At 42.4% G+C, this 144,179-nt stretch overlaps 2 protein-coding genes across 3 annotated transcripts in view; one reads left to right on the top strand and one right to left on the bottom strand.

Annotated features, from left to right (window-relative positions):
• LRP3 (LDL receptor related protein 3) overlaps positions 1-44,393 on the top strand; it is a 56,658-nt gene extending 12,265 nt beyond the window's left edge. The window contains exons 2-7 of one of the 2 annotated variants that reach the window (XM_075282031.1): positions 18,717-18,764; positions 20,412-20,550; positions 35,813-36,021; positions 40,137-41,223; positions 42,509-42,641; positions 43,234-44,393. In XM_075282031.1, the coding sequence (XP_075138132.1) occupies positions 18,717-18,764; positions 20,412-20,550; positions 35,813-36,021; positions 40,137-41,223; positions 42,509-42,641; positions 43,234-44,037 (2,420 nt within the window). In that variant the 3' untranslated portion in view covers positions 44,038-44,393. Of the gene's footprint in view, positions 1-18,716; positions 18,765-20,408; positions 20,551-35,812; positions 36,022-40,136; positions 41,224-42,508; positions 42,642-43,233 lie in introns of both variants that reach the window. The other variant, XM_075282030.1, reaches the window with a different exon arrangement.
• An 18,180-nt stretch (positions 44,394-62,573) lies between these two features.
• On the bottom strand, positions 62,574-133,978 carry SLC7A10 (solute carrier family 7 member 10). Its single transcript, XM_075282036.1, has 11 exons — positions 133,608-133,978; positions 117,809-118,013; positions 96,758-96,909; positions 91,490-91,615; positions 86,900-87,053; positions 81,891-82,014; positions 81,693-81,796; positions 74,681-74,777; positions 69,993-70,142; positions 64,932-65,109; positions 62,574-63,080 (listed from the first exon to the last, which is right to left on the bottom strand). The coding sequence occupies exons 1-11, from the start codon at positions 133,780-133,782 to the stop codon at positions 62,947-62,949; spliced, it is 1,599 nt and encodes a 532-aa protein (XP_075138137.1). The 5' UTR covers positions 133,783-133,978; the 3' UTR covers positions 62,574-62,946.
• Between the last annotated feature and the right edge of the window lie 10,201 nt (positions 133,979-144,179).

The raw sequence follows: 144,179 nt of genomic DNA, 5'->3' as shown, positions 1-144,179 counted from the left end.
AAAATAAGGAATAACTAAACAACACAAAGTAATAGCAGTCTATGAGATGCAGTATTCTCTGCATGTAGAAGATATTGGCAGGTCCCACCACCACTCCATGAAAATCAGCAACACAGAGGACTTACACAGGGATCCCCTAGAGGTTCCCTTTCTAGGTACAAAGTTGTCTGTCTTACGTTCTTTCATATCTTGGATTGTCTTTTGTCTGGGACGTGAATTCAAATCTTACTACAGCTCCTGAGATACTACTGGACTTCTACTTGGTCTTTACGTATCTGCTCCCGGACTACTACCTCAGCCCCCTGTCGGCTATCGGAGTGCTGTCTCCAGCCTTACTCGACTACTGGACTCCTGCTCCCGTATCACTAGTATTGTGACAGTATTCAACTCATCTGCATCCTCTGGACACAGAGTCCGGCCCCTCTACTTTTTCCTTTCATTTTCATTGCTGCTGGGTGCTGTAGAAAAGTAGATATGGCAGCACTGTCATGGTGCTGGACTTCTGAGTGAGCCAGATAGAAAAACTCTGCAAGGAGTGTTTTTTTTTTTTTTTTTTTTATCTGGATCAAACAAATCAATTGCTAAAGCTGATGTGCCTGCACTAGAACTGATAACATAGAAAATTGTGGGGTTCATTCTAGTATCAGTTTCCTTCCAGCTTCTGAGGACCATGCTGGCAAGAAACTGATCCCTGCAAAGTATATATGTGAACACGCCTTTAAAGTTGCAGCTTCCTTAGTGTCATGTAGCACCCCCAAAGCTCAGTTCATACACTCTGAACTCAAAACAACTTCCACCCAGATACCCTTAAATACCCGGATTTCTAATTCCTAGAATTACTATAATCTTAAAGGAACACATATTTGAGATTAAATTCCAAAACCTAAAATATTCTACATAAATCATATATTCTACATTAGACAAATCATACTACATGTCCCCTTGCTTACTCACATCTGGCTCACATAGCTGATTGGTTCTAGTCCAAGGCAAGAGCCAGGCAGCAGGCTACTGTTAGGACCCAGAACAGTAACATTCAGAGAGAGAGAAAAGGGAAAGGCAGCAAGTTACTATTGAGAGAACAACCCCTCCCCCGAAAAAAAAACAAAAAAACCAAAACTGACATTTTATTAATTTGTGAATGAAGAAATCTGTATGATGGGCTGGAATTTTTATTTTTCTTACTGGTGTACAATACTGGATTTCTGGATACTGTGAATAAAGTTGACTTTGTCTGAGGTTCTGATAATTTATGCACATTTCCATGTTCTAAAGACTATAAGTCCTATGGATCTAAGTGTCTGCCATATACCACTGTGCTTCTTTGTGGTTGTCAGGAGAGGACAGTTGTATTGGTACTTAGAAAATCCCAGTGCATTTACAGAATGGTTATGCTCTTTAGCTTTGTCCATGGAGAACATGGGTCTTTTGCTGTAGCAGTCCCACCTTTCCTCAACTGCTCTGTTTGTAGCAGAGGCCAGAATCCGATTCAGCCATTTCTGTAATCCGTTTTTATCATTTTTATTACATTTGATTAGTTTTCACTGTCAAAATGCTTGTCTAAATGTGTTATAAATAGTGAATTCTCCCAGGCAAATTAGGTCACAGAATGTCCCATTTTTATTTTATATACAGTGCAAGTTTTTTTTATATAACAAGCAAAAGAGGCAAACATTGAGCTAGTTGGCTGGCTGTCTCAGTTTTGATGATCCTTAAGGCTAAATATTATCTTTGGACACTAAATGACACGTGGCCTCCAAAGTTGCTTGACTGTCATGCCCTCAGGGTAGATTTGTACATACCGGTGCTGCAGAAATCCACACTATGCCTACACTGCAAAAAACAATGTATTTTCTCTTCATGAAAAGAATTGTATTGCTCTGGGTTAATGGTGAAATGAAAGGCTTTAGTCTTATTAATGCAAAGAGTCACAAAGTGGGATGGAAGGGGGTGATTTATTAAGACTGCCATTTTGTATGCAAGAGGTATTGGCCTCTTAATAATTCTGGCACACTGCAGATGGCCCACTGTGTCAGGAATGAAAACTTCTCTGGCGTGTGTTATAGTAAATTTGATGGGCTGAGGCATCCCCACCCCAGCAGCTTTCATAAAAAGTGATGAATAGTGTAGAGAAAGAGAGGTTCTGTACCTTTGACCCCCCAAAAAATGGCAGAGTGCCAAAAGGCTGAGCGCAAATCAGTAAATTTCTCCCTCATTGCAGTAGCATTAACAACTGTAGCATTTGTGCAATAGGATCAGTGGCGTACATGGGAGCCCATAACAAAGATAAAAAATAAGCCTTTTTAGGTTGCAGCTTGGCACCATTACACCCCTAAACATCTTGATATAGTACTGACCTTTTTTAAGGATTCTAGCACAATAGCTACCTAAAGGAGAGAGAAACTGGATTGTCTCCAATGAGAAATGGTAATCTGCGAGAGATCCATAACCCTATCTAATGTCACTGTACGTTAAGAATGCATACCTGTGCATGTTGTCACCAAGACAAAACCAGCTGAGAATGGATTATAGACTTGTAGGCAATACATGTGCTGTCATATGTGCTGTCACCCCTTTTCCCCTGTCACCAAAAATGCCTCTTTTTTATACAGCATGTGTAGATGCACACTTCATTTTTTTTTTCTTTGAGTCTGTGGATTCTGCTTTAAAGGGGTTGTCCCACGTCGCATACTTACCAGTCTTCGTTTCTGTGAATTCTTCTGTCTTCCGGCTTTTTTCTCGTCATTGGTGGGCGCGGTCACATATGCAAAGCCAAGCGGCGAGATGCCGCCGGCCCTGCGTGCGCCCTCATAGACCAGTCTAGTCTTCACAGTGCAAATACAGACCCGACAGGAGGGAGGGAGGGGGGGGGGGGGTAGTTTACCCTTTGGAAGAAGGGGCCGCCAATACAGGGTTAGGCGCCGGCACAAGTGAAGCCAGCAACATCTCTAGGCTTCTGCCCTGCATGAAGCAAGTAGCGGCAGAAGCGATGCTGCTATTCCGGGGCGGAGGAGCGGAATAACAGCATCGCTTCTGCCGCTGCTGGCTTCATGCAGGGCAGAAGCATAGCGATGTTGCTGGCTTCACCTGTGCCGGCGTCCAACTGTCCCCGGCATCCGCCTCTCTATTACAGTGGATGCTGGGGAGTGTTAGACGCCGACACAAGTGAAGCCAGCAACATCTCTAGGCTTCTGCCCTGCATGAAGCCAGCAGCGGCAGAAGCGATGCTGTTATTCCGCTCCTCCGCCCCGGAATAGCAGCATCGCTTCTGCCGCTACTTGCTTCATGCAGGGCAGAAGCCTAGAGATGTTGCTGGCTTCACTTGTGCCGGCGCCTAACCCTGTATTGGCGGCCCCTTCTCCCAAAGGGTAAACTACCCCCCCCCCCCCTCCCTCCAGGCTCGCTCCCGTGCACTTAGCCCCTCCTCCCTCCCCCTGAGAGCAGCAGATACATCACTTGACTCAGGAGCAGCTAGGTCAGGGCTGTGGCCACAAAAAAATGAATAAAGTGATATAGTGGCCAAACAAAGCAGTTTTGCTGAAGCAATGTATTTAGGAAAAGTCTTACATTCACATTAACAAGCATTATAGATAGGATCCTTGTGACGGGACAACCCCTTTAAGGATCCAAACCACACAATCCATACAACATAATCCATAATAAGTTTATATACATAAAAACTTATTTGCAGATGACAGTATGATTAACATTCGCCTACCAATTTCTGACCACACCCTTCTTACCTTTGGTATCAAAGACTCTTGTCCTTTGTGAAATATACGAACCTACCGCACATACAGGAATCTACAGACTATAAGCACACAGCACCTTTCAGACCCCCTACAGTCATCACTGTCTCACATCTCTTTTCTCTCCTTTCCTGAACTGGCCACCAAACACTACTTTGAGATTCCCAAAACCGCCCTAGATAATGTAGTACCCTTGACTATCCGAAAATGCCAACACAGACTCCTGCAACCTTAGCACACTTCTCAAACATGGTTTCTTTAGTAGTGCTCAAGATCTGCTGAATGTTACAACTCCTCTTGCTAAAATTTTTAACCTCTTTCTCTCATCTGGAATGTTTCCTTCCTCCTTCAAACATGCTGTCATAACCCACTACTGGAAAAACCCTCCCTCGAGCCATCCTGTTCTGATTCTGTCTCCAACTTCCCCTTCATTTCTAAATTCCTGATACGCTTGGTCTATTCCCGCCCAACCTGCTATCTCTCTGCTAACTTTCTTTTGGATCCCTTACAATCGGGTTTTCTAGCTCTAAACTATTCACTACTTATTCTACTGAATCTCTCAGCAGTATTTGACACTGTAGACAGGGTCGGACTGGCCCGCCGGAGCACCGGGGAATCCCCCGATGGGACCCAAATTAAAGTTTTCATTTTAACAATGCAGATGCATTGGTCGGGGCCCGATCGGGATGGCCAGGGGCCCCCAACCGGGTACCTGGACAATGCATCTGTCTCCACACACAGGGGCCCCTATTAGCTGATGCTGAAGCTGTATAGCATGTGCAGCTTCAGCCTCAGCTAACGGCCTCTCCCTTCACTTACCTGCAGCTGCTATGCTGCTCTCCTGTGAGGTCTCGTCCCTGCTATCCGCACGCACTTCCTCTCTCCCCCCTCCCCCTCCTCCTCACACTGAATGCTCTTACATCGCAGCGTGTGGGGAAGACAGGAGTCGTCTGCTGAGTTTGCTACTGCTGGAATAGGTGAGTAAATTCTTTTTGTAAAATCTGTATGTTTAATATGTATATATGTGGGTACTATTCCGTTATCGGGCCAGCAGCAGCGCATTTCAGCACCAGCTTTCGGGACAGCAGTTCAGTTCAGCAGCGGGAATTACAATGACATCCGAGGACTGCTGGCCCGATGCTTGTGCCCAGTAGCCAGTACATCAATGACCCCCCCTCCATCTCCTCCTCCTTCCAGTGCTGCCCCCCAGCTCTCCTTACATCTACCCCGTACCCTCTCCCCGCCACATGACTAAGCCGATGCTGGCCCGATGATAGAGGCCGTGCTTGTGTGTAGTAGGCAGTACATCGATCGATGCCCTCATCCTCCTCTTCCTTCCAGTGCTGCCCCCCAGCTCTTCTTACATCTGCCCCGTACCCTCTCCCTGTAATAGGCCTCACCGTAAATCTTGAGCAATGAATGCTACTAGATAGCCGCCGGACGCTGCAGAAAGTTTGTCCCTCCGGCTCGCTGTAGCTCACCGTTCCTATAGTCGGCGTGTTTCTTGTCAGGGCCTGGATTGAGCCCCGGTGTCTTTCCTTTCGGTCTCGGTACTAGCGCTGAGGTGAGGCCTAGTCGTGTGGCGGGGAGAGGGTACGGGGAAGATGTAAGGAGAGCTGGGGGGCAGCACTGGCAGGAGGAGAAGGATGGGGGAGGGGGGTCATCGATGTACTGGTTACTGGGCACAAGCATCGGGCCAGCAGTCCTCGGATGTCATTGTAATTCCCGCTGCTGAACTGCTGTCCCGAAAGCTGCTGCTGAACTGCGCTGCTGCTGGCCCGATAACGGAATAGTACCTATATGTGTACATTTGTGTAAAGTATGTGTCCTGTATACTGTGTGAGTACTATATGTTTGTATACAGGTATGCGTGAGTATATACAGTATGCTATAATAATGTGTATGTATATATGTGTGTGTATATATAGTATTCATACAAATATATATATGACTTATATATGGTATATGAATGTATATAAATGTATATGTGCTATAGTATTGTATATGTGTGAGTATATATGGTATATGTATAAGGCCTGGGTCACATCTGCGTTCGGTGAGTTTGGGGAGTCTGCATGGGAACCCCCCCCCCCCCCCCCCCCCCGAACGGATTATCAAACGCATTAGCAAGCGGTGTGCAGTGAAAGTATGCGGACCCCATAGACTATAATAGGGTCCGTGTGCTTTCCACGCGGTGTCCGCACGAGTCATGTGGACAGGAAAGTAGATTGTAAAGTACTTTTCTGTCCGCATGTTCTTTGCGGACACTGCACAGAAAGCACATGGACCCCATTATAGTCTATGTGTGCTTTCACTGCATACCACTTGCTAATGCGTTCGGTAGTCTGTTTGGGAGGGTCCCCATGCGGACTCCCCGAATGCATTACTGAACGCAGTGAGTGCAATCCCATCCACACATTGCAGAAAAACACACACGGCAGACACACTGCAATTTCCAAAACTGTTGCGGTTTTGAAATTTGCAGCATGTCACTTATATCTGCAGAAACACCTGCAGTTTCCCTATAGGTATAAGTCTAAGTTCACACAGGGTTTTATGCTCCGGAACCTGAGGCGGAGGCCGCCTCAGGTTCCGGACCAAAAAACAGGTAGCCTTGACTGAATGCGGGTGCACTGCACCAGTATCCAGTCACGCACTCTGCTCCAGATTAGGCCCAATGAATGGGCCTAGTTGGGAGGAGGGAGTGTCTTCAGGCCGAATCGTGAGGCGAAATGACCTGAAGAATGAGCACCTCACTTCTTTTTCCAGGAGCTGGAACAAAACGGCTCCCGGAAAAAAAAGAACTGACCGGCTCCCATTGATTTCAATGGGAGCCGTCTTTTTGGTCAGGATTTTGAGGGTGATACGGCCTCAAAATCCTGACCACAAAACCCCGCGTGATCTTGCCCTAAAGGAAACAAAGTCCTCAGAGGAAACCTTTGCGGAGTTTCTGCAATAAGCGCTGCAGGAAAAACTGATGTGTTGCCGCCAGGGTTTTTCCGGCAGCGCTTTTTGCTTTGTCTTGCTACATGGGGCTTTAGCCTAAGGCTGAGTTCACACGGAGTTATTTGGTCAGGAATCCACCTCAAAATCAGCCTCCAAAAAAGCCTCCGGATAGAACCAAATTCCTGACCAGAAAACTCTGTGTGAACTCAGCCTTATAGTATAATGCTCAGTATATTGAGATAATAAGGATGAGGCCCAACAGCGAGACGCAGCTAAAAAAAAATAGCTGTGGAATAAATAGCGGCGAATCTCAATGTATTTTTTCCACAGTGTTTTTTTCATTGCGCTTTTGATTCATTTTCCCCGCACTTTCTCCCAATTGCGCAGCTGAATGTAACCGGTCATGTTTTTAGAAGCGCGCACATTTTAGAGTTTGTGGCTGTTTCACATCTTTTTTTCCTGCAGTGTGCAGATGAGGTAAATTTGATTAAATTTCATTCACTTTGCTGGTTCCTTACACATTTTTTTTTTTCTGTAGTAGCCAAAGACCTTATGTTTCTGCAATGTGAGGTTTGGGGTATTTATGGCTTATCCTGAGCATAGGCCATAAAAAAAACTTTAACCCTGCACAACCTCTTTAATATGCCCCACACAGTGTAACATCCCCCTTCCGCACAGGATGTTACCCCATCACTGCTCCCACACAGTATAATGGCCCCATCACTGTACCCCTTACATTATGGGGGACCAGTGAAGTGGCCATAAAATATTTGTCCCAGACAACCCCTTAAAACAGGCAGGGGCGGATCCAGGGCCGGGCGAGCCGGGCAACCGCCCGGGGCCCCGCGGCGCGGCCGGGACCTAACAAAATGGTCCCGGTCGGCATGTCCCGATTCCAACTGAGCTCAGCGTTAAAGCAGGAGCTGACAGCTCCTGCTTTAAACGCCTATGTATTCAGCTCATCGGCGGTAGGACGCCGATGAGCCGAATGCATAGGCGTTTTAAACAGGAGCTGTCACAGCTCAGCTCCTGCTTTAACGCTGAGCTTCGGCATTTGTAGCCGCGATGTGATGACGTCATCACATCGCGGCACCAATATGTGTATGAGGGAGAGAGCTGCGAGGGAACGAGGAATGGTGAGTGTGTGTGTGTGTGTGTGTGAGTGAGTGAGAACGGCATGACAGTGGGACAGATGGAGGGGGGAGAACGGCATGGCACTGGGGCAGATGGAGGGGGAGAGAACAGCATGACACTGGGGCAGATGGAGGAGGGAGAACGGCATGGCACTGGGGCAGATGGAGGGGGAGAGAACAGCATGGCACTGGGGCAGATGGAGGGGGAGAGAACAGCATGGCACTGGGGCAGATGGAGGGGGAGAGAACAGCATGGCACTGGGGCAGATGAAGGGGGGAAGAACAGCATGACACTGGGGCAGATGGAGGGGGGAGAATGGCATGACACTGGGGCAGATGGAGGGGGGAGAACGGCATGGCACTGGGGCAGATGGAGGGGGGAGAACGGCATGGCACTGGGGCAGATGAAGGGGGGAGAACGGCATGACACTGGGGCAAATGAAGGGGGGGGAGAATGGCATGACACTGAAGCAGATGAAGGGGGGGATGGCATGACACTGGGGCAGATGAAGGGGGGAGAACGGCATGACACTGGGGCAGAGACGGGGGGGGGGGAAATGAAACTGTGGGCAGATAAAGGGGGAGAATGGCATGAAACTGGGGACGGAGATAGGGGGGGACATGAAACTAGGGGTAGATGAAGGGTGTATATGAAAATGGGGGGAGATATAATTTACGGGTGACTGTAGTAGGATTATACTGTGTGGAATCACATGAAAATTGAATGAGAATGGGTGGAGTCAACATAAAAGTGGGTGGGGCCTAATTTGCTGCGGCGCGCTGCACACGCCGCACATTTTGTTCCCTCTCTCTGGTCTTCAACAGTTGGGAAGTACAGATTAGAAGTTTGAGACCCCCCAGTAAGTAGGGCCCCGCCAAAGTCAATTGCCCAGGGCCCCGCAAACCCTAGATCCGCCACTGAAAACAGGTTGTCTATAAACTGGAGTGATCGCTGTGGTGGCCGCCAGGGAGGTGTAAAATAATTTTTTTTTTTTTTTTTTTTAAAGCCTTCTCACCTGTCCCCAGCCCCCGTTGTCCCCACCTGTGTCTGTTTGGTCTCATGGCTTAATTTCTGGAAATCCTGTACCTAATTGGTCTCAGCGATCACATGAGGTGCAGGACTCCCAGCATGGAGGCTCCGGCATGAAACCGAATAGACACTACCGGCGGACAACGGAGCATCGGGGACAGGTGAGTATTCTTTTTTTTTTTTTTTTTTTTATTTTACACCTCCCTCCCAGCACATGGGTCGCTCCAATTCCTGAACAACCCCTTTAAAGGATTTAGCCATGTTTCTAATATTGATGGTCTGTCCTTAGGATAGGCCATCAATATTACATATGCGATGATACAACAGCCTGGACCTCTGCAGATCAGCTTTTTCCAGGACACTTCAGCTATGGGTAATGGTAACATTTCTAGGAGCCATGCTGTTCACTTGCCATACAGGCTGTAGCAGTAGGTATATGTACTGCACATGGTATAGTGCGTGAGTAGCATGGCTCCCAACATGTTATAACCTTTAACCACCTTGTCTCGGTACCGCTGATCTGCAGGGTCCTGGCGGTGGGCCCCTAGAAACAATTTCACTGGTGGGCCCTAGACACCCCAGTCCGACCCTGACTGTAGACCACCAACTCCCCTCACTATGCTCCACTCCATTAGCATCAAGGATACCGTTCTTTCTTGGTTTTCTTACTATCTTTCTCACTGCTCATTTAGTATATCATTCGCTTATGTGATCTATTCTTCTCTTTCCCTTGCTGTTGGGGTTCCTCAGGGCTCGGTCCTAGGCCCCCTCCTCTTCTCTCTGTACACAGCACCTATTGGACAAACCATCAGCAGATTTGGTTTTCATTGCCATCTATATGCTGATGACACCCAAATATATAACTTAACCCCTGACATCACTCCAGCACTAACTATGGTAAACGCCAGTGATTGTCCCTCTGCTATCTCTAACCTCATGTCTTCTCTGTATGTGAAACTGAATATTTCAAAAACTGAACTTCTTGTGTTCCCTCCAGTCACTAAACGACCTACCTTTATCTCCATTTCTGTCTGCAGTCATACTATTAAACCAAGGCAGCATGCCCGCTGTGTGGGGATTGTGTTTGACACAGATCTCACCAACGCCCCACATATTCAGACAATTGCTCACTCTTGCCACCTGCACCTCAAAACATCTCTAGAATTCGCCCTTTTCTCACTGTGGAAACATCAAAAACCCTCATTCTCTCTGATTCTCGTCTTCATTATTGCAATTCTCTTATAATTGGTCTTCCTCTTGCTTATCTCTCCCTGCTACAATCTGCCCTGAATGTGGCTGCTAAACTCATCTTTCTGTCAAACTAGTGAGCAGATGCATTTACCTTGTCAGTCGCTGCACTACTTGACCATCCACCACAGAATACCATATAATTATCCCACTCACCCACAAATCCATCCATAACGTTGCGCCTGCCTCATCACGTGCCTGCCTCCCTAACTGTCCTCTCTGTTCTGCCAGTGACCTTAGGATTGTATCTTCTGTTATCCGAACATCCCACTCTGGTCTCCAAGACTTTTCTGGAGCTGCACTTGTGCTCTGGAATGCTCTATCCCGGACAATCAGATTAATACCCAACTACAGAAGCTTCAAAACTGCCGTAATATCACATCTGATTAGGCAGGCTTATCACATTGTTGTATACCTCTACACACTACACTAACATTTCTTACCCTAAGCTCTTCTTCCTCCTCTAGTCCTCAGATCCAGACCTCTCTATCTAGAACAGGGGTCTCAAACTCAACTCAACATGTGGGCCGCAGAGCAAGATCCCAGCCAGTCGGCGGGCCGGACCGCGGCAAATTTAGCTCCACCCTGGATTTCAAATTTAGCTCACCCGTAAACTATATGTCCCCCCTCCATCTTTCCCCCAGTTACATATACACCCTTCATCTGCCCCCAGATTCATGTCCCCTCCATCTCTGCCCCCAGATTCATGTCCTCCCCATCTCTGCCCCCAGATTCATGTCCCCTCCATCTCTGCCCCCAGATTCATGTCCCCTCCATCTCTGCCCCCAGATTCATGTCCCCTCCATCTCTGTCCCCAGATTCATGTCCCCTCCATCTCTGTCCCCAGATTCATGTCCCCTCCATCTCTGTCCCCAGATTCATGTCCCCTCCATCTCTGTTCCCAGATTCATGTCCCCTCCATCTCTGTCCCCAGATTCATGTCCCCCCATCTCTGTCCCCAGATTCATGTCCCCCATCTTGCTGACACACAGCCTGAACCTCCTATCATGCTCACACACTGCTTGCATCCACGTCCCACCCCTTGCTTACACTTGATGTCTCCTCCCTCCATCTTACCTTCCAGTCTCCACTCACTGCAGCCTTCCCTTCCTGTGTAACTCGGCACTGTACTGAATAGCTCTGCCCACACCAGAGTCCGATCACATGGTCCCGACGTCATCACAGGTCCTTTACCCCACTAGGATCTACCCTGCTGCAAAGGCAGTGTGGCTTCTCAGCGGCTAAAGCCATCGGAAATATGTATTTTCCGATGGCTTTAGGCGACCCCTGTGTTTTGGTCATTCGACCCCCGCCAGGGTCGCGACCCACATGTTGAGAACCGCTGATGTTGGACCTAAACTGTATCATGCGTCGTAGGATGCTTCTGCGGGCCGCACAAAACTGTTTGCCGGGCCAAATGCGGCCCGTGGGCCGCGAGTTTGAGACCCCTGATCTAGAAGATAGGTATCTTTATATTCACAGATACGGGCTCATTCAGCTTCAGTTACATAACCTTTATATATTTGTTTCTTTTTTTAAATGTAGATCGTGAGCCTCATATAGGGATCACAATTTACTTTTTTTTTTTTTTTTTTTTCTCCTATCAGTATGTCTTTGTAGAATGGGAGGAAATCCATGCAAACATAGGGAGAATATACAAACTCCTTGCAAATGTTGTTCCTGGTGGGATTCAAACCCAGGAGTCCAGCGCTGCTGGACTGTAGTGTTAACTACTGAGCTACTGTGTTGCCCCCTTAACCTTTATATATTTAAAAATGGCTGGACTATTGTACCAAACAAGCCCAAGATCTCTCAAACAGGGCCTTCACTCCTTTTGTTTGATTACATAAATTTCCTTGTCACATTGTAATGTCTCATATTGTCTGATCATATGTCCACTGATTTGTAAAGTGCTGTGGAATATGTTGGCGCTATATAAATAAAGTGATTATTATTATTATTGTGATTGACTCTGCCAGAACTCTTCTGTGTTGGTATGTGTGTGCCAGTTTAGAACTAGATTAGTACGGTATTAAAAAGTCTGTTATTTTGATTATCACATTGGCACCTGGAGGGAGGGGAGAGGTGTTTTTTATTTTTATTTTTTTAATTTTTTTTATGCCTTGTGGTATGTCTTTTATCATTATGCAAATCTACATTTAGTCTCCTGACATCCCCTGCCTCACACCCCAGCTGCTTCCACTTTTGCAGGTGGGCCCAGGCATCTTTCATGAAGCAGTAGAACAAGCAGTTGCTTAGTCGCTTAAAATCCTGCAGCAATTTGGCAAGTGTCTTCTTGCTGGCAACACTCTAAAGTCAATATTGAGACAGCTTCTCGCTTCCATTTTTTTTTCGTATTCCTCGGCTGTTGAGAAATGAATTCAGACTGATCATTATCCCATTGATGGAAAAAATTATTTCACTTTGTGAGCAGATCGCAGAATATTTACTAACTCGATAAAGATGGATTCTGCAGTCTAGAGTTTGGCAATTAAACTCCACTACAGATGAAAGAGTAGGATTGGAAGATAAGAACTGGCAAGCCCACCACTTACAGTGCTCTGCCTACATTCTTATGGTGTGTGTGTGTGTGTGGTTAGAGTAGGGGGACCCACTATACAGAGGTTGCCGTGAAGTGGGTAGTAGTCTTATATATCTTGATCAATATGTATACTAAGAACTTCTGTTCATTGTAGAGTTTGCTGAGAAGTATAAGATCAATGTATGATATAGGATTGTTCATGTGTTTCTCCTTTTTTTTTCTTTTTTTTTTTTCTCCCTGAAATGTTGTGGATAGAACTGGGCACATAACTTACTATAGGTACAATCTGTCCATAACAATTTCAAGTAGATATCTGTTGGATGACATGAAATCTTAGGAATCTATGGTTATTGATTATTACTGTTTAATTATGATTGAAACTGGATAAAACCATTTAAGAGTAATATTGATAAGGATCTGACAGTTGAGATCCCTGCAGATCTATGAAATGCCAGCAATTTCCCTATGGGTAGAATTGAAGTAGAAAGTCTGCAGAGGAAACCTGAAAGTGCTGTGGGAAAAACCACAATGCATTTCCACCGTCCACCCCCCCAGCACTTTTTTGCTATGGCCTGCTACGTGGGAACTTACCCTTAGTGTGATGTTGTTATAAGTATGTTCTGTATATTCTGTTCTGCTTACTTATTCTGCCTTGTCTGCCTAGCAACAGTGAGGTAGTAATGGAGGAGGAGCTGAGCTTAGGGGGAGGAGTTATTAGACAGGGAGCCATGATGGAAGCATGGAATAAAGTGTTCTGATCTATAAAAGTCACCATCTCATAGTGGAGTTATTCCAGAAGACCTGCATTCTCACTACAACACTACACTTAGTTTACGTCTGTGTTTGCTAATCCGTTCGGGGAGTCCGCATGGGAACCCCCTGAATGGAATACCAAACGCAGTGTGCAGTGAAAGCACCCGGACCCCATAGACTATAATGGGGTCCGTGTGCTCTCCGCGCTCTGTCTGCACGAAACATGTATATATGAAAGTAGATCACTATTTTCTTTTCTGTCCGCATTATAGTCTATGCGGACTCCCCCGAACAAGGCCTTAGCTTTAAGGGGTTTTGCTTTTTCTTATTGCTGATGACAAACATCCGGGACCCACCGCTGATCAGCTGTTTTAAAAGGGTCATGGCACTCATACGACCACTGTGACCTCTTCACTGTATATTGCACGCTGTCAGGTTCATAGCCATGCAATCCTGGTATTATTTATCCCTGGTTTGTGCTATCTACATTCATTATATTCTTGATTTAACAGTAAGCATCCAAAAATAAATGAATGCAGTAGGTGTGACAGCTTCTCTGACTGCTTAATTTGTAGGTACCTGAAGAGCAATTACTCTTTTAGGCCGGGGCCTCACGGGACGTAAACGCTGCGATTTGCCCGCAGCGGAGAAGCTGCTGGAAAAATTGTGGCATTTTACAGTGCAAGCGGCTTTGCAAATTGCAGCATGTCAATTATATCTACGGAAACGCCGGCAGCTTTCCTGTAGATATAATGGGAAGAGAAAGTCCGCAGAGGAAAACTCTGTGAACTTTCTCTTCAAAGCGCTGCGGAAAGAACCACAATGCGATCACGCAGCTGCTCTTTCCACAGCGCTTTATCACTGCATTTACGGCCTGTGGGACCTTAGCCTTACAGTGTGTGTTTTTTTTTTTTTTTTTCTTCCTCCTACCTTTGGTTGTGTATATTATTGTCTGTTTAGTTTGGTGCTATAATAGTTATCTGTAGGGGGCAGTAGTACACCAGCTGTGTTCTCTTCAGTAGGGGCAGTATTCAACTCATTATTCAACTCATTATATCCTCTTCCGAGCAGATTTATAGTACTGCAGTTATATACGTCTATGCCAGGGGTCTCAAACTCAACTCAACATGTGGGCCGCAGAGCAAGATCCCAGCCAGTCGGCGGGCCGGACCGCGGCAAATTTAGCTCCACCCACTTTTATGCTGACTCTGCCCATTCATTTTCCATGTGGCCCCCACACTGTATAATCCTCCTACAGTCACCCGTAAACTATATGTCCCCCCTCCATCTTTCCCCCAGTTACATATACACCCTTCATCTGCCCCCAGATTCATGTCCCCTCCATCTCTGTCCCCAGATTCATGTCCTCCCCATCTCTGCCCCCAGATTCATGTCCCCTCCATCTCTGCCCCCGGATTCATGTCCTCCCCATCTCTGCCCCCGGATTCATGTCCTCCCCATCTCTGCCCCCGGATTCATGTCCTCCCCATCTCTGCCCCCAGATTCATGTCCCCACATCTCTGCCCCCAGATTCATGTCCCCTCCATCTCTGCCCCCAGATTCATGTCCCCTCCATCTCTGCCCCCAGATTCATGTCCCCCCCATCTCTGCCCCCAGATTCATGTCCCCTCCATCTCTGCCCCCAGATTCATGTCCCCCCCATCTCTGCCCCCAGATTCATGTCCCCTCCATCTCTGCTTCCAGATTCATGTCCCCCCCATCTCTGCCCCCAGATTCATGTCCCCTCCATCTCTGCCCCCAGATTCATGTCCCCCCCCATCTCTGCCCCCAGATTCATGTCCCCCCATCTCTGCCCCCAGATTCATGTCCCCCCCATCTCTGCCCCCAGATTCATGTCCCCCCATCTCTGCCCTCAGATTCATGTCCCCCCCATCTCTTCCCCCAGATTCATGTCCCCCATCTTGCTGACACACAGCCTGAACCTCCTATCATGCTCACACACTGCTTGCATCCACGTCCCACCCCTTGCTTACACTTGATGTCTCCTCCCTCCATCTTACCTTCCAGTCTCCACTCACTGCAGCCTTCCCTTCCTGTGTAACTCGGCACTGTACTGAATAGCTCCGCCCACACCAGAGTCCGATCACATGGTCCCGACGTCATCACAGGTCCTTTACCCCACTAGGATCTACCCTGCTGCAAAGGCAGTGTGGCTTCTCAGCGGCTAAAGCCATCGGAAATATGTATTTTCCGATGGCTTTAGGCGACCCCTGTGTTTTGGTCATTCGACCCCCGCCGGGGTCGCGACCCACATGTTGAGAACCGCTGATGTTGGACCTAAACTGTATCATGCGTCGTAGGATGCTTCTGCGGGCCGCACAAAACTGTTTGCCGGGCCAAATGCGGCCCGTGGGCCGCGAGTTTGAGACCCCTGGTCTATGCAGAGGGCAATGCACACTGAGGGAAAAAAAGGCGCCTTTTTTGGGGGGGTTGCAAATCAGCCCTGAATCCCTGGTTATTAGCATGGTCATACAGTAGTTATAAATAGTTTGGCAAATGTTTGTGTTGACCTTGTATGCATTGTGAATGGTAATTCATTCACTTCTAAGATGCTATTTTCCTAAAGTAAAGAAGTTGTATTTATGACCTAACTTTGTACGCAGTGAATTATACATTTCTTGTATCATCATTGTTATAATTTTTTTTATTAGAGGTTATACTTGTTTTGAACAAATCCTTATATGCATGCTTCTGGAAAAATACATGACCTCCTGTTTATTTGTCCACCCTATTAATAACATTGGCTCAAATTCCCAATTTTACCAACCATGTGACAACCATAATCATAATCCTGTCATGCCCTACACAGAGATTTCTATCTGTGACATATGGGTTTTTCTGGCAAACTTGCATCAATGTGACATTAGTGATTGTGTAATATCGCCTTTTAGTGATCAGTACAATTCAGATATAAATCTTCTATATGTGGAGGTTCGCAATCTTGTCCATAGGGGGCATTATTGTAGTAGTTATATACTTTATCATAGAGAGCTGTATTATAGTACTGATATTCTGTTACAGAAGGAGCAGTATTATTGCTGTTATAATCTTGTACGCAGGGACTGTATGGTAGTTGTTTTCTTGTGCTTGTTTTGAAATTCTGAATTTCAGGCTCCATATCTCACCACCCACTACAGCTTCGAATGTGAGACTACCATTATCTTATAGACAATCATCTTGGCCACCTCGTACATAAATTTGACTTCCAACTATTTAGTATATGATTGGTTGGTTAGATAGATTGTCATGTAACTGCATTGTTACTCTTTTGCTCCTGGTGGAGAAAACGTATTTTTATTCTTGTTTACTACAAATTACAACCTGTTCTGACATTCCTAATAGCTTAGAATGTTATAAGGTTGATTCCCAAGAAAGAGGTAACTGGTTCAAATAGAAGATCAGCCATGAAGTTTTCCCAAGAAAAGAGAAACCACATCATCTAGCTCATCGATGGTGGTCTCTTGGCCAAGAAAATTGCCAAAGTGCATCATTTGAGTGGCATGACAGTTGAATGAATATGAAATGAAGTCGGTCCAAGGATTCAAAAATATCGGAGTCAACAAGTCGACTCATCACCAGATCTATCAATTCTGGCTGCACAAAGGCGGCCGTGCAGATGGCTCATATATTTTGTAATATTGAGATCACAGACGTCCATGCTGATGCTCCAAGTGGTGCTCCAAAAAAAGGTGAAGAAGGCCCTGACTTCAATATAGTCATAAGAAATGTTGGCTCGAGTTTGCAGAAAAGTGGATAGTAGAAGATTGGAGACGGGTGATTTGGAGTATTGAGATGAAAGTCCATACACTGGGCTCTGAAGGGTGCAAATGGGAAAACAAGGGAAAAGGAGGCTAATGGAGAAATTGAAGGAACTGTTAAGTTTGGTGGAGGAAGCCTAATGATTTGGGGTTGTTTCACAGCCAAAGGTACTGGATACTGTATACTGGACTGTGTATATGTGAGTATCCTACAAGATACTTCGTATCCTTTTTTTTTCCCCCTAATGTAGATTGCAAGCCCCATATGGGGATCACAATGTTTTGTTTTGTTTTTCCTATCAGTATGTCTTTGTAGAATGGGAGGAAATCCAAGCAAACAGAGGGAGAACATACAAACTCCTTGCAGATGTTGTTCTTGGTGGGATTCAAACCCAGGACCCAGTGCTGCAAGGCTGTAGTGCTAACCACTGAGCCACTGTGTTTACTTCATATGCTTGAGTACTATGGTTATGCAAAGGACTACATAGTGTTCCAGCAGGAGAACGACTTGAAGCATATGTCGAGATTAACGAAGAATTGGTTCAATGACCATGAAGTAGAGGTGGTGGATTAGTCCCCAGACCTCAATCGAACACTTGTGGGTAGAGTTGAAGAAAAAGCTATGTTCTTACCAAAGTGAGTATGCACCAACAATTGAAGGTGCAGAAGAGGCTTGGGATAAGATTTCGGTGGAGACATGCTTGAATCTGATGTACAAATTGTTATCTTGATCGGTTGCCATTGGATACGACCATGAATGCAGGAACTTTCTAAAGTCAGAACATCTGTCATGATTTCCTTATTGTGGCCGGGATATCTTCTCATACATGTAGTGTCCCTACCTGATAACCCAGCTACAATAAGAAAACATGGCTGGGTTTTTGACAAGTCCCAGACCACAGAAAGCGTCTGCATTTGTGGTCGTATCCATTGGCAACCGATCAAGACAACAGACTCTCACCACCAAGATATTTAGAGAAAATCTTTAAAACTTTTCTGAATTTTTAACTAATTATATTTGCAAAAATGCTTAAGTTTTAATTATCTACACATATAGATATGATTATGTTCATGGGAATACCCCTTTAAGATGAGAGGCAAGGCAAGGCATGCCCCCAAAATACTATTCCCCCTCATTTGCTTATCAATAAACAGCAATTTTCACAAAAATAGTGCTCCAGAACTGAATAGCAGAGGTATACTTAAAACTGTAGAATCAACTCTGCGAATTACTGTGATTAGGCTCATAACCATTTTACTGCTGACAGACTCCCAGTACTTGTTTGTAGGGGCATTCTTCAATTACATTTTCCTCTTTAGTGGCAGTAGTAGTAATATTCTTTTACATAGGGGTAATATTGTGCGTTATATTTTTGTACATAGGTGGCAGTATTATAGTAGTTCTATTCATGTACCTATGATACAGTGTATTAGTAGTTTTATTATTGGGCAAGTTAATAGTATTTTTATTTAACATTAAGCAGTATAATATATGATATTGGATTACCTGTTTGATGTTTTTTTTTCTTATTTTAGTCAATGTGCTCTCACCTGGATGGGTAGATACCACTTTCCCTTTTACAGGTAAGGCAATTTCATTCCACATCCAGTCAATATATTGTGTATGGCCTAATTTATTCCTTGCTATAAATTGTAACGTAATTAGTTCACTGTTGATATACAATCCTAGAGTTAAAGTACTAAGTATTTTTAAGATTCCTTCCCATTACAGAGAATGTAAATTCTATGCTTTGTCATGGGGTAAATTCACAATAAGAAATACATTCTAATAAACCTATCTTTTTAAAATTATCATCTGGAACTCTGTAGTTGTGATTGGAATTGTTCTCTAATTCTGACATACACATATGTGCAAGCTGTGATGCTGCACAATTGCCTAGTAACTTAGGCGAGAATTGTCAACCAAAAAGCTGTGTCCTACCATCTGCCCTACATACTATATAAGAGAAACTGCCCAAATATTATTCTTGCACAAAGGCCTTATGTAGTCGCCATCTCTGCAATGTACAGTTGGTGATTCTTCACTTCATGGAGATTTATAGCAGTGTCCTAGGATTCCCACAACGTGTTCCCGCAGCAGTAATAGTTGCATAAGGTCTACACACCTTTGGAAATACCAGAGCTAGGCTGAAATCCTGCACATTTTTTTTCTTCTATTTGATGAGTTTTGTACTCCTGAAGAACAGTAGAAATGTCAACTGTGAAACCAGTTTTATATTTAGTTTTAAACTCTTATTCATAGTCTTCATAAAATGACATACTACATACAAGGCCATATTACCAAGATTTCCTGCTGATGCAAGCACTAGGGAGTTTAGGTAAGCAGTCTCTCGCTTCAAGTGGAAGGAATTTGCTAAGACCTGTGATTCCACAAAACTAGAGTTCTTGGGTTGTATACAATTTATGCTTCAGGTGGTGACCATAATGGCTGCAAACGAACTTTCTAATGAAGTCACCATTTCTGTTTTGCCCAGAATGCCGTACATAGGCCATATAAACTAAGGAGTTGCACACTGGTGTCTGCAGGTTTGAGCACAAGGCTGATTCCAGTCTGTGCACTGGTCAAGATTCCATCTCCTCCCTAACAGTAGTCACTTAAATAAGTAGGGAAAGCAGACAGCAAGCTATGGGCTTTTCCTTGTTTCATGTAAACTGAGAATACGGTCAGGGAAAGATGGGTTAGTGGCCAGACGCAGCCTACAGGGCCTAGTCCTAACCCTTCTTCCCAGCGTTTATACTGCAATTAATGCTAGGTTCACACCTCTGTTCAGGTTTCTGTTCTTTGGGTCTATTTGGTGATCTTAAAACTGGAAACCCAACCGGCTTAAGAAGTGGTTAGCCACTGAAACCAAGGGAACGCATAGACTATAATGGGGTCCACAGGGTTGTTTTTTTTGTGTGGTTTCTGCCTGAAAAATGCAGAGAGAACAGAACGGCGTGCGAGCGCTGGTGTGAGACATGTGTATATTTATGAAATAGGTCAGAATCAGAAGACATGAAAGAAAGGAAAATGGGAGTAGTTGCCCATAGAAGGTGATCACTTTGTTATTTTAGGAATATAGCAGCAGTGCCACTGAATGCTAGGAAACATGTCACTGTCTTCATATTTGCATTAGGTTATATAACTGTAATATTATGAAGTTGTCCTGGTACTCTTCATTTTATCACTTCATATAAAAAAAACTGAGATTGTGTTTTGTATCTTAGCAGCTGCTTGCAGTGGTGAACTGGAGCAACACACAGAACGGAGAGGTGTCATTTACAGTCCCGCGTGGCCCTTGAACTACCCTCCTACCATGAACTGCAGCTGGTTTATCCAAGGAGACCATGGAGACGTCATAACAATTAGGTGACTCGCTAATCAGCAAGAATAGTCACTTCATTACAAACATGTCTCAGCGTTTTCATTATTTTAGTTTTTTAAGGGAACCAGGTTTTGGGCACCTAAAACACCAGCATGTCTTTATGCTGCTGAGGTTTAGTAAAGTAAACCTTTAATTCAGTGGTTCAATTCACATTGTCTAGGAGTCACCAAAAGCACCGTGGAAAAAACTGCAGCAGACTGCATCGGGGCCAAATTGCAGCATTTTCGCAACATGGGGCTCTGGCCTCAATACAAGGATGTAGTGATGACTGGGACTAAGATTGCCAGGTTTGGGGCTCTAAATTCCAGCAGCATAAGGACATAATGGTAGTTTAGGGGCCGCATACCAGGTGAAAGGTTCCCTTTAAATCTCTAGATTGTTGCTTCAGTAGTTAGTATGGCTGAAAAAAGATTTATGTTCATTAAGTTCGACCAAGGGATGGGGTAAGGGAAACAAGAATTTTACACTTTTGGGGCATCTGCACACAACCATGTGCAGTCTCTGGGTCAGTAAAAACTGCATGGATGACACACAGAATGGTATCCGTGTGTCATCTGTGGTTTTCATTGTCCCATACAATACAAATGAATTACAGAGCCACTATAACAGACAATTCTAGAACCTGCTCCATAATTTGTAGCTGTTCAATTTGGCCTGGACACACAACCATAAAAACTACGGCCTTGTGTCTGGGCCCATTGAAAAGCATGTGTCTGTAGTTTGATCTGCAATTGCGGATCAAATGTACAATATGTTCGTGTGCATGAGGCCTTACATAGAAATTAAATGGAATGTATCAGCACTTTTATACATTTATTAAAACAAGACAGTGAAACATCACTTTTTGTCACTATATTTTCTTATTGTAGATTTTATAAAATGTTATTTTCCATATGTGATTTTGGGATCTGCCATTTTACCAGGGCTTCGCCTTAACTTGGTTAGTGATACACTTAGTGATACGCTTTAAGACCCTGTTAGGCCGGGTTCACACGATGTATTATGGCACGTAATGTGGTACGTAGACGGCGCGGGAGTTTTTGCGGGCCGTATACGCTCCCATTGTTTTCAATGGGAGCCAGTACCGTATATGCGGCGCTATTTTGCGGCAGTGATTTTGCGGCGGCCGCAAAATAGCGCTGCGTATATGGTACCGGCTCCCATTGAAAACAATGGGAGCGTATACGGCCCGGAAAAGCTCCCGTGGCGTCTACATGGCACATTACGTGCCAAAATACATCGTGTGAACCCGGCCTTAGATGAGTTCAAAATGTGCCAATCAGTGCTTTTTCTGTCCCGGCCGATATAGAGGACATGCAGGAAGGCCAATCGCTAATATGATCGTTCCCGACATATACTTTTATTGTTTGTAGGGAAAACTGCCCTTATAATGCAGTGCAATGTGCTGCTGGCAAACAAGGATTTTCCGTCCTGTCAAAAGCAGCCGATCACCTGATAAAAGAGCAAACGCTCATTCACTGGGTGACTGGCTGTGCTACTAGACAGACTGATTATCAGGAACAAGCTTTTCCAATAATTACCTGCATAATATTTTCGTCTAATGGCGTCATTACACCACATTCTTGACTATAGGCAGAAATACAGTGAATATCATCTATTGTTAACAGTGCATGCATTGATAGCCGTGATGTGCTGTTATCTGTAGAGGTTTTATCTTCTATTGTAACACACCTGATAAAAGAGCAAACACTCATTCACTGACTGTCTGTGCTATTACACTGATTTTTTTAAGAACAAGCGTTTCCAGTAATTGCCTGCATAATGTTTTCATCTAATAGCTCCATTACACCACGTTCAGAAATACAGTGGATACAGTCTATTGTAACAGTGCATGCAATTATGGCTCTGATGTGCTGTTATCTGTAGAGGTGTTATCTTCTATTGTAACTCTCTCTGTAAATGAAGTGACTACTGCATAGAAAACCCCTACATATTGGGCAAGTGTCATTCTATTATTCAGCTTAGTGGCTGTAGTAAAAATAGTAGGATTGGTGCCTTTTTAAAGTATAGATAGTGACACTGAAGTTAAAAAAAAAAAAAAAAGCCCTGATAACCCCTAGATAAGAAAAAGTTATCTTTGTACCATATTAGCCAGTGGATATGAAATGTAAAGATTGAGAGTCCTTAGTAATTCGTAATATGTCATCATTTTTTTTGTTAGCCATTAAAACGGTATCAACTACTAAGGACTCTCAATTAAACCTCTAGCTACTACTTTTCTTTTATCTCCTGATGGAGGGAGTGCCCCCTTGTGTTATAAGGGGATTTTACATGGAATAGATTTTCACCATATTTTTGATATGTCCCATTTATATATTTATACAGAGTAATCATGTCACTCACTTAGACTAAATAAATTGAACTTTTTTAATCTTTCCACAACTGAGGTCCTCTGTAACCATTTTTGTGGCTCTCCTTTTGTACATTTTCTAACTCCATGGCATTGTTTCTATAAACTGATACACATAACAGAATTGCCCATTGTAGATGAGGCCATGCAAATGCTTTGTAAAATTGTAATAGTACACCTTTGCCCTTGATTCCACACATTTCCACTACATTACTGTATCCTGCTGACCTTAGAAGTAGCTGACTGACATTGCATGCTGTTTTTGAGTCTGTGATCTACAAATACACCCAGGTACTTTTTGCAATTTTACTCCCTCGGGACATATGTTAGCTAAAGACTTAAAGGGGCTCTATCAGCAAAATTATGCTAATATAGCCCCACATATGCGTGTATAGCCTTTAAAAAGGCTATCCAGGCACCGTAAATGTTATATTAAACCCCGGTCCTGTTTTTAAGTAAAAGCATTAAAACATATATGCTAATCGTACCTGTACGTGCACCATGGGCACGGCACGGTGCGACGTCAGCTTCGGGCACTCCGGCCTCTTCTGTCTTCTTGTAGTGATGCCCTCTGGTTCCGTGTCTTCTTCTGTCTTCTTGTCTTCAAATCCTGTGCCTGCGTAGTAGCGCTTCCCTCCGGAGCACTACTGCGCAGGCTCACTTGCCAGTCTCCGTAGAACTACACGAGCGTACTGCACGCTCGTGAACTGCCATTAAGTAAAATGGCGAGTGAGCCTGCGCAGTAGCGCTCCGGAGGGAAGCGCTACTACGCAGGCACGGGATTTGAAGACAAGAAGACGGAAGAGACAGGACCAGAGGGCGTTGCTCCAAGAAAAAAGAAGAGGTAGGTGTGCCCGAAGATGACATGGCATCGTGCATCACCGCCCCCGGTGCACGTTCGGGAAAATTTGCATATATGTTTTTATGCTTTTATTTTAAAACGGGAACGGGGGTTTAAAATTACATTTACGGTGCCTGAATAGCCTTTTTAAAGGCTATTCACGCATATGTGGGGCTCTATTAGCATAATTTTGCTGATAGAGCCCCTTTAAAGGGGCTCTATCAGCAAAATCATGCTGCTAGAGCCCCACATATGCATGCATAGCCTTTAAAAAGGCTATTCAGGCACTGTAAAAGTTAAATTAAACTACCCCCCCGTTTTAAAATAACTTAAAAAAGAATGTTCTCTACTTACGGAACGTGCACCCTGGGCGGGCATTCAGGGTGTGTCTTCATCTTCTTCCCCGCCTCTTCTTCCTCCGATGTCTTCGGGTCCCGTCCTCCTCCGGCGCTTGCTCACGGACACTGATAAAAAAAAAAAAAAAAAGCCCGGGCGCATGCGCAGTAGCCGTAGTAGAATCCGCGTGCTACTGCGCATGCGCCCGGGCTAATTTTTTTTTATCAGTGTCCGCGAGCAAGCGCCGGAGGAGGACGGCACCCGAAGACGTCAGAGGAAGAAGAGGCGGGGAAGAAGAAGACGGCGCACCCTGAATGCCCGCCCAGGGTGCACGTTCCGTAAGTAGAGAACATTCTTTTTTAAGTTATTATTTTAAAACGGGGGGGTAGTTTAATTTAACTTTTACAGTGCCTGAATAGCCTTTTTAAAGGCTATGCACGCATATGTGGGGCTCTAGCAGCATGATTTTGCTGATAGAGCCCCTTTAAGGGAGTTAACTCCTCTAGATAACACATTTGCTATTACAGTATGTGGACTTTATAATGGGGGTTACCCGGTTAAGGATTGACACTCCATAAGCCAGAATAGAGCATAACCAGGTAAGAGTAGCTTGTGCATAACCGCTAATTTAAATAGGTGGTGTATAATACTATATTGATCATTGAGGCTTTCTGGGAACAATGGTAAAATTGGTTGTCTTCATGAGATTTTAATGGCCGTGTAATGGAGGTCTAATATACCATATGTTAATAGAAGCAACACAATAAATAAAATGACAATTTTTATTAAGTGATAATAAATATGAAAACATAAATTACACATAAACAACAGGGTGTAAATGCTTCACAAAAAGGCGGGTGGTGTGTGGTAATAAATAGTATATAGGTCTAGGGTAAAAAAAAAGTATATATATCACAGTCAAATAATAAGGGTTCACATGTTGTTGCAAGTGTGGCAGTTCCAAAGTAGATAGAAATATCCCATAGGTAAGAATGCACAACAGAGAGACATATGTGAAAATTATATATATAGAAGGTAAAGCACCAACCCTAAGACCATAGTTATAATATAAAGCACCTACCACCCGTACCGCGCCCCAACGCGCGTTTTGCCCAACGGCTTCGTCCCCCTGACGGTACGGGTGGTAGGTGCTTTATATTATAACTATGGTCTTAGGGTTGGTGCTTTACCTTCTATGTATATAATTTTCACATATGTCTCTCTGTTGTGCATTCTTACCTATGGGATATTTCTATCTGCTTTGGAACTGCCACACTTGCAACAACATGTGAACTCTTATTATTTGACTGTGATATATATACTTTTTTTTTTACCCTAGACCTATATACTATTTATTACCACACACCACCCGCCTTTTTGTGAAGCATTTACGCCCTGTAGTTTATGTGTAATTTATGTTTTCATATTTATTATCACTTAATAAGAATTGTCATTTTATTTATTGTGTTGCTTCTGTCCCTTCTTGGACATAGTCATACTTAGTTTATTTTTGAAGCAGTTGTTTTTTTTGTGTGCCTTGTGTTGCAAAATTTTTGTGTGCATATGTTAATAGGACAATCTGGATTATAAGAACTTTCATCACCAGCAGTCTGATTTTAAAGCATAAGTCCAATTATAAAACAACTGATCATAAAAGAATAGTATGGGTGAATATAAGAAACTTTGTAATATATAATATACAGTCCTATGAAAAAGTTTGGGCACCCCTATTAATCTTAATCATTTTTAGTTCTAAATATTTTGGTGTTTATAACAGCCATTTCAGTTTGATATATCTAATAACTGATGGACACAGTAATATTTCAGGATTAAAATGAGGTTTATTGTACTAACAGAAAATGTGCAATATGCATTAAACCAAAATTTGACCGGTGCAAAAGTATGGGCACCTCAACAGAAAAGTGACATTAATATTTAGTAGATCCTCGTTTTGCAAAGATAACAGCCTCTAGTCGCTTCCTGTAGCTTTTAATCAGTTCCTGGATCCTGGATAAAGGTATTTTGGACAAACAATTCAAGTTCAGTTAAGTTAGATGGTCGCCGAGCATGGACAGCCCGCTTCAAATCATCCCACAGATGTTCAGTGATATTCAGGTCTGGGGACTGGGATGGCCATTCCAGAACATTGTAATTGTTCCTCTGTAGAGATGAGCGAACACTAAAATGTTCGAGGTTCGAAAATCGATTCGAACAGCCGCTCAATGTTCGTGTGTTCGAACGGGTTTCGAACCCCATTATAGTCTATGGGGAACAGATACTCGTTAAGAGGGAAACCCAAATCCGTGTCTGGAGGGTCACCAAGTCCACTATGACACCCCAGGAAATGATGCCAACACCTCTGGAATGACACTGGGACAGCAGGGGAAGCATGTCTGGGGGCATCTAACACACCAAAGACCCTCTATTACCCCAACATCACAGCCTAACAACTACACACTTTACACACTCAATACCACCTCTCTGACAGTAGGAAAACACCTTGAAACATGTGTATTTGGCACTTGCAGTGAGGAGAGCTTGTCACCAGCAGTGAATTTGGCCCTTGTAGTAAGTTGAGGTTGGAACCAACATTTGTTTTGAAAATCAGGGTGGATTGAGCCTCTAACCAGCAGAGTTTGGGCAAATTCATGGTGGAGGGAGCCTCTAAAAACCCCAGTTTGGACCAATTCATGGTGGAGGGAGCCTCTAAAAACCCCAGTTTGGACCAATTCATGGTGGAGGGAGCCTCTAAACAGCCCAGTTTGGGCAAATTCATGGTGGAGGGAGCCTCTAAAAACCCCCAGTTTGGACCAATTCATGGTGGAGGGAGCCTCTAAAAACCCCAGTTTGGACCAATTCATGGTGGAGGGAGCCTCTAAACAGCCCAGTTTGGGCAAATTCATGGTGGAGGGAGCCTCTAAAAACCCCCAGTTTGGACCAATTCATGGTGGAGGGAGCCTCTAAAAACCCCAGTTTGGACCAATTTATGGTGGAGGGAGCCTCTAAACAGCCCAGTTTGGGCAAATTCATGGTGGAGGGAGCCTCTAAAAACCCCCAGTTTGGACCAATTCATGGTGGAGGGAGCCTCTAAACAGCTCAGTTTGGGCAAATTCATGGTGGAGGGAGCCTCTAAACAGCTCAGTTTGGGCAAATTCATGGTGGAGGGAGCCTCTAAAAACCCCAGTTTGGACCAATTCATGGTGGAAGGAGCCTCTAAAAACCCCAGTTTGGACCAATTCATGGTGGAGGGAGCCTCTAAAAACCCCAGTTTGGACCAATTCATGGTGGAGGGAGCCTCTAAAAACCCCAGTTTGGACCAATTCATGGTGGAGGGAGCCTCTAAAAACCCCAGTTTGGACCAATTCATGATGGAGGGAGCCTCTAAACAGCCCAGTTTGGGCAAATTCATGGTGGAGGGAGCCTCTAAAAACCCCCAGTTTGGACCAATTCATGGTGGAGGGAGCCTCTAAACAGCCCAGTTTGGGCAAATTCATGGTGGAGGGAGCCTCTAAAAACCCCAGTTTGGACCAATTCATGGTGGAGGGAGCCTCTAAAAACCCCAGTTTGGACCAATTCATGGTGGAGGGAGCCTCTAAACAGCTCAGTTTGGGCAAATTCATGGTGGAGGGAGCCTCTAACCAGCCCAGTTTGGGCAAATTCATGGTGGAGGGAGCCTCTAACCAGCCCAGTTTGGGCAAATTCATGGTGGAGGGAGCCTCTAAACAGCTCAGTTTGGGCAAATTCATGGTGGAGGGAGCCTCTAAACAGCCCAGTTTGGGCAAATTCATGGTGGAGGGAGCCTCTAAAAACCCCAGTTTGGACCAATTCATGGTGGAGTGAGCCTCTAAAAACCCCAGTTTGGACCAATTCATGGTGGAGGGAGCCTCTAAACAGCTCAGTTTGGGCAAATTCATGGTGGAGGGAGCCTCTAAAAACCCCAGTTTGGACCAATTCATGGTGGAGGGAGCCTCTAAAAACCCCAGTTTGGACCAATTCATGGTGGAGGGAGCCTCTAAAAACCCCAGTTTGGACCAATTCATGATGGAGGGAGCCTCTAAAAACCCCAGTTTGGACCAATTCATGGTGGAGGGAGCCTCTAAAAACCCCAGTTTGGACCAATTCATGGTGGAGGGAGCCTCTAAACAGCCCAGTTTGGGCAAATTCATGGTGGAGGGAGCCTCTAACCAGCCCAGTTTGGGCAAATTCATGGTGGAGGGAGCCTCTAACCAGCCCAGTTTGGACCAATTCATGGTGGAAGGAGCCTCTAAAAACCCCAGTTTGGACCAATTCATGGTGGAGGGAGCCTCTAAAAACCCCAGTTTGGACCAATTCATGATGGAGGGAGCCTCTAAACAGCCCAGTTTGGGCAAATTCATGGTGGAGGGAGCCTCTGAAAACCCCCAGTTTGGGCAAATTCATGGTGGAGGGAGCCTCTAAAACCCCCCAGTTTGGACCAATTCATGGTGGAGGGAGCCTCTAAAAACCCCAGTTTGGACCAATTCATGGTGGAGGGAGCCTCTAACCAGCAGAGTTGGTGGAAATCGGGGTGGAGGGAGCCTCTAACCAGCAGAGTTGGGGGAAATCAGGGTGGAGGGAGCCTAGTATTAGCAGAATTGTGCAACGCTTATGGTGGATGAGTATGAGGATGCGGAGGAATTGGAGAGGTTGAGTACAGACATGGAGTTTCATGTTGGGGTGCTTTACACAGGTGGGCACAAAAATGAAGGCTCTATCCAGTGGTGGTTCATTTTTATCAAAGTGAGCCGGTCGGCACTCTCAGCTGACAGACGGCTGCGCTTGTCAGTGACGATGCCACTGGCTGCACTGAACACCCTCTCAGATAGGACGCTGGCGGCAGGACAGGACAGCACCCCCCAAGGCATATAGGGCAAGTTCAAGCCACAGGTCCAACTTCGACACCCAATACGTGTAGGGCGCAGAGGGGTCGGAGAGGACAGGGCTGTGGTCGGAAAGGTATTCCCGCAACATGCGCCTATACTTCTCACGCCTGGTGACACTAGGACCCTCCGTGGCGGCACTTTGGCGAGGGGGTGCCATCAAGGTGTCCCAGACCTTAGACAGTGTGCCCCTCGTTTGTGTGGACCGGTGAGAACTTGGTTGCCTACTGGAGGAACTGCCCTCCCTGCCGCCAACGTCACATGCTGGAAACATCTCCATCATATTCTGCACCAATTGCCTGTGGCAAGCATTGATGCGATTGGCCCTCCCCTCTACCGGAATAAAAGACGAGATGTTGTTTTTATACCGGGGGTCAAGGATAGCAAAGATCCAGTACTGGTTGTCCTCCATGATTTTGACAATACGCTTGTCGGTTGTAAAGCACCCCAACATGAACTCAGCCATGTCTGCCACAGTGTTAGTTGGCATGACTCCTCTGGCCCCACCGGAAAGTTCAATCTCCATTTCCTCCTCATCCTCCACGTCTACCCATCCGCGCTGCAACAATGGGACGATTCGAAGTTGCCCGGAAGCCTCCTGTATCACCATCACATCATCGGACAGCTCTTCTTCCTCCTCCTCCTCCTCCATTAAACGCAGTGAAGCGGACAGATGTGTGGACCTACTCTCCAGCTGTGACGGATCGGATGCTATCCCTAACTCCTCTGTGTGATCTGAGTTATCCCTGATGTCAATCAGGGATTCTCTCAGAACACACAAGAGCGGGATTGTAAGGCTCACCATCGCATCCTCAGAGCTCACCCTCCTTGTGGACTCCTCAAAGACCCGTAGGATGTCACAAAGGTCTCTCATCCATGGCCACTCATGGATGTGAAACTGAGGCAGCTGACTTTGTGGCACCCTAGGGTTTTGTAGCTGGTATTCCATCAAAGGTCTCTGCTGCTCAACCACTCTATTCAACATCTGAAAGGTTGAGTTCCAGCGTGTGGGGACGTCGCACAAAAGCCGGTGTTGTGGCACATGCAGGCGTTGCTGGAGAGATTTTAAGCTAGCAGCGGCTACTGTCGACTTGCGAAAGTGGGCGCACATGCGCCGCACTTTCACCAATAGCTCTGGAACATTGGGGTAGCTCTTTAGGAAGCATTGCACCACTAGGTTGAAGACGTGGGCCAGGCATGGAACATGTTGGAGTCCGGCAAGCTCCAGAGCTGCTACCAGGTTCCGGCCGTTATCACAAACGACCATGCCTGGGCCCAGGTGCAGCGGCTCAAACCATATTGCCGTCTCATCGAAGAGGGCATCCCTCACCTCGGAGGCAGTGTGCTGTCTGTCCCCCAAGCTGATCAGCTTCAGCACAGCCTGCTGACGTCTACCAACGCCAGTGCTGCAACGTTTCCAACTCGTAGCTGGGGTCAATCTAACAGCGGAGGAGGAGGCGGTGGCGGAGGAGGAGGCGGTGGCGGAGGAGGAGGAGGGGGGTGTTCTTCTCGTGTCCCTGCCAGGAATGTTAGGCGGGGAGACGAGGTACACCGGGCCAGTTTGGGAAGCAGTCCCAGCCTCAACTACATTCACCCAGTGTGCCGTCAGTGAAATGTAGCGTCCCTGTCCGCATGCACTTGTCCACGCGTCGGTGGTCAAGTGGACCTTTGTGCAAAGCGCGGAACTAAGGGCCCGCCTGATGTTGAGTGACACGTGCTGGTGCAAGGCGGGGACGGCACACCGGGAGAAGTAGTGACGGCTAGGGACGGCATAGCGAGGTGCCGCAGTTGCCATCAGGTCCAGGAAGGCGGGAGTTTCAACAAGCCGGAACGCCAACATCTCCTGGGCCAGCAGTTTAGCGATGTTGGCGTTCAAGGCTTGCGCGTGTGGGTGGTTAGCAGTGTATTTCTGCCGCCGCTCCAATGTCTGAGAGATGGTGGGTTGTTGTAAAAAAGCGCCTGATGGTGCCTTTGATGGTGCAGGAGAAGGAGATAAGACAGGAACAGGGGAGGATGAGGGAGAAGTCAACAAAGTGGCGGAGGCAGATGAAGTGGTGTCCTGGCTCGTCCTCTGGAGTGCATCGCCAGCACAGTCAGCAGTGACAGAGGCAGAGGCAGTGGCAGTGGCGTGAACAGCAGGCGGCCTTTGTCCTGCCGTTGCTGTCTGCCACTGATTCCAGTGCTTGGATTCCAAATGACGGCGCATTGAAGTGGTGGACAGGTTGCTCTTCTCAGAGCCCCTAATCAATTTCGAGAGGAAAATTGTGCAGACAACACTATATCTGTCCTCGGCGCATTCCTTGAAAAAACTCCACACCTTCGAGAAACGTGCCCTCGAGGTGGGAGTTTTTCGGGGCTGGGTACGAACTGGAACATCTTGGGAGATTCCGGGTGTGGCCTGGCTTCGCCTAAGCTGCTGACCTCTGCCTCTGCCTCTAGCTACCCTTTTTGGTGCTGCACCTGCCTCAACATCCACACTACTTTCCCCGCTTGACATCCCCCCTGTCCAGGTCGGGTCAGTGTCCTCATCATCCACCACTTCCTCTTCCAACTCCTGTCTCATCTCCTCCTCCCGCACAATGCGCCGGTCAACTGGATGCCCTGACGGCAACTGCGTCACATCATCGTCGATGAGGGTGGATTGCTGGTCATCCACCACCAAATCGAACGGAGATGGAGGAGACTCTAGTGTTTGAGCATCTGGACACAGATGCTCCTCTGTTAGGTTCGTGGAATCGTGACGTGGAGAGGCAGGTTGAGGGACAATGAAAGGAGCGGAGAACAGCTCTGGGGAGCAGGGACAGTTGGGGTTATTGTTCTGTGAAGCTTGGGAATTTTGGGAGGAAGGAGGACAAGACTGTTGGGTAATAGGAGGAGAGGAGGCAGAGTCTGACTGGCTGCTGGACAATGTGCTGTAAGCGTTCTCTGACAGCCATTGCAAGACCTGTTCCTGGTTCTCGGGCCTACTAAGGTTTGTACCCTGCAGTTTAGTTAATGTGGCAAGCAACCCTGGCACTGTGGAGTGGCGCAATGCTTGCTGCCCCACAGGAGTAGGCACGGGACGCCCTGTGGCTTCACTGCTACCTTGCTCCCCAGAACCATTCCCCCGACCTCGCCCACGGCCTCGTCCACGTCCCTTTCCGGGAGCCTTGCGCATTTTGAATTCCCAGTTAGAAATTGGCACTATATACCAGTACCAACAAAAATTGTGGGTGCACGTAACCCCAATATATTCTTTGAATTACCAGTCAGAAACTGGCACTATATGGCAGTAGCAAGAAATGAGGGTATTTGTAACCCCAATATATTCTTTGAATTCCCAGTCAGACAATGGCACTATATACCAGTAGCAAAAATTGTGGGTGCACGTAACCCCAATATATTCTTTGAATTCCCAGTGAGACAATGGCACTATATACCAGTAGCAAAAATTGTGGGTGCACGTAACCCCAATATATTCTTTGAATTCCCAGTGAGACAATGGCACTATATACCAGTAGCAAAAATTGTGGGTGCACGTAACCCCAATATGTTCTTTGAATTCCCAGTCAGAAACTGGCACTATATGGCAGTAGCAAGAAATGAGGGTATTTGTAACCCCAATATATTCTTTGAATTCCCAGTCAGACAATGGCACTATATACCAGTAGCAAAAATTGTGGGTGCACGTAACCCCAATATATTCTTTGAATTCCCAGTGAGACAATGGCACTATATACCAGTAGCAAAAATTGTGGGTGCACGTAACCCCAATATATTCTTTGAATTCCCAGTGAGACAATGGCACTATATACCAGTAGCAAAAATTGTGGGTGCACGTAACCCCAATATATTCTTTGAATTACCAGTCAGAAACTGGCACTATATGGCAGTAGCAAGAAATGAGGGTATTTGTAACCCCAATATATTCTTTGAATTCCCAGTCAGACAATGGCACTATATACCAGTAGCAAGAAATGAGGGTATTTATAACCCCAATATATTCTTTGAATTCCCAGTCAGACAATGGCACTATATACCAGTAGCAAGAGATGAGGGTATTTATAACCCCAATATATTCTTTGAATTACCAGTCAGAAACTGGCACTATATGGCAGTAGCAAGAAATGAGGGTATTTGTAACCCCAATATATTCTTTGAATTCCCAGTCAGACAATGGCACTATATACCAGTAGCAAAAATTGTGGGTCCACGTAACCCCAATATATTCTTTGAATTCCCAGTGAGACAATGGCACTATATACCAGTAGCAAAAATTGTGGGTGCACGTAACCCCAATATATTCTTTGAATTCCCAGTCAGACAATGGCACTATATAACAGTAGCAAAAATAGTGGGTGTATATAGCCCCAATTCTATTGCTAGGGGACTTGCAGGGTATTTCTGAGGTGAAGGTGGGGGGGGCACACCGTTGGAACGGGGATTTGGGGGGTGTATATATGGGGTATACGGGAATACACTGTCAGTGTGTTCCATTCAGGATCCTGGGAAAGCTGGGTTGCGGCGATTGAGCCCGTCAGTGCCACGTTACACTGACAAGCTTCTCCCTGGAATTTAGCTCTTATAAGAGCTGTTGGTTGTCTTCTCCTTCCTATCCTAGCCTGTCCCTACCTACCCAGAATCTAACCCCTAGCTAACTGGACGGAAACCTCCGTCCCCGGTGAATTGCAAGCTCAGAATGACGCGAAGCTGGGCGTCGCTGTTCTTTTAAATTAGAGGTCACATGTTTTCGGCAGCCAGTGGGTTTTGCCTACTTTTTTCAACGTCACCGGTGTCGTAGTTCCTGTCCCACCTACCCTGCGCTGTTATTGGAGCAAAAAAGGCGCCAGGGAAGGTGGGAGGGGAATCGAGTAATGGCGCACTTTACCACGCGGTGTTCGATTCGATTCGAACATGCCGAACAGCCTAATATCTGATCGAACATGAGTTCGATAGAACACTGTTCGCTCATCTCTATTACTCTGCATGAATGCCTGAGGATTTGGAGCGGTGTTTTGGATCATTGTCTTGCTGAAATATCCATCCCTGGCGTAACTTCAACTTCGTCACTGATTCTTGAACATTATTCTCAAGAATTTGCTGATACTGAGTGGAATCCATGCGACTCTCAACTTTAACAAGATTCCCGATGCCGGCATTGGCCACACAGCCCCAAAGCATGATGGAACCTCCACCAAATTTTACAGTGGGTAGCATGTGTTTTTCTTGAAATGCTGTTTCTTTTTGGACGCCATGCATAACGCCTTTTTTTTATAACCAAACAACTCAATTTTTGTTTCCAAAATGAAGCTGCCTTGTCCAAATGTGCTTTCTCATACCTCAGGCAACTCTATTTGTGGCGTACGTGCAGAAACGGCTTCTTTCTCATCACTCTCCCATACAGCTTCTATTTGTGCAAAGTGCGCTGTATAGTTGACCGATGCACAGTGACACCATCTGCAGCAAGATGATGCTGCAGCTCTTTGGAGGTGGTTTGTGGATTGTCCTTGACTGTTCTCACCATTCTTCTTCTCTGCCTTTCTGATATTTTTCTTGGCCTGCCACTTCTGGGCTTAACAAGAACTGTCCCTGTGGTCTTCCATTTCCTTACTATGTTCCTCACAGTGGAAATTGACAGGTTAAATCTCTGAGACAACTTTTTGTATCCGAACAATGAGGAACAAATGATAATACCGAGCAACCACAGGAATAGATTGTTAATACAATACAAGGAAGATTGGCAGCAGCAGTAATTCAATCCAGAACCCCTTAGGGAACAGAAGATGCAGGAGAATGACCGATGGATATGAAGAAAATTTTTTATTTTTATTAGGGTATATTGTGTGTTTTGTGACACTTGAAAAAGGGGAATCCCCGAAACGCTGTGTTGTAGCGTCGTGTTTTTAAGAAAGTGGAATAAAGTGCGTGTATTGGTTTATCCCAAGAGAGTAGCGCGGTTTTCTTCATATCCATCGGTCATTCTCCTGCAACTTTTTGTATCCTTCCCCTGAACAACTATGTTGAACAATCTTTGTTTTCAGATCATTTGAGAGTTGTTTTGAGTAGCCCATGATGCCACTCTTCAGAGTAGATTCAAATAGGAGATCAACTTGCAATTGGCCACCTTAAATACCTTTTCTTATGATTGGATACATCTGGCTATGAAGTTCAAAGCTCACTGAGGTTACAAAACCAATTTTGTGCTTCAGTAAGTCAGTAAAAAGTAGTTAGGGGAATTCAAATCAATAAAATGATAAGGGTGCCCATACTTTTGCACCGGTCAAATTTTGGTTTAATGCATATTGCACATTTTCTGTTAGTACAATAAACCTCATTTCAATCCTGAAATATTACTGTGTCCATCAGTTATTAGATATATCAAACTGAAATGGCTGTTGCAAACACCAAAATATTTAGATCAAAAAATGATTAAGATTAATAGGGGTGCCCAAACTTTTTCATAGGACTGTATCTCATTTAACAAATAGGTTTCTTTATCCGCTTAACTTTTTGCATATTTGTCTATGAAGAGGGGAACGGGGAGGAGGAGACTGACAGAAACTGGCCTTTTGCTGCCTTTAAGGTACAATCCGTAAATGGTACCTTTTGTCACTTGACAGCAACATGGTCAATGAGAGGTGAGTTTAGTCAAACTCTCCCCCCCCCCTCCACTTATTAATCATATTACTGCATTGCTATTGGTTAGGCTGATATATTTTAGGGAGATGTTTGTAGTGTATTTACGATACAGTTTATAAGAGTAAGAAATCATATTTTAACATTTTATTCTTCTGTTGTTTATTTTTTTGCTTTCATTTCAGTTTTAAGAATTTTGATATTCAAGATTCTCACAAGTGCACTATTGACTGGTTACTTATTGGTCCCTCTTCAAAAAGAGAAGGCTACAAAGTCTGTGGTTCTACCATCCCCCCAGCCTTCATTTCATTGCGGGATCATGTTTGGATGTTCTTTCATTCAGATCCTTTGAGTTCAGGGCAGTCTCAGGGCTTTCGGCTGTCATATATTAGAGGTATGAATTCTCACACTCAAATTAATATACTTGAACCACAGTCTCTGGAATTTTCAATGCTTTAGAAATATCTGTTTGTCTGTGGCAGAATTTATTCACGTAAGACTAAAAGCCCACTTTAGGCCACGGTGCGTTTTACATTACCTGCAAAGTGGATGAGATTCTGGCTAATCCCATCCAGACATTGCAGAAAAAAATCCACTGTAGAAATGCTGCAATTTCAAAAATGCTTGTGTTTTTGTAAATCACAGCATGTGAATTATACCTAAGGAAATGCTGGCTTTGTCATATACTGTAGGTCTAATAGAGGCAGAAAATCCGCAGAGTTTTCCTTTGCAGACTTTCTGAGAAAAATGCTTTACGTGGGCGCCCTTAAAGGGGTATTCCAGCACATAAGATGTAAAGAAAAATGGCTGCACATGGAAGGGGCATTAAAATAACAGAAGTTTATTTTCCTCTTACTAATCCTCACTGTTTCAATGCAGATGCAGCCCAGGTCCTTGCTATGTTCCTTTTCCTGGTGTCATCCATGGGAAATGCTTGATGGGCAGGTCACTGATCCAACCAATCTAATGGTTGGCTGAGAGGAAATCTTAGTGTTTTCAGAATGGTGGCTCAGTGGTTAGCATTGTTACTGTATAACGTTGGTGTCCTGAGTTGAAATCTGACCAAGTGTGACACTTTCATGAAGTGTATGTATTTTCCCATGTTTGTGTGGGATTCCTCCATTTACTCCAGTTTCCTTCCACACTCCAAAGACATGCTGGACACCATATTTGTCTAAGGCTTTGAGTACTTTGTCAGTGTACTAGTCATGTATTTAACTGCTAACACTCTCACCCATTACTTTCTACAACCCCATACACACACTCTTGTATTATCCACCCCTATCCCCCATCTATGGGGCTGTGAGCAAATCAGTGGGTCCGTTAAGACTTGGGCGGCACATTGATATCATACAGGTGCCGTCTGTGCCAATGGACCAATGGACCCAGAACATGTGCACAAATGGTCAAAGTAAGAGATTACACCCCAAAATCTGCTGTTTTTGTTTTGTTTTTTAAATCCAGCACCTCCTATCTTATAAAATATTAACTTACGTTTTTCTCTGCATTCAGAAGTTGAAAGTGCAGCCTGTGTAATTGCATTCTTTTTAGTTCACTGCAAAAAGCTTCCATTTTCTTTTCCATGAGAGGTGTTCTCTTGTGTATACCCACAATCACTTCTGTCCATTTTATATTCCATTACCATCTTCATTGGGGCTCTCTTCTATGCGTCTCCTCTCCTTCCGTATCTCTCACATTTCCCGTTAATATCCATCTGGCAGAGGAGCGGAGGTGTTGTAAATCACAGGACGTGACTGCATGAAATCTCTTAAGTGAAGTGGAATTTGATAGAAATTATCTCTCAAGCCGTGAAGAATAAGCAAAGTACTCAGCAATTGTCATTACAGTTGTAACTACAGTACAGCAAGTTCAGCTAATGGGATCATCGCGCATGAATACATTTTTTATTCCCTACTGGAAGTTGTTACCTGTGTTCATCTGAGCTGATGCATGTTACCTATGGGTTATTGGTAGTATCCGTGGGATGTGACTGCTGGAACCACTACTGATAAAATATAAAATAAAGGGTCAGCAGTGCTATCCAAGTGTTTGCCTGCTTAGTCATGTGAATGAGGTGGTATAGCCATTTTGTGCAGATTAGATGACCCAGAGCACTGCTGTGCAAAAGAAAAGGGACATCAGACCCTTCATTCTCATGGTTGACAGGGGTCCTGCACCTAGTACCCGCATGGATCAGAATAATATGGTATATGCCAGGGGTACTCAAACTTTTCGAACAGGGGGCCAGTTCACTGTCCCTTAAGCCACTGGAGGGCCGAAAAATATAGTTTAAAAAAAAACCCGTAAGATTATATGCTCCACAGAAGCACTCCCCCCCCCCCCCACAGTATTATATGCTCCACAGTACGCCCCCCCACACACACATAGTATTATCTGCTCCTCAGTACACCTCCACACCCCACTGTGTTGTACGCTCCTCAGCACATATATATATATATATATATATATATATATATATACTCCTCAGTACCCCCCACTGTATTATATACTCCTCAGTACCCCCTTCACTGCATTATATATTATATACTCCTCAGTACCCCCTCACTGTATTATAGACTCCTTAGTACCCCCTCACTGTGTTATATACTCCTCAGTACCCCCTCACTGTATTATAGACTCCTCAGTACCCCCTCACTGTGTTATATACTCCTCAGTACCCCCTTCACTGCATTATATACTCCTCAGTACCCCCTCACTGTATTATATACTACTCAGTACCCCTTTCACTGCATTATATACTCCTCAGTGCCCCCTTCACTGCATTATATACTCCTCAGTACCACCTCACTGTATTATATACTCCTCAGTATCTCCTCACTGTATTATATACTACTCAGTACCCCTTTCACTGCATTATATACTCCTCAGTGCCTCCTTCACTGCATTATATACTCCTCAGTGCCCCCTTCACTGCATTATATACTCCTCAGTACAACAAACACTTCATATAGCTTACCCATAAAGAGGCACTGCCGCGCGTCCTCCTCCTTCAGACTGCAGGAGCGATGACGTCATCGCGCCTGCGTCGGCCTACGCTGACAGCTTTCAGTTCTATGTGCATTTGCACATAGAACTGAAAGCAGCGGTCCGCTCACTAACAGGGAATCGTATTCCCTGTTAGTGAACGATCCCGGCAGCGGCGCGGGCCACATGCGGCGGGCCGGATAAATGTCCTCGGCGGGCCGTATGTGGCCCGCGGGCCGTAGTTTGAGGACCCCTGGTATATGCTAACAATGTGCTATATCATGTGCTGCTTGTGGCATCATTTCTCAAGATAGATTTCTATACGTCATCAGACTGGATTAGATCTAGTTACTGCTAGAAACTGAAGCAAAGAAGCTGAGTGGATTCTTCTGTGCGGTTGGGCCAGGTAGTAGAGGTCAGCATCAATCTGGAAACTGTAAATGGCCCCAATTCATTAGTTAAATATACTTTTAATGAGTCTTAAAATTTTTATATTTTTGGTTGATCTAGTGCCTTTGGAGACTTCTGAGCAAACATTGAATCTTACCATTTTATCCACCAGTAAAGCGGCATTTACTTACCTTGAATTCTCTTCCTACACTTCTAATCTCCCTTTCCCTCCTGTATGACATACTTAGGGTGCTTTCACACCTGCGCTCGTTGTCCAGTTTGTGAATTACACTGAGTTTCCATCTTCTGCCCCGGCGAAGTTGGACAGTGGACGGAAACCCGGTGGTCAGTTTTCAAGCCCATTCACTTGGGTTTAAATGGGTTTGCAAAGGTGACCGCCCATGAGCGTCTTCTGCCTGTATGCAGGGAAACTGTTTTTTTTTTTTTAGCCGGACACAAAGTTGGGCATGCAGAACTTTGTGTCTGGCTAAAAAAAAAATGGTTTCCCTGCAGAGACCAGAAGACTCACATGGGGGGGGGGGGTCACTTTTGCAAACCCATTCAAGTGAATGGGCTTGAAAACCGACCGCCGGGTTTCCGTCCACTGTCCAGCTTCGCCTGGGCAGAAGACACCCTCAAAGGGTTATTCCAGTAATACCAAGTTATTCCCTATCAATTAAGTAGTGGATGGTGATGAGATTGTGCAGGTCCCAGCGGTCAGACCCCCACAATCATGAGAACAGGTATTGCAAGTCTCCCTCTTAAATAAAGAAGAATATCTCTTATCCACAGCGCCACTATATTAATCACTATGGGAATGCTATAAAGAAGTGGAGTACAGTGCTCGGCTATTTCTGGTAATCTTCATTTTTTTCTGATTATTGGGAGGGAGGAGCGAACTGACTTAGCAGGTATTGCCTATTCAGTAGAGCTTCAAGTCAATGCTAACCATTGTGCCACCATTTTAGATGCCCTTATCTAATCATGCTTAACTTATTTGACATTATATGTGTACACATACATAATCTATACATACGTAATGTGGATATATATATATGAATAATGTATATAAAATGTGTATGTGTGTGTGTATATAAATATATATATTTAATTTATTTATTTTTTCCCGCAAAGGAAAAATGGGGCTAACATCCTGTCCAACTGATGAATTCCTTTGTGGGAATGGTAAATGTATTCCGAACACCTGGAGATGCAATTCTGTAGATGAATGTGGAGATAACTCGGATGAGCTAAATTGTACAAATGCTTCTAATGAGATAAGGACCAGCCTTTGTCCTGTTGGCACGTTCCCCTGCAGCTTGGCTCGCTCCACGCAGTGCATGTCTAATGAATTAAGGTGCAACTCTGTAAAAGACTGCATGACTGGGACAGATGAAGAGAATTGCCCTGAACTTACATGTGGTGGCAAGCTCAGCAATTTCTATGGCTCCTTTGCATCACCAGACTTTTTCCGACCAGAACACAGCCGGTCAGATCTGCGATGTATTTGGTACATAGACACCCAAGACAATCGCCATGTCATTCTTCAGATTGATTTACTTTTGGGCTATAGTGATTATGTAAAAGTGTATGAAGGAATTGGTGAGAGAAGTGATAAACTCTTGCAAACCCTCTCGTTTCGCAACAACCGCCACACAGTCAGTGCTGAGTCTGCCAATGGCCAGCTGACCTTGTCATACCATGCACGCCCAAAAAGCATGGGACATGGGTTTAATGCCACTTACCAGGTCAAAGGGTACTGCTTGCCATGGGAGCAGCCCTGTGGGATTGATGATATTTGTTACTCTGAGCGCCAGACTTGTGATGGCTGGTGGCATTGCCCCAACGGAAAAGATGAAGAGAACTGTAAACCTTGTCAAAGTAATGAGTATCCCTGCGAAGGAGGAAGTGGCTTGTGCTACACATACCTGGACCGCTGCAATAACCAGAAAAATTGCCCAGATGGCTCTGATGAAAAGAATTGCTTCACATGCCAACCAGGAAATTTTCACTGTGGAACCAACTTGTGTATTTTTGAAACATGGCGCTGTGATGGTCAAGAGGATTGTCAGGACGGAAGTGATGAGCAGAACTGTCTAGTGATTGTACCTAGGAAGGTCATCACGGCGGCTCTGATCGGCAGCTTGGTGTGCGGTCTTCTCTTGGTCATTGCCTTGGGCTGTGCTTTTAAACTATATTCCCTTAGAAGTCGGGAGTACAGGTGAGACTATTCATCCTTAACCCTCAGGGTCCATTCATACGGAGGAAAATAGCGCTTTATTTGGCGCTGAATTTTTATTTGGCGCTGAAAACGTCTCCCATTGACTTCAATGGGTGCCGCTAGGTTTTTTTTTTTTTTCTGCTAGCAGTGCACTGCACCGGCATTCAGTCGTGGCTACCTGTTTTTTGGTCCAGAACCTAAGGCGGCCTCCGCCTCAGGTTCCGGACCAAAAAGCCCCGTGTGAACTCACCCTTAGGGTTTTCAGTCATTGTGAAGAGGTAACCACTCAGCTGGACATTTGCTCAGGACCTAAATTTCCTTGAGCACCATAATTACAAGAACTGTTTTCTTATTATTGTTCTAGTCTATGTAACCTTTTACTGGAATTTTCCAAAATAAAATGTGTATTCCAACGTCATTTGACAAAAAATCCACTAGTGTAAAAATTTAAATTAACTTTTATTATCATCAATAAAAAAGTAACAAAAGTTACAAAAAGCAGGTGTACTGATCCATGAGAAAACCTACGCATTTCTGGGTGTGAAGCCCCTTACTCATGGCATGAAAACAGACAACTGACAAATTGTATTTAAAACCACCTGAGGATCCAGACTTAATGGCTGCGCCTGATGGATTATTTTAAGAGGTAGCTTACAGTGGATTTATTTCTTCGTTTTCTTCTTATATCTTCGTTCATCAGGATAGTGATTTGTTTTTTGTTATTTTTTGATTGTTGCTTATTTTAGTTTATATGTATATTGTATATTCTTTGTCCTAAAGGATGTAATATTTTGGGTTTGTTTTTATTTTGTATTTGCTGTTGTATATTTATCTATTTTTGATGTGGTATCTGGATATATTCTTTTTTTCTTTGTGGTTGTTTGATTAGATGATATATAGGGTTAATTTGGTGTATAGATGAAGACTTAGATCCTCAGGTGGTTTTAAATACAATTTGTCAATTGTCTGTTTTCATGCCATGAGTAAGGGGGCTTCACGCCCTGAAACGCATAAGTTTTTTTCGTGGATCATTACACCTGCTTTTTATAACTTTTTGTTACTTTTTTTTATTGATGATCAATAAAAGTTAAATTTTATACTAGTGGATTTTTTTGTCGATGGATGCTGGAATACACATTTTATTTTGGATCATTACGTCATTCGCCTGTTAAAGGTCCATACAGCATTTCTCTGCTTTCCGACAGTGGGTTAATCCAATGGATATGGTGAGCTGAATGACATTACTTTTTTGGATATGGAACCTTTTAATGGATTCTTTTTTCAGAGCATTTGAAACTCAGATGACCCGCTTAGAAGCAGAGTTTGTGAGACGTGAGGCTCCACCTTCTTATGGGCAGCTTATTGCACAGGGACTCATTCCTCCTGTTGAAGACTTTCCAGCCGTCAGTGACTCTCAAGTAAGTACATTTCCATGTGTTAATAAATAGCAGATTTAATGAGAGGCAGGTAAAAATTCATCATTCTATTCTGTTCCCATATTTTTAATTTAAGGGGTGGTCTCATCTCTGGCATTTATGGTAAGTCCTGTTGGACCTTAATCTATTGGACATTTTTCAGCATATCCTGTCTAAATGTCAAAAATGGGAATATAAGTGGTTTGAACTGATAATTTCCAGTTCTGGTAATTTTTCTTTATTTACGGTACCATGTATGTACTTGTTTGATAGTATCGGGGCATTGATGAAATTTGAGGAGGATACTGAAGAGTGGAAGTTAAAGACTGATGGCAAAGGAACAGCTTTTTTCAGCAGCACAGCGCATTTCAGCTGAGAAGTGTGATAATCTTGTGGAAGACTCTTATAGTATTGAATGATTTATACATGAATGAGGAAATGTATTGAGTGGAATAGGAGGAGAACGGTGACAAATTGGAGATCGCAGACTGATAGGTAGAGGAGCAGTGTCTTTCAGCAGCAGAATGTATTAGAGGAGATAGTTTTATAAATGCATCATATGTTTCACTGTTTATCCTATATTTCTGTTTTTCAGGTGTCCATGCTACAAAATATTCGTACTGCAATGCGTAGACAAATGAGGCGCCATTCTTCACGAAGAGCTTCTTCTAGAAGACGTTTGGGGAGACTATGGAACAGATTATTCCATCGTCCACGTGCAAGGGGGCAAATTCCTCTTCTTACCTCTTCCCTTTTATCACAGGCTCGGTTTGGGGAGACAGACAGAAGTGAAGAGACATGGCCAAGCCCTCTGACCTCACCAGAGACATTAAATCCACAAACACAGACTTCCAATCAAGAGGGAGAAAGTTCTGATTTTGTTGACAACCATTTGCATCCTGAACCTGGGGCTGCAGAGCAGCTTCCTCTAAATGTTCTGCCACAGAATTGCTCTGACACACACATACAGTTGGATACTGAATTGCCTTCTTCATTGTCAGACTCTGAAAATCCATGCCACAGTTATTTTAATCCAGCCATAAGGGAAGACCCAGGAGTATCTCTCGAAGAGGCGTCTTCGGATGAACTCTTGGACGCTTTTTACTTGGTGCCTGCATTGGAAAGGACTACTGCTGGTCCCAGCAGCACAACCCATAGCCATAAACATAACAAGGACCCATTACAATTGCCTTTGAAAAACTTGGGCCACTTAGACAGCTCAATGAATGTCCAAATTCAGGTGAACGAGCAGCCGCATAGCTGTGTATCTTCTTGCCATGAAGAGCCTTTGGGAGTACATGGCAGTTATCAACACTCAATGGTAGTGCCAACACCACAGACCTCTCATCCCCTCTCAGAGAACAGCACTAGTGATGACGAATCCTTATTAATTTTCTAATTACATTACTTCCGATCAGTGGCTTAGGTTTTTGTACTTTTTTGAAAAGACCATATTTCAGCACGAACCATATATTTTTATATCATATGAATCCAAACCCATGTCAGGATCTTCTTTTTAAGCTAGGGAGGTGGTTTCCAGCCTGTTACATTCTAACTGTTGTAAAACTACAACTCCCAGCTGGTTTACTGACATGTACTGGTTTTCTGACTGACGTCTTTTAACAGCTAGAAAGCCACATGTTGGGAAACTTGGCTAGGGGTTCCTTCAGAGAGTCATTGTGTAGAGTAGTACCTCATGTTTTCCCATTGATGTGGATGATATGTAAGTCTTTAATACCTCATTAGATGAATGAATTGATAATGATTCTATCATTTTGTCCTGAAGTTTCCTTACAATTTATGTCGTATGATGTTTGGGAGAAAAAAAATTCTGAAAAAAAATTAAACATTTTGCTAAATTGTCTAATGAAAAACAGTTGAAGTGGGAGAAGTGTTGGTTGAGGGGGTATTCACAACATGAAGCATGGACCTCAGTAGTTGTATTCATATGTCTATTTTTTCCACAGACTATTTTGTCTGTGGGGGGAAAAAGATTGTGAAATGCACAATTCTGATCTGTTTTGTGGATGTGCCAGCTAGGTGTGCGATTGTGAAAATGGCATTTTAATGTTACCATTGACTTCTGTGATAAAAAATTATGTAAAACTGAAGTTCTGTCGTATCACAGGTTACACTGAAGAAATTCTGTGACTGTCAATAACAATCCACACACAAGACTAAAAAAATGTACATATGGATAGCTTAGATCTAAATAGAATCAATAATTACAAAAAAAAATCACAGTGGGTGCTGGAAGGGAGCTTTCACACGGGGAAAAATGGCTCGGGATTGCCGCCAGAATCCGCGCAGTTAAAAAGCCTCCCCATAGGACTTTATAGAGAGGCTTTTTAACCACGCGGATTCTGGCCAGATTCCGAGCCATTTTGTCTCACATGAAAGCTCCCGAACGGTGTACAATAGAGTAGCTGCGTAGGGCCCTCTCGATTGGTTACACTATATATGTGTCTGTATGGACAACTAGTCAAAAGAGACTGATATCGCCACCGACATATACCATCACATACATATGTGCCATACAGTATGTCCAATTGTTAATTTCACACAAAGTGCCGCCAAAAACATTTACTTTTATTGCAGTGTCTTGAGTTGTTTTATTGTAAAGCCTTAGGGGGCATTCACACGGAGTAACGTGGCACTGATTCTGGCACAATAACTCACGTAAGAATCAGCGCTGCAAAACAGAATTCCATTGACTTCAATGGGCTAAAAAGCCTCCCATTGATTTCAATGTGTTACGCGTGTTAAACGGAACCCATTGAAGTCAATGGGATTCTGTATTGCAGCGCTGATTCTTACGCGAGTTATCGTGCCAGAATCAGTGCCGCATTACTCCGTGTGAATGCCTCCTTACTGTGTAATATACGTACCAATAATATAGTGAAACACTGCAATACAACTTCATCTGTTTTTGGTGGCACTTTGTATGAAATTAACATTCGGACCTCATGTGTTGGTAACAATACCAGACTGTTTAGGCTACCTGTCTATATGGACACAAATATAGGGTAGCTTATCACAAGGTCCCCACATGGCTACACTTTTAAACTCCAATAACCGGATCCACTGTTTTTTTTTGTTGTTTTTTTTTAATATATATTTTATGTATATCTGGGCTTGGGGATTTCATCAATATGTACATTTATTTAAAGGGAGTCTGATACCAGTGCCCAGCATAACAAACCAGCCCCACATTGTAGAGACTTAGCTTTTTTTGTGTGTGTTGCTGCAGATTTTATTGTGGTTTTTTGAACTAAAGCCAGGAGTGGATTGAGCAGAGGGTAGAAGTATAAGGGCTTCCTATATATTTTCAATTTCTTTTGTAGCCATTCTTGGTTTTGGCTTTAAAAAAAAAAAAAAAATGAGCAAAATAAAATCTGCAACAAAAGCAATGTTTCCACAACGTGGGGCCTCAGCCTAAGGCCTGGGCCCCATGTTGCGTAACCACTTTGAATTCCATCCACACCTTGCGAAAAAAACCACGCTGTGGACATGCTGCAATTTACAAAAACGTTTGCAGTTTTGGAAATCACAGGATGTTAACTATACCTATGGAAATGCCTACGGTTTCCCTATATGTAAAATTGAAACAGAACTTTCTTTGAAAAGTGCTTCAGGAAAAACCACAATGCATTGCTGAGGCGGTTTTTCCCACATCTCTTTTTTGCTGCAGGACGCTTCGTGAGGCCTTAGTCTAAATCAGTGTTTTGTTTTGTTTTTTTTGTTTTTTTTCTCTAGTGAGCTCTTTATAACAATGAGGTTGTTGCCACTTACCACTTTGGAACAATGGCAATACCCTTGCTGTTCAATAGAGTTAAGTTGCATATTGCCCAAAAAAGCAATATCGTGGTAGCCGAAGCACTGATTTGGGTTGATGTGCTGAATTCTGGTGATCATCTCCCTTTAGCATGATCCTCTTGTATGGATTTTTATTGATAAGTATGTATTTATGATTTTATTGTGAAATAAATTTATTTTAATAGGAATTTTGAGAGTGGACAAATAATTATATATGCATTTTTGTTGTTGTTGTTACTAGTCCCTGTGGACATTGGGGATTTGCTGTCCAGATCTTGATTCCATAGGTGGTGCACCAGAGTGGCCTCATTTGTAATGGTATTTTTTTTCTGTATCTTGTATTATAGGTGTGACCACTCTTAGGCTAAAGCCCCATGTTGCGGAAATGCGGCTTTTTTTTTTTTGCAGTTTTTTGAGCCAAAGCTAGGAGTGGATTGACCAGAGGATAGAAGTATAAAAACTTCCAATATATTTCCCATTCTATTCCAAAATATTTGTAGCCATTCTTGGTCCTGGCTCAAAGAAACTGCAGCAAATTCTGCAACAAAAAAGGTGTGTCTTCTGCAACGTGGGGCCTTAGCCTTAAAGTTCCCAACGTGGTAGTTTTGAATACTGTCCTTGTTATAACATTGATGCTACTAGTGGATTTGCAAGTGTCAGAGGTTAAAGAGAATCAACTACTAAACCTAAGCATATTTAACTGCCAGCATCATATCACAGAGCACACTACAGTGATAAACATCTTACCTACTTTAAATTCTTTTGCAAATCAGGCAGTTGGTGCACTGGGGGTGGGTCTGTAGCTCCGTAGAGCACTGCTTATGCTGTTCAAGTAGGATAGAGCAGTCACAGGATACACTGCACAGCAAGAACAGGAGATGGTAGGGATCTGAGAGGCATGTGAAGGTCCGCCCCCATTTCATGTACTGCCTCATTTGCATAAGACTTAGTTCATTTGTCTCCACATCTACAAAACTGACTTACATTACAGTTATATATAACATACCTTTGCTATGTGCTTTGTTGTGCCCATTACTTATGCTTGGGGCAGGTGGTAGACCTCCATATTTTAACTTATTTAGCAATGAACCACAAGTGACGTTTATGTGCTGGCAGCAGTTATTGGACAGTCTACCCAAATTTGGAAGGCCAAGGCTTAGAGTAACCTGCTTGGTTACAGGATAAATACACACCAAGGAAGGGTCTGTTAAAGATTGCTTGTGACATGGTTAGAAGTAGATCCCCCTCCTGCTTTTTGTCTTTCTATTGTTTCAGTTTATGGAGTCTAAATTTTATTATGAGTTGTTTTGTTTTGTTTTGTTTTCTAAAGGCAATATTGGGGATGCCATTTTATGGGGCCCAGTAGATAAGCGGATACACTCCCACTTGATGGACTAAATGACATAATGGAATAGATGGAGTCATTATAAAAAGCCCCTGAAGACTAAGGTCCATATATGCCCTAATACATGGTGGGGAATGAAGCTCCTACAATGTGGACGCAGGGCCACACTTTTGATACACACCTTAAAGGGGTTGTGCTGCTTTCTTCTTCTCAGGACAGCATGTCGGTTGGTCATATGGCAATGCCACATCTCCATCCCATTAAAAATAAGGGGACTGAGCTTCAGCATGGCCATGTGACAAATGGAACAAACCAACAAAGAAGAAAGCAGCCTTACTTTTGAAGTCCTGCAGAACTCCTTTAAAGACCTCTTCACAAAACATGGAAAAATTATCATGTGACATCTCTTTTTGAAAGGTCATCAGCTGTTATAAAGCAAGTGAAAGTCTATAAGTGTATTCACGTATCGGGTTTTTTTTTTTTTTATTTGTTTTTTTAAGCAGATCGCAAAAAACTGACACCCCTTATATTTGTTTGTTTGTTTTCACAGTTAAAAGAATGGACACTTGAATACACTCATATACTTCCACTAGCTTTATATTCAACATTCATGAGTTTTTGAAATGGCCATGCACTGGCTGTTTGAAAAATGGATGACACATGGCAGTTTTTCACAGTAACTTGAGTAAGATTAAAATGTGCTAAATATGTTCTTTTTTTTTTTTTTCTTTTTACAGACAGTTGGCACATGAAAAATGGAGTGGTCATGTGAATAAGGCCTAGGGCTCCTAGCTACAAGACAACAAAGCTAACTGAACTCATGTTACACATGGGAAGATTGTATAGATACCTAGTATATAGTATGCTGCTCTGCATATAGTAGGAAATGTAAAGGATATGAAAGTTCATGGCTTGCCACCGATCACATCCCCATACAAACATTCACTGTGTTAATGATTTACATGCTGCATGTTTATTGTTAAACCAAAAAATATAGCATCATGGTATATGTACAAACTATATGTGGGTGAGTCAAAAAATATCTGAGCTACCTGGTTATATTAAAGCTTTGGTTAGCTGCACTGTCCTGTTAGTGCTTTCTGTAAGAGATCACAGTGTTCGCAGTCACTGCTATGCAGATTTTAATTACTTACGTCTCATGCGCGAGAAAAAATAGCTACCTTATTTGGGATTTCCAGAAAAGAATCATGTAAACCCATTTTTTTTTCTTGTTTTCTGATGGTGTGTCTGAACAAAGATTTTGATAAATATTGTACCAAAGTATGGAGAAAGTGTTTTGTCACAAAGAAGTGTGTATGAATGGATAAAGAAATTCAAGAAAAGCTGCACAAGTGTCATCCATGAAGGAGCTGGATCCCCGTCCACATTGAGCGTGTATGTGAACTGATTCTGTTGGATACTTGAGTGACAGTGGATTATTCTATGTCTGATGAAGAGGTAAAGACAACGGTGCACTTGTGGCTCGCAGCTCAGCCTAAAACATTATTTGATGAGGAAATATGAAAGTATATGGACAAGAAAGCAGGGAGACTGTGTTGAAAAAATGATCTATTTGTCATTTTCTGAAAGTCGATTCTAAATAAATTCTACAGCCAGAGTACAGATAATTTTTTGACTCTCCCTTATAAAATCTATACATTTTTCTGTAATGACTAAAATGTGATTTTTATTTATTTTAATTAGTATTTATGCTGCTGTAATTCACATACAAAGCACTTTAAGATAAATGTAATGACTTTTCTACTGTAAAGACATGCTCCATACTTTAGTGACAATGTATGTCTCTCAATGTGTCAGTCATTAATAGACCCCAGTTCTGTTCGTCCCATATGTCGCTTTTGAAACCTTTGATTTTATTCACTTTTGTAACCAAATTACATTTAGTATATCTAGATGGGGATTGCAGAGTATCAGGACCTTTCTAACTATGTACATTGGCTAAGAGCTTTAGATTTGTTTGAAGGGATACTTCCACTTAAATCTATTATATCTTCATTTACTGTGCAGGTCCAGGAGATTTATTGCTCACTTTTATCAGACGCAGCATGCCTTTTTTTACGTCGCAAGTCACGTATTGGTCACACCCTATTTTTTGAGGACGTGATCAGCACATAAAGTGCCCACATCATGTATAAATTGAATGCTAGCTTAACATATATGGAAGCATTCCTTGCATTTGGTAGTCTTTCCTCCTCTTCTAGGGGTCTGGGAGGTACCCATTTTCAGGAACATCTAAGACCTTTTGGTGGAGTTGCCAAGTATTGAGGAAGAAGGCAAAAGTGTAACCCAGGGGGCCAGTCACTTTCTCGGTGAGATGACCTGGGAGAATTAATTCTCCCCCAACAACCCCTTAAGTAATAACTTTTGGTTAGCCGCACTGTCTTATTAGTGCTTTCTGTAAGAGATCGCAGTGTTCGCAGTCACTGCTGTGCAGATTTCAATTACTTACGTATCATGCGTTGGGTCCACATGAGGATGTAAAAGATGGTGAACCTGTCCGCTAAAAAAAAAAATAAAATAAAAATGTTACCCTCAAACCCTATAGACTATAATAGGGTCCTCAGTGCAGGACTTTTCTCTCTGGCGATTTTAGGCTGAATCTGCGGCAGAGACTCCAATGCAGATGTGAACCTAGCCTTAGTGAGATATTTCTATGGTATACTGAAGTACAGTAATAAGCTTTCCATAAGTTTGTAAACTTTCGACATATACTGTACATCAAGTCGATATTTACAGTGTTGAACTGTATTTTTCAAGATTTCTGCAGTTCTCCTGGCATGTTGAATATCTGCTTCTGGGCCAAATCCTGACTATGAAAACCCATTCCTAAGTACTCTGATAATCACAATATCTGTGTTTTTGTTTGTCCAACTGCTTTTGAGGGATTGACCATAGGGTCTCAATAAAGTTGAGATCTAGGGCGTTTCCTGTCAATGTACCCAATGTACTTAGCTCTCACTTTTGCCTTGTGACATGGTGCTCCATCATGCTGGAAAAGGCATTGTTCAAACTGCTCCTGGATTGTTGGGAGAAGATTCTCTTGGAGGATGTGTAGATACCATTTTTTGTTCATGGGCAATAAGGAAAAATTGTGAGTGAACGACTCCCTTGGATGACAAGCAACCCCATACATGAATGTATTTGTCAAAGATCAAACAATTTATAAAATGCGTATAATTGTAGTTCAGTATAACATAGAAAAATCTGAGGTTGATGCCTCAGATTTTTCTATGTTATACTGAACTACAATTATACTTTGTGAAAACCAAAATTTGTGTTGGTCTCAAAACATTTGACCACAAATGTAGATGTGCTTCTTCCATTACAAATACATAAAGGATTATATAGAATTGTAGAAAACCTGATAAGAGAAGGCGTTCTCATTCTTCAAACACAGACAATGAAGATCTTTCACTGTAAAAAGCAGGCAAAAACTGCAAAAGCTTTGAAAAATTTAAACATTGGACAATAATTTAGAGAAGGGACAACCCAACCTCTTAAGATTGGATTTCCACATATTGTTCAACCTGAGACTGAGTTGCCCTTGACCTATTGCTGAAAATTGCACGGTGCTAGATCAATTTGATTGTCTGATTAGTACAACTGAAAGCACTTTCCCTTATGTCCCACCAGCAGCACAATGCAGGGTATTTCTTCCCCTGAAGGCTGGTAGGACAGGCAGAACTTTTAATCAACATAAATTGAATATGTATGACTACAACCCTATAAGAGGCCACAGAGACACACCCCCCCATGGTTTTTTTTTTTTTTTTGCCTTGTGTGGTTGGACAGGTGGAAGAGGCTCTGGCCTCCTATATGGTTTGGAAGAAGGTGTTTTTTACTTTTAAAGTCTGGTTTTCCAGCCTCTGCCTTTTTCTTTTTCTTTTCTTCCTGAAGAGAAAAAAATCTGTCTCATCTATCCGCAGTTCATATCAGGGTCTCTCTGAACATATTAGTGGATCAGTTGAGTCGGTGCTCTACCGTATCAGGCGAATACTCCCTAAATCCAGAGGTGTACCAACAAAATCCTGAAGTGGGGTCTCCCAGAAGTTGACCTCAGGGTGACCTGACTCAATGCCAAGGTGGAGACGTTCTGCTCACTATACCAGGAGGACAATCCCTTGGCTGTGGATGTCCTGTCCATCCCTTGGCTGTCCAGGCTGGCTTATATATTCCCTCCACTTTCCATGATACCATGGGTATTGATGAAAATCAGACAGGACAATGTCTCTGTGATGGCTATTATCCCATTCTGGCCAAAGAGGACTTGGTTTGCCCAGCTCATGCTCATGAATTGAGGGACATATTGGAGGCTTCCCCCCACCAAGAACCTGGTTTCCTAGGAGCTCAGAAGTGCTAGGATCTGAGGAGGTTCAACCTGACAGCTTGGAGGTTAACCAGTCCCTATGGAGATCCAGTGGACTGTCAGAAGCCGTCCTGAAGACCCTTTCCTGCGCCAGGACAGAGACCACCAACAAGGACTTTCTCAGAACTGTGAATATCTTAAATTCCTGGTGTTCTTCTCATGGGATTAATTCTGTAGATCCCCCTATTGGGGTGATCCTAGATTTTCTTCATGACAGCTTGGACAAGGGTCTGTCTCCTGAAACTCTGAAGGTGCATGTTGCCACTTTTTTTGTTTATCTGGGGAGGCATTTGTCTCAACTTTCCCTGGTGAGCAGTTCTCTCAAGGGAGCTATGAGGCTTAAATCATCATGCTCTGCTCCAGTGTCTCAGAGGGATCTGGCCTCTGTCTTGTCACCCCATAGAGATTCTGCATTTGAACCTTTGGAAGATGTGAATTTGAAATTCCTGGCCTTCAAAACCACCTTTCTTTTGGCTGTTACTTCCGCCAAAAGGGTAGTCGAACTTCAGGCTTTCTTTTCTGAAGAGCCTTACATCTCCTTTTTTGAGGATAGGGCTCAACTGAGGTTTCTTATGGAGTTCAGGCCCAAAGTGCCTTCTCTGTCTAACATCAATAATGCTAGGTTCACACCTGCATTCATCTGTCCGTTCTGAGCTTTCCGTCTTCTGCATGCCAGAAGACGGAAAGCTCAGACTGGGTCCGGCCATGAGCAGCGGTGAGCGTTTTAGGCTCTCTGCCGCGAAACCGGATTTTTTAATCCGGACACAGAGTACTGCATGTCCGACTCTGTGTCCGGATTATAAAACCCGGTTTCGCGGCGGTGAGCATTTTAGGCTCACGGCCGGACAGCTTTCTCACCCATTCAAATGAATGGGTGAGAGACTCCTGCAGGTTTCCGTCTCCTGCTCTGTTTTAGGCAGGAAACGGAAACCTGAACTACGGAGTGGACAACGCTGATGTGAACGAGCCCTAAGTTGATTTCCATTCCTGTATTTTGTTCTTCTCCTTCCTCTGATGAGGAGGTGAGATTTCATATCTTGGACCTTGTAAGGTGCCTTCATATTTATATCAATCGCACCTGAAAACCTCCTTGTGGATATGTTCGATAGACTCAGGAGCCTTGGGCTTCTAAGTCCACCATTTCTAGGTGGGTTAGAGAGGCTATTAAGATTTCATTTTTCTGCACAGGGGTTAACTCCCCCTGAATTTCTTAAGTCCCATTCCACTAGTTTCTGGTCGGAGAATAGGGCTGTGCCCTTGGACCAGATCTGCTCTACTGCCTCCTGGTCTTCACAACTCACCTTTGTCAAGTGCTACAGGTTGGGTTCCCGTGCTTCTGTTCTGTGTTGAACTCTGTAAGGTGAGGAAACCCTCCCTAGGGGGAGTACTTGTTACATCCCCACGTTGTGCTGCTGGTGCGAAGTAATGGAATTGTTGATTATGTAGATATCTGGTTTCCCTTAGTCCCAACAGCAGCACAAGCTTCCTCCTTAAGGTCTCGACTTTATTGTACTTTTGTATTAACACATGGGGGAGGACTCTGTGCCTTCTTATAGGGTTATAGTCATACATATTCAATTTATGTTGACTAAAAGTTCTGCCTGTCCTACCAGCACACAGGGGCAGAAATACCCCGCATTGTGCTGCTGTTGGGACTAAGGGAAAACAGATTATCTACATAATCAATAGAGATGAGCGAACGCTAAAATGTTCGAGGTTCGAAATTCGATTCGAACAACCGCTCACTGTTCGTGTGTTCGAACGGGTTTCGAACCCCATTATAGTCTATGGGGAACATATACTCGTTAAGGGGGAAACCCAAATCCGTGTCTGGAGGGTCACCAAGTCCACTATCACACCACAGGAAATGATACCAACACCTCTGGAATGACACTGGGACAGCAGGGGAAGCATGTCTGGGGGCATCTAACACACCAAAGACCCTCTATTACCCCAATATCACAGCCTAACAACTACACACTTTACACACTCAATACCACCTCTCAGACAGTAGGAAAACACCTTGAAACGTGTATTTGGCACTTGGAGTGAGGAGAGCTTGTCACCAGCAGTGAATTTGGCCCTTGTAGTAAGTTGAGGTTGGCACCAACATTTGTTTTGTGGATTGAGCCTCTAACCAGCAGAGTTTGGGCAAATTCATGGTGGAGGGAGCCTCTAAAAACCCCAGTTTGGACCAATTCATGGTGGAGGGAGCCTCTAAACAGCCAAGTTTGGGCAAATTCATGGAGGAGGGAGCCTCTAACCAGCCCAGTTTGGACCAATTCATGGTGGAGGGAGCCTCTAAAAACCCCAGTTTGGACCAATTCATGGTGGAGGGAGCCTCTAAAAACCCCAGATGGACCAATTCATGGTGGAGGGAGCCTCTAAAAACCCCAGTTTGGCCAAATTCATGGAGGAGGGAGCCTCTAACCAGCCCAGTTTGGACCAATTCATGGTGGAGGGAGCCTCTAAACAGCCAAGTTTTGGGAAATTCATGGTGGAGGGAGCCTCTAACAACCCCAGTTTGGACCAATTCATGGTGGAGGGAGCCTCTAAAAACCCCAGTTTGGACCAATTCATGGTGGAGGGAGCCTCTAAAAACCACAGTTTGGCCAAATTCATGGTGGAGGGAGCCTCTAACCAGCCCAGTTTGGACCAATTCATGGTGGAGGGAGCCTCTAAACAGCCAAGTTTTAGGAAATTCATGGTGGAGGGAGCCTCTAAAAACCCCAGTTTGGACCAATTCATGGTGGAGGGAGCCTCTAAAAACCCCAGTTTGGACCAATTCATGGTGGGGGGAGCCTCTAACCAGCCCAGTTTGGACCAATTCATGGTGGAGGGAGCCTCTAAAAACCCCAGTTTGGACCAATTCATGGTGGAGGGAGCCTCTAAAAACCCCAGTTTGGACCAATTCATGGTGGAGGGAGCCTCTAAAAACCCCAGTTTGGACCAATTCATGGTGGAGGGAGCCTCTAAAAACCCCAGTTTGACCAAATTCATGGTGGAGGGAGCCTCTAACCAGCCCAGTTTGGACCAATTCATGGTGGAGGGAGCCTCTAAACAGCCAAGTTTTGGGAAATTCATGGTGGAGGGAGCCTCTAAAAACCCCAGTTTGGACCAATTCATGGTGGAGGGAGCCTCTAACCAGCCCAGTTTGGACCAATTCATGGTGGAGGGAGCCTCTAAAAACCCCAGTTTGGACCAATTCATGGTGGAGGGAGCCTCTAAAAACCCCAGTTTGGACCGATTCATGGTGGAGGGAGCCTCTAAAAACCCCAGTTTGGACCGATTCATGGTGGAGGGAGCCTCTAAAAACCCCAGTTTGGACCGATTCATGGTGGAGGGAGCCTCTAAAAACCCAGTTTGGACCGATTCATGGTGGAGGGAGCCTCTAACCAGCCCAGTTTGGACCAATTCATGGTGGAGGGAGCCTCTAACCAGCCCAGTTTGGGCAAATTCATAGTGGAGGGAGCCTCTAACCAGCCCAGTTTGGACCAATTCATGGTGGAGGGAGCCTCTAAAAAGCCCAGTTTGGGCAAATTCATGGTGGAGGGAGCCTCTAAAAAAAACCCAGTTTGGACCAATTCATGGTGGAGGGAGCCTCTAAAAACCCCAGTTTGGACCAATTCATGGTGGAGGAAGCCTCTAAACAGCTCAGTTTGGGCAAATTCATGGTGGAGGGAGCCTCTAAAAACCCCAGTTTGGACCAATTCATGGTGGAGGGAGCCTCTAAACAGCCCAGTTTGGACCAATTCATGGTGGAGGGAGCCTCTAAAAACCCCAGTTTGGACCAATTCATGGTGGAGGGAGCCTCTAAACAGCCCAGTTTGGACCAATTCATGGTGGAGGGAGCCTCTAAAAACCCCAGTTTGGACCAATTCATGGTGGAGGGAGCCTCTAAACAGCCCAGTTCGGGCAAATTCATGGTGGAGGGAGCCTCTAAACAGCCCAGTTTGGGCAAATTCATGGTGGAGGGAGCCTCTAACCAGCCCAGTTTGGACCAATTCATGGTGGAGGGAGCCTCTAAAAACCCCAGTTTGGACCAATTCATGGTGGAGGGAGCCTCTAAAAACCCCAGTTTGGACCAATTCATGGTGGAGGGAGCCTCTAAACAGCCCAGTTTGGACCAATTCATGGTGGAGGGAGCCTCTAAAAACCCCAGTTTGGACCAATTCATGGTGGAGGGAGCCTCTAAACAGCCCAGTTTGGGCAAATTCATGGTGGAGGGAGCCTCTAAACAGCCCAGTTTGGGCCAAATCATGGTGGAGGGAGCCTCTAAACAGCCCAGTTTGGACCAATTCATGGTGGAGGGAGCCTCTAACCAGCAGAGTTGGTGGAAATCAGGGTGGAGGGAGCCTCTAACCAGCAGAGTTGGGGGAAATCAGGGTGGAGGGAGCCTAGTATTAGCAGAATTGTGCAACGCTTATGGTGGATGAGTATGAGGATGCGGAGGAATTGGAGAGGTTGAGTACAGACATGGAGTTTCATGTTGGGGTGCTTTACACAGGTGGGCACAAAAATGAAGGCTCTATCCAGTGGTGGTTCATTTTTATCAAAGTGAGCCGGTCGGCACTCTCAGCTGACAGACGGGTGCGCTTGTCAGTGATGATGCCACCGGCTGCACTGAACACCCTCTCAGATAGGACGCTGGCGGCAGGACAGGACAGCACCTCCAAGGCATATAGGGCAAGTTCAAGCCACAGGTCCAACTTCGACACCCAATACGTGTAGGGCGCAGAGAGGTCGGAGAGGACAGGGCTGTGGTCGGAAAGGTATTCCCGCAACATGCGCCTATACTTCTCACGCCTGGTGACACTAGGACCCTCCGTGGCGGCACTTTGGCGAGGGGGTGCCATCAAGGTGTCCCAGACCTTAGACAGTGTGCCCCTCGTTTGTGTGGACCGGTGAGAACTTGGTTGCCTACTGGAGGAACTGCCCTCCCTGCCGCCAACGTCACATGCTGGAAACATCTCCATCATATTCTGCACCAATTGCCTGTGGCAAGCATTGATGCGATTGGCCCTCCCCTCTACCGGAATAAAAGACGAGATGTTGTTTTTATACCGGGGGTCAAGGATAGCAAAGATCCAGTACTGGTTGTCCTCCATGATTTTGACAATACGCTTGTCGGTTGTAAAGCACCCCAACATGAACTCAGCCATGTCTGCCACAGTGTTAGTTGGCATGACTCCTCTGGCCCCACCGGAAAGTTCAATCTCCATTTCCTCCTCATCCTCCATGTCTACCCATCCGCGCTGCAACAATGGGACGATTCGAAGTTGCCCGGAAGCCTCCTGTATCACCATCACATCATCGGACAACTCTTCTTCCTCCTCCTCCTCCTCCTCCTCCATTAAACGCAGTGAAGCGGACAGATGTGTGGACCTACTCTCCAGCTGTGACGGATCGGATGCTATCCCTGACTCCTCTGTGTGATCTGAGTTATCCCTGATGTCAATCAGGGATTCTCTCAGAACACACAAGAGCGGGATTGTAAGGCTCACCATCGCATCCTCAGAGCTCACCCTCCTTGTGGACTCCTCAAAGACCTGTAGGATGTCACAAAGGTCTCTCATCCATGGCCACTCATGGATGTGAAACTGAGGCAGCTGACTTTGTGGCACCCTAGGGTTTTGTAGCTGGTATTCCATCAAAGGTCTCTGCTGCTCAACCACTCTATTCAACATCTGAAAGGTTGAGTTCCAGCGTGTGGGGACGTCGCACAAAAGCCGGTGTTGTGGCACATGCAGGCGTTGCTGGAGAGATTTTAAGCTAGCAGCGGCTACTGTCGACTTGCGAAAGTGGGCGCACATGCGCCGCACTTTCACCAGTAGCTCTGGAACATTGGGGTAGCTCTTTAGGAAACGTTGCACCACTAGGTTGAAGACGTGGGCCAGGCATGGAACATGTTGGAGTCCGGCAAGCTCCAGAGCTGCTACCAGGTTCCGGCCGTTATCACAAACGACCATGCCTGGGCCCAGTGGTTAGCAGTGTATTTCTGCCGCCGCTCCAATGTCTGAGAGATGGTGAGTTGTTGTAAAGAAGCGCCTGATGGTGCCTTTGATGGTGCAGGAGAAGGAGATAAGACAGGAACAGAGGAGGATGAGGGAGAAGTCAACAAAGTGGCGGAGGCAGATGAAGTGGTGTCCTGGCTCGTCCTCTGGAGTGCATCGCCAGCACAGTCAGCAGTGGCAGTGGCAGAGGCAGAGGCAGTGGAAGAGGCAGTGGCGTGAACGGCAGGCGGCCTTTGTCCTGCCGTTGCTGCCTGCCACTGATTCCAGTGCTTGGATTCCAAATGACGGCGCATTGAAGTGGTGGACAGGTTGCTCTTCTCAGAGCCCCTAATCAATTTCGAGAGGCAAATTGTGCAGACAACACTATATCTGTCCTCGGCGCATTCCTTTAAAAAACTCCACACCTTCGAGAAACGTGCCCTCGAGGTGGGAGTTTTTCGGGGCTGGGTACGAACTGGAACATCTTGGGAGATTCCGGGTGTGGCCTGGCTTCGCCTAAGCTGCTGACCTCTGCCTCTGCCTCTAGCTACCCTTTTTGGTGCTGCACCTGCCTCAACATCCACACTACTTTCCCCGCTTGACATCCCCCCTGACCAGGTCGGGTCAGTGTCCTCATCATCCACCACTTCCTCTTCCAACTCCTGTCTCATCTCCTCCTCCCGCACAATGCGCCGGTCAACTGGATGCCCTGACGGCAACTGCGTCACATCATCGTCGATGAGGGTGGGTTGCTGGTCATCCACCACCAAATCGAACGGAGATGGAGGAGACTCTAGTGTTTGAGCATCTGGACACAGATGCTCCTCTGTTAGGTTCGTGGAATCGTGACGTGGAGAGGCAGGTTGAGGGACAATGAAAGGAGCGGAGAACAGCTCTGGGGAGCAGGGACAGTTGGGGTTATTGTTCTGTGAAGCTTGGGAATTTTGGGAGGAAGGAGGACAAGACTGTTGGGTAATAGGAGGAGAGGAGGCAGAGTCTGACTGGCTGCTGGACAATGTGCTGTAAGCGTTCTCTGACAGCCATTGCAAGACCTGTTCCTGGTTCTCGGGCCTACTAAGGTTTGTACCCTGCAGTTTAGTTAATGTGGCAAGCAACCCTGGCACTGTGGAGTGGCGCAATGCTTGCTGCCCCACAGGAGTAGGCACGGGACGCCCTGTGGCTTCACTGCTACCTTGCTCCCCAGAACCATTCCCCCGACCTCGCCCACGGCCTCGTCCACGTCCCTTTCCGGGAGCCTTGCGCATTTTGAATTCCCAGTTAGAAATTGGCACTATATACCAGTAGCAAAAATAGTGGGTGCCCCAATATATTCTTTGAATTACCAGTCAGAAACTGGCACTATATGGCAGTAGCAAGAAATGAGGGTATTTGTAACCCCAATATATTCTTTGAATTCCCAGTCAGACAATGGCACTATATACCAGTAGCAAGAAATGAGGGTATTTATAACCCCAATATATTCTTTGAATTCCCAGTCAGACAATGGCACTATATACCAGTAGCAAGAAATGAGGGTATTTATAACCCCAATATATTCTTTGAATTACCAGTCAGAAACTGGCACTATATGGCAGTAGCAAGAAATGAGGGTATTTGTAACCCCAATATATTCTTAGAATTCCCAGTCAGACAATGGCACTATATACCAGTAGCAAAAATTGTGGGTGCATGTAACCCCAATATATTCTTTGAATTACCAGTCAGAAACTGGCACTATATGGCAGTAGCAAGAAATGAGGGTATTTGTAACCCCAATATATTCTTTGAATTCCCAGTCAGACAATGGCACTATATACCAGTAGCAAGAAATGAGGGTATTTGTAACCCCAATATATTCTTTGAATTCCCAGTCAGACAATGGCACTATATACTAGTAGCAAAAATTGTGGGTGCACGTAACCCCAATATATTCTTTGAATTACCAGTCAGAAACTGGCACTATATGGCAGTAGCAAGAAATGAGGGTATTTGTAACCCCAATATATTCTTTGAATTCCCAGTCAGACAATGGCACTATATACCAGTAGCAAGAAATGAGGGTATTTATAACCCCAATATATTCTTTGAATTCCCAGTCAGACAATGGCACTATATACCAGTAGCAAGAAATGAGGGTATTTATAACCCCAATATATTCTTTGAATTACCAGTCAGAAACTGGCACTATATGGCAGTAGCAAGAAATGAGGGTATTTGTAACCCCAATATATTCTTTGAATTCCCAGTCAGACAATGGCACTATATACCAGTAGCAAAAATTGTGGGTGCACGTAACCCCAATATATTCTTTGAATTCCCAGTGAGACAATGGCACTATATACCAGTAGCAAAAATTGTGGGTGCACGTAACCCCAATATATTCTTTGAATTCCCAGTCAGACAATGGCACTATATACCAGTAGCAAAAATAGTGGGTGTATATAGCCCCAATTCTATTGCTAGGGGACTTGCAGGGTATTTCTGAGGTGAAGGTGGGGGGGCACACCGTTGGAACGGGGATTTGGGGTGTATATATGGGGTATACGGGAATACACTGTCAGTGTGTTCCATTCAGGATCCTGGGAAAGCTGGGTTGCGGCGATTGAGCCCGTCAGTGCCACGTTACACTGACAAGCTTCTCCCTGGAATTGAAGTTATATGTAAGCCCAATATATTCTTTGAATTCCCAGTGAGACAATGGCACTATATGGCAGTAGCAAAAATAGTGGGTGTATATAGCCCCAATTCTATTGCTAGGGGACTTGCAGGGTATTTCTGGGGTGAAGGTGGGGGGGCACACCGTTGGAACGGGTATCGGGGGTATATATCGGGTATACGGGAATACACTGTCAGTGTATTCCATTCAGGATCCGCGGAAAGCTGGGTTGCGGCGATTGAGCCCGTCAGTGCCACGTTACACTGACAAGCTTCTCCCTGGAATTTAGCTCTTATAAGAGCTGTTGGTTGTCTTCTCCTTCCTATCCTAGCCTGTCCCTGCCTACCCAGAATCTAACCCCTAGCTAACTGGACGGAAACCTCCGTCCCCGGTGAATTGCAAGCTCAGAATGACGCGAAGCTGGGCGTCGCTGTTCTTTTAAATTAGAGGTCACATGTTTTCGGCAGCCAATGGGTTTTGCCTACTTTTTTCAACGTCACCGGTGTCGTAGTTCCTGTCCCACCTACCCTGCGCTGTTATTGGAGCACAAAAGGCGCCAGGGAAGGTGGGAGGGGAATCGAGTAATGGCGCACTTTACCACGCGGTGTTCGATTCGATTCGAACATGCCGAACAGCCTAATATCCGATCGAACATGAGTTCGATAGAACACTGTTCGCTCATCTCTAATAATTATCAGTTTATCCTGGACAACCCCTTAAAGCTCTCCTGCAGCTTTCAGTCTCTGCATTACAGGTTATAGTCACAACATGTGGATGAGATTTGCATGGCTATGGAGATTTTAAGTGCCATACAGCAGATGTCAACTATCTGGAGTAAATGGGTTGCTTTTGATAGCAAATCTGCTCCATTATGTTAATTGCTTCGCCCAGTGGAGTATTTTATTAAGTATGGCACACTGTGTAACAGTCTTAATATTGTGAGCATTGGCAGCAGACGTGCCAGAATTGAAATCTACATAAGTGAGATATAAAGTATAATCTGTTAATCTGAGGCATCTTGCCTCTATACACTTTGATCCCCACCATGCTCTGTCCCCTTTTCTCAAAAGTGAGAAGTAGCTCAGAAAATGGACAGTGCCAGATGGTTGGTGCATTTTTTTGGAGCAAAAGGGCATGCACCAAAAATAGCAAAAAACAATGTATATTCAGCTCACCCTGTAATCATGAACACCTGTTCCTGGGCCACTCGGATGTGGATGGACCTTGTTCCACTTTGTAAAACCGGCAAGAAGTAAAGGATATCCAGCGTCTCCAGTAGGTAAAAATTAACTTTTATTTCCGCATTAAAAGAATATAAGCATCACAGGTAAGTACACTTGGCGTACAGAGATTGTTAAGCTACGCGTTTCAGAACCTTGCTGGTTCCTTCATCATGGCATGATGAAGGAACCAGCAAGGTTCTGAAACGCGTAGCTTAACAATCTCTGTACGCCAAGTGTACTTACCTGTGATGCTTATATTCTTTTAATGCGGAAATAAAAGTTAATTTTTACCTACTGGAGATGCTGGATATCCTTTACTTCTATGCACCAAAAATGCACCATTTTGCTTCAGAAAGCTGGTGTGTCAATTTTAAAAAGTTTATATACATTTTAATCCTCAAACCTCAGCAACATAAACCTTTTTATTATCTTCACATCTGATAAACTATTCTTGTATCAGAAACAAATTGCTAAAATACAAAAACCTGTAGTCTGTACTCTGCAGGTGGTTGAAAATTATGCTTTAATTGAGGGAACAAAGACCAGTTCAATTTATACATGCTGGAAGGCTGATAAAAGTTCTCTCAGTTAGAATATACAGTGGCTCATTTGACTGGAGGAGAACACAGCCAGTGGGGGTCTTCAAGTGTTCTTGCCCCAGGCTAAAAGGGGGTTAATTAACATATTATATCAAAAAGACATCAAGTTCTTTGCATTAGCCACCTGCCAAAACTGTAAGTCACTGTGATGTTGTGTTTCCTGGGATGAATTGCTCTTCCTTATGCCTTCCATTCCATATTTCTCTATATTGCTAGATTTTTCAAGTACATTTTATCCACATATTTGCCTGTAAACAAAATGCAGGAAAGCTTGGACTTGGAAAGTAGCTCATTGCATCTTCAGGGACTTTTCAGTGTCAGACACCAGGGCATCATTGCAGTGAACCATATCTTCTTCCTCTGGAAGGTCTGGTTGAGGGTATACCACGTAGCAAACTTTCTGTCCACAGTATGTCATCTTTTCTGGAAGGAACATGTAAGTCGTGTTATTATGGAACACAAAAGATAATGTATATGTAGTAACAATGTAGTGTTTCTTCCTAAGTATGATTCTAAAGCTCAATCACAGTGGAACCCTTCCTTTAAGAGGGGTCTTATAACTGGTCAAAGCAACATAGAAACAATTCTAGAGTTAAACGTCAAAGACGTTCAATGTATAGATTAGGCCTCATAGCTAAGAATGACCCTCGATTTCTGCTTACATTACTTTAGATTCCCTCTATCCAATTCATGATGTCTCTGACTGTCCACTTGGCACCAGTTGTTTCCCTTGTTTGCTTGCTTTGAAGGGGAAGAGTTGCTTTGGTTCTCACATTCTATGAGTAGGTCTAAACTGATATGGGTTTTCTTTCTATCATGGGCCCCCCAAGCCAGTGGCATGATCATCAAGGATATTTATGGCATATTCTTATGATACTGGGGGCCACATCCTGGATCCCTCACTGATAACAAAAGGAGGGTTCTATGCCTCAATTTGTGGACTTTGGAACTGGATGAAAAAGACCAAAGAATTGTCTGTGTGCAGTTTTTACATTATCGCCTATGGAATGTACGGGCTATAGAGTATGTTTACAGTATGACATATATTTACATCTGGAAAAGTGCCTTGGAGTGGCATTTATTATACAGCATATGCCTAATAATTGCATCATTTCACCTTTTGTGTACCTGAAGAAATTAAAATGTATTCTATCTAGGAGCTGGCATGCACTTATTTCTAGTGTAAATAATAGTAAATTTGTCAGACAGCTGGCTGGGCGCTGCTAGACCCCACCCATATTTTGAAAGTGGCAATGGGGCACAGACAATAAAAATTTGCTAATTATACAGGAAAAAAAAGGATTTACAACAGAAAACTGGTTCAAAAGGGGTGCTATGTCTTATTAGGGAAAGACAGTACAGGGACTTATTAGACCATGGATGCCTTGCTAAAGAATTTGGGGTGATGAATCTTTCAAAAAGTCCTCACAGTAAAGGAGGTACATGCACTAGCACCACCCTAAGGAAGGTAGCACTCTATAGATCAATGTACGGTTTTAAAAATAACCCTATTAGCATAATCTGGAAATGACATCCAAGTCAGAATAGCTCATCCTAAAAGTAGAAGGAATCATCCACAGACAGCTGTTTCATGGTTATTGCCTTTCATGAGTGCAGAGCAAGGTGCTGGCTGTGTGAGCACTCTACATATGGGTCGGAAGGGTTATTATGTCTCTTTAGTGAGAGATGCTACAGGGACTTGTTAGACCATGCATACCCTGCTACAGAATTCAAATTCTGGGAAAGAAATATGCCAATAATACTTTGTTGGTGGAAAATAGGACCATACTCTAGTGCCTCGTTTTGGAAGGAAGCTCACTATAGATCAATGCATATTTATTTATTTATTTATTTAAAACCTAATAGCATAATCTGTGACATTCCTCTTTTTCACTATGGTATTATTTTCATATTACTTACCTAGAATTGTAAGCATGCATGGTTTAACAAATCTCTCCCTAATGAGGCATAGTACCCCTTCTGACCCACATCTAGACCTCTGACACAGGCAGCACCCTTGTCTGCACTGACGAGAGGCATTAACCTAAAAACAGCTGTTTGGAGGAGTTATTCTGGTTTGGGTTATTAGATTTTCTTTTTTTTTTTTTTTTGTAAACTATGAATTAATCTATACTGGGCTACCTTTTAAAGGGTGGTGCTAGAGCATGTTCCTAATTTCCACCAAGGAGAAATTATTAGCATATTACTTAACCAGAAAACTGACATAGGCAATCTAATAGCCCTCCCCCCACCCCCTTCCAAAGAATGACTTACCAATAAATCTGTCTATACACTTTGGTTTATTCTTCCAGTAAACTGCCAGGAAAAAAACTGGCACACCCGTTAAAATGATTATGAGTCCAACACCACACACCACTGGTTCTGAATAGAAGCTGAATATCAGTAGGAACGCCCAGAAACACAGATAGGTGATTGGAATCAGAAGGTTCACCTGAAATAAACAGAAATTATTCCTTTTTTTAAAATCTGAATTCTCCTTAGAAAAATTTCTATGTAGAAATACTGGGTATGTAATTTCATTTTACACACGGATAACAGAGACTATGTGAGAGATAAAATAGATACAATTATTATATTATTAGAATACATATTATCATTTGTCAGTAGCAACCTGGTCCGTATCACTCTTTTACTTGTGCTAGCAACATACCATGTATATTAGAAGGAGAAGAACTAAACAGACTTTGCAAATTTACGGCTTTATACAGTATATATCTATTTCTTTATCAAGGATTATCATTTAATATTTATTGTACTAAACATTTAGAGGACGCTCACATGGCCAAAAATGAAGAGGGATTAGAGGCATTCTGATACTGGTTAGGCCCAGATGACTGAGCCTAAACAGCGGGAGTCTTGAGCTGTGGACTATGAGGCTGAATCAGCTGCAGACTCCACAGCAAGATCAAACAGTATACCAGAGTACAGGAGTAATAAATTAACAATGCACAGACTGCCAGTATTCACAGCATATCAGAATGGAGATCAAAAGATTAACCTTCCTTGGTGTGTTGAAGATGACCTGTGGGCCCCCAGAGGTTCTGGGCCTGATGCAGCTATGATCAATGAGATACCTATAGTGACACCTCTGATCAGCGCTGAATATAAAGCTCCAATGTATATTACTTTATGCCACCCAATGGCGTGTAAGGAAAGTGAATATCATATATTTTCCTTTATGTAGAATACTGGAGTACTGGTTGAACCCTTCAAGGGTGCCTTCAGACATGACATTACACGATGCAGTACACGTTAAGCAGGTAAAATCAGAAATAAAACTGTTTTGAAATAGTTTTTGAGGAACTTTCCCAATTTTTCAGGTGCAACTAACTTATTTAACATAGTTAATCTGTAATAAAACAAAAGGTACTAAAAATGCATCAATGCTTTTGATAAAATTATTTGGTAGAGTTGCCTCCTAGATTTATGGCATAGCCACAGAATAAGCCAATAAAAATATGTCCAACAGTCTGGCAATAAGTCCCACCTCTGGGAACCATACATGTTTTGAGAACAGGTGTCCCACAACATCCATCGTGTAGTCACTGTGATTGAAGAGCAGACTGTCCATGTGTGGTTTTCTCCACTCACTTCTATGGGAAAAAAAGTTAAGAATGCCTGATTGGCTTCTTATAATGTTGTGAATAGTCACAACAACCAATCAGCATTTAGTTATAAACACAGTTTAAGGTGGCAGCAACCTCGCTCTTGTAGCAGCAATGCGCTGAGTAAATCAATACAAAGCCATCAGGGTATGGGGCCCATAGGATGGAAGTGGATTTAGGATGATGTGCACACTTCAATACAAGTCCGCAAAATCTATGTACCATGAAATGGTTTAGACTTTATTGTAACAGGCACTACGCGTTTTGGGCATACGCCCTTTTTCAAGTGCAAAATAATAACTAGCTGAGGATCCAGACCACTCACTCTGGCGTTCACAGCTAGTTATTATTTTGCACTTGAAAAAGGGCGTATGCCTGAAACGCGTAGTGCCTGTTGGGATTCACATTTGTCTGTGGGCAAATGTGCTGTAGAATACTATTCAAAACCTGTATTCCTCCGTACCCAACCTTATCTGATCTTTTATCCAGGCTAGAGGCAGCCTAACAGGTTACTAGAGGTTCCTTTTGATTCTACGGTTTTCTCCAATAAATGTATCCTTTTGCTCTAATATTGTAATCAGTTACTGTACATCTATCACTGTTACATCCAAACATAGAAAGTTTCATTTGATTCTAACAACTCCTTCTCGGTTGTTATTATTTTGTTAATGAGTGTAAAGTACTGCTATATAAACGTACTGTGTGCATTATGCATATATTTTATTGAACTTTGTTGTAATCTGCCCCCCACAGGCCAAGGTAAGTGACAATATCCATTAAAAATAACTCTCCAGCAGGAAAGAAAGTGTTCTGGGTGCCAACTTGCAGAAGTATATGCCAACATCAGCATGGGTCCGGGAAAAGTCGAACTCTGGCATAGATATGTGTGTAGTGGTGTCAAAGCACTACAAAGCTGGTGGGAAAAATGGACTGTGTGTCTGAATGGATGCTGCATAACTGGCCCTCTGAAGTTGAGGCAGAGATCCAGGCTTCTACAAGTTTGGAAGGGTGCACGCAACAAGGCCAGAGTGTTGTCATGGAGAAACAGAGCTGAGACTTCAACCCTCTGAAGAGTCACATCTCAGATTCTGTGCAAGACTTCAACCCTGGAGCTGTGCTTGGGTCACTGAGGGTTGTGTGGGACTTCAGCTCTGGGCAAGAGGGTGAAAGACAAGCAGAATTATGCCTGGTTCACATCTGCTTTCGGTATTTCATTCGGGGAGTCCGCTTGGGGACCCCCAGAATGGAAACCTTATACACATTAAAAAGCGGTTAGCTAAGAAACCACATGAACCCCATAGACTATAATGGGGTCCATGTGGTTTGCACACAAAACGTGGAGAGAAAAGTGCTGCTTACAGGTCTTTTCTCTCCGCATGACTCATGTGGAAACCACACGGACCCCATTTTAGTTTATGAGGTCCGTGTGTTTTCTTAGCTAACTGATTTTTAATGCATATAGGTTTCCGTTCGGGGGTCCGTGAGAGATTGTTAGTCTTGTGGCCTGTAAAGTAGCCAGGCTATAGGCAACCTCTGAGAGATTCAAAGGGGCGCTGTAGGGTAGATGCAACCTGACCTTATGTGAGCTTGTGGAGTATCACACAGACTCCTGACCCTTGTATATCACTCCTAAAAGCTAAGGGTATGTTCACACATCAGTATGCCATCAGTCCGTTTGAATTCAGTTTGAGACTAAAAATGGCCTGATACACATACTGATTGTATACTGACACCTTTTTATGCTGATAGCAAACGCTGTCCGTCCCCTAGAGGACAGATAAGGGGATTAAAAGTAGCAATTGTAAACAGAGTAGAGATAAGGACATATAATAAATGTCCCTGTGTCCTACTTATCTCTACTTTGTTTACAATTTTCTACTTTTAATCCCCTTATCTGTAGTCTAGGGGAAGGACAGCGTTTGCTATCAGCATAAAAAGGTGTCAGTATGCAATCAGTATGTGTATCAGGCCATTTTTAGTCTCAAACTGAATTCAAACAGACTGATGGCATACTGATGTGTGAACATACCCTCAGTAAGGGTCCTGTGAAATTTTCCACTAGTGGAAAAAAATAGCTAGAAGAACCCATTGAAATCAATGGGAGGCTTTTTTCCAGCATGGAAAATTCCACACCAAATGGAGCTTTGTTTTGCAGCGTTTAAGTAAACGTACTTTGTACCACATAGTGTGACCCACAACCATCACATTTATTGTATTACTTGATGTACTATCAAGTATTTGTACCTCACTTCTCTATACATTTAAAATAAAAGGTATACCAATAACAAACTTTGACATCAATTGGGTCCATAAGGCATCATGTACATTTTACATATGCACTGGGAGTTGTTTTGGTGCATATGTCAAACCATGTTAAAGCAGTGTGTACATGACCTAAGGCTTGGTACATATCAGTATGCCATCCGTCCGTTTGAATTCAGTTTGAGACTAAAAACGGACTGATACACATACTGATTGTATACTGACACCTTTTTATGCTGATAGCAAACGCTGTCCACCACCTAGAGGACAGATAAGGGGATTAAAAGTAGAAAATTGTAAACAAGGTAGAGATAAGGACATTTATTATATGTACTTGTATGTATGTGCATCAGCCTGCTTTTAGTCTCAAACTGAATTCAAACAGATGGATGGCATACTGATGTGTGAATCAAGCATCAGTCAGATAATGCAATATTATATTCTTCATTAAAGGGAGTCTATCATGACCAAAAAAGTTGTTAAACCAGCCCCAGTGTAAAATGAGTGTATTGTGAGCATGTTCTGGGGTGGCTGAGCACCGCAGAAAGATTTTCCTCAAAATGATGTGGCCATTCAGCAAACAGATTATAGCACTGTGTTTACAGCTCTGAGCACTATAAGGGTAAGTTCACACAGGGTTTTTTGGACTGGAACCTGAAGCGGAGGCCGCCTCAGGTTCCAGTCCGAAATACGGGTAGCCGCGACTGGATGCTGATGCACATACATACAAGTACATATAATAAATGTCCTTATCTCTACTCTGTTTAAAATTTTTCTACTTTTAATCCCCTTATCTGTCCTCTAGGGGACGCACAGCGTTTGCTATCAGCTTAAAAAGGTGTCAGTATACAATCAGTATGTGTATCAGTCTGTTTTTAGTCTCAAACTGAATTCAAACGGATGGATGGCATACTGATGTGTGAACCAAGCATCAGACAGATAATGCAATATTATATTCTTCATTAAAGGGAGTCTATCATGACCGCCTCAGGTTCCAGTCCAAAATATGGGTAGCCGCGACTGGATGCCGGTGCAGTGCACCGGCATCCAGTCACGCACTCCGCTCCAGATTAGGCCCAAATGAATGGGCCTAGTTGGGAGGGTCTTCAGACAGATATCGCGGATACGGCCTCAAAATCCTGACCAAAAAACTCTGTGGGAACTTACCCTAAGGGTCCATTCACACGGAGGAAAATGGTGAGGAATTTGGTGTAGAATTTTCCACGCTGAAAATTGTTCCTCTAGCAGCACCCATTGAAGTCAATGGGAGGCTTTTTTTTTCAGCGTGGAAAATTCCACACCAAATTCCTCAACATTTTCCTCCATGTGAATGGACCCTAAAGTCCTGGGGTTGGTTTAACATGTTTGTTGTATACCCTTAAAGGGAGTTTCTCTGCACCAATGAGAGAAGTGTGGACAACATTGCATTGTATTGTGCTGCTCTTACCTTGATTGGTCGGAACATTTTGGGTTTCTTGAAGCGAAGCACAATTAACCCCATAATTGTTACTCCATAACAGAGGTAGTTAATAAAAGACACATAGTTTATCAAGGTGTATGTATCACCAACCAGCATGATGATAATTGTCGCTCCACACTAAGAAAAGAAGACATCAGCCATTATCAGTAATGTCCCATGGGAAAAACGCAAACTTGAAAATAATCCTTCACGTACAGTATCTCATACATTGTTAACAGTGTTTTCAATTTGTTCATTGCTTCAGTAGTAACTCAGCATAGCTACTACTCAGTGGCCAAGAGAACTCAGAGCTGTGCTGACGGGAATGTTCTCTGTGTTAGGCAGAGTTCACACTACGATTGGATTCTGTTATGAAGGTGGCCATTAAAAAAAAAACAAACCTAAAATCCGGGCACATATCATAACAGACGTTAACTGGCACTAACTGATGCTAACTGATGTTAATGTGTCCGTTTTTTAACTGATCCATTTAAAGGATCAGTTAAAAAACGGATACACTTCAGTATCAGTTGTCAACAGTTAGCATCTATTTTTTTTTAATACTGTCCGTTTTTGTTTTTTTTCTGCTGTTTATGCTTTCTGAGCATGCACAGAAAATAAATGGACACAAAATAACGGACAGTAACTCATGGCTATGAGTTACTGTCTGTTATGTCTGTTGCCAATAGACCTCAATGTTAAAAAAAAAATAAAAAAAAAAATAACGGACATTTGCTGTCCCTTTTTTCAAATGGACAGAAAAGTCCTGCATGTAGGATTTTTTTTTCCACTTCGGGCCTATTCACATGGAGTAAAATGGCGTGTAATTTGGAGTGTAATTTTTACACGTGTAAAAAATTTACACGTGTTTTTTTTACACGTGGCATTTCAGTAGCATTTACGGAGCGTTTTTTTTGGAGCGTTTACTGAAGCGTTTTTTGAAAAAAAAGACACTCCAAAATACACGTGTAAATTTTATACACCAAATTACACACCATTTTACTCCTGTGAATAGGCCCGAAAAAAACAGACATGGTTGTAAACAGACACTAAAGGACACAAACGGACACTAAAGGACTCAAGATAAAATCCCATTGAAATGAATGGAAATTGCAAACATACCAGGTAGTGTCCGTTGCTAAAACCTTATATGGACAATAGCCACACACACTGTGGAGCGGACACCAATGGTAGTGTGAACACCCCCTTAGTTTTGAGAGCTAGGCCCAGAAAACCCCTGTCAAATTTGTGTAGTTGCAAGGCCCAGATTTGCTAAAAAATGTACTAAAATGAAAGGGGTTGCCTGTGGAGTTTTATTTTACTTATGTCTTCTGGGTTACTTTCATTCTGGTCTTTGGGGTTCTGGGCTGGTGCCTACCCCAGGTCATGTGATCAGAACCAGTACCTGGCCCCCTGGATCACTCTGCTTCTTTCTTCCTCTCCTATTTTCACCAGGCCTCCCAACTGTCCTGGATTCTGCAGGACATTCCCGGATTCGGGGTCCTTTCCCGCAGTTCTGGTTGGTGGGAGGTATGTCCTGGTCCTGTTTCATGTCCAGGGAGGACATGAAATTGGGGGCAGAGATGGAGGGGGGACATAAAACTGGGGGCAGATATGGAGGGGGGAGATGAAACTAGGGGCAGAGATGGGAGAGGGGACATGAAACTGGGAGTAGATGAGGGGCGGCACTTAAACTGGGGGGGGGGGTTTATTGAGGGGGACATTAAACTGGGGACAACTGGAGGGGGACATTAGATCATGGGAGCAGCTGGAAGGGGACCTGTCTTCCTCTAGTTGCCCCCTTTTTAATGTCATCCTCCAGCTACACCTACGGTTTAATGTCTCCCTCTAGTTGCCCCCAGTTTAATGTCCCACTTCAGCTGCTATTAATTTATTGTCCCCCTCCAACTAACCCCACGGTTTAATGTGACCCTCCAGCTGCCCCAGTTTCATGTACCCTCTAGTTTCCCCCAGTTTAAACTAGGGCACCAGGGACTTAATACTGTGGGGCAGTTGGAAGGGAACATTATAATGTGGGGACATATAATGTATGGGTGAGTATAGGAGGATTATACTGTGTGGGTCACATAAAAAAATGAATGAGAATGGGTGGAATCAATGTAAAGTGGGCAGAGATACATTTTCTGTGGTGCACATAGGGCACTGCACATTTTGTCCCTCTTTCTGGTCTTCAGAAGTTATGTTTTCACAGGTAGTGATTTAGTGGACTGGCAGACTATAGTAAAGCCGTAGATAAGCCTCAATAGTGATATTGCTATGACCGGCCAGGAAGCCTTCAGAAGCCACCTGGCTGCCACAATTTTCAGAAAAGCGACAAATCACTTGCAATATTTTACAGTGGCAGTATATGCCAAAACCTAATGTGGACATACAAATATATATATATGTGTATGTATGTATGTATATGCATGTGTGTGTGTATATATATGTGTGTGTGTATATGTATGTATGTATATATCTGTGTGTATGTATATGCATGTGTGTATATGTATGTGTATGCTATGTAAGTTTGTGTATATGTATGTGTGTGCTCCATAAGAAATTGAGAGCTGACCATTTGCCCACAGAAACCAATCAGAGATCAGTTTATAGTTTCAAAATCGTAGCTGTGACATGACAGACATGATCTGATAGGTTGCTATGGGCAACTACTCTGCCTCCTGTTTTCAAGGGCCTCGGTACAGGAGGCCTATTCTCTGACAGGATTGATGCTGTGACTGAGGCAGACATGACAGGTGTTTCCAGTCAGCAGCACAGGTGGCGTGTTTCTCTCATTACCTCACCGAATTCTGTCAGTAGCTCTGGTCATGTTACAAACTTCTCTTCCCTGTTTCTGAGGAAAAACACAACAGGCTGTAGACCCTGGTGTGACATATTATTGAAGATAGCTGAAGTATTAATACCTATATGGACAGAGGGACTGATGAGGTAGGTGCTGAGAAAGCTTCTATATGTGTTGTGTAGTGTTTCTATGAGCAATGTGGATGTACCTATATTATGTGTGGCAGTGGTACTACTTGCTCCTGGGCTCTGCACCCTGTGGGGGCCCTGAAGATTCCTTCTGCCCCCTAAGATATAGCACTATTCTCAATAGCACAACGTAGGTAGGTAGGGGCCCCATTGTAGATTTTTCAAGGAACTTCAAGTTCCGTCTGTGATGTGGGATAATGGTGACTGACTTTATAAGCTGCCCTCTGGCTGTATTTATAAATGTAGGATCCCACCGTGAGCACAACTAGAGGGAAGAATAAACTGTTGTGTTTGTGCAGCCATATGTCCTGGTTTGTGCTGTATACTCCTTGCACTATTTCCCCTCCCCTCTTTTATTATACCTTACTCTTAGGGCTCGTTCACATGGGGCAAGAGGGGGAGGATTTTAACACAGAATCTGCCTCAAAATCCACCCCCTCACAATAGAGGTCTATGTTGACTGCTGGCTTCTTTTTTCCGATAGCGGTTTGTTCCCGCTAGCGGAAAAAAGAAGGCGGATTCCACAACTGATTCAGCTGCAGACGTCTGCCTTGCGACCGCACCCGCCCGACTAGGCCCATTTATTTTGGCCTAATCCGGAGAGGAAAACCGCGATGGAATGTGCATACGCGTAACCCCTGTGTGAACTAGCCCTTAGGATTCATTATGGCTTATTGCCAGTTTTTGATATATTATGGTGTTACGGTTGGGTGTTTTATAAGCTACGATATACTTTTAATTTTTTTATGGTAGAGTTGGATTACTGTTGGTACTGTATATTGCTTGTATACTACTTATTATGCGTTGATTCTTCACCGATTTTGGAGGGTTCCTGTTTCCATTTTTCATTATGTAGTTTGTGAAAATGTCTAGCATCAGAAATAATTTCTGCAAAAAATTTACAAAGTTCGCATCTAGAAAATAATCAATTCAGTTGTGTAGATCCAACTTACTATTTATCTATCTATCCATCTTTTTTTTTTTAAGACTATATTGATAGAATGTAGGGGGTGGGGTGATGGGCTTAATCAGCTACAGAGTCCGCGGCAAGGCTGAGCAGCGCACAATTTTTTCATGGTGGAATTCTATTATGTGTACAGTGCCTTAGTCTGGATTCTAGTAGCAGCTGCATGTGACCGCCGAAAACTTTACAATTATACAGATGTTTACCTCTAAAACTTTGCATCACTAGTTGCCACATGCAGGCAAGGTTTTGTCTGCATTTAAAACCATTTTAGCTGCAAGGGTTAAAAACCATAGTAAAAACCAAACTTTTGTTACTCTGCTTGGGTCTGCTGCAGATATCCCACAGTGCACCGTGATATGTCGATGTATCCTGAAAGGGATTTTCACATCTCATAAAATGATGGCAAATAGGATATGCATTCACTTAATGATACCACAGTGGAATGATCCCCACTGAAGAAAGAAGTAAACTGTTTAACTAAAAAGTCAATGGGGTCAGGACAGCTGCTGTGCAGGAAATTGTACAGCAAATTGTACAGAAAATTGTAGTGGTCGCTTCAGTCTCAGGAGGTTAGAGCAACAGTTATCAAATCCTGGTGATATACCATCAATTTTCTAGATGGGGAAAACCTCTAAAGATAAAGATTCACTGTGAATAACGCAAATTAGGATACTATGCAGTTTTCAAGTAAAAATAAATCTATGAAAAAGGTACTTACACAAACCAGCAGAGCGGGTACTGGGGTGCAATATTTAAAATGTATCATGGCCAGTAAACTTGGCAAGTGGCCTTCTCGGGCTCCAGAGAAGCATAGCCTATGGAAAGAACAAGAACTAAAATGCTTTTCTCTGTAGCACCCAATCAGTGTTTGAATCTCAGGACTTTTATTAACATGACAGAATAAAACATCACATGGCCTGGTTTGAGGACACATTGATTTCAGTGTGTCTATTCACATAAAATTTCTTTTAACGGCCATCAAAATGGTCATAGAATTGTGTGAATAGACCCATTGAAATACATGGGTTCAAAAACGGCCTTCACAAGTGAATATGTCCCTTCCGTGGATTTGAATGGGCCAAGATACCCTTTTTCCATGAACATTACCCCGCCATTTATATGATTTACCAGATATGCTAATGAGTCCCCCCGTACACCCTGGGAGTTCCGTGCACCCCTCCCCCCAGCGTCATACCTTCCTCACCAACACCTCTGTTGCCTGTGCTCTAAGTCTTTGTCCTCCTCCTCCCTGCGAGTAATTGCCTCCAGCGTCTGTATTCTCAGCGGTAGGGAATTGAAATCTTGGGCATGCGCAGTAAGCATTCCCCAGTGCCATTTTCACAGTTCTCCACAAGACAATGGCACTCACGCATGCTTACTGTGCATGCCCAAGATTTCAATCCTCTATCGCTGAGAATACAGACGTGGGAGGAGGAGGAGGACTTAGAGCGCAAGTGAGGAAGGTATGACGCTGGGGGGAGGAGGGGGGGTGCACGGAGGGACTCATTAGCATATCAGTTTTTTTCTAAATCGATTAGCAGCACCTGAATAGCCTTTTCAGGCATATGATTATCTAAAATGGCCAAAATCTAATGATAGAGCCCCTTTAAATGAATAGAAGCCACGAAAGCACCAGCCGCAAAATAGAACAGGAATAAGACTGGTCCTATATGATGTGACTTGGACTGTCTGCCCGCACACGGGACCATGAAAATCACAGTTGTGTGTACGGGCCCATAGAAAAGAATGGGTCAGTGTGCTATTCATGAAATACACGTATAGCACACTAAGGGGGCATTCACACTACCGTCGGTGTCCGACATGTAGTGTCCACTCCTAGTGTCCGCTCAAAATCTGTCACGGACACTAGGAGCGGACACTAGCTGTGTCCGTGACACCTGTCATTTATTTAAATGGGCATCGGGTGCGTTCTTTTGCACTCCGTGCCCGTCCTTTCCTGTCCGCAAGTGAAGATGTCCGACTTCTCAAGCGGACAGAGGAACCCTGCATGCAGGGTTTTAAGTTCAGGCCCCACATTGTGGAAAAGCTGAAGTTTTTGTTGTCAAAGCTGGCATGGCTTCAAATGGAATGGAAAATAAAAAGGAACCTTTTCTACTTCTCCTATGTGCTAAATTCACTCCTGGCATTGGCACAAAAAAAGCAGCAAAATCTGAAACAAAAACCACCACTGCAGAAAAAAAAAACGCAATGCCTTTTTTTTTTCAATGAGTATTTTTCATTCAGTTTTTGCTGAGTTTTTCTCTGCTCATTTTCTTCCTCTTTGGAAAGTTTGGGAAAAAATGCCACTGCAGTTCCAAACCTGGACTGTGTTCTAAATGGATATAAAATAAGGATGAACTTGTCAGGAACACACATCTCTGACAAAGGAATGGCAATACTCAGTTGTCAATTTACAAGAAGAATGACCTAAGCATGCCACAACATCCTAAGAAAAGATTCTGCAGCACTGTTCTTTTATAGATGATGCAATTGTTTACTAAAATAGACATGAGTTAAGCATCATCCCTCAGCACCTTCACTTATGCATAGTGGGGAAATTTATCAAGCCCTGCGATCCAGAATTCTGGTGTTAAAAACAAGCAAAATATAGGTTGTCACTTTTTCAGCTTATTTGTGCAAAAAATTTGGCAATCAAAAGTGGTGGGAAAATCAGCGACCTTAGCCTGTCTAGCTGACATTACCCGGTCTTTTAGATTCAACTTTTTAAAAAGTCACAAACATTTTTGCTATTTTATTCCAGTACAGAGGTGCCTTAGGCCTAGTTCACATGTGGAGAGTAGAGATGAGCGAGTAGTATTCGATCGAATATCGAATAACATTATAGTCTATGGGAAAAAACAGGAATGTTGTTCCGGTTTCCATGGAAACCAAAGTTCGACACATTGGATCCTCCAAGTTCCGGAAGTAGCAGGACGAGGAGCACGAGGAGGTTTTTGCATTGAATTCAATGGAATTTTCTCGCGTGGTATTCGACTGATACGAGTATTCGATCGACTAGTCGTACTCGATCGAATACTATTCGCTCATCTCTAGTGGAGAGGAATGGAGGATTTTGGTTCTGATTGTGACACGGGAAACCGCGTCAGAATAGGTCTAAAATGCACCTGCCACGACTGTCACGGCTTCCTGCTCTGGAGTTGGCCCAAATGAATGGGCCCAGTCTGGAGCGTGCTGCTGCGAGGCGGACGCCTGGGCTGAATCAGCCACGGAATCTGCCTGAAGAAAGGACAGCTTGCTTCTTTTTTCTGTGAGCGGCAACATGCTGCTCAAGGAAAAAAGTAAGCTACCGGTCTACATATATCTCTATTGTGATGCGGTGGATAATGACGTGGATTCAGTGGCAAAATCCACTCCCTCTTGCCCCGTGTGAACGAGCCCTTAGAAAGTGGAGAAGCATCTAAGCACAGATACATAGCTGTACCAAATTTATCAGCAGTTGTGCGACATTTGATAAACTTGGTTCAAATTATGCTAATACAGACTCCAGCAAAACTGACTTAAAAATTCTCCTTATGATATATCTCCCGAATGTTAAGATAGACAGACAGATAGATAGATATATCTATTATAGAAAGAGCACAATAATAAAGAAATGTGCCGTAAGATCCTTCTAGTGACAGCTGGAAGTAGCCAGAAATATTCCAAATACAGACCTACAACCACTATATTAGTCAACACACAATGTTTGATCCATTTAGCTTAAAAAATACAGAATGTTGTTTAATTAAAGAGGACCCATTATGGTAAATCTTTATAAAATAACAATTTTGAAGCGTCTTTCCTCATATGTCTGCATTAAAGCATTTCTCCATAATAATTTAAGCATAAAAAGATAACTTGGTTTCACTAGTTTGTGGTGGTCTCTCTCCTGTTTGACGCTGTGCAATCACTGCTGGTAGTGTCAGACTATGTAGGGACACACTATTTGAGAAGGAAAATGGTATCACCCAGTTGACAATTTATTTATAAATTTCTAGGAGGCGTAACCAAGAAATGACTATCGTAATTATATGGCATAATCATAGTCTCTAGTGTCCATTGGGTGGTCCTTGGCTGGAGCAGATAGATAGGGATCACCCACCTGACAGCTGACAGAGGAATGAAAAAAGGCCAACTTTCATAGAATCGGTGGTGCAGCACCTACTGAAGGCTGCAAAGACTTGGAATTGGTGGAGGTGGAGAACGGTCCTCTTTAATATGGTAGCATACAAAATATTGTAATACAGTTAAAATATTAAGATGGAAGTTCAAAATCTGTATTTCTCAGGTTCAGGTTAGAGCACTACAGAAAGTTTAGAGGAAATATTGCTTAACAATCATGGAGCAGATCAATATGCAACTTATGAGGTTCACAAAATAGGAATTTAGTGCAAATCATCATATTTCTAGTTACAGTCCCTGTAGATAAGTCACACGACATTTATAGATGAAGAAATATCTGGTGAGCTACTTCTTCTATGCTGTTTAAGAATAGATATTGTGCATGACAGGCAAATATTACACTTTGGATTATCATGTCTCATGCTAATGTTAGGCATAACTCGAGTGCATGGGTCAGCTGCAGATAGCAGAGTGCTTTACTTCATCTTTGGCACTCCCATTGACCCCCCCCCCCCCCCCCCCCCCCGATCAAGTAATAATTCTACAGGGCATTATTTTAGAAATGGTTGTTTCGTTGTCAGACACTCTTCTAAAAGATTAGCTAAACTACTATAAGGGTATATTTTTACAATGTACTTGTGGTACTTGTGCAGCATTTTTTGCCATGCAACCATGAAGCTTTATGAGAAAAACTGCACACAGATTTGTCACTGATTTTAAAAAAAAACAAAACATGTATTTATTTGTGGGCACAAATTTAATTAGTTTTTCACAGAATGCACAAGCATGATTTTGGGACACTGTTTTGTGTGTACAAGATTATTTTTTTGAAATTATTTGAGATACGTTCACAAAGCCTTTAACTTTTTTTTTTTTTTACTACAAAATGTCATTGTCACACAAAATACAACTTTTGTGTCACGACTTTGCCAGATAGCAATGATTTTGTCTCACACAATTTTTCTGAACACAGAATTTCTTGAAACAAACAGAACCAACTAGGGTGTCATTTGATCATAGGAACCAACCAACCAACTTGTGACACAGTATATTATTTTGTGAATTTTATTTTGTAAAACACTATTTTATTTTTGAGACATATGATGTATTTTGTAAAGCAAGTAATGTAAAACACATTACACCAAAAAAATAAAATTGTGTATTACAAAATAAAATTCTTTGCAACAAAACATTGTGCCACAAATTAACCTTCTGTGATAGAAAATAATTATTTTTTTGACCCAAAAATTGATTCTGTAAATAGAATAGAAAATGTACACAACTGTTTGTGTTGATGTAATATATTTTGTGATTATGACATATTTTTGCGGTATGTAGAGTTTACAAACTACATTTTCTGCCACAAAATGCATTGTGAAGAAACTGAGCCCTATGGCTTGGTTGGGTCAGAACTAGAAGTCTTAACACAGGCACAATATTCTTTTGTATTATGCCCACTTCTGGTCCAGGCTAATTTCCCTAGTTCAGGACTGGACAAACTTTAGGTTTGTTTATGTTTTTTGTACATGAGGTTCTGAGGGCTGAAGTCCAACAGATGTATGACCTTACAATTGTAGAAAGTGGATAACCCCTAGAAGAGTGGACCTCCTGGACGTATGAAGTATGAGTGGGCCAGAACTAGTTAAAAAAAAAAAAAAAAGAAAAAAAAAAGCTGAATTAAGTCTAATCCACTAAAAAAGGCCGCACAGCCATGTACTGTCTGTCATTTCCACAGCCCCATTGACTTGCAAAGGTCAAAAAACAGCCATAGGACACAGTGGTGTAACTAAAGTCTTGTGGGCCTGCGTGCAAACTTTTGTCCGGGCCCTCTTCATAGAGAGAATTCTTGATGGCGGTTACAGGTGCTGAAGCAATATCTCAGACACTTGAAAGGGATACAGCTTTAGTACCCACAACTGAAGTTATCAAGAATATGGTGAGAGAGCAGGGCAGCACCTGGCATGTAAACGATACTGGGACAGATTACATGCTCCACAGTGAACCCCACACAGTATTATATGCTGACCAGTGGCCCCCAAACAGTATTATGTGCTAACCAGTGGCCCCCACACAGTATTGTGTGCTAACCAGTGGTCTCCACACAGTATTATTTGCTCACCAGTGGCCCCCACACAGTATTATGTGCTTAGAGCCCCCCCAAGTCTGAACCCCCCCCCATTCCCCCATCTTGCTCACACACAGCCTACACCCCCATATACCCCTCTTGTCCACACACAGCCTGCACATTCACGTCACTCTCTTGCTCACACACAGCCTGTACCCCCCATTCCCTCCTCTTGCTCACACACAGCCTACACCCTCATTCCTCTCTTGCTCACATGCAGCCTGCACCCCCTTGTCACCCTCTTGCTCACACATGTTCCCTTCTCTCCACCTTCCATTAGACTCTTTTCCCAGCACTTCCACACTGTCCTGTACAGTCCAGAATAGCTCCGCCCACACGAGAATCTGATCATATCCTAGTGGGCTAAAGGACCTTTGAGGTCATTACATCATTAAAGGTCCTTTAGCCCACTAGGATTTAACCTCTACTGCAGGAAGATCATCGGTGAGGATGCTCAGCCCATGACAGGTGAGCATAAGTTGTTTTTTCTTTTTGTTTTTTTACACACATCCCCTGGGCTGGCATTTAATAAAAAGGGGCCCAGTCAGTCCCCTTTCCATTAACAATATGTTTAATGGTTAGGGAACAAGGCTTTCCCCAGCCCTTATGGTCGGGGCCTCGGCCATTTCAAGGTGCCCGCGGGCCCCATATCCCTCTGGGCCCAGTTGCGGTCGCACTCCCTGTGACCATGATCGTTATGCCTCTGATTGGACATGCTTCTGTTGCACTTTTATGAAAATGAGGTCCAATGCAAAAAAAAACAAAGAAGCAAAAAAAAAAAAAAAAAAATAAGAGTCTGAATAACCTTGGGCTCTGTTCACATCATGTTGTGAGCCTACTTCTGAAGTATACACTGGGAGCATCTTTTGGCGAACTGAGACCTGTGACACATAAATATAAATATATATTGTCTGGTAGACATTCTAAAGTATATCTATGTATTTGTGAATGAAACCCCATATGCCAAATGTGGTGTGAACAAATCCTTATTTTCAGATCAGAATGAAATAAATTGTGGGTCTTTAACATTTTTCAATCTTTCATGAACTCTAATATTAAGCTGGATATATAGATGGGGCAAATTTAGAAATTCTGTCTAGCTACACTTAAATTGGTTGCAGCTGAATAATCTGGTGCATTTTTAGACTGTGTAGCCTAATTTAGATCACCTATTTGTTAGCTTAGTTTTTGACAAAAAAATACACCAAAATTCTAATGACCACTGTTGCATGTTAAGTCATGCCCCTTTTTTGCCAAGCTACATAGCCTTTCAACTAAATCAAGTTTTATGACAAAAGTATTACTGACTATGAAGCCATTAACCACGCAACTAATGTTAATATTAGTAATACGCAACTGGACTGAGCATAGTCTGGTCTTTGAGATCACAAAAAAATAGCTGTTAGGCATATTGGAGATTTACTACTGATTGTAGAAGATGTTAGATGCTAACTCTACAATGGTCAACCGTACAGCATCCAACCTTGATGAGGTAAAGAGGTATCCGTTAATTCCTCCGAATGTAGACAGCGCTACTGAGACTGGCATGATCCAGGAAAAATATCCCAATAACTTTTCACCAAAAGTCTAAAGTAACAGAAGGGGGGGAAAAAGGCTGAAAATATATATAGAGTAACATTGTGCAGGCTGGCCAAAGATGGTTGAGGAAGAGTCTACTTACAACTGCCACCGCATTTGATGATATCAGTTCTTCTGGTGTCATAGCTGTGAAATAGGCTATGTTGGTAAATGTGTACACAAATGTTACCAATGGGATGGAGATGAATATAGCACGAGGTAGATTCCTAAAACATAAAATAACTTTCAATATTTTTCCCCATTACAGAGATTTTTCATAACAAAAAAGGTTTTCTTAAAGAGAGAGAATGTGATAAAATTAATATTAGAAGTCCCAGATTCTCAGCTAGTCGTTGTGCAACACATTTATAAATGCCTCTCCTTTCTGATTGTTTCAGTTTTAAAATTACATCTTCATGTTGTACAGCACTTCAGAAGATTTGGCGATTTTATATTTCTCAAAATGCCCTCCATGACAGCACCACAGGAGGTTGTATCTCCACCTCCTATTGAGAACAGGAAAAAGCACACAAGAAGTTAATTAACCTGTCCCCACCTCTCTTCGTTGTTTTTATCGTGTCCCTCTTAGGTGCATGTTAAATTTACCTGGCAAAGTGGGGTCCAGTGGGTTCTTCCTGCGATTCTGTGCCACAGAGTCTCGGAGGTTTGCCTCTTCCTGCGCCAGTGGTAAAGTGGAGATAAGTTCTGCAGGCCTCTGTTCTTTATGGGTGGCTCCCTGCCTTCCTCGCTGGAAGATGCTTCCATGCTGGGACGCACGCTGCTGTAACTTCTGGTCGTCTGGAGACATACTCCTGGTTGTGAGAGGTGCCAAAGGGAGGGAAATTTGAAGTCTACAGCATTCTCACTCCCTTCCTGGATGACACAGATGGACCAGGAACATTCCTATTGGCGGAATGAGGTACGTAGTCATCATGAAAAGTTTGTAAGACCAGAGGCATTTCTCCTCAAGGTAGGGTCACCCATGTGTGTCTGTGATAATGCCTGGGGAGATGAGTCCTCTAGAGTGGCATATGAGCCTGGCATACTCACAGCCCCAGTAAGTAATCTGGTAATGTGTAGTTACATGGCATAGATTAAGGGTTCTCATTCCCTTTTATTATCATATATTTATTTTAGGAAACTAAGCTAAAAATGGTGCACTTAAAAGTGCCCCATTTGTGGCAAGAACCTAATCTATTAAAAAAAAATAAAAATCACTTCAGTCAATCTTGTACTAAAAAAATAAAGAGGAACAACCATCCTTAATAGAAGAAATTAAGGGGCTAGTAAGAGATTCAGTTCTCCTTAGCTTCTTTTTCCAAAACTTTTTCCTCTACTGAACCACAACCTATAACCAAAAAGAGTTATATAATAAATATAATAACAGAACCAGATTCGGATGACAGTGTTATTTATGTCCCATCTGTGTCTGAGGAATTCCTTGAAGAAGGAAAGCTGCGCGGAGCCCCTTCAGATATGGAGGACAGAAGATATGACTCCTAATTTACTCCATAACTTATCTTAGCCTTTTAAGATTCCTCCCAACTTAATGATCCACTGGACAGGAAAGCTGATGGTCTTCTTAAGAAAAACCCTATTACAAGAGTTGGAATCCTTGCATATACAAACTGATGTTAATTATGGCTTAAAATGAGGGCAGGAGACCCGATATCTAAGCGTTTGTGTTTCCTCTTTTCCCCAAAATCATCAGGGAAAACAAAAAGTTATTCTAACTGCACCAGTATAGCCCAAAAGAGCTTGGCTTGGACTTTTAAACAATCTCAAAACAGCAGAACTGAAGGTACTTCCAATAGTACCAAACCTTCTACATCAGGAGCCTGTGGTCCATCCAAATCCTTAAAAACTCCAGTTAGCTGTCTGGCTTCTGAGGTTTCCATTCTAAAATCAAGAGGACTATCAGAATCCGTTATTAAAACGTTCCAGGCAGGAAGGAAAAAAGTTACTCACACTATCTATAACAAAGTACGGAAGATATTTCTTTCCTCGTGTGATGATAATATCCCTGACATTAACTATCCAAACATTGTAAGAATGTTACATTTTTTTTTTTTTTTTAGTTAGCAGGTCTTGATAAGGGCCTCAAAGCAAGTACACTTAGGGTACTGGTGTCAGCCCATTTTGATCATGATTTAGAGAACTACCGTTGGCTTAAAAGATGAATATTTTTTTTCCAGGGCTTGCAGGCTTCAGCCAAGAAAGAAAATTTTACTTCCACAATGGGATCTTAATGTTGTCCTTAAAGGCTTCACCCCTTTGAACCAATGGCAAACATCAGGGATCTTTCCTGGAAAGCAGCTTTCCTGATCGCCATAACTTCAGCCCCAGTTAATGAAATTCAGGCTCTATCCACTCAGCAGTCTTTCCTAAAAATTTTAGAAGACTAAGTAGTATTCTGCCCTGGTCCTGCATTTTTTATTTTTATTTTTAAAGTTGTTTCAGACTTTCACATGTCCCAAGAAATCATACTTCCTTTTTGTCAACATCCATCTAATAGGAAGCACGAATCTTTCATACTTTGGTTGTAGGAAGTCTATTTTGTCTTGTCTTGAAGCTACATCTGACTGCAAAAAAGATCTTTTCATTCAGTTTTGTGGCCCAAACAAAGGCAAAAAATTTTTTGAAAGAAAAATCACTTTCCAATTCTATAAAAATGCTATCTGTAAGGCCTACCTATGTCAGGGCTTATCTCCTAAACTTCTTAGGGCCCATTCTACTAGAACCATGTCTAGGCCTCACTAGATCAAGTTTGTAGAGCTTCTGCATGGTCTTTGATCCTTTCAGGCAATAGTTTTTCCTACAAAATAGTTATCTAGCATTCCTCCTGTGGTGCTGTTATAAAAGGGGCCATTTTGTGAAAATATAATTAGTACTTATTGGTAATTTGGTTTCTAGGGTAGCTCTCTTTGATAGCTCCCAGATTTACCCGCCTTTTTAATTTAGACTATTTTGGTTTAGGTTATACATGTCCCTAATAGAGATGAGCGAATAGTATTCGAAACTGTAGTTTCGAATACCTTGCTCCACAGGAATGAATGGAAGCGGCCGTTGCTTAACCCCTTGGTGTTTGACCGCTTCCATTCATTCCTATGGGAGTGAGGTATTCGAAACTAGAGTTTCGAATACTATTCGCTCATCTCTAGTCCCTAATAGAGTGTTCAGATCCAACCTCTTGTGGTGCTGCTGTGGAGGGCTACCCTAGAAACCAAATTACTGGTAAGGACTAATTCTATTTTCTGCGATGCAGGCACAGAAATGGAAGCATATAATGCATGTGCTATACAATGCAAATTTACAAGTCCTACTATTCAGTGAAGTACTATGCATACCTGATATTCTGAAAAGCATAGAAACAAATGTGCCCAACTGTCAAACAACTGACTGACAAGGTGCCCACGCAAGATTCTGATTTTTGGCATGCAAATGTAGAAACTTTTTGATAAATTACATTTTAGAATTTTTTGAATGAGATATGATGAACCCTTTTTAACATAACCAAAACACCCCTTTAGCAGGTAAATGAGTACTGGTTAAAGTGTGTTATTTTATCACATTCTCTCCATTTATGCAATTTTTTTATTTTTATTTTGGAAAACCACCTTAACATTGAAATTGTACACTTTTATGCTGCATGACCAATTTATAGGTTTAGAAACAGAATTGCAGATAAAACATTGACACCAAAGAGACCTGTACAAAATTTTGGGTCAGGAGAAATAACCCAGAATAATAGAGTGCATACTCTCATTGCAAGTAGACTCACCAGTTCACTTTGAAATCTTCACTGCTCACCGTTCACTCTGCAGTCAAAATGACATGCCAACTGTTTTCTGTTTCAGTATGATTCCAGGGATACCACATTTATATGGTTTTATTTACAACTGTATTGCAGTCTATGGGAGATTCGATAAATAGGTATTGAGGCTGGTCTGGTCCTGATCACAAACAAACCAGTACCTAGTTCACAGCAGTGATTTCTGTTATTCTAGGTGAGTTAACCTATTCTATGTTTAGTTAGAGCCTAGCGGGCTGGTATTTATTTTTGTATTGTTTCCTTTTGATGCTGCACTACCTTTTTGAGTGAAAATAAACTCTGCCTTTGTTTTGGACTAAAGAAACTGGACTTGTGTGTCTATGCCACCCCACATAGCAACCCCTGACTCTGACAATATATGTGTGTGTGTGTGTGTGTGTATACATATATATATATATATATATATATATATATATATATATATATATATATATATATATATATATATATATATATGTGTGTGTGTATATATATATTTTTTTTCCCACAATGACATTTACCATATGGGAAAAGTATTTTTAGCAGTTTGTAGACCGGGCCGGGATACCTAATGGTGTGCGTTTCACAGTAATATTTTGCTTTTATATGTATTCTAGGGAAAGGGGGGTGATTTGAACTTTTAGTTGTGTGTGTTTTATATTTTTGTTAGCCCCCTACTTCCCCCAGCGGGCTTGAACCTGCAATCATTTGATTGCAAGTGCCCACAACTGTACTGCAATCTTATGGGAAATTCACTACATAGCTATTGATGCTGATCATAGGAAGCAGAATTTGTCTAGACTTTGACTACTAGAGCATCCAGGAGGAAGAGAGGTCTGTAAGTATATTGGGCATGAATGAAAAACTGCTAGGAGGTGCATATTGACAGATGCTGGGAGGGGCTGCCTGGAAATGATCTGACACTCCCAGAACCTAGAAACCAGTAAGTATTGCATGAGCCTGAAAATATGCACATTAAAGGTACTCTGTTATGTTTATTCATGCATATCACAATATTTCCTGTCTTTTGTCCCATTTTCCTAGTCCCAAAATTTATAACTTGCTGCTTTTAAGAAAAAAAACATATTTTACTGGAAAAGCCCTGTTAGTCACTGACCACAAAGTGTATGAGTTGGTGTAGCTGAGAGCTTCCACAATTAGCAGTAAATTTAGGACAGAAGCCCAAGAGATAAAAATAAATAAATAAATGGGAAAAAAATAGAGCATAAAAGCTTCACATAACTGATATTGCACTGATATTTAGCTAAACAGCAATGGATAAGCAGTAATGGTAAACTAACCTTCTGGGATCAACCAGTTCTTCTGTGACATAGTTCAGAAAGTTCCAACCACTGAATGCAAAAGACCCTTGTAAGAATGCCAGTGCCAGCTGTCCAACAGATGGGGTCATCCAAAAATTAAATGCATTACTGGGTTTTAGTTCTTCGTAGTTTCCTGGAAACAATAAATATAAATTATGTATATGATCTCTTGTAATGAGGTATGTTGTTTTTTATCCTGACCAATGTTTTTTTTTTATCCTTGTATCATAATCACATTGTAAGATCCTTAAAAATCCTTGGGTTTATGTTTTACACTGTATATAATGTTTTTTTTTTTCTTAAAGCTTTTACAATTTATTAGGGCCCATGCAGAGGCCAGTTTAACAGACATTCATAGTGCAGAGACTTAAAGGGGTTGTTCAGTTTCATGCCAATATTAAGAGATAAATGTCATTGTTTGTATAATGAAAAGTTCTATAATTTCCCATATACTTTAAGTATCAGTTCCTGCACAAATTTCTAGATCTTTCCTTGCTGAGATTGATTCTGTTTACTCCCAGTGGATAAAAATCAATACTTGGTCATGTGATGCACAGTCCATGGTCATGTGATGCACACACAGTTGCACAGATTGTTATAGTCACAGATTAGCAATCGGACATCTTCCTAATAATGAGCTGTGCATCTATTTGTCCATCACATGACCATGGATAGATCTTTATTCTCTAGAAGTAAGCAGAATGGAAGACTGCAAAGCAGAGATTTAGAAAATAGTGAGGAATTAATGCAGAAAGTATATTGAGAAAATTGTAGAACTTTTCATTATACAAATAACAGTTCTCTCAATATTTGTCTGAAACTTAGGGGTTTAAGGGCTAGGTTTGGACTGCGCATAGAAACTGAAGTAAATGCAACCGTAGACGTTTGATTGAGGGTCCACATGAAAAAAAAAGGCATTTTCTATTCTGGATTGTTTTCTCAAATCATAGCAAGCCAGTGAGCGGCTTGCAATAATCTGATCATATTCAGACCTGCACCCTTTTCAATTTCATCTTCTATGATACCTGGAGGTACCACAGAGGATAAAAAAAATTTAGTTGCCTGAATATGGCCTCTTTCATGGCAGGCCTGGAGACTTTTGTGAGGCCTCCAGCTGCTATGCTACCTATCAGCATCCTGAGACTGTAGTTCTAGAATGCCAATGAAGAAGCAGAAGGAATCCCATTCCATTGTAAACTTACATGCGATGGCCAGCGCTGACAGCAGCAACTAGATGGCTGAGATCAGCTGTTATGGGGGAGCCTGCTGGCCAATCATCAACTTGTTCCTGTGGTAATTGTGCAGACACAACTTCTGACACTGTGTGTTTGTGGTGTTGTAAATGTATATCCAGGTGCATAGAGTACTTGGCACCTGGATGTACAGCTACGTTAGGATGTGGGTAGGGGTTAATTCTAAACCTATTGCAGGGAGACACTAGATTGATTTTTACTGAGTCTGTTTACATGTTGTCTGTGATACTGCAACCCAGCCCTTTTCATCTCAGTGGAACTGAGCTAGAATGCTGGATGCAACCCAAGGACAGGTGTGGGCTGTTTTTTTTTTTTTTTTTAAAGAAAAGCATCATGTTTTCCCAACCCATTAGTTGAAATTGCACAGTTTTTATGAGCAGTTTTTGAACCAAACTTAGAAGTGAATTTAAAAGGTGTGGGGCCAAGGCTCATTTAGATCAGTATACTGTATATGTAGCAATTACCTGGTGTTCATCTAGTTACATTATTGTTTCAAGTCCTTGAAGAAATTGAGTTTTACCACTATGTATTGGTATAGAATGTCCTGGAAAAAGCAACATTTCTGGAATGCTTCAAAGGGCATGATCAAGTATTCATAGTGACCACCAGTTACCTGGTGTTAAGCATACTCCTTTTAGAGATCCGGATTGATAAAAAAAATAGTTGAGAAATGTGTGGTAGTGGATATCTGTCTTTAATTGAAATCTAATCAAAAGAGCCATCTTGCTCCTTAACAAATTAGAAACCTGCTCTATCAGGTAAGGGCTCGTTCACATCTGCATTGCCCTCTCCGTACTTGAGGTTTCCGTTTCCTGCCTAAAACAGAGGCAGGAGACGGAAACCTGCAGGAGACTTTCTCACCCATTCATTTGAATGGGTGAGAAAGCTGTCCGGCCGTGAGCGGCGGTGAGCGTTTTGCGCTCTCCGCCGCGAAACCGGGTTTTATAATCCGGACACAGAGTCGGACATGCAGTACTCTGTGTCCAGATAAAAAAATCCGGTTTCGCGGCGGAGAGCCTAAAACGCTCACCACCGCTCACGGCAGGACCCGGTCTATGGTTTCCGTCTTCTGGCATGCAGAAGACGGAAACCATAGAACGGAGACCCTGAACGCAGGTGTGAACCTAGCGTCAGGTGGATTTCCAGATTACATCCCTTTCTAGGTTTATAATTGGACATTGCTTCTAGCTTAGGCACTGATAAGGGATATCTTATACCTTATTGAGGCTCACTGCATGGAATGAACAGACCTGTCATCTCACCCATCTTTCCCAGGAGTCTCCTAGTTTTCAGACTGCCTGACTCGATCAAATGTTCATTTTCACCTGCACTGTGAGGTCAACTCAGTGCAGTAAATGCTAATCAGGAGGTTGCTGTGGATTCCTTTTAGCATTAGGCTTGATACAGCTTTTGAACCCAAGATCATATCTAATAAGGTATCCAAGACCCCAGGGTAGGATACAAACATAAAAAACACTATTACTTACCTCGCCTTGGCTCTGGTGCACTGCCTGTTACTTTCAGCCATCTTCAATGTGGGATGAGACGTCACGTGAGTCAGGCCCACGTTGCATTACATAATGATGCCGGCCTGGCCCACTTGATGTCTGGGACGTCCCCAAATGGGTCTGAAAGCTGCTTGTGCGCAGGAGAGATAAGTAACAGTGTGTTGTTTGTTGTTTGGTTTTTTTTTTTAAATGCTTCCTCACCTACCCTAGACCGCCGGTTATTATACTCTGGGGTTTGACAAGACCCCGGAGTATAATGATAGCAGTATTTTTTGGGGTTCACAGGCCTGTGGCCTCACTTACTGGTCCCTGCCCCTACTCACAGTCGTTAGCAGGAGTGAAGATCAGTAAGTAAATAGGGATTGATTCCTGATGCGTTTACTCCAGCCAGTAACTGCTTATTTATTGTTAAAAAATGTTAAAAAAACAAGCAAAAAAACACCCATCAAGGGCCCTGTGGCAGCCGCTACCGCTGCTATCCTGGTATTTACGCCACTGTGTCCATTATTTGCAACCTGTGTCTGTCGTGATGGATGTTGAATTGCCGTGTGGTTCTGTTTATGACGGAAACCAGGGTATAGATGTGACTAGAGGCAAAATGCTGGAGCATTTATTAAAATGTCAATAATGCAAGCTTGTGCACCTAACAATGCAGCACGAACAGTATACTACAGAATAAAGGGAGTTAAAGAGGACCTTTCATCACCTGGGGCACCGCTAGAAAACAGACGGTGCACTGAATTCAGTGCACTGTAGGCTTTCATGATCTGTACCCCAAGTGAAGAGCTATTGGTGCTGGTACCATAGCTCTTCACCGTCAGAAGGGCGTTCCTAACAGTCAGTCAGGAACACCCTTCCTCACAGCAGCGCCTATAGCACTGTACCGTCTGCTTTCTAGTGGTGTATAAAACCGCATGTGCCCCAACTGATGAAAGGTCCTCTTTAAGCAGTAGACCAAAACAACAGAATGTGAGACTAGAATGGATACAGACCCAGTGTTACTGAGTCACTGTGGGTTCACAATACTGGCCTCTAGGCACTTGGTGTGTGACTTTGTAAGGCAATTTATTCTTGTGTAGAAGTTAGAGGGTGTATTTATCAAAACTGCCCAAAAGATAAATTATTAGTCACAGCAATTTCATTCATTTTACCACATCAGTTTAAAGAGGTTGTGGGAGAATAAAAGAAAAAAAAAACTAAAATAATACTTGAGGATAAGCATTTTCCTAAATACCTTTGTTTATTTCAGATCATTTTGTTTCATACCTGAAATGGCTGCTGTCCTACAGATCCAGCAGGATGGCTTGTGTCGGGTCATAGATATGAGTGAACCACTTCTTCACAAACCAAGTTTAGTTTTTAACGAAAACCAAACAAATGGAGATTTGTCAAGAACAAATTAAAATAGCCACCGCCACGTTTTCAGCAAGAAATACAGAAGAGGCGTGTGTGTCAGCTTGAGACTGCTTCATTCATTAGAGCATTCATGCTCTAATACAAAATAACAGATAGGATAGTTAACCCTTTCATTGCCAATATTTTGTCTCGATAGAGAATAATAATTTCACTTTCGGCTTAAGCTTTTGGAATATTTGGGTCAAATCCAGATTGTGTTGGGCACTATATGGTACTTGTGGATAAAGCATTTTACATCTTTTGGAATTTTCTGGAGTGGCGCTTTTTTCCCTCTCTATACTGTTGGTGCCTTTATAAGATGTCATTAATAGAAAGTACCCAACAGCAGATCAACTAACTTTAAGCCAGCCCTTAAGAGATATAACTATGAATGACAACAATATGAAATGTACCTTTAAATATCTGCATAAACCCAACAACTATAATAAGGCCTAGCGCAAGGAGCTTTCCAGCTGTGAATATGTCTTGGATCCGTGTGGCCCACCGGACGCTTGAGCTGTTCACCCATGTGAGGAGTACTGCAATGTAAAAAAACACCGGTCAGGTAACATTCAATAATAGACTATAATGGGGTCCGTGCACTTTAACTGCACAGCGCTTCTCCTAAACACTCTCCTCCTGCTACTCGTGGACTTGGTGACTCTCCTTTAGTTGAATAGTGGTTTCCCCTGAAACAAGTATTTTTTCCCATAGACTATAATGGAATTCGATATTCCATCGAGTAGTCGAATATTGAGGCTCCACTCGAAACGAATATCGAATCTCAAATATTTCACTATTCGCTCATCTCTACCACTCCACTTACCATTAATATGCTTTGATACAGCACTGTAAACAGCCAGCTTCAAACGGACTACAATGGGTCCGTGTGCTTGCCGAGCGCTGCCCGCACCAATCATGCAGACAGGAAAGTAGATTGTGAACTACTTTCCTGTCTGCATGATCCCTGCGGAGATCTGGTGGCAAGCACACAGTCCCCATTATAGACTATGCACAGTGCTTGCAATTCCGTTTGGTATTCCGTTTGGGTGGGGGGGGGGACCCCCATGTGGACTCCCCCAGACGGAATACCAACGCAGATGAGAATGAGGGGTAAGGGACCTTTTAAAATGTTTAGGAAGTCTTTGCAACTGTTTTGGGTTAATTATTCTATTTGGGTTAATTGTCAAAACTCGCGGCAGGCGTGTTTTGACAAGAGAGAGACGCGGCTCACCGCGTCTCTCTCCGTGTCAAAACCCGCGCGGGCAGTTCACGTGTGAACTGACCCTAATTCTCTGCAACCAGTGGAATTATTTGCAGCATTCACTATATCTGAGTGAGAAAAATATGGCCTTTAAAGTGAGTCTATCACTGTCCCCAGCTATTTTAAACCACTTACCTAGTGCTGTAGATTGTTAGCAGAATAAAATGATACGTTTATGTTTCAGAGCCCCAGGGATGTGTAGAAAAAGCACTTTAGTCAAATGAGGATCTTGGAGCACAAGGGGAGTTTTCTTATAGTACTAAGCACTGCTGCATCATCACTAAGCACGCCCATCCTGCATTCAGCTTACTGTGAGCTGAACCTCAAACTGCCCAGGGGAGGAGCTGAATGCAGGATGGCCGTGTTTAGTGATGATACAGCAGTGCTCAGTAATATAAGAAAACTCCCCCTGTGCTCTAAGATCCTCATTTGAAGAAATCATAATGGTGCTTTTTTCCATGCATCTCTGGGGTACAAAGTGAAAATTAAAATTTTTAAAGAAATATGCAATTTCAGTGTTGTATATGTGGGAGTAAACTGCTTTTTTGGGCGCACAGCAGGGCTCAGAAAGGAGGGAGCAGTGCACATTTTAGCATTTGGAGTATAGATTTAGAAGGACCTTCTGGATGCTATGTTGTTTTTGCAGTGCCCTGTAAGTGCCAGTAAATCGGAATTTCTCGAATCAGTGAGCTCATCTTGTAGAGGCATTTTTAGGGTCTCTGCAAATGTGATGTAGCGTGCAAAAATGCAACAAAATCTGCAACAAAAATCTTGCTTTTCCACAACATGGTGCCTCAGCCGAAAGCCCTTTTCGGTTTATTTGCATGAGAATAAAACTCTGATTTTCATGAAAATGTAGCTGCAATGCAGAATAAGTAATAATGAGTAAGGTTAAGATCCCCATGTGGTACAAAAGCGCTGAGGGAAAAACTACAATGCATCATGGTTCTTCCTTTTGACAGAAAGTTCTCAGAGATTTCCTGTGCGGACCCTCTGCTTTAATTAGGCGTATAGGGAAATCACCATCTTTTCCCTACGTATATTTGACATGCTGCGATTTCCAAAGCTGCAACAGTTTTGGAAATCGCTGTTTGTCCGCGGTGCAATGTGTGGATGGGATTTGCTAGAATCCTATCCACTTTGCTGTGACTGTAAAATGTTGCTATTTTTTTCTGTGGTGTTTCTGTTGCAGTCGAACCGCGGCATTTATGCCACTTGGGGCCCCGGGTTAACACTGAAATGGAATCAGATTTAGGAATTCTCTTTTAAAGCATTCAATAAAGCCATGGATGTCTTGAATGCAACAATATTACAGATTATAGTTCTTAGATTTTGATGTTGGACGTTGATCCAGCTATTTATTCTGATTGTCAGATTAGAGTCGAGAAGGATTTTTTTTTTCTAAAATGACTTTATAGGGTTTTGGCCTTTTCTGTGGTTTAATACATCACGATAATAAAAATGTGTTTTGAGTTTTTTTTTTTCCTTTCTCAGCCTTACAAACTATTTTAGCATAAAACTATTTTACTATAGCAATGATCGTTGTGCACAATACTTAATTGTTCCAATAGAAATAAGCAAAATGGTTCTTGTATGTATGCTACTGGTCCATTCAAACTGTGGTCTCGAAGACCCCCATTTTCATGATCAGAGGGAGCCACATCTATGGGACCCTCAGTGAGCAGACACTAGGAGATAAGTATTGTTCATGGAAAGACCCCTGTAATATTTGCTACATTATTTAAAGTTATTGGTTAAGCAAGGATTATGGCTCGTAAAGGTGTGTCAACCATTTAGGAACGTTGTCCTTGTGTGCCACAATGAAGTGCTGCTTTGGTAAAACCAACACAAACTCGCATTACATTGATGGCTATTCATGTACATATCTGGCACTGAATATGCATTAGTCTGTGTTATTCTGTGTTTTCATGTTACCTTTTTTCGTGTCTTTTTAAATGTATTTTTTCAGTTAGTTGTTACATTAAAGTCCATATTAAAATATAAAATGTGCAGCACAACTAGCCTTTTTTTTCCCCCTGCAATTTTTCCCATAAGCTGTTTAGAGGACTTTAAAAAAAAAATGACCGAAGGTGCACAGGGTAACAAAGATAACAATATAAAAATATCTCCATAACTCTATATAAAAGGCTTGAAATCTTTTCTACTCTTTGTGATGAAAAATATTTGTGTGATACAGCCATGACTTTGCCCAGCAAAAAATAGCTGATCACTGCAGTCTGACTTGTTTTTAAACAGGTAGTGAATGTCTTTGTGACCCCCCCCCCCCCCCCCAAAAAAAAAAAAATGTTTTAGAATATTTGGTACAAAACGGTAAAATGATTTCTTTTATGTGACTGCCATCTAGTGGTAAATTTGCAGCATGCAGGAAGGATGCAACTGTTCAGTAAGGTTGGGTTTAGACTACCGTTGGTGTCCGCTCAGAATGTGTCCGTTTAAAAAGAAAAAAAAAAAAGACACCTATCATAACGGACAGTAACTGATGACTATCATATATCATATCATATATAATATTATATGTCCGTTGCCCATAGACCTCAATGTTAAAAAGAACAAAAAAACAGACACTTGCTGTCTGTTTTTTCAAACTGACAGTAAAGTCCTGGTTTTTTTTGTTTTTTTTTTTTGTTTTTTTTTTGTCCGCTTGAAAAAATGGACATGGTTGTAAACAGACACTAAAGGAGAAAAGATAAAATCCCATTGAAATGAATGGAAATTGCAAACAGACCAGCTGGTGTCCGTTGCTAAAATGTTGTACGGGCTATAGCCACGGACTCTGCCGAATGGACACCAACGGTAGTGTGAATGCCTCCTTAGTCAGGTAATGCAACATTACCATCTGTAGTTTTAGGGCATGTTCATGGAAAGTAGATTGCTCTATTTGTTAGCACATGGATCTTGGTACCAAAAATTAATGGAGTCAATCTTCAAAAAAAAAAAAAAAAAAAGCTGAATTTGTTCCTCGCACTGCCTGTGATTGTTGCGGCATCTTAGCAGCTCGCTGGGACGCCATATAATGAGCGTGTTGTTGGCGTTGATGATCCCCCTCAGCTCTACTTAAGGAGAACTCTGTTGACTTCTGGCTACCTTAATAGCTATTGTTGTTTTAGAATTTTGTGAAAAATTAGATTTTCTTTTTCCCTGCATGTTTAAAATTAGCAAACTGTCAATTTGGATTAAAGGTGTTTTCCCATCCAGTGTGTCAGCACACTGCCTGGATAATATGCAAATGCATGTACAGAATGGCTTGAGGGTTAGCTGTGTGTTTACATAGAGAGATAACAGACCTGGCTTTATTAGCCTGCTGCCAAGAGCAGTTTAATATAGCATGTGAACATAAATTCATAACAGTCGTGAAGCCATGTCATTTACCAGGATAAAAAGTAGCCTATGTGTTAACTGAGGTTACAAACTATCTATGTGCCAAATTTCCTTCAAATCCGTTTAACCGTTTTTGCGTGATTGAGGAACAAACATCCAAACCTACAAACTTTCACATTTATAATATTAGTAGGATATAATATTAGTAGGATATGATAGGATTTGCATCTTAGATCAAAACAGATCGGTTATTTAAAGGGAGTCTGCCACAACAAACCATCATATCAAACCAGCCTTGCAGATAGATAGGGTAGGGGTGCCTGAATTAAACACTGTTTTTACTTTTTATCAGTATGCAAATTAACTTTGTGGTTACTCTTTGGAGCGACCAGGGCGTTGCCATTACTTAAAAGAGCTAATTTGCCTATTGTCGAAAACAGCGATATCTCGGCCACAGATATCGGGTGACTCAGGTGACACTAACCTATCTGCAGGCTGGATTTATATGGTTCTGGATACAGACTCCCTTTACAGGGGTTTTCAAGGTTAAAAATACTGATGACCCTAGCATTATCCATAAAAGACCGATGGAGGTTTGACACCCGACACCCCCATAGATGAGCTGTTCTCAGGAGTGGATACACAGAGAATGAAGGAGGCTGCAGATGGGTCTGTTCTCTGTGTAGTCCCCAGACCAGGTTAGTGCAGTTCAGCTCCCATTTGCTTGTATAGGAGCTAAGCTACAGTCACTCTTTCAGCTCTCCACGGAGAACAGAAAACTGCTTGGGATGTTCAGCTTCGACAATTTTTCCTAGCTGAAAAAATTAGACTTCAGGAATTTGAAGCTAAATGGAGGTTTCAGGTGAAATGTGGAGCTGATTTTGCACTGACTCTGCCTCAAATGTAGAAACAAATTCCTCCGTGTGAACATACGGCAACTTTTCTTTAATTTAAAGTGTTGAAAATGCAAAAAGAATATATAAAAAGTAGAGATATAAAAAGAAAAATAAGCAGAGATGTATTCTTGTACCCCACAAGAATCTGAATTTAACCATGAATATAACAGGGTCATACTCACACAAACAGACCAGAGAAAGCGTCCTGGTAGCATCATATGGTGGGATACAGTCTGGAAATACAGGCTGCAGGACATAGTTTGAGAATGTCAGTGCAATGACTGCAAGGCTTGTAGGATACATGATGAGAACCGCACTCCAAAGCAACAGGAAGCTGTACAAACAGGGAAAGAGGGCCATGTGTCAAAAGCAAGTTTTCTACGAAGTACAGACAAATTTGATTTATACATACATGTAAACATGTGCCCCCCACCAACTACTTGCATGTAAAAAGGAGTCTGTAGTATGTATGTCAAATTGCCAAAATGCCAGTTTTACCTCCCTGGAAACTATGCCTTGTAATTGCATTTACATGTACAATGATTATAAAAAAAATACTGTACAAATGTATTTCATTACCTAGTCAGCTATTCAAACTAAACAATTTCTAGCAGTTGAATTATTTTTTATCTAGGGTTGAGTAGGCCTAATTTTTTTTTTCTCTAGCTTAAGCAAGACCGGTTTGTAGCAGACCCAGCCATGGCAAAACTAGACAAAATTAGCCACTTTTGTCTAAGGCCCCACGTGGTGTCCTTCAGCAAAAAAGTGCTGCGGGAAAGTCTAACACATAGTAGTTCTTCCTGCAGTGCTTTGCACAGAAAGCTTGCAGAGTTTCCCTCTTATCCCTAATTTTACCTATGAGGAAACTGCCAGTAGTTCCGTAGATATATTTGACATTGCGCGATTTCCAAAACTGCGACAGATCCCTATCCAATTTGCTGTGACTGTAAAACACCACGTTTTTTTTTTCTGCCACAGGCAAACCATGGTGCTTACACCCTTTGTGGCCCCAGCCTTTCTTAGTCTTTCAGCTGCAATTCCCAAACAGCTGACCTGGCTTTTAACTAGGGGTGTAGGTATAGGAGATGCAAAGACATCACTCTCTACCAGACCGTGGAACCTCAGGGCTCAAAGGCCTCACTACAACATATTTTGAATTGGGGCCCAGGAGTTTCAAGTTATACCTCTGCTTTTAACCTTTTGCATTGCAAAAGTTGAGAACCATTGCTGAACCTGCACCAATAATTGACATGCTGCAGTATTTTTTTGCTGCAGTCTGTGGATAGCTTTTTATTTAAGGCTAAGTATTTTTTTTGAAGTTTTTGCTGCTATTTTTTGAGCCAAAGTCAGGAGTGGCTTGAAAAGGAATGGAAAATATAAAGGAAGATCTTCAACCATTCCATTCTGTAAAATCCATTCCTGACTCTGGCTCAAGAACCACAGCAAAATCTGCACCAAAAATTGCTACTTTTCTGCAACATGGGGCCTTAGTTTAAATTTAATCCACTTCACTGCTATTGTACATCACAGTGGGATGGCTGTCAGGCATCCTTCATGGCAAATCCATTGCAAATTTGGATGTATCCAGCCTTAAACCCAATTCTCAGTTTTAATCTTGACTTTTTTTTTTTTTTTTTTTTTTTTTTTTTTTTTTAAATGTAAACGTAGGCTGAGACTCCAAGCTGCTGAAGAGCGGTTGTGTGTGTGTTTTGTTTTTGTTTTTTTTGTTGTTTGGTGTTTTTTGCAGATCTTGCTACAATTTTTGAGTCAAAGCCAGCAGTGGATTGAGCAAAAGGGAGAAGTATAAGACTACTGGGCTTGGAGAGAAAAACCATAGCAAATTCTGCAACAAAAAAAGCAGCTTTTTCGTAACATGGGTCTTCAGCCAAAACGTTTTATTTTAAAGAGGTTTTCCAGGATTCTCTAACTTAATGTAAATCCATAAGGTAGAACATAGATATCTGGTTGAGGGCCAACAGGCGGCCCCCGCATGCATAAGCTATATGAAGCCACAACAAAAAATACAAAATAAAACCCCCGCAAAAAGTGAGTAGTTAGAAAAAACAATAAACGCACATGGTGATTAAAACCAAACGCCGATGCGTTTCAAGGTCATACTACCTCTTAGCCATGACTAAGAGGTAGTATGACCTTGAAACGCATCAGCGTTTGGTTTTAATCACCATGTGCGTTTGTTTTTTCTAACTACTCACTTTTTGCGTTTTTTTGTTTTGGAATCTGTAATTTTTAATGAGCCATTAAAAGTTAAATTTTACTGAGCCTGGAAGGACTGCGGACCAGCTTTATTTCTACTTATACTTCAGCCTGAAAAGATGCCTCTCTAAGTCCGGAGGAGACGAGGTCGTGCACCTTTTCGGGACTCAATTGTCAATGGTGAGCATCAGTTTTATTCATTTGGATTGATTGCTATATGAAGCCACGCCCACACTGTATACATTGCTTCTGTTGCCTGTTGCACACAGTACGGGCATCAGAAGTAGCCCCATACATCTGATACTTGCAGGGGCTACCTGACTGCATCCACTGATCAGGGATTGTTGGCCTACCATATGGATAGGCAATAAATATAAATCTCTGGATAACCCCTTTAAGGAGTTAGGCCAGTATTTATATATGTAGTAGAAAAAGATGTATCGACCGCTGATATTTGGGTATTTTCTAATGGGCAAAGAACTGAAGCAAATCTGATGAGTTTTTTATCTGTTCAACCTGTTGTAAAAAGTTAGGACTGAGCTTCAGTTGTCTTTCATTGTGAGCAATTTACAGCTGCGGGTTTTGGCCTCTGGTCCAAGCACAGCTAAGGCAACATTCATTAAGGCTTATCTGTGTGCAATCTTCTGAGGTTTCTGCATTACATTTGATGTGGAAACCACATTGGCTTGCTCATTTTACTTGGTGCACACCAATAAGATGTGGTGTGTCTGTTGTAGGACATTACTGGGGGGAGAGTAGGCTGTGATCTGGCAGTATGCGGTGTATCTCTGTGCCAAACCTCTGCAGGATTCTGCACAGTAAAGACAGCTGTGGCTCTGCTGAGGATTAGTGAGCCTGAACTTCCATACAGTGCAGTGTATGCTTGTGCATGACCCTACGGCATGAAAATTCAGGATGTTGTAACAATCCACAATACTGTGCAGATGAGTGTATTGTCACTTTACATACCCCTCACCCCCCAGCACTGTCCTCTAAAATAGTATCTAATATACAGACATAATGTTATAAAGTAAGAGGAACTGAAGAGATTGATACAGTTTTGTGGGACAAGTCTCAGTACAGTAGTATAGAGGGTTACTACCAGGCCCTTAAGCTAGATGGGCCCTCAGGTCCCCCACTACACTAAAGCTGTACATTAAATTCTAGAACTGTCCTCTTCCCTAGACAGCATGGGTATGGGATGCAGCAACATGCCCCTGCACATCTTTAATCCATCTTTTCTCTTGTACTCTGGTTCTTGGGGTAGGTGACGGGATGGAGATTCAAGATGTAGATATATTTATATGCCACATCCATGCTGTAGGGAAGAATTCAGTTACGGAATTTAATTGTGAAGGTTGTGTTAATGTGGCTATAGAGCCTGAACAGGGAGGACCTTTTGTCTATGTGGGTGGAAAAAGGAAGCACTATTGCTTATGTAGGGGCAAAAGAGGGACTCTGTTGTCTATGTAGGGACATGAGGTGCATAAGTAGGGCACTATTGCCTCGGGGTGTGGCACAATGAGGACGTCATTGTCTCTATGGAGGACACTCTTAACTTGCAACTTAACAGCACAATGTAGTAATTTTGACTGTGTTCAAGGGAGAAGCTGTATTGTCTGAAAGGTTATCATCAGTTGAAAACACTTTTGGGCACTCAAGTACTTCCAGTGAGAAACAAAGAGGAAAACATACAGAAGGGGCAGAAAGTGGATTTCAGCACTGGGATTTATGGAAAGGAGTCAAAATCTGTTAATAAATTACTGTATATTACAAACATGTATTAAAGTCACAAATAAGGGGCCACACGGTGGCTCAGTGGTTAGCACTGCAGCCTTGCAGTGCTGGAGTCTTGGTGTTCAAATCCCGCCAAGGGCATAAAAACCATCTGCAAGGAGTTTGTAAGTTCTCCCCGTGTTTGCATGGATTTCCATCCCATATTCCAAAGACATACTGATGAGGGAAAAATATATACATTGTGAGCTCCATGTGGGGCTCACAATCTTTAAAAAAAAAAAAAGAAAAAAGTCACAAAAAAGTTGTTTGAAAGTTTACGTCTGCTTTAAGAGTGCAGTGATTGACAGCTATCTCTCTATACATGCTCCTTCTGAGAAAGCTGCAAATCACTGAGTAAGACTGCCACAGGACTGCCAAGGGCAAAAACAAAGAAATAAGTGACACGATATACTGATTCTTTACCACAAAACTACATCAATATGCTCAGCTCCTCCTGCTCTATAGGGTTTTGGGGGCTGCCTTTGTTTTTTCATACCTTTGACCCCTCATCAGCATACGTCATCAGTATTTCATTGGTGTGGTCCAATACCTAAAACCCAACACAGATCAGTTGATCCAGTCTCCTCCAGGCATCAGAAGCTACACCGACAGAGGAAATGAGAAACAAATGTTGCTTCTATTCAAATAATAGGAGTAGAGCTGCAGTACCTCAGCATCACCACATCACAGTAGGCAAAGCCTTCTGCAGCCTCTTCACTTCTAACCAAGCACAGTGCTCTGTAATTTTTAACATCTGTGCTTTGTATTACAGCTAGGTCCCATTCATTTAAATGGGGTGGAGCTGGTGTACTGTTGGACACAAGTGCCAAAACAATTAATCAATATTAAACTCCTGGAAAAACACTTTAACTATGCATTGCAGTCAGAGGTGTAACCTTAAGACTCTGGGGCTCCTACCTACCTTTTGCAATCCAGAATGGTGATCTATGTTACGTGACAGAGAGATGTTTGGGGTCCCCTCATGGTCCAGGACCAAGAATGACTGCTACCTCTGCACCCCCCCCCCCTATATTTTTATTTTAAATATGATTTTTATTGAAAAGAAGAAAACTTTTACAATATAATAGAAAAACAGTTACAAACATAAGAAGAATCGGCATAGGTCCAACCAGTAGGACAGGAATTGCAAGTTGGAACTTCGGGCTGCAACCCAAATACATGGATGACACAGACATGACAAAATAAACAAAGACCAAAGGACCAGATACACAAACTCAACAAAGACACCAATTCTGCGAGAAGGAATGAAAAGAATGAAGAAGGGAACACAACCAGAGAGGAACAGGAAGGGAAAAGGGAAAAGAAAAAATAGGGGAGACGGAATAGGGACAGAAGAGAACGAGAAAACCAAACAATAACATAAACAACATAACCACATACCTGAATACAATACTGAAGAAACACAAGATGCATCCAAAAAAAAAAAGGAAAAGAAAATGAAGCCACCTGGGATAACAACATAGTAGGTAAATAGTGATCAAGGGGTCCCCATGGGAGCAGCCGGAGGCCGAGGAGAAACAACTCCCTTATTAGACTCCACATACGAAATCCAGAGGGACCACTGGGATCGAAACTTGGCGTAAGTATGGTTTTTGTTGGACAACAGACGTTCCAAGGTGCATGCCAAGTTCACATGGTGGAATAATTCAGCTACGGTCAAGCAGAGAGCAGACTTCCACTGACGAGCGATCATGGCCCGAGCTGCGAGCACAATCTGACCCAGAATGACCTGCATCTCTGTGGGAAAACTACCAACGTCTAAGAAGCATAGGGCGAGACCAGGGGAAGGGCTGATATCAAAACCGGCTATGGTGGACATGAAGTGAAATACCGCTATCCAGAAGGCTCGGACCGGAGGGCAATCCCACCACAAATGCAAGAAGGAACCTACTTGGCCGCACCCCCTCCAGCAGAGTCTGGAACAAGAAGAATCAATGTGCGCCATTTGGGTCGGGGTCCTATACCACCGCAGCATAATTTTCAAAGCCGTTTCCCAATGAGACGCCCCCCTAGATACACGCTTAACAAACCCAGCTGCCGTATACCAGTCCAACAGAGGGATGGTTCTGGCAAGATCCGTTTCCCAACGGAGCAAGTGAAGAGGCTTGACCTGCTCCGGGGGGATAGAGAAAAAGCCATAAAACACAGATAACCCACCTCTAACAGGCGAGGACCTATTCCACAGCTTTAAAGCTAGTCTGGGAAAGGTCAATCTAGAAGGCTCGTAGGATTGAAAAAAATTACGCAACTGTAAATATTTAAAGAAGTCTGTTTTAGGGAGCTGAAACTCTTCTTGTAACATGGAGAACGACTTAAACCCATCATCAGAGTACAGATGGGCCACTTTATAGAGACCCCTAGAGACCCATCCACGGAGTCGTAGCTGGGGGAGAAAAGAGGTCAAATATAATAGAGGTAACTTCGACAAAGGGACCAGGTCTTCCCTAGAGGTATATGACAAAAAGTAACGCCAAGCAGACACTGAGGCCCTAATACTCAGCAAGGGAGGGGAAGTGATGGGGGGGCCCAAGTCCTTAGGACGTAAAATACTCAAAAGTGGGGCATCTAGAAGGCTTTCCTCAATTTCGGCCCAACGCCATTTAGAAGTCTCATCCCATCCAACCTTAAGTTGCTCAAGGATAGACGCCATATAATATTTTCTAACATCTGGGACACCCGCACCCCCATGGGACCAATGGCGCGTCATCACCTTAAGTCGGACCCTGGACCTCTTACCCTCCCATATATAATTGGAAAGGATAGACTGAAGCTTAGTAAAATATGAGTCAGGGAGGGGGATGGCAACTGTACGAAACATATACAAAATTAGAGGCAACACCATCATTTTAACAATGGCAATTCTGCTAGCCCAAGACAACATCGGTTGCGAGAAAGAGGCAAGGAGAGAAGTAATTTTGGTCTGAAGGGGGATATAATTGGCAGAGAACAGATCCGAACTAGGGGCCGTCAGGGAGATGCCAAGGTAAGCTATACGGGAATCATTCCATTGGTAGGGGAATTGAACACTAAGGTCCCGTCTCAACGAGGGAGAGATGATAACAGGCAAGATCTGTGATTTGGAGGAATTTACCTTATAGTACGAAACTTTACCAAATCTCTTTAGGACCTCCGTAGCAGCACTCATGGAGGGACCAGGGGAGGTCAGGGCCAATATGACATCATCAGCGTATAGGCCAATTTTATGCTGTTGGCGGCCTACAGTAATACCCTCAATATTATCCGCCGACCGAACGGACTCCGCCAGGGGCTCCATCACCAACGCAAAGATAATAGGGGAAAGAGGACAACCCTGGCGGGTACCATTCGAGATCCGAAAGGGCTCAGACAAAAAGCCCGATGAGAGCACACGAGCTGACGGGTGGGAGTACAGAGCTAGAATAGTGTTATGTCAGTCCAGGTAGCTGCAAAGGCTAAGGGATAGCAGTGGGGAATCTCGCCCTGCACTACTCCCACTAGCTATCCCGGTCCCTGCCTCACGGGTGTGGGTCGGCTGTACTCAGGCTAAGCCTGACCCCGACAGCTCCTCTCTCACTGATTCCGTAGGCCTAGAGGGAAGTGGGAGAAGGAATGCCCTATAAGACCTCTAGGGACTGGAGACTAAAGGGGGTCACCCCTAACGAACAAGTGAAGCTGCAACTGACAGGGACTGACAAGGGTGTGCGCTGACTAACAACACAAGCAGCACACAGGAAAAATGTGGGAAAGGATTCCCCCAAACCAATATGGGAAGGAACCTTAAACTAGGAAACAAACACAGGGAAACTGAGTAGAAATCAAAGGATAAGGCAATTCACTCACACAGTCAATTATACACAGAGGGAGGATTGGTGAACACAGAAGGGAAAACACACAAACCAACTCGTTCACCCAAACCTCCCAAAAATCAACCACGGAACTTCCTCTATCCCAGATAACCACCTACTCCTCCTGCTAAGGCCTAGCTCTGTAAAAGCGACACTCAGCACAGAACCATGGGAGGCATAGGTTTAAATACAGAGTAGAGACCACTCCTCCCAGGTGCAAATGGGAGGACAGACTAATAAACCAGGAGATAAAGCTGCCTACCAGCAGTGCGCGCATGCAAGTCAGAAGGTGTGCACCAATACTCACGACAGGACAACCCCGCAGCGCCAGGATGCCACCCCAGACACTGCGCAGCCAAAAACTCCCCAGGTAAGAAAAATAGAAATTAAAGAACCTAAATACTCCTAACAGAATAGCAGATTTAAAGACTGGCCCCATACCAAACTTATCCAAAAGGCTATCTAAGTAATCCCAGTGGACCCTATCAAAAGCCTTCTCAGCATCCAAAGCCAGAAGCAAAGAAGGCGTACAATCTCTTTCAGCTTTTTGAATAAGGTCTATGAACCTCCGTGTGCCGTCTGGAGCCTGCCTACCGAATACAAAACCTACCTGGTCAGGACTAACTAACTGGGGGAGAAGGAGGAGCAACCGCTCAGCAAGGATTTTAGCGTACAATTTAATATCTGTGTTCAGAAGGGAAATAGGTCTAAAATTAGCCGGGACAGTGGGAGATTTGCCGGGTTTAGGGATGGTCACTATAGTGGCTGACAACATTTCTTCCGGGAAGCATTGCTCCTCCGCCGCCTTCCTGAACACAGCTAAAAGATGAGGGCATAAAATATCTGCGTATTTCTTGTAATAGATCCCTGAAAAGCCGTCAGGGCCAGGAGATTTTAGTGGTTTCAGTGAGGCTATAGCTTCCGTAACCTCAAACAGGGTGATAGGCGAGGCCAGGGAGACAGACTGCGCAGGGGAAAGGCGGGGCAGGGCCACAGAGTTTAAGAATCTATCAATTTCCTCCTTAGATGGCTGGTATGTCCGGGGATCATCCCTAAGATTATATAGTGACTTATAGGCGAAACTGCTCTGCAATAAGGCGGGGGTCAATTACTTTAGTACCCGAGTCATCCACAAGGTGAGCAATACGGGTTTTGGGGCGTGACTGTTTGATTTTTTTGGCTAAAAAGGCACTAGTCCTACTGTTATGCACATAGGCCTGACATTGAAAACGCTTAAAAGCTAAGTCCTGTTGGCAAGCCAGAAGGCCCTGCAATCAGAGTTGACATTGCCTAATCTCCGCAGAGACAATGGGGGTGGGGTTAAGCTTATTAATGGCGGAGAGGGAGGATAGGGAGCGGAGTGCAGCATCTATGTCTTTAGATCGTTCTTTTTTAGCTCTCGCGCACGCCTGAATAAGCATCCCTCGCATATATGCCTTATGGGCATTCCAGAGCACATGAGGATCAGACACGGAGGGAGAGTTGAGGGAAAAGTATTCCCTCAGGGCCTCGCGGAGGTGCTCACCATAGGAGGGATGATCTAGGATATACTCATTCAAGCGCCACTGGGTAGGCATGGCAGTGGAGAATTTCTCATGTAGAGAGAGGGACACCGGAGCATGATCAGTCCAAGTGATCAGCCCAATATCTGTAGATTCTGCCTGCATCAGCCCAATTTTGTCAGTAAGAAAAAAGTCCATACGGGAATAGGAGGAGGACGAAGAGGAGAAATAACTATAATCTCGCTCCCCGCCATGTTGACAACGCCAGACGTCATAAAGGCCCTGGTCAATCAAAGAGGAGGATAATATAGGGGAGCGTCTCTTGGGGTTGGAAGAGTCAAGAGAATTATCTATTAAGCAATTAAAATCCCCACCAATGATCAACATACGAGTAGCAAAAGTTCGGATCTTGGAAAGCACAGATTTCCAATATTGCGCCTGGGAACGATTCGGGAGATAAACAGTTACCAAAGTATACTTAACATTGTTAATAAGGCAATTAAGCCCCAGAAACCGACCCCCGGGATCAACTAAAGTGGACTCAAGGGAAAAGGCCACTGAGTCCCGCACAGCAATAAGAACACCCTTACGCTTAGCATTGCAAGAAGCCTGATATATATGAGGGAAAGAGGAGTTAGAGAACTTAGGACTCTTGCCAGCACAAAAATGAGTCTCCTGGAGAAAAAGCACATCGCAGCGAAGGTGACGGGCCTCTATCCAGACAGAACTCCGCTTACAGGGGCTATTTAGACCTCTAACATTAAGTGAAGATATACGGAGTACCATAATAACAAACTAAGAAAAAATGGCGGGAGACCCAGGTGGCTACACACAAAATAACAAGGATGCATAAAGTATGTATGAACAGGCATAAAAACCATACAGGATTCCAGGTATGAAACAAAAACAAAGAATGCAAACAAAATAGCATAGTGTCAAAAAACACCGAATAACCAAAAGTACTCAGTTGGGGGGGGGGGGGGGGGAGAAAAACAGGTCAGTAACACTCAGCGAGAGTGAGTATTAGAAAGGCACACATGTCACCTAAATCAAACAATAAAGTCATAACATTAGGCAAGACGAATCAGTCCGCCGAAGCGGATAAAGGATTCATTTACGACCGCCTACCACAGTCCATTCCTTAGTAAGATGGGAAGGCCGCACTGAGGATTCAGGAACAGAGGAGTGAGAGTCAGCAGGGGCAAGCTTCCATTTACGGAGGAGGGACATGCCCACCTCCACATCAGGGACAGAATGGAAAACCCCATTGCGGGGAATCAGCAGTTTGGTAGGGAAGCCCCAACGATACCGTATGCCCCGGTCTCTGAGGATCTTAGTAATGGGAGCCAGTTCGCAAGAGAGCCCTCTTCAGGTGAAGAATCCACCAATTCAGACCGTGGAGGCGACTTCGCTGGGGAGCGGGAACCTGACGGTGAGGAAGGCAAAGAGTGCGACATGGTGCTCGAGAAGAAGTCAGAAAGCTTCCTAGGAGGAAGCTTTGGAGGAGTTTTGGAGGAAGTTTTGGAGGAGGATGGTTTCTTCCGAGGCATAATAGAAACAGCAGGGAAGGTCAGAGACGCAACTGAAGCTGGCAGTGCAGGAGGGCAGCTCTACACGGCAGGGGCAAAGTTCGTGGAGCAGTGCAGGAGGTCAGACAGCAGCAAATTCCAACAGGGCTGTGGGGGCCATACAACAAGAAGCCCAACAGTCAGCTGAGAGCCGCCAGAGGTGACACTGTTAGCGATTTAATCGATCATGGTAAAACAAGTGGCCTGCAGTAGGGACACACTGGCAATTGTAAGTCCACGGGAGCCCAGTGTGAGGAGCCCCCCTGGTGGTGGAGTAGGGGCTCTGCACTCACAAAGGGCTCAACCAGAATAGGCAGGGAGCAGGCCCAGTAATATATAAAGTCCAGTCCAGGTGGAAGGTGAGGAGCCCCCCCCCGATGGCGGTGCAGGGGCCCAGCACTCACTCAAAGCAATGGCACTCAAACAGGGGAGCAGGAGGCAATGTCCAGCAAAGTCCAGGGGGAGAGAGAGGAGCCCCCCCGATGGCAGCGCAGGGGCTCAACACTCTCTCAACCCCCCCTGAAGCCACAGAACACACGTGCGTCACAAAATGGCCGCCGTCACCGCCAGTTCCAATGCAGGAGCATACAGGTCACACAGCAGGTTCCACACAGGCCGGGAGCAGATGCAGGACACCGGGGGCAGCGTGCAGGGGGCCAGGAGAAACACCGCTCACCTCTACACACCAGCCGCAGCAGCAGTACAGGGAAGGAGGACGGGAGCCAGCCGCCGCGATCCACAGGAGGGAGCCGGAAGTGGAGAAGGCGCAGCAGGACAGGCTGGTGAGTAGGCCGCTGAGTAGGCCGCAAAGCCTCCGATGCCAACAGGTCCTAGGAGAGCACGAGAAGACAGCCCAAGACGTTCCGCCAGGGTCCGAGGATATACCGCCGGGTGCCACCGACCTGAATCAGGTAAGTAAGGTCCGGATGCCGAAGGGAGAAGGCCGCAGACGCCGGGAGCTCCAGCAGACGCGTCCTCTCTCCTTGCCGGCTAGCCACGCCCCCTCTGCACCCCCCCTATAGCTGCGTTCCTTTTTGCTAGCTCAGAAAATAATTGCTCTTATTTATTTTGCATTTATTTGTTAAAAGGGAGAGTATTGACTACCTGAAGAGAGGTGGAGAGGTGTACACTTTCTAGATAACAGGCCAGCCAAGTTTTCCTATTCAAGGAGAATTTATTTAAGGCTGATGCACCATGTTGCGGAAATGCAGCAAAATCTACAAAACAATCTATAATGTGGGTCCTTGGCCTAAAAGTACGTTCACATCTGTGAACGTTTCATTCACAGTCTGCAGCACAGATCGTGCATGATTTTTTTTTTTTTTTCCACTTGCTAAAATCATGGAGAGGACAACTGATACCTGACAGACCCCATTATATGGAAAGTGAACACAGCCCCCGTGCCAAGTGCTTGTATAGTGTGCGATACTCTAGAAATACTCTGCTTGGGTGCTCAAGGCTTCATACCTCCCGGTCCAGGCCATACAAACAGAAAAACAAAAAATAGAAGTCGGCACTCCAATTAATATGCAAAAATTAAAATATACTTTTAATGTCCATAATTAAAATGAATAAACCAACATAGAAGACCAGTGCAAAAATTTGAAAAATACAAAAAACAAACACTTACAGCATGATGAAAAAATAGACGTGCTCAAAGCATGAATGAACCAGCGTTAGTAGCCTACGCGTTTCAGGGCTTTAGCCCCTTACTCATGGCAGAATGCAAGCTTAGTGAGACACACAGTAGATGTATATATACGTCAAGCCTTCTTACGTAACATTAGATAGACAATGGGCTACATGTGTGACTCACAGAACGTGCATACAAACAAACCAACGGAATTGAAAGAGCAAACAACACACCAAATGCTGAGAGACATAAACTAGTTACATATAAAAAAAAAACATATACAAAAAGAATGCCCCCTACAACCCTACTTATGTGCAATACGTAAATAAAAACATTGTATACAAAATACATAAGGGTGTTGTTATATCCCTTGCTTGGCTCTATTCTATTTGATTATGATAAGGATAAAGATAAAGATAAATCTTCTTATTTCCTTTTATTTTTGCCAACTTGTGTTAAAGTCCTATATAAAGATAATTGAATGGATATCCATACTGCGTTAATCGGCCAAAGACCGCAAACATATGAAACAAAGCAATATTATAAACATTTTGCACCGAATTTTGGACTAGAGAACGTGAGCTTCATATATGTATTGAAAATGCTATATGCAGGCCTGTTTGGCCATATTATGATATTAAATAAAAATTAGTGAAATGAAAAACAAAAAGAAAACGTGCAGAATAATGAGCACGAAATGACACGAATAAGACACATTATTCGAAAAGAGGAGGAGCTATCATAATGAAGTTTGACGACGCTATATAAGCTAGAACCCCTTTGCAAACTAAAACAGATGGTAATAATATAATATATAATCATATAATTACTTGTAAGTAGCAAATGCTACACTACTTATGATGTAAATATCAAAAGGCTACCTATACACGGATAACTGAAAATAAACTTGTCCGTAAAACCCAAAACACAAGGATTACATGTGTGTGTATCAATGAGCCATAATGACTAAAGATGATAAATGTTGCGGTGCCTAAATCTAAAGGAAATGTGTGAAACTTGTATATGTGATATTATATGATATTGAACCTAATGTTAGGTATATTATGGCCTTCCCAATAGTGATCACAGATATTAAGAACTACATGAATGATGTTATCAGATTAAGCCGAAATGAAAAAATGTACTAATAAAAATATGAAAGATCAGTCTTATAATTAAGACCTTTTGGGAATCTGGTATCCAATTCTAAGATCCAATAGAATTCCCTTTTTAGCAACTTACGCTTCCAATTTCCTCCTCTTAAGGGTCTACTCACTCGTTCTATAGCCCAAAATTGCAATGTATCCATATTACCTTGATGCTTCTGAGAGAAGTGCTTGGAAGCTCCCGATGTATTAGTTGCAAACATTTTGATGGAATCCGCAATGTGCTCCGCTATTCTGATTTTTAATGCCCGAGTAGTGCATCCAACATAGTGCAACTGACAAGCACTGCACCATATTGTGTACACCACATGATCTGATCTGCAGTTTAAAAAACTGCGTATTTGATATTTTTTGTCGGAAAATGCATTATAAAATTCTTTAGTTTTTTTAGCATATTTACACATTTGGCACCTTGGCATACCACATTTGTGGAAGCCTTGTTTGTCCAACCACGTACTTGCAACAGGTTTACGTTGTTTGGGCATCATACTAGGAGAAAGCATGTTATTTAGACTTTGACCTTTACGAGATATAAAATTGCATCCCTCTTGAACTATCTCCCGAAGAACCGCATCTTGGTATAGTATGGGCAGATGTTTGCGTATAATTGTCGTAATCTGACTATAATTGTTGCTATAATTAGTACAAAAATATACATTGGTATTTGAATCTTGATATCTGGTTTTGTTTTTATTGTCAGGATTATCAACTAAAAGAGCTGATCTATCTCTTTTTTTGGCCAAGATTGTAGCTCTGTCCAAAGACCACTTAGGGTATCCCCTATCCTGTAGTCTACGATAAATGTTCGCGGATTCCACAGAGAAACTGTTGTCATCCGAACAAGTGCGTCTAGCCCTCATCATTTCTCCCATAGGAATGGCCTTCTTTGTATGGAAAGGGTGATTGCTGCTAGCATGTAGGACTGTATTGCCTGCGTTCGGCTTTCTGTACAGAGTACTGATGACCCTCTCATTGACACTATCTCCCTGTAGGGAAATGTCCAAAAAGTCCACTGTAGTCCTATGCACATTGTAAGTGAATTTTAAATTCAAATGATTATCATTCAAATACTGCACAAAAGCTGGCACGGCCGCTATATCACCCGACCACACCAAAAGGAGGTCGTCTATATAGCGGCCGTACCAGCAAATCTGTGATGCAAATGGATTAGTGTCAGCATACAAAAAAAGCTCCTCCCACCACGCCATGTAAATGTTAGCGAGCGATGGCGAGAAGCGGGCCCCCATGGGGGCACCACAAATTTGGAGGTAAAATTGTTCATCAAAGCAGAAAAAATTGTGTGTTAATAAATATTGGGTGACCGAAACAACAAATTCACACAATTCCTCAGAATATTCTGTGTATCGATACAAGTGATGCGATAAAGCTGATATCGCTAAATTATGAGGTATGCACGAATAAAGACTGCTTACGTCACATGTAATCCAAGCATAGTTGCTTAGCCACTTAAAATTGTCAAACCTCCTGAGAACACATTTTGAATCCTTCAAAAAACCAGGTACCCTAGCTACCAGAGGTTGGAGAAGGTTGTCCAACCATAGACATATTCTTTCATTTAGGGAATTAATCCCTGAAATGATAGGGCGTAGTGGTGGGGGAGAAATGCCTTTGTGGACCTTGGGCACCCCATAGAAAACAGGTATAACTGGATTCTCAGGAACCAAATAATTACCCTGTTTATCCAATAGGATGCCCAAGTCCACTCCCTCCTGTACCAAATTCTGTAATTTGGACTTAAAAATGTCTGTTGGGTCCGAGGACAATGATTTATATGTGGTAACATCCTGTAGAATTTTCAAAACCTCACATATATAATCTTTTCTATCCAGGACAACCACTAGGCCTCCTTTGTCTGCCATGCTAATTAGAATAGAATCATTTTGTGCTAGCTGTTGTAAAGCTAGCCGTTCTTTATGTGTAAGATTACCTTTTTTACGATTGTTTATCATTTCATTGTGTAAAGCTTTTAGTTCACATTCAATAGCATGTTGAAACTGATCCAAACATGGTACCCTAGACTTGACCGGATAAAAATATGGATTACTGGTTTGAACTCCTACTGTATGAATATGTCGAGTGGTACCTGTGTTAACCAAAGACTGGAGATTTTTTAAACATAATTGTTCCCCAAATAATAAATGAGAAAATTCATTCTGTATATTGGGGATATCTATTTGTTCCTCTTGACTTTGCTGGGACTATAACACGTTAAAAAAATATACGGACAAGTCAATGATCCCTAGAGGCTTAAGAATGAAAAAGTTCCCTACCACAGTGTTCAATGATGCCTTTTGTACGAAATGGGAGCAGATTCTATCTCAATGCTCCCTAGACCTAATGGGACTCATTATACAGGAGGAGAAGATCAAATTGGACACGTATAAAGAGGAACTAAGTAAGATCAAAGGAGACCTATCTAAATATGAAAATTCATCTATGTACAAGGAGATGTTTCCTGCTATGCAGAGCAGGATCCAACAGCTAGAAGACAACATTATTTCCACTAAACAAAAGAAATTTAATCGGGATAAAGCTGATTATGAAGCGGATCAAGTGTACAACTGGAGTCGGTCTTCTAACACTTTTTCCTCCACTCCTAAACCTATACTGAAAAAGAGGAGGAAATCCAATTATTCGGGCAATTCCTCAAATGCATCTTCTACATCTAGAAAGGTGTCATTCAGTTCCTCGGAATCTGAAGTTATGGAGGAGGCATCTTATAGTACAAGGAAAAACATCAATATGACGACTCAAGACAAATACAAACATAACAAAAGAGGGTCAAAAAACGACAACGCAGAGGTGGCAGAAAACATAAAAGGAAAAAATCCAAGATATTTCACTCGCAAAACGAAGGAGTCACATTAAATGCCACGTCATCAATAACAAAATTACAATCATCAAGCAAATCATCAGTATTGAATTTGTCTTCCTTTCCTCTCACGGGGGACATGATTACATTACTAAACAAGGGACTTAATTTTGTTCCTTCTCAAAATTTCAATTTGACAGAGACTTTGATTGATGTCAATAAATTTGTGCGATCATTAACACTTAAACGTCATTTTTCAGGTGATAAGGAGGGAGAGGGGTTAACTATCCAGCAAAGTCAAGAGGAACAAATAGATATCCCCAATATACAGAATGAATTTTCTCATTTATTATTTGGGGAACAATTATGTTTAAAAAATCTCCAGTCTTTGGTTAACACAGGTACCACTCGACATATTCATACAGTAGGAGTTCAAACCAGTAATCCATATTTTTATCCGGTCAAGTCTAGGGTACCATGTTTGGATCAGTTTCAACATGCTATTGAATGTGAACTAAAAGCTTTACACAATGAAATGATAAACAATCGTAAAAAAGGTAATCTTACACATAAAGAACGGCTAGCTTTACAACAGCTAGCACAAAATGATTCTATTCTAATTAGCATGGCAGACAAAGGAGGCCTAGTGGTTGTCCTGGATAGAAAAGATTATATATGTGAGGTTTTGAAAATTCTACAGGATGTTACCACATATAAATCATTGTCCTCGGACCCAACAGACATTTTTAAGTCCAAATTACAGAATTTGGTACAGGAGGGAGTGGACTTGGGCATCCTATTGGATAAACAGGGTAATTATTTGGTTCCTGAGAATCCAGTTATACCTGTTTTCTATGGGGTGCCCAAGGTCCACAAAGGCATTTCTCCCCCACCACTACGCCCTATCATTTCAGGGATTAATTCCCTAAATGAAAGAATATGTCTATGGTTGGACAACCTTCTCCAACCTCTGGTAGCTAGGGTACCTGGTTTTTTGAAGGATTCAAAATGTGTTCTCAGGAGGTTTGACAATTTTAAGTGGCTAAGCAACTATGCTTGGATTACATGTGACGTAAGCAGTCTTTATTCGTGCATACCTCATAATTTAGCGATATCAGCTTTATCGCATCACTTGTATCGATACACAGAATATTCTGAGGAATTGTGTGAATTTGTTGTTTCGGTCACCCAATATTTATTAACACACAATTTTTTCTGCTTTGATGAACAATTTTACCTCCAAATTTGTGGTGCCCCCATGGGGGCCCGCTTCTCGCCATCGCTCGCTAACATTTACATGGCGTGGTGGGAGGAGCTTTTTTTGTATGCTGACACTAATCCATTTGCATCACAGATTTGCTGGTACGGCCGCTATATAGACGACCTCCTTTTGGTGTGGTCGGGTGATATAGCGGCCGTGCCAGCTTTTGTGCAGTATTTGAATGATAATCATTTGAATTTAAAATTCACTTACAATGTGCATAGGACTACAGTGGACTTTTTGGACATTTCCCTACAGGGAGATAGTGTCAATGAGAGGGTCATCAGTACTCTGTACAGAAAGCCGAACGCAGGCAATACAGTCCTACATGCTAGCAGCAATCACCCTTTCCATACAAAGAAGGCCATTCCTATGGGAGAAATGATGAGGGCTAGACGCACTTGTTCGGATGACAACAGTTTCTCTGTGGAATCCGCGAACATTTATCGTAGACTACAGGATAGGGGATACCCTAAGTGGTCTTTGGACAGAGCTACAATCTTGGCCAAAAAAAGAGATAGATCAGCTCTTTTAGTTGATAATCCTGACAATAAAAACAAAACCAGATATCAAGATTCAAATACCAATGTATATTTTTGTACTAATTATAGCAACAATTATAGTCAGATTACGACAATTATACGCAAACATCTGCCCATACTATACCAAGATGCGGTTCTTCGGGAGATAGTTCAAGAGGGATGCAATTTTATATCTCGTAAAGGTCAAAGTCTAAATAACATGCTTTCTCCTAGTATGATGCCCAAACAACGTAAACCTGTTGCAAGTACGTGGTTGGACAAACAAGGCTTCCACAAATGTGGTATGCCAAGGTGCCAAATGTGTAAATATGCTAAAAAAACTAAAGAATTTTATAATGCATTTTCCGACAAAAAATATCAAATACGCAGTTTTTTAAACTGCAGATCAGATCATGTGGTGTACACAATATGGTGCAGTGCTTGTCAGTTGCACTATGTTGGATGCACTACTCGGGCATTAAAAATCAGAATAGCGGAGCACATTGCGGATTCCATCAAAATGTTTGCAACTAATACATCGGGAGCTTCCAAGCACTTCTCTCAGAAGCATCAAGGTAATATGGATACATTGCAATTTTGGGCTATAGAACGAGTGAGTAGACCCTTAAGAGGAGGAAATTGGAAGCGTAAGTTGCTAAAAAGGGAATTCTATTGGATCTTAGAATTGGATACCAGATTCCCAAAAGGTCTTAATTATAAGACTGATCTTTCATATTTTTATTAGTACATTTTTTCATTTCGGCTTAATCTGATAACATCATTCATGTAGTTCTTAATATCTGTGATCACTATTGGGAAGGCCATAATATACCTAACATTAGGTTCAATATCATATAATATCACATATACAAGTTTCACACATTTCCTTTAGATTTAGGCACCGCAACATTTATCATCTTTAGTCATTATGGCTCATTGATACACACACATGTAATCCTTGTGTTTTGGGTTTTACGGACAAGTTTATTTTCAGTTATCCGTGTATAGGTAGCCTTTTGATATTTACATCATAAGTAGTGTAGCATTTGCTACTTACAAGTAATTATATGATTATATATTATATTATTACCATCTGTTTTAGTTTGCAAAGGGGTTCTAGCTTATATAGCGTCGTCAAACTTCATTATGATAGCTCCTCCTCTTTTCGAATAATGTGTCTTATTCGTGTCATTTCGTGCTCATTATTCTGCACGTTTTCTTTTTGTTTTTCATTTCACTAATTTTTATTTAATATCATAATATGGCCAAACAGGCCTGCATATAGCATTTTCAATACATATATGAAGCTCACGTTCTCTAGTCCAAAATTCGGTGCAAAATGTTTATAATATTGCTTTGTTTCATATGTTTGCGGTTTTTGGCCGATTAACGCAGTATGGATATCCATTCAATTATCTTTATATAGGACTTTAACACAAGTTGGCAAAAATAAAAGGAAATAAGAAGATTTATCTTTATCTTTATCCTTATCATAATCAAATAGAATAGAGCCAAGCAAGGGATATAACAACACCCTTATGTATTTTGTATACAATGTTTTTATTTACGTATTGCACATAAGTAGGGTTGTAGGGGGCATTCTTTTTGTATATGTTTTTTTTTTTTTTTTATATGTAACTAGTTTATGTCTCTCAGCATTTGGTGTGTTGTTTGCTCTTTCAATTCCGTTGGTTTGTTTGTATGCACGTTCTGTGAGTCACACATGTAGCCCATTGTCTATCTAATGTTACGTAAGAAGGCTTGACGTATATATACATCTACTGTGTGTCTCACTAAGCTTGCATTCTGCCATGAGTAAGGGGCTAAAGCCCTGAAACGCGTAGGCTACTAACGCTGGTTCATTCATGCTTTGAGCACGTCTATTTTTTCATCATGCTGTAAGTGTTTGTTTTTTGTATTTTTCAAATTTTTGCACTGGTCTTCTATGTTGGTTTATTCATTTTAATTATGGACATTAAAAGTATATTTTAATTTTTGCATATTAATTGGAGTGCCGACTTCTATTTTTTGTTTTTCTGTCAGACCCCATTATAGTCCAATTGTTGGCCATCATTAGACAGACCAGACTGTTTTATCTCTACTGATCTATAATGGTATAGAAGAATGGACTGAAAGAATACAGATGTGAGCTATGAAACAGAGGTACTAGGGGAGGGGCAGGGAATGTGACTGGTTTCCTGTCAATGATGTGTTTCAGATCCAAGCAAAACTAATGCAATTTTTGGACATAATATAAAAATGTAAAACGTAAAACTTTTATACCTCTTGAGCATTGCACATCATTAAATGCAAAAAATAACCAATTTGTAAATGTCTAGAAACAAATATGGGAATAGACAAGTGTAATATGAGGGACCTGTGCATCTCATGTACATTTCAGCACCAAGGCCAGAGCCACTGCTGCATTTCCTAACTGCATCTATTCCTTTCCCTGTTTCATCCACCTCATTACATTCACCTTCAGTTAGCACAAAGAAGAAAATCTCAGCCACATATTACAAGCACAACAGTGAGGTCACAGCACATGACTATAAAATTCTCCAGTAGAAGTTGGAGTCATTGCCAGGCTGCTGTAAGGTATATGCATCAGCAGCTGAGGCAAGAATTGCTGCCACCATAATCCTATACAAAAATACTGTAGAATTACTACATCTACAATCAGAAAATGAAAACCAATTAAAAAAAAAATGTTTAACTGCTTTTGACTAATAATAAAAATGGGTAATACAGTCCCTTTGGAAAATGCTTATTTTATCTAGATACATAATAGAGTTATTCATATCCTGAAAACAGAATCATTGTCATAAGTTTTGCAACCTAATTTAATGGGATGTAAGAATTCAGTGTGAAATTACCCAACATCATTTCAGACTGTTGTTTCTCTAGTACTTACCCTGTTAACCCACCAAAAATCTCAGTGACATATGAATAATCACCTCCTGATTTAGGAATTGTGACTCCGAGTTCGGCATAACACATAGACCCGAGGGCAGACACACCACCGCCAAGAACCCAGATAATTAATGCCAAGCCCACAGACCCGCTGTGTTCTAGGACACCTTTCGGAGAAATGAAGATGCCGGAGCCTATAATGTTACCTTGAATAGAAGGACAGATATTAAGGTACAACAAACTTCAACACAAAAACATAGTACACTGTGCATGTGTTTAAAGGATTTTCCCATCACAGAAATCTGACATATTCTTAAAATGTATTATAAAAGTCTTACCAACCACTAAGATTTGCATCTATATTAAAGGGTAACTCGCATTGAACTGATTCTGCTAGCATCCCAAGTGGGTTGATGGTTTTACAATTTAAAGGGGTTGTCAGATTTTTTTTTCTTTATATAGGTGATACAAATGGACTCCTCTCTCCCTGTTCCTCTGTTTCCAGTGGTGACTGCTGTATATAGATTCCCTGGCTGAATGGTGAGCATTTCACAAATGACTGCTGAAGGGAACTTTACTTACAGAACAACTGCCTCTGGAAGTGAAAGACCGAGTAGAGGTGAGTACAGTTTTATACTGACCCCTTTTGCAGAACCTATAAACTTTAGAAAATTAAAAAAAAAAAAAAAAAAAAAAAAGACTGACAACCCCTTTAAAGGGTAAAAGAGGCTTACAAGTAAAGTCATGTGTGTAGTTTTCTCTCCAGCATGAAGATTCAATTTAGTGAAGTTATGACATGGACCCAGAAAACCAATATCAATGGTGCTCAAAGTGTGTGATATATATATATATATATATATATATATATATATATATATATATATATATATATATATATATATGGTTTTCACATCTTTAACACTCTCATACTGCTGGGTTACCAGGTCAAAGTAATAAAATGTTATATATATGTCTCAAATATGTCTCCTCCCCCCCATCCCGTTCTCCCTGCCCTCATCTCTTGTCTTCCACCCCCTGCTTCTCTTGCGCCCCCCCCCCCCCACCGTGACACAGATTTTATACTTACATAGCATTTACTTCAGTTACATCTACTGTTAGGTTAAAAAACTAAATTTGAGTACCTACATGTGTATGTAAATATTGTTATTTAGATATATATGTTCTCAGTAGAAATAAACATTATAGATAATACTGAATGTTTAATTTTCCCTTCCAAGACTTAATTACATAAGCATTCTTGCAATGTGATACCCAGTCTATGGCATTTCATGATAACTGCACAGTAATGTAATAAGTGTCATATTATACTTATGAAGACCTACAGGTAGGTGTTTGTATCTAAAAAGATCTTTGCACAAATGTGCACTATTAGGAAACTATTGTGTATTGGACATTTGTTCAGAAAGTTTCCTGTGATGCTTCAGAATTTGGGTTATACGTGATTTAATCTTTATTGATTTGTATTTTACTTGAAATTCTACCATATGAAATGTGTACGATTACTTCAAAGGTTACTACAAAGATATAGACAAGTACAGAAAAGTTCTACAGTCATTGTATCACATAATACATCTATCTATACCTCAAATATGTCCAACTATTGTATATGGTCTTCATGCATCCTTATGATTCCAAATGTATAAATGAGAGAAACATTTTTTTAGTCCCTTTTTAAAAGACCTTTGTTGTGTCAGTATCAGAGAGGCCCAATGCACACTTCAATTGTGACTGGCATTTTACTGTGTGCTGGCTGCTTTGCATGCAGAGAGACCTAACTTTAAAGTTCACAATTTACTGTAATGTTTCAACAATGTTGTTAGCTTGAGTTAGATACACTGAAGACAAGGGGCCTGCAAACTCAGCTAGGGGGACCCAGGAATGGACACATTCCGTTGCTAGAACATTAGCCATGCAAATGACTTACATGGAAAGGCCAGATGTAGTCTGAAACACTGAAACAACAAAGGCAGGCTATCTACCACCAAAGGGAATTGTATAATCTGCTTTAATGTTCCTGTTGGATAGAAAATCTCATTCGTACTTTTCACAACCTCTCTGTTATCCATCAAAGGTCTTTTAGCTCTATGGCACAGGGTCAAACTAACACCCTTGCCACGTTCAGGCACTTCTCTTCTCCCCCCAGCAACCACCTTGAAAAGTTATGCCCCTTTTCTCATGGGGGCTCCCTGCTTGGCATGCAGAATTACAGCCAGACATTCACGCTTGTGCTAGTGGAAAGTCAGCCAGAACCAGGAAGGATATCACCCGACACTTAACCCATTGATAGCCACTAGAAATTGGCATTTGTATTTAGAAAAACTGTTGCAAGAATGGAGTATCCACAAAGAAAATCAAAAACCAACACACATTGGATATTGCTTGATATAAATAAGACTATAGCTAGTGTATGGTCTATTACATATGATGTATAACTTCTAAAGGTCATTTTATACCATCATGTGGTATGCTGTCGCTATATACAAGATGATGTATAACATAATCAGAAGATGCCCAGGTTATACAAGCATGGTGCATATCTCTATATGCAAGAAGAATAACTTATTTCAGCTGAACATATATAATTATATACCAGTTAAATATACAGAAATAACAGAGTTGACATGAATTTCTGAAACTGGCTAAACTGTTTCAGTATGATATCTTATCACAGAAGACCACAAAAAACTGTGAAAATTCATCGTAAAAATATTTTTCCCTGAGTTTTCATCGTTTTTTTTTCTTATGTGATAAGGCTACAGCAGTTTAACCAATTGTAGAAGTATAAGGTTATATATAGTAACTATTTAGTTATACAACCTTATACCAGAACATTGTTGCCAACTGATAACGCTCCTGTTACTGTATATTTGTGAGATCCTCTTTTTAGACATTCTAGCCTTATTGAAGGTTCACCATTTGGGACCCATCTATCCAAGTCTATATATTTAGTTGATGTACCAGAAGTGTCCTACAGAAAGCTATCTATAGTAAACGCAGATCAATTTAACTATGGTGTTTAACAGTGTTCCTTGGTAAACTCTAAGTGTATGCACTACTGTAACTACTGTAAAATGTGTTACAGGATCTTAATAATAAAGGACTGAAGTTCTGCAGATAAAAGACATGTTTAATCTCCATAGTATTTTCCAATGCCTCTCCTGTATCAGCACTTTTCTGGATAGTTAATTGTGGATATAAGCTCTGTCTTGATTCCCCATATGACCTAGTGCCTGTATTGTAGCTCCTGCTCTCCCAGACTCTGACTTGTGCATGTAAGAACATGAACCATCATTGTGTGCAGTAAGTCTGACATTCCTAAAGGGCTTTTTCTTGAGCTTAGGACCTATAAGCGGATTATGCCATGTACAACTGTACAGGTTCCTAAATAATTCTGATCGTCACTCATTCTTCATGGCTATGTAATAGAGACACCACAATGCCATAAATTGTGCACGTGGAAGACTTGGTGTGTAGTAGAGGCTCCGTTCTGGAATATAACATGTTTCTTCTCTTTATTTTTCTTTTTTTGCTACATATTTAAATACTCCTGTAGGTTTTAGTTCTTAGTAATAAGTTTATGATGTACATCTTTGCACTCACAGCTACTTCACCCATTTGAGAGCTTTAACATAACATTTGTAGGGTGCAAAAAAAACCCCCCAATCATTCAAAAGACAGACTAGAAGTAAATGGTATATTATAAATACAATATTACCTTACTCTGGCTGAGCTTTGTGTGTTGAAAATATTAAATATTGAAGCCAAAACTCTGTGAAAAACTGGTAATTGGTTTAAAAATCCTCAAAAGGTCAAACTGAAATAAAACTAGGATTACTGAACAAAAATAAGCACTAAATTAATGTAGATAAGGCAAGTCCTTACAAGTCAGAAGGGGTAACTGGAAACTGGTTTATTGTTCTTTGAAAGTATCTTTTGGAATTTGGAATGTTTAAAGAATTTATTGGAATCGGACTATTGGAGCCTATCATATGAGTAGGTTATTGATTTCTGGCATCTCCACCGATCAGGTGTTTGAAGGGGCATGGCAGTTGAACCACTACGACAATACCATGCATTCTGCAGACACAAAACACACTTTCTCCCTATGGTGTTTTTATTGACAGTAGATGGGAAAATATGAATTCATTCAGTAATGTTAAGAAGAGGAGCACTATTAAGAGGGGTGTGTTGGCCCTTTTCAATGTCCCTTACCACTTTAAGATGTAAAGGCGACGGATGTTTGCTCTGAATCCTTCTAAGTTCACGTTTTGGTGTTCTGGGTGGACTAGAATTCAAAAGGCCCAAATCTGATTTTTCAGCTATTCATTTATGTTCCCCTTTAAGTCATTTGACTTAGATTTATGGAAAATAAGGTTAGTAAGCCTATACATTCCTAGCTGATTGGTATCCCAGCAATGTTTATCGCTAGAAATCGTATATTAAGACCTTTGGCCTAAATGAGATTAGAACAAGGCACTGTAGTAATTATAAGGGGCATTGTTCTAGTTCAAGTAGTGAATATTTCACATCAACATCATTAACATTCTTTCTGTAGTAAATCAGGATCTACAAGAGACCTGTCCACCTCTTTCTACAATCGCTGGTTTCATTTACACTTCATCCCCTGTAATCTTTCATTTGCTTTGTTTAAATAGTAGAAATGAAACAGAAGTATGAATGAGATTGGATAATTTTACATAAACTACCCAACGGCCTGGAAATTCTAGCCTCTTTTCTCTCCTAACATACTGTAGGAGGAGGCGACAACTTCTAGATTGGCTAATGACTTTTAGTTAGGCTTAATAGGACTACAAGCTTATATGAGCTTAAACTCTGTTTTACAGTTATACGCTGTTATAACCTTTATTACTATTGTCATAAAAAAAAAAATCATTGCATAGTGTCATGGTGTTTATGGAAAATATACACTATTAGGTAGTGCAGGCAAAATCTAAAGCATCAAAGGAATGTACAGTATATAAAAATTTGAGTTACTTTGTAAAGTCATTATATTTCTTCTACTGATCCTGTGTTACAGCCATAAGACACTAATATACAGATAGCCTATTGTAAGTGGGGGCTCCGTTACAAATTTGTCATTGGGGCACAGGAGCTTCTAGTTATTTTTCTGTTACGATCTGTAATGTAGAACAGAGCTGCAATCACAATTCTGTGGGCTTTAGAGACTCTTTTTGCCAATATTCTTTTCAAAATCAAAGTCTGCGAAGAGTTTTATTTCTAGTAAGTGCTATGCATATACCAGGCAGTATAGTAATTTAAAGTCAAGTTGTTAGGGGTGTGCTTGTGCAGACTTTTGGGGGCCCCCCAAAAAATGTCAGTCAAAATGTTTAGGCTACACCCTCTTTTTACCAGTACTGACCTCCATTTGTAGGTCACAAAAATTCTACTTTATTGGCCACCAAATCGTATAACATCAACTTTACTGGCCCAAAAGCAGTGTATCGTGTACTTTATTGCCCCCACATTATACAACCCCCAATACATTATATTCCCCTTTTGTGACATGTTGTACGCTGACATTCTTCATTGTTGGGATGTACTATGCAGTGTCCCCTGGGGGCCGAAACAGAGGTTAGTCTGAATAGGATTGGGACTGGCTGAGTAAATTATCAGTCGCTAGCTGTTGAAACGATCCAAAAGGTAGCAGCTAATTTAAAAAACAAACAACCCCCCCCCCCCCTATAATTCAACTCTCCTCTGCTGGGGCCTCCTGACCTACAGTGCTGTACGCAATTGCATGGGTTGTATTATGGCCAAATGGGTTTGACTGACAAGCTTTTTAACTGCATCCTATAACCAGAAGAATTGTACAACTGTAGTACAACTCTAGCGTACTAAAGAACAGTAAGTGCTGCTTTCTGAAAAACATGTTCTATGATGTTCAAAGCTGGACAGATGAACAATAATTCTTTTTTGAGGAAATTTAAGTCTGTAATCTTCACAATAAAATCCATAGAATAATGCTACAATTGAAATGTAGCCTAGCTTAATATGGCGCTCAAAATCAGAAGTATGGGGAAAAGCCAATGTCGCTGTATAAATAGGTAGCTAAATATATATTTAGGATCAAGCAATGCATCTAATGTACTTTCAATTAAGCATCCTGGTGAAAGTCTGGTATATTTAAGAGGGGCGTTAAGTAGAGATGAGTGAGATGAATGAGTGAAATATTCAAGATTAGATATTCGTTTCGAATAGCCCCTCAATATTCAACTATTCGAACGAATATTGAACCCCATTATAGTCTATAGGGGAAAATGCTTAGTTTCAGGGGAAGCCAAACTTCAACTCAGGAAAGTCACCAAGTCCACTATGACACCTCAGCAAATGATGCCAACAGCCTGGAATGCAACTGGGACAGCAGGGGAAGCATGCCTGGAAGCATCTAACTTGCCCAAGTACCTGCATTACGCCACCATCTCGTCGGGATCCCTGTCAGCTAGCGATATGCGTGAGCTGACTTTTTCTGATAGGAATGCATTAACCAGCGTTGATTGGCTGAATGCCATACAGAGTACAGCATTCGGCTAATCAACGCTGGTTCTGTCGGAGGAGGCGGAGTCTAAGATTGGTCCACAGCACTCTCCATTCTGGTCCGATCTCAGATGTAGCAGAGTTGAGCGCACATCTTTGCACTCACAGCCACTTCACCCTACATCTCGGGTGTAGCAGAACTCTGGGCATGGCCAGCTCTGCTACATCTTGGTTGTAGCAGAGCTCAGCGCACGGCCAGCTCTGCTACACCTGTGTGCTCAACACTGCTACATCTGAAATCGGACCAGAATGGAGACTGCTGTGGACCAATCTTAGACTCCGCCTCCTCCGGCAGAACCAGTGTTGATTGGCCGAATGCTGTACTCTGTATGGCATTCGGCAAATCAATACTGGTTAATGCATTCCTATCTGAAAAAGTCAGCTCCCGCATATCGCAAGTTGACAGGGATCCCGACGAGATAAAGCCCCATAGAGCAGTGTGAGTAACATTCCCACCTAAATAAAGGTAATCCCTAGCTAACCCTGCCAGTACATCTATCCCTGCCTCACAGTCACATAGTTCAGTCTCATATGACCCGAATCTGAAATCGACCATTTGTATAAAGTTGAGGTCACCTGATTTAGCCAGCCAATTACTTTTTCTGATTTTTTTTCCGATGCCTCTGTTGTCGTAGTTCCTGTCCCACCTCCCCTGCGCAGTTATTGGTGCCAAGAAAAGCGCCAGGGAAGGTGGGAGAGGATACGAATTTTTAGTGCATTTGCCTCGTGGTATTCGATTGCAATCGAATACCTCAAACGGCCTGATATTCGATCGAATATCTCTAGTGTTAAGTTCTTGGCGTCATGCATGGGAACAGCTGGATTTTCAAGGAAGGAGCAATTGCAGCATTTTTGCTCAAAGCAAATCACTTTTTGTTAGTATAGAGTGCATAAAACTCTATACATCTAAACTATTGTATCACACTTCTGACACATGCCTTTAAGTGTTCTCTCTTTTTACCTCTTTTATTTTGATCACAGCATTTGCTTACTGACAATAAATTGAGCGGGTTTAAAGAGTCCCTGCTGTATCCAATAATTAGGTGTTATCCTTTTGCTCAAATGAAAGTTGATGTGTAACAATGCTTGAGCAGATCACATCCAATTACCCCTCTGCTAGAGATGCTGTTCTCACTTTATAGACGGTATTAAATATGGGATTTAAATAAGCTTCACTAAGCTCTGCTCCATAATTCACTGACTCCCTCCGTGCTCTGCCACTTTGTTATGAATTACTTAGTTGTATGTTTTCGTATGCACAACAATGGCTATTTATTACGATCATTAATATTATAGTGCGATCATTAATATTATAGTATGATATAATTTTGCATTTGTTAGGCTTTAAAATGTAATACTAAAATAAAGAATCCTTAAACTTTTGATTTTCTGCCAGCAGTTGTGGTATTAATAAATATTGTAACAGACCATTAATTTTATCTTCTTTCTATGAAATAGTTTACATCTTTATCCTTTTCTATTATCAGCTAAGATCTGTACACCACATCTCATTGGAGTACAGAGGGGCCGACCTCTTGTTTTAATGCATGGATGCTCAGGCACTGCATGCCCTATGGTTAAAGGAGTTATCCAGGCAAAAAAAAAAAAAAAAAGCTTTTAAAAAATGTCTTAGGGCCACTAATGGGTTAATAAATGCACCCATATACCTTTTAGGGTGTTTTGAGTGATTTCTAGGGGGTTGCTGTTATCACTGCTTTTGTTCAAATGCTCAGCTTCCTGCTATGTAACTTCCTCACTTCACGCTCTCATCTTACTCCCCCTTCCTTCATTTCCCTCCCCTCCTTCCTCTCTCAGTCCTCCTACACTCCCTCCCTGTCTCTCTAAATATCCCAACCTTTCCTACCTACTCAGCCCAACCCCGACTCATATACTTACCCCTCCATGCTTCTTCCAGTGAGACAGGTCCTCCTGTACTGCTGCCATACTACTACTCCTCAGCAGCGATGATCCACCTCTACTGTACATGTATGGAAGCGCAGTAGGGGTGAATTACCGGCTGCATCACACAGACAGCATCTTTACAGGAGGGGGAGCCGTCTCGCCTGAAGAAGCCTGAATGATAAGTACTGTATAATGGAGTGGATGGGGGGAAGGGGAGTAGTAGTGACGATCCGTTTCTGGAAACCCCTTTAAAGCAGCCCTGAGTACATTGTAAAGTAGGTAATGCTGAAATATTTCAGAGGGAAGTCACAAATAAGGGATCTCCCTGATATATTATCCTTATGCTTTCGGCTGCTTTCACACGTTAATAATTTTGTTCAGACTACACAGAGATCAGATATAATAGAAATATTTGTATCTGTTCTTTGTATTTAATCCACTCCTAGCTTTGGCTGAACAAAATCATTGACCAAACACTGCCATGTGAAAGCAGCCTTAACTTAGTCTGAGGTTCGAAATGCCTACCAAGCCAATAACAATGCAGGACTTTGTCCGCCCCCCCCTCCCCCCCCCAAAAAAAAAAACAAAAAAACAACCAAAAACAAACCAAAAACCTATTTCCCCACGGAGAGGCTGCATACGGGCACCGGAATCAAATGGGTTTCAAAACTGACCACTGGGAAGCCGTCCCCTATGCAGTTTCTCTGGGGAACAGACTGACACATGGCACACAGAAGCACAAGTGTGAATGCCCCCTAAGCAGCATGGCTTTGAAGTATGTAAACCTTACAGAGGGCTGTGTTGTCTCATTATAAGTGATCGGCATGGATCCTGAGTGTCAGACTCCTGCGGATCTAATATTGATACCCTATAGGCCATTAATACTGTAAACAGATAATTTTTTAATGTGTGATGGTTCTCTTATAGTATAACATCTAAGGCAAGTAATATTCAGTAGTAATGTTATATTAGAGAAGTGTTTCCTAACCAAAGTTGGTACATGCACCATGTAAAAGGTTTTGTGAAAACTCTAACACTTTCAGATAAAACTTAAAATCTTTAAACATATCTTTTAATAGTAAAAATTATGGATATTCCAAGGAAGTGCTTATGAGTTTGGAACAAACCATACTTCCTTTTGCCAGTTAGGGAGCGTTCACACTACCGTCAGCGTCAGACAGGTAGTGTCCACTGCTAATGTCCGTTCAAAACCTTGCACAGACATTAGCAGCGGACACTAGCTGTGTCCATGACATTTTTCATTGATTTAAATGCAGATCGGGTGCGTTGTTTTACACTCCGTGCCTGTCCTTAAGTGTTCATTCCTAAAGATGTCCGAATTTTTAAGCGGCCAGAAAATACCTACATGTCAGGTTTTTCTGTCCGCTTGAAAAGTCGGACATCTTTAGGAACGGACACTTAAGGACAGGCATGGAGTGTAAAACAACGCACCCGATCTCCATTTAAATTAATGCAGAATGTCACGGACACAGCTAGTGCAAAATTTTGAACGAACATTATCAGCTGCGTCACTGTTTTTAGATCTTTTAGTCCAGTGGTTCCCAAACTTTGTGGAATCCACTTTTGGCTGAGAATTTTGCTTGGGACCTCCCACTGGCATACTTGGTCCCATTTGAAAGTCTTGGTAAGGTCTAAAACACCTGTGTTTTGCCTCTTATTTTTATTTCTCTCTATACTACCTGTTATAGAGCTGTAATGTTCCTCTTATTCTGCTGCATTCTGCTTTTTACTATTGCATTTGTGCACTCCTACCTACTACATATACATAAGGCTAATGGCATTGGTCTTGCTGTTCAGGGCAAGATATCCTTCACAGATATCGCCTTGAGCCTTAGTGAAATATTGTTCAGTTTGGTGGAGGGTTCATTATCAGTACACACTGCCAGGACTAGAACTCTCAGTGGAGGGAGATGTTAGATATCAATGTTTTAAGCATTTATTGGCTCTTGTGTTCCTGTGACATGTTCTCCTCTCTACTTATAAACTCCCACCTCTGCACTCTGTCACCTGGCAGCTTGTTCCATGAGTACACATATACCCCTTGAGGCACTCCCACTCCTCTGCCGGTCGGCAATCTTCATTCTCATTCGGTGAGTTACACACTGAATACCTCTCGCCCCTGCCCACTAGTCGTCTGCAGCAGCCAATGTCAAATCACTGCCTCCCATCTGCTACTCTGCCCTCTTCTGTGCTCGTACTGAGCACTAAAGGTTGTACAGAGCTCAGCCCACTCTTAGGCTCATAGGCAGACTACAGTAGCTATTTGTCACTAAATGCTGCGTGGTGCTCTGCTTCAGATATGGCTGCTGCTATCGGGACCGCAGTGCTACACGGTGTGACTGGCTGATGTCTCGTGACCTCTTAGCGCTTTTCACGTTCCCCCCGACATGAATTACAATTATAAACATTTCATAAAGGTTTTCATTTTATTGACTGAAACTCAATATTTAAACTTCTGACCCTTATTTCTCGAGACCTCTGCAATTTAACCTGGCATGCTGGATATCTGCTTCTGTGCCAAAGCCTGACCAATGGCAACCCATACTTCCATACTCAGTGTTCAGGGTTTATCAGAATATCTATGTTCTTGTTTGCTCAACTGCTTTTTGAGGACTGACCAAAAGTTCTCTAAGGGATTGAGATCTGGGGAGTTTCCAGGGCCATTGACCTAAAATTTCAATGTTTTGTTCAAAGAACCACTTTATTTATCACTTTTACCTTGTGATCTTACTCCATAATGCTGGAGAAAGCATTGTTCAACACCAAATTGTTGATTGCTCCAGGCTTGTTGGGAGAAGTTATTCTTGGAGGAAATTTAGATACCGTTCTTTTATTAATGAAGTGTTCTTGGGCTTAATTGTGAGTGAGCCTACGCAATTGGTTGTCAAACGCTACATATGATTGTTCTCAGGATGCTTTACTGTTGGTATGACACAGGACTCCTGGTAGCTCTCACCTTTTCTTCTCCAAACAATGATTGTTCTGGAAGTCCCAAACAGTATGAAGGGGGCTTCAAAGTCGAAAATCACTTTACCCCAGTCCGCTGCAATCCGTTCCTGTCATGCTGTCCTTGATGTTTTTCCTGGAAGGGAGTAGTTTCTGGAAGAATGATTGTCTGGAGAAGAAAAGGTGAGCACTACCATGAGTTCTTTGTCATGTCAACAGTAAAGCATCCTGAGGCCATTAATGCGTGGGTTGCTTTTAATCCAAGGAAGTGGGCACACTCAAAATTTTGCCGAATAACACTACCCTGAATAAAGAATGGTTTCTAAACATCCTCCAAGAGCCACTTCTTCCAACAATCCAAGAGAAATTTGGCGATTATGGTTTTCCAGCATGATGGCGCACAATGGCAAAATAATAACTATGATAACTATATGGCATATTGAACATAATATTGAGATTTCAGATCCATGAACAGGGAACTCTACAGATCTCAAGCCCATTGAGACCCTGTAGTCTATCCTCAAAAAGCGGGTAGACAAAACCTAAATGATGATCAACTCTGAGCACTGATGAGAAAAGAATTGGTTGTCCTCAGTCAGGTTCTCATTTAGAATGTGATATTCAGCATGTCAGCACAAATTGTAAAAGTCTTTAAAAATAATGGTCAATACAGTAAATATAAAGTTTTTTTATAAACTTGATGAATTTGTCAATAAGAGTTTAAAAACATATAAAACACTTCGAACTGTTCTTTAGATTTTTCAGATGGATATTTCTATCTTATACTAAAGTAGTAAACTTTGTGGAAACCAAAAACTTTGTAATAGTCTTAAAAGCTGACTGTAATGTATTGGATTAATAAATTTGTGACAGCCACACAGCTCGAAACAATCAGACACACAGCAACCCCAAAAACTTGGGATCTTGCCAGGCCAGCCTAAAGCTGCAGATTTATGTGATACTGGAGGAAGAATACCTCTCAGAACGTGATGTCCAAGTTCACATCCGCCAATTATTCCCTGGAGATCTGTATTCTGGTGTGGACACAGGGGGCAGGTACCTGGTCTCCACCAGCAAAAGGACCAATGACTTATTAATGAGTCACACAACAAGACTCCTTTCTGCATTCATTGTTGCCCAGCCATCCAAATGTAATTAAACCTCAACCCTGTCAAATGGTAGCAAACTTCCTATCTTTTTTACCTACATCCTTAAATGTTATGTATATAATCGTTCTGTGTTGCATAACATTGTAATGTCTATGATACAATATGAAACATTATGATACATGGGATAACAATATTTTCCATATGCATTTTATTAAACTTTATATATGACCTAACATATTGAACAGATCTATACTGACATATTACTGATGGCACCAACATTATTTATAAACTAGCATTCAACATATATACATATGCATTTTAGGCAAAAAGTAGGGAACTTTTACATAACTGCATGTCATTTATTAGCAAAATTTTGCCTTCTACTGACATGCATTCTGCTAACTTTGCATTATTTCCTTATCTCCTACGGTTGCCCTACAAGCAGACATTGCTTACATTACAGTGGTCACGTGGCATAGGCAACACGACTTCCTCTAAAAGCATAACATGGATCTCTTGAGCATGATACACAATTTGCAGTTGCTTCGACTCTACAGCCATCATGTATTACTCACAGTCCTGGTGTTAAAGCGTAAGCAAAGTTTCAGAGAACTTTTGACTTTCTGGCAGTATTTGTGTCATTAATAAATTTGTAACATACTTTATTAACATATTTTGGATCCTTTCTGTGAAATCCTGCATTTTTAAAATTCTATCTCTTGCTTTTGTATTGAGAGCTGTTACTGCCTTTCACTGAATGTTACTGTGTGGAGTATGGGCTTGGAATACGAGGCTATGTAAGACGTAGAGAAATGAGGAGGGGGAGGGTCACTTCAATCAGTTATATCATGGACATTATAAAACTTGTTTTTTTATGTCATATGAAAGAAAATTCTCTTCTTTTATGTGACTCTAAGATTACAGTGCTATCTAAATTATTTCCAGAGATCTTACTGGTTAAAAACAGAGTGTGAATTAGGATATTTATATGCAGCTCTATAATATAAATGATATAAAAATTCCAATCCAGAATGTTTTCAATCAGTGATCTAGCTAGATTTTATTAAGATGGCATTGTAACCTTAGTGTCACTTTAAAGAAGGGAATTTCCTCTTTCATATGACATAAAAAAACAAGTTTGTACATTTTATAATGTCCGTGACATAACTGTTGTGAACCCCCCCACCCCCCTCATTTTCTCTGTATCTTACACAGCCCTGTCCTCCAATCCCATACTACTTACACAGGAACATTCAGTGAGAGGCAGGAAGAGCTCTCAATACAAAAACAAAGGAAAGAGTGAAGAAATGCAGGATTTCACATAAAGGATCCAAGATTTGTTAATTAACTATATTAAAAAAAAAAATGTATTAATGAAAGAAATACTGCCAGAAAATCAAAAGTTGTCCGAAAGTTTAGTTATGAGTTAAGTGTCAGACTACTGGCCTCCCTCAGATACCAAGGCTTGGATGTGACAGTAGCCTTTACATCCAAAACTGCCACTAGGGAAGTGAAAATAATGAAATGTACGATTTAGCTGCTCATTAATTTAATGAATAACTAATGGGCCAGTACTATACCTCAGTCAACCTACTACACGCTGAAAGTATATCACAGTGGTTGTCACTTTGGCTGTAGGGGACAAATGGTTTTCTATTCTGGGGGGAAAAAAAACCCAATTCAGGTTACAGGTGTAAACATGTGTCTTATAGCAGATTTTAGAACCATTAAAGGTGAGTTTAGGTATTTGAAAGAGTTGTTTGGGATATGTGGCATTTATGATATTGATGACCTATCGATGGGATAGATCATTGGTATCAGATCACTGACTGTCCAACACCTGAATACCTCATTACCTCTTCTGGTGGATATATAAAAATTAGGCACTGCCCATTGTATGCTGGAAGCACCAAAGTACTGCTCCAGTTTAAATGAATGACTCTTTACATGACACCATATTTATATGTATATAGATATGCTATTGGAATCCCTGTATAAATGTATTCTCACACATTTCAGTGTTAAAATGTAAAGCTGGCCATACACTTGATATATTTATCTCCAGATCACTGACAGATCCAGCATATTTTATTGTGTATGAATACCATTGATATCCAGTTCTCTGCAATTTTCACCAAATCTAGCGGGATCTATAGGGAGATATATTGTGTATGGCCAACTTAAGTTTTAAGACAAAATGGGTTTGATTTCTTTCTTTAGTGGTTAGTACATGTAAGTAAAACAGGATTACATAACTAAGGATCTACTGGGATAAAGCATCACTTCATGGTTGCCCAAAATTTGCCATCATGATAAGTGACAATGGTCCCTGCTAGTTCTTTGAATGGACTATCAATCATTAAGTACATTAGACATTGAAGGCACATTCATGGCTACTTCTTCACTGGTGCTCTGTACCAGCTCATTCTCAGAGTTGGTAAAGGTCCGAAGCATCAGAAAGTCATGACATGTCTGAATGGTGGAACGCGACCTTAAATATTCTGGTGTGATAGGAATCCATGGGGTATGTGTGTTCAGTTATGACCAATGAAAGAATGCAGAAAGTTGCATAACATTTCTATGTATATAAAAGCATGATGCAAAATTTCATGAACATTCTAAATATATAGAATGTCCTAAAAAATTAGCAACTTAAATTTTAAAGGGATTTTTTTTTTTCTATAACAACCCTAAGTGTGATACTTTGTGAGGTGACCATACATTTATCTGGCCTAATGATGAATCGGTGGTTGCAAACACATCTGTCTTTGATAAGAAAATCCATCCTTGCTCCTTGCTTTTCCACAAGTGAATGATGATGGACAGTAAAGAGAAATTTTCCTGGAAGAACTTGTATGACAGATCAGCTGCAAGCTCTTGTCCCACCTCTATTCTTAGCTCAGTCATCCATACTATAGCAGGTCATACTGATGTCTGGCCAAAATACTGAATTAATATGTGTTTTTGAGTATTGTACCAATTCACAGCAACTTATAGACATTTAATCACTTTATTACTTTATAATAGTATGACCATATCAATAGGACTTGTTGAATTGGACCACTTATTTCAACTTCTGGCATGGGATAATCTGTAGCCCTTGGACTGTAATAGAAGTACAAATGCTAACAACTCTAGAGTAAAATGTTGCCCATCTCTTCCCAAAATACTAAACTGTTAATGATAGAAACACTGTAGAAATGGCAAATATACAATCTGCTGCATCAATAGCAAGATATTTCTTACCTATAATGATGGCACAAGCACTTACAAGGCCTATCTCTTTTTTAAGGGTGACTTTCTCTGTGGTGGTGTCCTGACCTGGCGTGGCATTAGGAAGGTGCGGTGTGGGCACTGGTGGCCCATGCCCAGGACTACTGCTGCGGCAGTTGGAGTTTTTGATCTCGTTCTCCTGTGTCATGTCTCCTGTGTGTCCTGAATTCCTTCAGCCCAGCTTAGCTGCCAGCCAGACCCTTGTGCAGCTTAGGGTGAACGTCCTGGTCTGTTCTTGCACAGGACCTTGTGTCTACCAGGTACCTTCTCTCTGCTGTACCTGCAGAACTTACAATGACACTACAGAGACTGGCACACACAGTGTACACTTTACATGCTGCTTTCCACAATCAGGTCCAGGAGGAGGGGGCACATGCTCTCCGCTCTTAAAGATGCAGAGTCTTCATCCACAGCCCACCCCCTCACCCCTTCTTCTCCAGTGAAGGAAAAAAATTCATTATAATCTTTTAGCTGTTAATGCAAATATTTTCTGCACTTAGGTATTTAACAACACTGCAGGGTTTCTCTTGAAATCCCTGTTAATCTTCATTATATTGGTCAGATACATTTTTTCAGCATCATGTGAATACAGTTTTCTGAAGTGCAATACTTTGCATTGTTCAGAGTAGTAAAGCACGGATTCAGTGGGCTCAGCACCTGCATGTACTTCTTTAACTGCAGATATTTAGCTATGTCTCTGTGGTTTTCTATTTATGGGGCTTTTCTCTTAGGCCATATTCATAGAAGTGTGTTGAAATATTGACATACAATACAGGTCTTTGTTGTTTTAATACAAAGATTTAGAAATTGTAATCAGACACTTTGTTTCAATATTCTGGTTCAAGCAGGACAATATGATGGGCATTTGCTTCATGTGTAAATGTCTCTAATGACAACACTGTATGGAAGCTGTATACATAATTTTTTTTTCTATATACAAGATACTAAAGAAATAAATATATATATATATACCACCTCCTTTTAATCTTATTTTTTTACGTGGCTTGGTAGAGTAAGGGCCTCAAGGTGTTAGGATCCAGTTTCGGTTTTAACCTCTTACTACCACTATAGCTGCATCCCTGACGTGGTTTCTAGACCGCTGAAAGCAAACTCCTCTGTGATCCAGATTCTCCATGGATACATGTTTAATAAACTAAGCATTTTCAAGTAAATCCCTCTTAATATATTTAAATACTACATAATAATCCCATGTGGAAAACTGTACTAGGCTCCACATGCTGTAATGAAGGGAACATTGTATACACTACTGTAGGAAAGATAAAACACTGTAACGCTTCATCATATCTTATTGTATATCCTAGGTGTCAGTAAAAATATGCTAATTTATGCAATTTTGTGATGAGTCCACGTTACTGACAGCTACAGTATCTGCGGTATACCACTTATTCCTAGGGCAAAAGAATAAAGAGTTAACAATCCCAGAGTCTCGCTGGTTCATAAATGGCACAAATGTTACCCTCGCCAGACAAAAAGCCTAGGATGAATGGCTGCTATTCTCCCTTCACATTTCTCCTCCCTGATGTGAAGACATTTTGACACTCTTGGATCCAATACAATTATTCTTTTGTTTCAGGATGGTGTGTTTGAGATTTTGTGATGACAAAAAGATAACTTTCGTCAGAGCATACCTTGATAAGGCAGAACATGGAGTGAAAGTTGCTTACATCAGTAGGGAAGCCAGAAAATTCAGGAGATTGCCGGCTTGCTCAGGGTCAACAAGGGTAACTAGAAGTTTCAAAGCTCCATGCCAATAACTAAGAGACCAACTCCAGAAGTAAATGAATGAAACTCCATTCTAGCCTAGTAACTTAAGGTGATATGTAAGCAGTATAGTAGTATACATTGTAGTGGTAGTATCGGGCCTGATACATTTAACCTAACAGGAAATAAGGCACTGTCATAGGTGTCTGACAGCTACTTTTTCTCCTCTCCCCACTTTCATGCGCTTCTGAAACCTAGTTGTAACACGTGCATGCTATTTTGATAAGAGAATGGCGTTCAGCCAGACATGGTTGACTGTTTTATGTTTTAATGGAAACAGCGGATCTGACTGGTTAGAATTCACCTTGTTGGATCCTTGATTTAGCGATGGAAGATTTTGGGTGTAGGCTACAGGTCAGTGACCATAGATATTAAATTGTCAGTGACTACACTGAAAGTAATCTAATGTCTTTAGCATCCTGTGGCTGGATGTCATTGTAGATAATGAAGACTTCAAACCACGGTACAATGACCACAGCTTGTAAAAGTTCTGCTCTACCATCATGAGGCGCAAAGAGTTGCTTTTTTAATTCCTCTTTTTTTCCTTTTTATTACTTTCCTAATGATAAAATATTTCTTTCTTTTTGACAAGGTATAAGCCTGGGACAGAGCAAATCTGGTTTCTTATTTATACAAGGAATCTCCTAGGTGTGATATATATCACAATTGCCTATTCTTTTTTTTATATTTAACAGTGTCCAATGTAAAAAGAAATAATGGATATCTTCCACAAAAAATGCATTGCTATCTGCTACAATATCTGCTTTGCAAACACTGCTAATTGTGATTGTGTGTGTGTAGCGATCAGAGTCTGTCCCTCCAGAGGTTCCGAGCAGTGCTGGGGAAGGTTGAATGAATGTATTAGCCGGCAGGAAGGCTAGCGTTCTTTGCAACTGAATGGTTGCTGCATAGCAACTAGACACAGGATGCAATGAAGCTTGTACCGTTTAACTTCTCAGGTCTGCTCTGCCCAGATTTTCTCAATGAGTTCAAACATACCACCATAATTGTATATTTTCAAACAGGCTATCGCTTTAAGAAGAGGAGCAATAAGGAACCCTGCATGTGAGGTGCTGCGCTTCAACAAGAGACACAGGCCATATTAATAAAGAGGTGATTTTGCTATGTTGTAAACCTGAGTGCTTGTAGTCAGATGATCCTAGAGTCTTTTATGTCTCTGTTTGCAGGACAGGAAGTCATCGACCCTGCCCACTGACACAGAAAGTCAATTGCCATGTTCTTGCATGCATAATTAAAAAAGTGGTGCTCCCTTCCATTGATTACTCTTCATAATGGCTATCTGCTATTTTTTTACATTTTTTTTATGTGATTAGATCTTTATAATTCTATCAAGATTGTAGCTATTACTTACAGCTGAATGCAATTTTCATGTTGGATTCTAGATGTTTTGTGGCAAGATGGGTGTAGCTGGTAGAAATTACAAGCAGCTCTGCCTTGGTTGTGGTGCTATGATGTGAGGATAAGCAAGAAATCTGAATGTTTGTCTCAGTGAAAAGAAGAAAAAGTTAAATTTAAAAATTGCATGAGTAACATAACTAATAACACTTGGACACAGGTCCATGTAGTCCAACCTATGATCCTACCATCTTCATCCAGTTGAAGGCAAAAACCCTACCCCTTCCAGACAAATGTCAATTGCCTTAAATTAAGTGTAGTGGTGGTGGTGGTGGTGGGGGGAATGCGATGGTTTTAGAAATCGCAGCATGTCTGCTGTATGTATTTTCTGCAAGGTGTGGATGGGATTTGCTAGAATCTTATCCACCTTGCAGTGACTGTAAAATGCTGTGGCCAAACCGTGGCATTTGGGGCCCTGACTTAATTCAGAATTGTAGCACTTGTTTCCTGAGCATAAGTGTATAATCTTATTTTTCCCCAAAGTGTTTTATTAAGCACTTTCACAATAATACAAAACAATGTAATAGACCATGAATACAGATGGGGGATATAATGCTGGACATCATGTTGGGCCACCAGCGATGCTAACAGTGGTCATGATGACATATAAGCCATATGAGTCAATAAGCTCATCAGGAGTTTCCCCCAGAAGGGAAAGCAAGAAGAAACATAATCAATCACAAATTTTAAAAACAAAAATTCCATGTGTATCCAGAACAGTGTATTCCAAAAGGGAACTCTGAACCATCCATGGTATCCATTAGTCCAAAAGCACGACCACACCCTTACCATTGTGTACTCTAATACCTAATTGAATATTGTGCGAGATGTGACTAGAAAATTCAATGCTAATTGTTTGTGGGTATGCCAACCAAGTGCATTCTCTTTCCTTAATGGTCTTACAGAATGTGATTTATTACCATAAAATTAGAGATGACTCCCAGAAATGTCCTTTCCTAAAACTGCATAAGCTTACATTTTATCTACATTATTCTCCTCTGTGCGAATTACTTTATACAACTTAGTATCATCTGCAAATAATGAGATTTCTACTCAAAGGTGATTGATGAGCATATTCAAAGGAAGAGGGCCCATCAAAATTATCTAGTACCGTCCAGCACATCTTGACCAATTCTACCTTCTGGTATTAGGCAATGGCCTTGGAAGTTGCTAAAAGGTAGGGGATGTCAAATATATCTGGTGGACACTTTACAACTCTCTGTGAAAAGGAAAATATACAAGTTATAACTTTTAGAAGGTGGGGAGTGAAAAAATGGCTACAATGAGAAATTCCTTTAAAACGTCTGATTTATGCCTTCGTATACCAAAAAAGAAAAACCTAACATTCCCATGAATTTCTATGGGACATACAAACAATTAAATGAGTGTTTCTGTTTTATAGTAATATATTGCTAGGATTTGGCATCACTTTGATTGGTGAAAGTCTAATCTTAAAATGACTCCTTTCACGTAGTTGCCGCCATGTGATTCACTTACAGATGAGGCTGGGTGCAGCGCTTGCCACTCCGTATGGGGATTCCGTTCCACTCCGCTCTTCACATTTTTTTCCCTCTTCGAGAGGAAACTGATTGAAAACCATGCGGACCCAATTATAGTCTATGGGGTCTGCTGTTTCCTAAGGTAACCACTTTTTTTATGTGGATTATTTTTCCATTTGGGGGTCCCCAAGTGGGCCTCCCAAATGGAAACCAGAGCACATATGTGAACAAAGCCTAAGCTGCATTTACCTGTGCCACCAAGGATTAAAGAAAATCTGACAGGAATAAGTAAATTCATTGCTTCAAGTTGGAGTGAGGATTAAAATATTAAATTAGGGTTGTAGAAAAATCCATTTTGAAATCATTTTTTTAGCATGTCATTCAATGGCTCTGTTTACTGTACTCCTGATGGGAAGATTCATTGTGGCTGGAGCAGCTCTCTGTTTGTTCTATTTCCAAGATATTTGGCATCTAGAAGGATTGTCTTTCCAGATGACAGCACATGTCAGGTCATATCCCCCATCATATCTGCTGATTATCTGTCATTCTGAGAAGACAGGATGCCACTGTTGCCTTAATTGACTCTATTCTGAGCCTGCATTTTCAGCTGCGCTTCTGAAAAACTCTGTAATATTGCTTCTACCAGAGAAACCAGCTTCATTATATAGTATATATAATGTAAAGGCATCCATAGTTGTTACGTAAACTAGACTGTAATGGGTTGGCCAAGTCTAAATGTTTCAGTTGAATCTGCTGGAAATTAAGCACAGATGACATTTTGGGGATATTGTTCACTAATCTGCAAACTTGTTCAGTGTGTCTGAGTTGTGAATATTTTCATTCCTTTTGATTCCTTTCCTTCCTCCTTTTACATTAGTGCATAACTGTGGAATTGGTTACCCCATCTATGCAGTTTTTCTGGTGCAGATGGTTGTAAATGTTACACATCTTTGGCACATGGGCCTGTTTTGAACCTAATATCTGCCACGTTGCTTTATTCTGCCCATTTTTTTAAACTTGTTTTCAGGGTGCAGCACCAACAAAGACCAAGGAGGGGGCATAGCAGGGATGCCTTAGCCCAATAAATTTACTATAACTCACAACAGAAATCAAGATAAGCAAACTGATTTCTAACAAACTGTATTTCACCCAAATTCCCTAAAAGTTTGTTTTTAATGAAACTGAAACTTTTGCGATTTGTCTTGGATAAAGTAAAATGTCCAATATCACTTGCAACACAAGGTAGAAGAGCAGAGGAATATCACATGGTCTTCCTCTGTTCTGGCTTCTGGCATCACCTGACCGCCTCTCACCCAATCATTAGGTGCAGAGGTTACAATGCTGACATCATATTTGGAATATAAAATACTGTGGACAGTAAGAAGAGCCATTTTGTGACAGAACAGCCTAGGGAAAATGACATATTTATCACTGTACAATCCAAAGCAATTGCTGCAGTGCAAATACATTGCTAGTGGAAAAACCACCAACATTGCAATAGTACTAAAGAATTATATGCGAGTAGGAGTAGTTTAGAGCATAGTTTACTTAGATTTAATCAATTTTAGACATATAGGCATAAAAATAATAGGAGTTGGGGGGACTAATTCACACTTGCAGCCAGTTGAAATGGATTAAAGTTGACTCAACCTCTGTCCTGTGTCCTTGTGTGTACCACATTGAGCATGGAGAAAAGAAAGAAGACCAAAGAACTGTCTGAGGACTTGAGAAGCAAAATTGTGAGGAAGCATGAGCAATCTCAAGGCTACAAGTCCATCTTCAAAGACCTTAATATTCCTGTGTCTTCCGTGCGCAGTGTCATCAAGAAGTTTAAAGCCCATGGTACTGTGGCTAACCTCCCTAGATGTGGACGGAAAAGAAAAATTGACGAGAGATTTCAACGCAAGATTGTGCGGATGGTGGCTAAAGAACCTCGACTAACATCCAAACAAGTTCAAGCTGCCCTGCAGTCCGAGGGTACAACAGTGTCAACCCGTACTATCCGTCGGCATCTGAATGAAAAGGGACTGTATGGTAGGATACCCAGGAAGACCCCACTTCTTACCCAGAGACATAAAAAAGCCAGGCTGGAGTTTGCAAAAACTTACCTGAGAAAGCCAAAAACGTTTTGGAAGAATGTTCTCTGGTCAGATGAGACAAAAGTAGAGCTTTTTGGGAAAAGGCATCAACATAGAGTTTACAGGAAAAAAAAGAGGCCTTCAAAGAAAAGAACACGGTCCCTACAGTCAAACATGGCGGAGGTTCCCTGATGTTTTGGGGTTGCTTTGCTGCCTCTGGCACTGGACTGCTTGACCGTGTGCATGGCATTATGAAGTCTGAAGACTACCAACAAATTTTGCAGCATAATGTAGGGCCCAGTGTGAGAAAGCTGGGTCTCCCTCAGAGGTCATGGGTCTTCCAGCAGGACAATGACCCAAAACACACTTCAAAAAGCACTAGAAAATGGTTTGAGAGAAAGCACTGGAGACTTCTAAAGTGGCCAGAAATGAGTCCAGACCTGAATCCCATATAACACCTGTGGAGAGATTTCTTGATGGCAGTTTGGAGAAGGCACCCTTCAAATCTCAGGGACCTGGAGCTGTTTGCCAAAGAAGAATGGTCTGAAATTCCAGCAGAGCATTGTAAGAAACTCATTGAGGGTTACCGGAAGCGGTTGTTCGCAGTTATTTTGTCTATTTTTGCAGGGGTGCCAATACTTTTGGCCAACACTGTACATTACAAAGAAAATCATTTCACACAATAGGACTGAGGGCCCTGCTCTCAAGAGCTTACAATCTATGAGGTAGAGGGGGTGACACAAGAGGTAGCAGGGGTGGTATTGCTTATAGAGTAGTCAGACAATTTTGTAATAGAGGTGACTGTCATTACACAAACATAAAACTTTAAGCCGTCACGAGTCGTGTCCTTTAACATGTAGATGGAGCTTGGACATATAACGTTAGCCTGAAATGGCATTATATCATGTAGGGTAATGTGGGAGCTGGAACAGAGGAGGGTTAAATTTTGGGGATTCTATTTACGATACGGAAGGTTTTACATTAGAAATTGTGATGGTCCTGTCTGAAAAGATGTGTCTTTAGTTTGCGCTTGAAGCTGTAGAAATTGAGTTAATCTGATTGTCCGGGATAGAGCATTCCAGAGAAGTGTGCAACTCGGGAGAAGTCTTGTGTACAAGCGTGGCAAGTTCTTATAATAGAGGATGTGTTAGGTCATTGCGTGAACGGAGAGCACGGGTTGTCAGTAGACGGAGATGAGGGAGGAAATGTAGGGAGGTGCAGCATTGTGGAGAGCCTTGTGGATGAGGGTGATAACTTTATATTTTATTCTATAATGAATAGGCAGCCAATGCAGAGACCAGCACAGACCAGAGGCATCGCTGTAGCGTCTAGACCAGTGGTTCTCAATCTTTCTAATGCCGTGACCCCGCAATACAGTTCCTCATGTTGCGGTGACCCCAAACCAAAAAATAATTTTGGTGGCTACTTCATAACTGTAAGGGCTAGTTCACATAGGGGGTGGTATAGCGGATTTAGGCACTGAGAGTGACACGGGGAGCTGCATCACTCTCGGGTCAAAACACGCTTGCCACGACTGTCACAGCTTTTCCCCCGGAGTCGGCTCAAATTAATCGGCCGACTCCGGAGGTTGCTGCCGCCAGGCGGACGCCACGGCTCACCGAGCGGCAAAATCTGCCTGAAGGGCAGCCCGCTTTTTTTTTCCCCGTGAGCAGCAGCACGCAAAAAAACAAGCCCGGCAGTATAAATAGACCTCCATTGTGAGGGGGCTGATTATGACGTGGATTTCGCGCCATAATCTGCCCCTCTGTGCCCATGTGAACGGGCCTTAATTTTGCTACAGTTATGATTCGGAATGTAAATACCTGATATGCATTATGTATTCTCATTGCTACAAATCAAAAATCATTTAAACATAGTGATTAATCACAAAAGCTCTCTTCCACAAAATCTGCTGAACCCCCCCCTTGCTCACACACAGCCTGAAACCCCTATCACACTCACACACAGCCTGAACCCCAGTATTATGCTCACACACATCCTGAACCCCCCTATCATGCTCACACACAGCCTGAAACACCCACATCTTGCTCACACACAGCCTGAAACACCCCCTATCATGCTCACACACAGCCTGAACCCCCCTTATCATGCTCACACACAGCCTGAACCCCCCTATCATGCTCACACACAGCCTGAAACACCCCCCATCTTGCTCACACACAGCCTGAAACACCCCCCCTATCATGCTCACACACACAGCCTGAATCCCCCCTATCATGCTCACACACACCCTGAAACACCCCCCATCTTGCTCACACACAGCCTGAACCCCCTATCATACTCACACACAGCCTGAACCCCCTATCATACTCACACACAGCCTGAACCCCTCTATCATACTCACACACAGCCTGAATCCTTCTATCATACTCACACACAGCCTGAACCCCTCTATCATACTCACACACAGCCTGTACCCCACTATCATACTAACACACAGCCTGAACCCCACTATTATGCTCACACACAGCCTGAACCCCTCTATCATACTCACACACAGCCTGAACCCCTCTATCATACTCACACACAGCCTGAACCCCACTATCATGCTCACACACAGCCTGAACCCCCCTGCTCACACACAGCCTGAACCAACCCCACTATTATGCTCACACACAGCCTGAAACACCCCCTCATCTTGCTCACACACAGCCTGAACCCCCCTATCATACTCACACACAGCCTGAACCCCCTCCCCCCTCTTGCTTACACATGCTGTCTCTTCTCTCCATCTTACCTTCCAGTCTCCATTCACTGCAGCTTCCTCTTCCTGTGTAACTCGGCACTGTACTGAATAGCTCCGCCCACAGAGTCTGATCACATGGTCATGACATCATCACAGGTCCTTCAGCCCACTAGGATCTACCCTGCTGCAGACAGTAGCACGGCTTCTCAGCTGCTAAAGCCATCGGAAATATGTATTTTCCGATGGCTTTAGGCGACCCCTGTGTTTTGGTCGTTCGACCCCCGCCGGGGTCGCGACCCACAGGTTGAGAACCGCTGGTCTAGACTGATAGATGAGCCTGGCCCCTGCATTCAGAATAGATTGTAGAGGGGAGAGTTTAGTAAGGGGAAGGCCGATTAGTAAGGAGTTGCAGTAGTCAAGGCGAGAATGAACCAGAGAGACAATAAGTGTCTTTAATGTACCTCTGGTAAGGAAAGGGCGTATTCTGGAGATGTTTTTGAGGTGGAGGTGACATGAGCATGTGAGTGATTCAATATGGGAGGGGGATGTGTCAAACATAACCCCAAGGCAGTGGGCATGCTGCCTAGGAGTTATAGTAAGGCCTGAGACTGCAATGGATATATCAGAGACAGATCTATTAGATGGTGGAAACAGTAGTAGTTTAGTCTTAGAGAGATTTAGTTTCAGATGGAGCGAAGACATGATATTAAAGACAGCAGAAAGACAGTCACTGGTGTTCTGTATTAGTGCAGGGGTGATGTCACAGGAAGTGTAAAATTGGGTGTCATCAGCATAAAGATGGTACCGGAAGCCAAATCTGGTGATGGTTTGTCCAATGGGGTCTGTGTAGAGAGAAAAGAGCAGGGGGCCTAGGACCAAGCCCTGAGGAACCCCAACAGCAAGGGAAAGAGGGGAAGAAACAGAGCCCGCAAATGATACACTGAAAATGCGGTCTGAAAGATAAAAGGAGAACCAAGAGCGCACTGTATCCTTGATGCCGACTGAGTGGAGCATAATGAGGAGGTGTTGATGGTCAACAGTGTCAAATGCTGCAAAGAGATCC

Source organism: Leptodactylus fuscus, chromosome 7 (assembly GCF_031893055.1).
Source record: "Leptodactylus fuscus isolate aLepFus1 chromosome 7, aLepFus1.hap2, whole genome shotgun sequence".
Taxonomy (NCBI): Eukaryota; Metazoa; Chordata; class Amphibia; order Anura; family Leptodactylidae; genus Leptodactylus; species Leptodactylus fuscus.
This window is presented reverse-complemented; position numbering and strand designations above follow the sequence as displayed.

Bases quoted from the DNA above. Each gene is read 5' to 3' on its own strand.
- SLC7A10 (XM_075282036.1), bottom strand. From the start codon at position 133,782: ATGACACAGGAGAACGAGATCAAAAACTCCAACTGCCGCAGCAGTAGT. The intron at 91,616-96,757 runs GTGAGTATGACC...TTTACATTGCAG, and splicing joins GCTTTCTCTGGTCTGTTTGT to TACTCCTCACATGGGTGAAC. The intron at 65,110-69,992 runs GTAAGAGCAGCA...TGTTTATTTCAG, and splicing joins AAATGTTCCGACCAATCAAG to GTGAACCTTCTGATTCCAAT.